Source organism: Cnephaeus nilssonii, assembly GCF_951640355.1.
Source record: "Cnephaeus nilssonii genome assembly, chromosome: 8".
Classification (NCBI taxonomy): domain Eukaryota; kingdom Metazoa; phylum Chordata; class Mammalia; order Chiroptera; family Vespertilionidae; genus Cnephaeus; species Cnephaeus nilssonii.
In genome coordinates, this window is record NC_137079.1 from 19,661,915 (window position 1) to 19,806,093 (window position 144,179).

Below are 144,179 nucleotides of genomic sequence, written 5' to 3' on the forward strand. Positions count from 1 at the left end.
CACCATGTGTGGTGTATTTTAATATGTTTTTATACTCCGTTTTCGAGGAGTGACATGTGTGAGTGCCTGAGGGAAGTGTCATCATGATGGCAGGGTGAACAGTGGGGAGTGGAAAGAGACAAGATGATAATAATGAGGCAATTACAGAACTTGGTATTTATTACATTTTTAAATAATAGCCCACCATTCAGTGCAAAGAAAGGGAAAACCGAAAACTCTGTGAGAGGTACTCAAATACCCTAATTGTGAGCTAAATGTCCTTTCTGGAATATGTACCTTACTGTTTTGGGCAGCTAGATCAACGGATGCCCATCTATAAGCTGAGGGCCTGGTTCATACTGTCAGGAAACTAAGCCATCTCTATTAAGCACCAATTAAAAGCAGAACCTTGAAACTGATGGTTGCCAGAGGGGTGGGGGGGAGTGAAAAAGTTGAAGGGATTGAGCAGTACAAATTGGTAGTCACAAAATAGTCATGGGGATGTAAAGGGCAGTGATGGCGAACCTATGACACGCGTGTCAGCACTGACACGCGTAGCCATTTCTGATGACACGCGGCCGCTGAGGTGGCCGCATGCCGAGGATGAAACATTTGCTGCTCCTGAGGATGAAACATTTGCGAAATAATGTTTTTTTCCTCAAAGTGACACACTACCCGAGTTATGCTCAGTTTTTTGGCGAAGTTTGACACACCAAGCTCAAAAGGTTGCCCATCACTGGCATAGGGGATATAGTCAATAATATTGTAATAATGATGTACAGTGCCAGGTGGGTACTTAAAATATCAGGGGAGCCGAAACCGGTTTGGCTCAGTGGATAGAGTGTCGGCCTGTGGACTGAAGGGTCCCAGGTTCAATTCCGGTCAAGGGCATGTACCTTGGTTGCGGGCACATTCCCCAGAAGGGGGTGTGCAGGAGGCAGCTGATCGATGTTTCTAGCTATCTATCCCTCTTCCTTCCTCTCTGTAAAAAGTCAATAAAAATATATTTTAAAAAATATATATATCAGGGGAGCACTCTGTACAGTAAGTATATAATTGCCTAAGCACTATGCTGTACACCTGAAACTAATACAAAAAAGTATCCTATATAATAAAAGGCTAATATGCAAATAGACCAAACGGCAGAACAACCAAACAACTGGTTGCAATGACGTGCGCTGCCCACCAGGGGGCACGCGTAGAACATGGTGGGCATTGGCAGCAGGCAGCAGAGCATGGAATGTGGCGGGATGGTGGAGCCATGGCAGGATGGTGGAGCAGGTGATTGGGGGCGCCAGACCAAGGCAGTGCACCGGTCGCTATCATCGAGGCGAGCCTCTGGTGGTTACTGAAAATTCTTTGCTCCCACTAGCCTCGGTCCCGCCCAGTGCTCGCACCTGCTGCTGGTGCCCAGCTCCGGCCAAGACCAAGATCGCTCGACGTCAGCAGGTGCGAGTGGCAGCTGCCAGCCCTGACTGCCCCTGAGGGCTTCTCCACCTCCTCGTGCTCCTGAGGGGCAGTTGGGGCAGCAGCCAGCTGCTCGCACTCGCTGACAGCGCCGGCCCCGCTCACACCTGCTGCTGGCGCCGGCCCCAATTGCTTCGCGCAGTCAGTGGGTGTGAGCGGGGCCGGCACCGTCAGCACATAGGAGCGATGGTGGCAGGAGCAGGGCTGCTGGCAGACAGAGGACTGGGGGTCACAGTGGGAGGGACCGGGCACAGGCGCAGAGGATAGGCTGAGACCTGCCCCTGTGCCCACCGAAGCCTCATGGCCCAGAGTTCCTTTCAAGGTGCACGAATTTGTGCAGTGGGCCCCTAGTTGAATATAAACTATAACTGAAAAATAAAGTTTAAAAAATATATTTAAAATTTTTTAAGTGGAACCTTGGATTATACTCTCCATGAATGACCATGAACTAGACATAGTGTTCAGATGATACAAAAAATGTACCAATTCCATGACAACAAAATGCTGTCATCCATTTTATTTTGTCAGCTAATGACGCATCAGTATGTCCTTTGGAATAAATTCTGTCTCTTTAAAAAGTATATTGTAGAGCCGAAACCAGTTTGGCTCAGTGGATAGAGCGTCAGCCTGCGGACTGAAGGGTCCCGGGTTCGATTCCGGTCAAGGGCATGTACCTTGGTTGCAGGCACATCCCCAGTGCGGGGTGTGCAGGAGGCAGCTGATCGATGTTTCTCTCCCATCGATGTTTCTAACTCTCTATCTCTCTCCCTTCCTCTCTGTAAAAAATAAATAAAATATATTTTTTTAAAAAAAGTATATTGTAGAACAAAATACCATGAACTTTGATCTAAATCTAGATTCTGCCACTTATTTGCTGGGTTAATTCAGTTAAGTTACTCGGCACTCTGAATCTGTTTTCCCATTTGCAAAAATCAGAATGATAATATTTTCCCTTTACAAAGTTGCTTTGAGACTCAAACCACATCACAGCCATATGTAAAAATGCTTGGAACATGGTCAATACATACTGAGCAATAGAGAGCATGCAAAGACATCATTTCCAAGACAACATAATCTAGTAGGTGAGATACAATTTGGAAACATCCTAAGGCATCATATACACATACATTATAGAAACAGAGACAGCCAAGATGAATATTATAGTTACCCAAAGAAAGCAAAGGTTTAGGGTTAACTACTAAGAGGTTTGAGCCCCTGACTAGGGAGTACGATCTTGCCATAATATGTGAAATCATAGTACACCGTTGGTATTTCTAAGGTGTATATATCTCCAAAGAACTTCTTGAATGCTTTATCTCACTTTGTGACACAGCAATACAACCTATTCTTCAACAAACATGTATCAAAAGCCAGCTAATTTCCAGGTGTTCCTTCTCCTGGGCCTGTCACCATCTGCACAGAAATATAAGAACCCGGCCAGGCTCTTCTACCCCCTGAGGAAAACAACTACCCCCACCTTGCTCTCTGCAATCAGCACTCTGAACTGACACATAGCTTACTCTTTCAAATGTGCTTTAAAAAAAGTGTACATTGTTTGGTTGCATTTTCCCTGGTTGTTTAGTTTCTTCTCGTTTATTTTCTTATCTTTTAATGTATCCCAGGTACTACAAATAGTGCTCATTCCTGTACATTATATCAACATGTCTACCACCAGCAATAAGACTTGACAAATTAATTATATAAATTAATTTTCCAGTCTTGGCTTTATGTTTTAAAGAGTGATGCATTGAATGAGAAGCATCAACCCAGGAAAATATTGTCTGTGCTGGGAGCTCATTTTAAATGAAAAATGTTTTAAATTCAAAGACATCTGTAGATATTCAACCATATTTTCACTTACTCATGAGCAGGTTTTTAATCAAGGCATTGGAACATGCTACTTAACATAAATCATTAACTTTGGTAACAAAGTATAGGCATTAATAAATGAGATTCATTTATTAATTGATTTTTCCAGGCACTATGCTGGGCACTAGGGATATACGGGGTGGGAGAGGGGGTGGGGGGGAGAGACACCAATTGATCTTCAAGAAATCTAGTCTGTAGGAGACAAACATGTAAACTGGTCATTAAAATTACAATATAGTAAGTCCTTTTATAAACATTTCCAGATAGATTTTCCCCATCTGTCAAGAAAGGTGCTAGACTCGGAAAAGAGAAGGTAACAGGAAATAGGTATCTTATCAAGATAATCTACAGAATAGGCATATAAGATTGCAGATGCTACTCAGTCCAGAAGACCTGGGAGGGCTCTCTCTTACCACCTCGGGTGGTATCCATCCGCAGAGGCCTTGACAGAGCTCAAGGACATACCCCTGCAGGGAAGAAGCAGGGCCCTGAGTGGGGAACAAAAGACAATGAACATGCTAACTCCAAGACCAGTGAAAGAAACTGGAGGAGATCCTAATGAAAAGAGGCGGAAGATTCACTCTCTAAGCTCCAACTCCTCATTAAAAGTCTTAACTGAGCTAGAATGTAAAACGTAAACCAAAAGTCAAAGACTGTTAAATCCTGTTCTTCCTCCATCCCTGTAGGTGTGTGGATGTGCACACAGGTGAGAATGTTCTCATAAGCTTAACCTATCAACTCTTAAAAACATTTTGGGAATGGGTTGTTTGTACTGCTCCCTCCCTTTCCACTGGAATATTATCTGGGTGATTACAAAGAATAAATATACAATGTGTAATGCACACGAAGAAGAGAGAAATAGTCTTTGAAAGAACTAGGGAAGGCTTCACTGAGGAAATTACTTGAGCTGAGTCTTGAAGAATAAATAGAGATTCATCAAACCGATATTCCAGGCAGAGGAAATAAAACAGTGTATACAAATATGTAGAGGTATGAAGAAAGCACAGAGCGTTCAGGCAACATATAGTTTGGTATAGGACAGTGGTCGTCAAACTCATTAGTCAACAGAGCCAAATATCAACAGTACAACGATTGAAATTTCTTTTGAGAGTCAAATTTTTTAAACTTAAACTTCTTCTAATGCCATTTCTTCAAAATATACTCGCCCAGGCCATGGTATTTTGTGAAAGAGCCACACTCAAGGGGCCAAAGAGCCGCATGTGGCACGCAAGCCGCAGTTTGCCAACCACGGGTATAGGATAGCACATGATGGAGAAGAAAGAAGTGAGCCTGGAAAGTTAGGTAAGGGTTCTGTCAGGACATACTCTCCCTCAAAGGGAATGAGTGGCTATTAAAAGATATTACACTAGGAAGTGTTTAATTTACCAGAGAAAGGTTTTATTGAGAGAATGGCCCTGAAGTGAGCAGAATGTGTAGCTCACACCAAATAAACATATTGGGAAAAGTCTATGCAGAGGTCATCTGAGCTGGGAGGTGGAGGATGTGGGGTATGATCTTGGAAGAGACCACAGAACTCTTGAACTTGGTGGGACAAGACTGCAATCTGTGAGGTTCTACACCAACAGTGGCAGAAGAAAGGGACAGATGTGGATGCCTTAAGGGAGTGGACTACTAACTGGAATGGATTAATATGGAAAGAGGAAGCAAGGAAGGAATATAGATGAATCTCAGATGTGCAATTTTGGTGATTTGGCAGATTTATGGGGAAAGATCTTGATTTTTATTTCATTAAGGTCAAGGGGCCTGTGATGCATGTACGTCAAGTTTCCCAGTGGGTAGTTTATCATGATTAGAAGCATGGCTTTGAGAGGGGGGAAATATTCGGTGTTAAAAAGCAGATTAGTGATTGTCTAGGGCCAGAAATGGTGAGTATTAGATACAAAGGGGAACTAGAGAACTTATTGGGGTGATATAAATGTTGTAGCTGTCTACATTCGAAAAAAACTCACTGAACGTGAAATGGGTGTATTGTATTTTGTGTACTTACAATACAATAAAGTTAATTTTAAAAATGGTTTAATTCATAAGTATATATATTAATGTGAGTTGACAATGTGAAGTAGACAAGATAGATGAGAAAGGTTACAGAGTGAGGTAAGAAGAGGATCGAGCCCTGGCCGCCGTGGCTCAGGTGGATGAGCATAGTTCCATGCACAGGAAGGTTGCCGTTTCGATTCCCAGTCAGGACACAAACTCAGGTTACGGGTTTGACCCCAGGACGAAAGGCAACGCTCGATTTTTTTCTCTCATATTGATGTTCTCTCTCTCCCTCTCCCTTCCTCTCTCTCTCTAAAATCAATAAAAACATTTTTTTAAAAAGAAGAGGACTGAGGCTAGAACTGTATATAAAGGGTAGAAGAGAAAAACTAGCAAAATCATTAGCGGGTGTTTAGTGCTTGGGCATGAAACAGAACAGCATTGTTTTAAAGGTCTTTGGGGCTTTATGTCATCTAGCTCTGCTTCATCTTACGTATGAAGGAACTGGAGTTCATGTTGAGCTGAAATGCTTTGCTCAAGGTCACAAAGTAGTTAATAGCAAAGGCAAAACTAGCCAGGACTCCTGGGCCTGGGATGGTTCTGTGCTACACTGCTCTATCAGTAGGACTCAATTGCAGAAGGACACCCTACATCACAAGAAGTGCCAACAGCGTCCCACTGGAGTTGTTCCATATATTTAGTTCTCTTAATCACTGCTTTCTGTGTGCAGGGGTCACCAAGGAGCCACAGCACCTTACAAGCTTGTAAAAAGCCTTGGGAGCCAAAACCGGTTTGGCTCAGTGGATAGAGCGTCAGCTTGCGGACTGAAGGGTCCCAGGTTCGATTCCGGTTAAGGGCACGTACCTTGGTTGCGGGCACATCCCCAGTAGGGGGCGTGCAGGAGGCAGCTGATCGATGTTTCTCTCTCATCGATGTTTCTAACTCTCTCTTTCTCTCTCTCCCTTCCTCTCTGTAAAAAATCAATAAAATATATATTTTTTAAAAAAAAAAAAAAAGCCTTGGGAGACAAAACTGCCTGGTGAGGAAGGAGAGGGGTGCTTCCAGCTGCCACTACCTGAGACCTTGGAAGTAGAAGGGATAAGGTTAGATCTAGACATGCACCACCATGCCTGCAAGTAGAAGAAGCATTCTTTATCCCGCGAATACACCCTTACAAAGCAGGGTCTCTGTTTTACTTTGTTTTCCTGGCATGACACACATTGACAGGCACTTTCTGACGATCAAATCTATGAACATGTCACACTGACGATTAAGAAAAAATGTAGAGAAGGTATTTAACATTTTATCAAGCCAAGCACCACCTTTCGATTTTTATTTTCTTCTACTTTAAAAAACACACAAAATGAACCCACTTAAGTACACTTGCCCTTACAATGAGAAAAGAGACAAAAAGTTGACTTCGTTGGTAAATATCGAACAGATGGAACCAGAAGCGTCTAGGGGAGAGGAAATAGAGACAAACATGGTTGTCATGGTTTCTTTGAGATGCAATAAACAAAGGGACCCAAATGGACAATAAAATCCCCCATTGGGAAAAACCACATGTTGCTCCTTTCTGTCTTGGTTCGATAATTGCCAAGCTCACTTTGAATGTCTGGAGTCAGTGGGAGATGAGAGAACAGTCATGCTGTCACTCACCCCTGGCTATTCTCAAATTATATTTACCCTGGGACCATCCTATCCTCCTATATAACAGACATCAAACAATTAATGGCAAGCTCAGATTAATCAATTGTCCCAGTGGGCAGTGCCCTGAAGAAATATGTGCTACATGTAAACACGGGAGAAGCTGTGCACAGCCTGCGACCGAGTTCTCAGTTTAATTGGGAAGCAGCGAGCACATATGAGGGGAACGTGAAAGATTTATACATCCTGGTGGACACCTTCAGGTTCCCCGTCTCTAGAGTCCCTTTGCAGTCATGTCGAAATTAATCTAAATCCAACTCCACTTACATTCTAAGTAATAAGTGAATCGTCTGAGAGCTCGATACATCTGCACTGTCCAATGTTTCCCCATAATTTGTTTGTGGGGTGTTGAAAAGGAGGCAATGGGGATGGGGAGGGACCCCTTCACAATGGCTTTTTTGAGAGTCACACTGAAGCCAAGCACAATGAAGACTGTCCCTCTATGATGTTAAACAGGCAAATGTTGGAACATTCAAATGTTTGGCTGAACTCATGATTTGTCTAGAGGTTCCGATCAAGTTGACACAAGGTCTTTTCCAAGGTCATCACAGAGGCTGCCAGCACTGAGATCAGACTGTTGAAACCCTGAGCTCTACCCTCCCCGCCAAAACAGATTCTTTCTATTCCGCACAAGATGAGGGCTTGTTTCTCCTTGTTTTCCTTGCCCTTCTTGAGTGACCCTCCAGATTGCTAAAGGGTTGTGCAACTTGAGCAGAGGTGCCGTGTGGAGGTGAGGAATGTGGCTGTGTTTCTGAAACACTGGCTCTGGGGTGATGGGCAGGAAGACCGGGCACTTGAGCCGGCTGCAGCCGCAGGAAGGGTGGCCTGACCTTGGCTCAGTTACATGTCCTCAGAAGCCAAGAAGTCACCGAGTGATTTTCAGGTTTTTTAAATTTATCTCTCAAGTCTGCCCCAAAGCCCAAAGCTTGCAACATCTTATTTCCTGTTTGGGGATTTCCTGAAACTGAAACTGTAAAGAAATCCATAGGAATACTTCTCTGGAGCTATGACTGCACATCGGCTTCACCATACAACTCACCTTGCCAACTCAACACTCTTTTAAAAAAATATATATATATATATGTATATATATATATATATATATATATATATATATTTCAGAGAGGAAGGGAGAGGGAGCGAGAGATAGAAGCACGCCCCCTACTGGGGATCTAGCCCACAATCTGGGAATGTGCATTGACCAGGAATCAAACCATGACCTCCTGTTTCATAGGTCGACACTCAACCACTGAGTCATACTGGCCAGGCTCATCGCTCTTTTTATATCTCCTCACAAAGTGCATTTTTCATTCTTTTTCTTCATTGTCCCCACCCCTCTGTTCCTTGTCATTGTCATTCCTTCTAACTTTCGGGAAATGTAAAAGCCTATTATAAAGTTTATTCTAGGGTGCTGCTTTTTCAAAAGATGGGTTATAATAGAGTTTTAGGGAACTATGTTATCCTCTATAATTACAAAACTGAGGGAAAGCATCAAAGTAGAAAGAATCACTGACTTGACTAGTGGTGTCTGGGTCTTAGACCTGGGACTTGTATGAAGGGGATAGGCATAATAACTATGGCATAGGAAATGGCATCACATGCTATTTTCTTTGAACTTGAAAGCCGGTTTTCCATAATCGTGATCATGGTTTACTATAGTGTCACTTCCAAGATCCCAGCATCGTTTTTTCTGAGGTTTTGTTGTTCGCACAACTATATCATCATTACTTCATGGTCCTTCCTACTCTACTCAAATTTCTACTTCTTCCCATCATAGGTTTAGACTTTTCCATAAATAAGGTGCCTGGTGAAGATGCTACTCTTTCCAAACACAAAAAAATTCCTCCAGAACTAGGGGAACCCACTTGCCTTGCATCGCCATATGTGAAGGGATTGATGGGGAAGTCCCTGCCAGAGCAGGGCATCTCCACCCAGGAGACTGGAGCTCGCCACCACTACAAAAAGCAGCTAGTAGCAAACCTTCTCTCCATTCAGATAAAAAAAGTTTAAAATTTCACTCCGCCATGGTTACATGGAGATTCATTTGGTATTATTAAAGTAAGGGGGGGGGTGAGGAGGGGAGAAACTACCTACCTCCAATAGTTATTGTGATAACTAAGTGCTATTATACAAGACAGCCTCCAGCACAGTGCTCACCAGAGGCATAAATCATGTCTTGGGCTTTCTTTTAATAGTAGAACAAAAACACCTCATATAATATAGTTAACAATCTGGCCTTTAACTAACAACCCCCTTGCCAGTCCTTTCTCCTTTGATATTACCAGATAAAATGGCAGAGAAATAAATTCCCTTCTATCCCCAATACCACTCAACAGTGTGCTTCCTCCTTCAAAGAGTGTGCTTCCCTTGAAAATACAGTGACTTTGAAATGGTTGGTTACTGTCTTAATAAAAAACCATCTACAAAATCAAATTTCTTAGGTTTTGATAAACAAAGAATGGTACACAGAGAAGAACTTCAAAGACCAGTCCAATCACTTCCTGTTATGTACAAAAGTTAAGGTCCAGGAAGGTTAAGAGATTTGTACAAAATCAGGGGTGGGGGGAGAGATCAACCAAAGAACTTGTATACATATATGCATAACCCATGGACACAGACAATAGTGTAGTGAGGGCTTGGCGGGGGGGGGGGGGCAGGCTAGAAGGTGTCAATGGGGAAAAAAGGAGGATATATATAATACTTTCAACAATAAATATTTAATAAAAAATAAAAAGTAAAAAGAGATATTTGTACAAAATCATGTACCGCGCCAGCACGGCCAAGGGTGAACCTGAGTGGGGGCGGTGAAGGATTGAGAAAAAGACAGACAAGAGAACGAAAGCTGGGTCTCAGTGGGATGCTGTCCTCTCTGATGGAGAGCTAGCGACAGCGCCATGGACTACAAGCCATGTCTTTCTTTTATAGCCAGACTAGAGGCCCGGTGCATAAAAATTCATGGACTGGAGGCGGGTCCCTCAGACCGGCCTGCCCCCTCTCATAGTCCGGGAGCCCTCAGGGGCAGGAAGCGACCTGGCGATCAGGGGAAGGCAATGCCATATCACACCTCTGCTGCTGCCACTGCTGGCAGCGCAAGCCTCGGCTGGCCCTGGTTACCTGAGCCTCAGGTGGCCCTGGGCGGCTGGGCAGCCGCCATCTGAGGCTTGCCTGCGCCTCGGGCTGGGGACTGGGCGCTGCCATCTTGTGGCTGTGGGCGCTGCCATCACTGAGGGCGTGGCAGTCAATTAGCATACTCCCTCCTTATTGGCAGTGGGCGTCGCCATCTTTGAGGGTTGGCGATCAATTAGCATATTCCCTCCTTATTGGCTGTGGGTGCCGCCATCTTTGCAACTGTGTGAGGGTCAATTAGCATATTCCCTCTTTATTAGATAGGATTCCAGAGGCAAAGTAAGGGCATGGTCAAGATATTTACAACATTCTTGTGGGTTTCAATCCTACTCAATTACACGCACCTGAACTCTATCAAGCCCAAGTCACTCAGGCACGTGGGACCACATGTTTGCACCAAGGGTTCAAGCTTACTATAGCTGTTGGCTATGATTGTGCTGGGAGGGCTCTGCCCTCCAAGCTGGGACTTGCACGTGGCCATGAGAGGACTGTGCCCTCTCATTAGTCTGAGGCTTGAACCTATCCAAACCCTGTAGCCGCTCTCCACAAAATCATGTTTAGTTAATGGCAGAGCTAAGATTGAGAAAGAACCCAGTCATAGGGCAACAGCAATGTGACCCTTCTTGCCTCTGGTTTCAGTCCTCATTTCTCTGACCCAGCCGGAGAGAGAGCTACTTAAGAGATTGCCCCATGACAGGCACAGGAAGCCACTGGCCTGCGATAAAAGGGGAGTGGTGCCACAGGAACCCCTAAACTTCCCCCTTATGCCACGTCAGGGACATGAGTATCAGCAACTCTTCCTGTCCCCTGGAGCTTACATCTTTCCACAGTAAAGAGTATCGAAGCCATGCCATAGTGGGTGGCACCAGGCTCTAGCATCGTCTAGAAAACGTGAGTCCGTGCTTTCTCCTTGTCTTTTGTGGAGCTCCAGCAGATGCTCTAGACAAAGCAGCTGAACTTGGTCTGTGACAGGATCAGAAATGACAGGGAATGCTCACACACCAATGGACCCACCACGACAGGCCGTATATCATCCTGAGAAAAGACAAATCAGCTTCAACACAAATGAAGCTCCCAGGGGCATTCACTTCCACCCTCATATTGATCAAAATGTACAGGCTGTCCAGCCCGAATCATACTTAGTATTCTGCTCAGCGGTATAAGGGACGGTTGGGAACATCTCGCTGATCACACACACACAAGGAGAACCGTCTTCACCAAACATTCTGCCGCTCTGGGGATTGGGAGGATACGGGGCAAAATGAAAATGAGAAAGCTAACAGAGGTGACTGAGCGTATGGAGAAGCTAGAGACGTGCCTTGTTCTTTCGACTTGAAGAGAAGATGGATAAACTTCACACAGCTTTTAGTACTCACTCACTAGTGCATCCCTGTAAACCAACAGATGGAATCTCTCACTGCCAAGTTCTCATGCATTTCACGTTCCCGCTCAGCATCAGGACAGGGCGTTTGCCAAATGCTAATAAACTGCGACTAGTGAGTAACCAGGAATCCAACGCTACACCTTCTGCCTCCCTTTCAGCGAGGAAAGCATTCACTCTGCACTACGTGAACTTCCACAAAAGGCAGCAGGGACATGGGAGCAGACATGTACAATGAAGGTGATCAGTGTGCATGAAAAATACAGTAATCCCCCCTTATCCTCGGGAGATACGTCCCAAGTCCCCCCAGCGGGTGCCTGAAACCACAGATAGTACCAAACCCTATATAGACTATGATAGTTTCATTTATAAATTAGGCATTGTAAGAGAATAACAACAAGTCACTAATGATAGAATAGAGCAATTGTAACAACAGACTGCACTAAACGTTATGTGAATGTGGTCTCCCTCTCTCAAAATATCTTCTTGTCCTGTACTCACCCTTCTTCTTCGGACGTGAGACGATAAAAAGTATTGAGTTGAGAACATCCCGCTTTTCTCTGCAAGGCGGCACTGGAGGGCTTCTCCGTGGCCCATCCCAGTGGGCAGGAGCGCTACTCCCGCACTCTGGGGACATGAGTAACTTGAACGCGAGCACTGTGACGCCCGGGCAGCCGACCCGGTAACCGAGCCACGACTACCTACCACGCTCTCTGCAGCATCGGCCGCGTGGAGATGCTGGAAAAGGGATGATTCACGTCGGCCAGGGATGAAGGCCTCGCGAGATTTCATCAGATACTCAGAACGGCGCGTAATTTAAAATATATGAATTGTTTATTTGTGGATTTTCCACTTAATATTTTCAGACTGCGGTTCACTGTGGGTAACTTAAACCATGGCAAGCGAAACTACAGATAAGGGGCGGGGGGGGGGGGGAGGGGGGCGCTACTGTATTTACCTTTTGAGTATAAAAAATATAGAGGTGACCCAGAGGGTAGTTCATATCTGTTATTTCATCGGGCTCGTTGTGAGTCCTGCGGCAATTCTCATCCTAAAGGGTAGTCCACAGAGTGGCTATGATAGTCAAATATTAAGGCAACCTAGAAAGTAAACCTCTGGAACTCTGTAGTCTATATCATCCTGATACTTGTTGAAATTAGTCCTTGAATACTAGGCCCCAAAACTCTTGAGCCGAAAAGTTTTGATTCCTATCGACCAGCCACCTTAGGGCCTGGGCTTCTTTCTTGGACTGTTGGAAGCTGGGGATCCACATCTCTCGAGCAGACCTCCGACGCGGAGCCACAGGTGAGAATGCAAACAATGTGGGCTCCGGGCAACTCAGGTGCGTAACATCTGCCTTCCATCTTTTGGGTGGTAAGCCCTGCATTGAGAGAAGGGCGGGGTGGGGGGGGGGGGGGGGGAGAGGGGAAAGAATTAAAAACATATGATAAGGAAGCCAAGTCCCACGTTCCTGCCTCGCAATAACAGAACCCAGCACGGACTTTCCCTAAAGCAAGTAACTTCACTCCATGGAGTCTCAGTAATTATACTGCTGAATAGTGGAAGGAGATGGAAAATATCTAACACTTACTGAGAATATTCTGTGCACGAGACACTTTGCTAAGCATTTTATGTAGGTTACCTCATTTAAATTGTATGGCAAACCCTATGTAGAGATCAGTACTCTTCAAAAGTGTCAAAGTTATTAAAAATAAGGAAAGAATGAGCAACTGTCACAGATTTGAGGAGACCAAGGAGATGAGATGACTAAATCTGGGATCCTGGAATTGGTGCTGGAACATACAAAGGATATTAGTGGAAAGGCTGTGAAAAATGACTGAAGTCTGTAGATCAGTTAGTAGTAGTGCACCAATATTAATTTCTTAGTGTTGACAAATGTGCTGTGGTTATGAAAACGTTATCTTAGGGAAAGCCAAGTGAAGGGGATACAAGAACCCTGTGCTATATGTGTAACTCTTCTGTCAATTTAAAATCATGTCAAAATTAAATGTTTTTTTAAAGACAATTAAAAAATGCCTTTAAAATTCTGAGAAAAATTGGTGCCCATTTTAGTAGCTTACACACAGCTAAACAATTGCTTAAATGTTAGAGTAGAATCAAGACATTTCAGAAATCCCCCATATACCCCTTCTCAGTAAGCCTTCTGGGGGTATATGATCACCAAAACCAGAGAGCAAACCAAGAAAAGGGAGAAAAACATAAAGGAAACAGAGGTGGCAACACAAAAGAAAAAGACAAGAAAGGCAATTCCCAAGATGTTGTGGAAGGGAGATCTCAGGCTGATCCCTACACTAAATGTGGAAGGCAGTCAGGATGCTCTGTGAGAAATTTCTTCAACAAGATGGAACAAACTGGATGGCTGGTATATTTGAACATCTTCAAAGGAGATTTAAACAATCAATAAGAATTAAATTAGTGATAAGTACATAGAAAAATAATAAGAAGACAATTACTGATTAAAAGGAAATAAAAGCTGTACAGGCAAGGGAAACAAATGATAGTATAAAACAAGGTTCATCTCTGAATAACAGTCATAACCCCATAAACACTGAATATTTAAAAAAAAAACTGTATGAGCATGTTATTTACTGAGTAAATACCAAAATAATTAGGTAACTAGGGAGGTAAGTGAGTGCTTCTGGGGAAAGAAAAAAGTGGAAAGTAAAAGACTACTCTTTTTTTTTTTTTAAGACTACTCTTCTTAATGCTTTTTTAATTATTTAAGTATAATTGTATACAATATTATATTAGTTTCAGTTGTATAGTAGATGATTCAATATTTCTGTGAATCATCACATACAGTGTGGCCACCTCACTTAGCTAGTAATCATCCTGTCTTTTGGAAAAGAACAACATTGGAAGATTGACACTACCTCATCTTCAAGACTTATCATAAAGCTACAGTACCCAAATACAGATGCATTAATCAGTCCAGAAATTGACCCATACATATGTTGAAAAATTGATGTTTGAAAAAGAAGCCAAGGTAATCCAATCAGGAAAGAATAATCTTTCCAATAAAGTGGTATGAATATAATTGGATATCCAAGTAAACAAGCCTCAAATCTTACATCATAATGCATTATAAAAATTAACTACAAGTGGGTTATAGACCTAAATGTAGAAGTTAAAATTACAAAATTTCAGGAAGAAAATCTTAGTGACCTTAGGTTAGACAAATTTTTTAAAACAGGTCAGAAAAAGCATAAACTAAAAAGATAAAATTGATGAACTGGACTTCCATCAAAATTTAAAACTTTACACTTCAAAAGACACTGTAAAGAAAATAAAAAGATAATACTGAATGTAAACTGTAATTTTAAAATAAAATTAAGTAAAAGAAAATGAAAAGAAAAGCCACAGTCTGGAAGAGAATTTTTGTTAATTACAAAATTAACAAATGAGTTGTATTCAAAATATACACTGAGTGGCCAGATTATTATGATCTCTGAATGCATAATAATCTGGCCACTCAGTGCATATCCTATATAATAAAAGGCTAATATGCAAATTGTCCCCTCAACCAGGAGTTCGACCAGCAGGCAGGCCGGCCAACCACCTATGTCCCCTCCCCCTGGCCAGGCTGGCCAGACCCCACCCATGCACGAATTCATGCACCGGGCCAGATTATTATGCGTTCGGAGATTATAATAATCTGGCTGCTCAGTGTATAAAGAATTCTTACAGCTGAAGATTAACAAGAAAACTCAATTTTCAGAAAATGAGAAAAAGATTTAAAGAGACATTTCACCAAAGAAGATATTGATGCCAAATAAACCATTAAAAGATACTCAACATCATTAGTTACTAGAGAAATATAAATTAAACCACCGTGAGATACCACTATACACCCATCAGAATGGTAAAAATTTTAAAAACTGACCACACCAACTGTTAATGAATGGAACTCATACAATGTAAGATAGAGCAATATTGGAAAATAGTTTAGTAGTTTCTCAAAATGTTAAACATACATCTTCCATATGATCTAGTCCTGTGGTCGGCAAACTACGGCTAGCGAGCCACATGCGGCTTTTTGGCCCCTTGAGTGTGGCTCTTCCACAAAATACCATGGCCTGGGCGAGTCTATTTTGAAGAAGTGGCGTTAAAAGAAGTTTAAGTTTAAAAAATTTGACTCTCAAAAGAAATTTCAATCATTGTAGTGTTGATATTTGGCTCTGTTGACTAATGAGTTTGCCGACCATTGATCTAGGCATTACACTCCTAGGTATTTATAGAAGAGAAATGAAAGCATACATCCTTACAGAGACTTGTACATAAATGTTCATAGCAGCTTCATTTGTAACAGCCAAAAACTGGAAACAAGTCAAATGTCCATCAACAAGTGAATGGATAAGCAAATTTTGGTATGTCCAAACTTCAGAACAATGAGAAATGTAATACTAATATGTTATGGATGACTGTCGTTATTATCATGCAGAGTGAGAGAAGCCAGACACAAAAGAGTACACATTACATGATTGCATTTATATAAAATTCTAGAAAACTGCCTAAGCTTTTTGGTCAAAAGTGACAAAAAGCAGATGGGTGCCTGAGGCAAGGGGTGGTGAGAGACATGAAGAAACTTCTGAGGGATGACAGAAATGTTTGTCATCTCAATTGTGATGATGACGACAGTCATCCATAACATATTAATAAAGCTATTTTTTTAAAAGTTTATCCCAATTCCATGAAGTTATATTTCTCATGATTACACATTGTCTCTCCTATTTTAGTCTCTTTGAGGACAGGAGCATTTATCAATACATTTTCTTTAACTGACTAAAATTAACTCATCGGTGACCTCTTCAATAATGGAAGACTTTCTCTGACATAAATAACGCAAACAGCACTGAGAATAAGCCTATTCAGATTCATCAGGAGGTCAGACTCAAGATGGCCCCTTGATTGCTGCCTCCAAGGTGGAGGAGAGCCTATGCTATGTATGTTACTTCAAAGACTCTGAAGACAAGGACATTGAATCACACCACCCTCAGGCATGCTAAAATATCAGTTAGCTGTTTTTGTTGGAAATACAGGAATGTATGATTCTCCTATATCTATTAAAAAGCTATTTACCAATATTGGTATCCCCCCTTTTCCCGTCCCCAGTAATCCTTCCAAAAGGCCTTCTGTGAAGTGCTGAAACAGTTAGGGTTTGTTCGATTCATTCAGTTTTCTGTGAATATAATTTCCAAACTTGAAAATGACTGTTAAATACCGAGCAGGCAAATCATCACCCTCTGAAGTTCTATTTCTGCCTTGGCATGTTTTGAAAATAAATAAATGGTATAGCATGGGCAATTAATATGATCTCTACTTTCTCATGTGTTTTTGCAGTAGTATGTGTATTTTGTTTTTGCTGTTATGTGGCCCAATAAATTAGGGCATAAAGGAAGTCATTGGACATCAGGATGCATTCTCTGAGAAGAATGATATTAAGTGTTCCTGTTGCTGACCAAGCCACTCAGCTTAAAATAAATTATTTTATGAGCAAACATTTGTCATATAAAACCAGATAAAATAATTTAAAATTTCATAATAATTAAAATAATGCTTTATATACATATTTAGTACATAAAAGTTTTATATAGTATACGCAAAATACATAAAAATAATTCCACACACTGTTTAGATTTCTGTTTGCCCAGAAATATGCTAGTCAAAATAAACATTTGCTTTTGGAGAATTTATTTAAACCATTATTTGTATATGGGAGTCAGGCAAGGGACTGATAGGTGATACCCAAGTGCTATGTCGGGGCCTCTCATCTTTAAAAGATTTCAAAGGTAGCAGCTGAAATTAATCTTTCTTTTTCTTTCAATAAATTACCTTATAAAAATTCAGTTATATGTAAAGTGGGGCCATGCCTGGTATAAGTGTCTAAAGTAAGCAAACAAACAAATGTTAAAAGTATCTAGAACTCTGAAGAAATGACTAAGAACTTTATTTATACCTAGGGGCTCAGTGCACGAATTCGTGCACCTTGAAAGGAACTGTGGGCCGTGAGGCTGCAGTGGGCACAGTGGTGGGTCTTGGCCCATCCTCCATGCCCTGCCCAGCCCCTCCTGCCATGGCCCCTGGTCCCCTGTCTCCCCTCTCTGTCACTGCCACTCCCACACGCTGATGGCCCTGGTCCCGCTCACACCTGTTGATGGTGTGGAGCGATTGGGGCCAGCACCAGCAGCGGGTGCAAGCAGGGCTGGTGCTGTCAGTGGGTGCAAGAAGGGCTGGTGCTGGCAGCAGGTGTAAGCAGTGGCTGCTGCCCTGATTGCCCCTCAGGAGCAGGGGGAGGTGGAGAAGCCCTCAGGGGATATGGGGGCCGGCAGCTGCCACTTGCACCTGCTGATGGTGCAGAGAGATTGGGACCAGCACCGGGCACCAGCAACGGGTGAGAGTGGCGGCTCTGACACCGGCTGCAGGTGTGAGTGGGGCCAGCACTGGCAGCAGGTGCAAGCACCAGGCAGGATCACGGCACGTGGGAGTAAAGAATTTTCAGTAACCACCAGAGGCTCACCCCAGTGACAGCAACCTGCGCCCCACCTTGGTCTGGTGCCCCTGCTCACCTGCTCCACCATACCACTGCGGCCGACGCCCACCATGTTCCACGCTCTGCTGCCTGATACTGATGCCCACCATGGTCCACGCATACCCCCTGTTGGTCAGTTCACGTCATAGCGACTGGTTGTTCAGTTGTTCCGCCGTTCAGTCTATTTGCATATTAGCCTTTTATTATATAGGATAATTTAAGAAAAATAATCTTTTCAGGATTATTCCCATAATCCTTTGAATATTCTCTATACATGAAAAAGCATGAGGAGAAAAAACAGGAACCAAAGAAAGAGAGAGGTTAATTGATTGTGTATGTGAACTGAAAAGTGAGGCATGAGTGTAAGGGGTCTGGCCAAAACCACAGCATTGACAGAAAGGTGAAAGATTAAAGGAAAGATTCAAAAACTTTGAAATTTTCTAAATTTTTGGCCTCTTCCCTCCTTCTGCAGCCTCCCATCTCACTGCCCAGCACCTGCAGCATCGTGTCCTCCAGAAGAAACAATAAAGAGACTCTAAGGCCTTCAGGAAGAAAGACAAGACAGTGAACTTCATGGAAGTCCTCAAAGGATAGTAATAGTCAACCTGCCTACAGAGCCTGGTCTCTCTGGCGGGAATGAGGAGCGGTAATGAGGCAGCTGCCACAGAAGGACGCCGAATGGCAGACACCATCAAGATGACCCCCTACACCTCTCTGCCAAACCTTGAGTCGCTTACCTTTTCCTGAAGCCTAATATTATCCCACACCTTGCTGCACACCATGCATTCAAATGCATCAATGTAGTTGTCTTGATTGATGTCTTGCACTCCCCATGTCCGTTCCCTGAGAGCTGTGAGGAGTTGCTGGTTGGAGATCTCACCCTTCAGCTTCCATTCCATATAGGCCTCATACAGTCTGTCATCAGAGTCCAGCTGTCGAATGTAAGCTGCCAGTTCTCTAGGGTGAGAAAATTCCGATACGAGAATAGCACTTCTATTACTTGGAAGCCAGTCGGTGATGCTGGGAGATCCATAATACACAGGGACTACCCCCAATTTCAGAGGTCTCCAGAGCTTCTCAGTGATGTAGTCGTCACAAATTGCATTCTCAAAAGCAAGGATGAACTTGTACTGTGCGATGATCCTATAGAAGCCATCGGCATCCATGGAGGCTGGATTTTTCAGCTGCTGGGGGAGATCTTTGTTGTGTAAACACTCACCATAGGAATCGACCTCAATGTAAGTCATCAGCTCTCGAACATAGCTGTCCCTATCCGATGGCGGGTCACAGTCGGACTGTACATACACCAGCGGAGCGAGTCTTTTCCGAAGGTTGTTTTTAGACTGCAAAGGGACCAGGTATCGGTGTGACTTTAGGACTCCTATGCCCTCCAGGTACTGGGTGGTGAGTGGCAGGTGGGAATGCCGACTGAATGTGGCAGTGTAGTTGAACAAAGTGATGACTGGCTTATGAAAGAGCTTGTAATTGTTTTTTGGAGACTCTTCATGAAAAAGGGCCCAGTCATGATGGGCTTTCCGGGGCAGAGGTAAGCTATCTATGTTAAAGTCAGTACCTAGGAGAAGAAAAGAAAATATGAGTATGTCCGAAAGAATCTTGGTGCTAAGTTTGAGTCCACCTGGTAAGATTAGAATACAGAGGAGTTTGAAGCTGTAAATAAAAAGCATGTTCCAGTGTCTGCAAAGTGCCTGGCAGGCAGTCATACAACTTTCACCCCAGAAACTGCTTCGGGAGAGAATCAATAAGGACAGGACCCTCTTTCTCAGGTAATGAAAAGGGAAATGGGAGTGCTGTCTAGCCGAGATCTAAAGGAAGAATTCATCCCACTGCCTCCTGCAATTGCCTTTTCTTCCTGAGGTTGCTGCCTAAGAGAGGACATAAGCAATAAAGATATAGACAGTTCTTAAAAAAGAAAAGAGTAAGAGAAAGGAAGCCAACAAGAGAAAAGCAATCAGGTTGGCAGATTGATTAACTGAAAAAGGGTGAAATCATGCAAAAGTAGCCAGAACAAATATACAGGATAGATTTTTTAATCCAAATGATCGATTTCAACAAAGTGCAGTTAATCAATCTTAGTCAAAATGGTAGACAAGAGGCTTTTAAAGACGAAAGAGCTGATAATAGCACTATGTTACAGACCACTGCAGCATGGACATGAATTAACAAGCACATCAAGAAATAAAGAAGGCATAACAGGATTATAATTATGAGTGACTCTAGCTTCCACGGGATTAACTGGGGAGCCTCTGAAACATGATCGCGTGCAGACAGAAGTGATGGATGTGGTAAGCAATTGTTTCCTGACTGTATGGGTGGAGGCCCAATCCGGAAGAATTTCTTTCTCTAACTGAGAAAGAAGAATTAAGACAGCATCACAATATAAAATACAGAATTTCTAAAGTGTTCCTGGCATTGATAATTTTCTGGCCCCTGATTTATGTTTTTTAAGTGTAAGGAAAGGGGAGAAAAATCCATCTTCCAGCACCCACTGGGAAGAAGAGCACCAAATAAATGCTTCTAGTGAAGTAAAACATTTTCCAGTAGAATTCATAAAAATTAATTATTTAATGCCAGTGCACAATGTCAAATAAATATATACTACTCCATGGTGCCAACAGTACATAAATAAGAAATCAATTAATCAAAAAAGGCTTTTAAACAATTAAGGATCAAATAAGATTATGTTGGAAGACATACACTGAACACAGAGATATTGCTAAAGAAAGTACTACTGTCGTTTTTTTTTTCTTTTAATCTTTATTGTTGAAAGTATTACATAGGTCCTCCTTTTTCCCCCATTAACCTCTTCCAGCCTGCTCCTGCCTCCAGGCACTCACCACCCATTGTCTGTGTCCACTGGTTATGCATATATGCAAACAAGTTCATTGGTTGATCTCTTCCCACCCTCCCCTGCCTTCCCTCTGAGGTTCAACAGTCTGTTCATGCTTCTATGACTCTGGGTCTATTTTTGATCATCAGTTTATTTGTTTCTTTAGATTCCACATATGAGTGAGATCATGTGATACTTATCTTTCTCTGACAGGCTTATTTAGCTCAACATAATACTGTCTAGGTTCATCCATGCCATTGCAAATGGTAAGAGTTCTTTCTTTTTTATTGCCGTGTAGTATTCCACTGTGTAAATGTACCATAGTTTTTTTTATCCACTTGTCCATCTGCTGATGGACACTTGGGCTGTTTCCAAGTCTTAGCTATTGTAAATTGCGCTGCTATGAACGTAGGGGTGCTTAAGTATTACTGTCTTGATAACAGGCTTTTATTCTCAATGATCAAGAATGAAAGACTAACATCTAAACATGGTTATATATTTATTTACTTGGCATTTGCTATATCTGACCATTAGCATAAAAAAAGAATACTCATCCACACGCCTGAGATCTAATGGCACATGGAGTTGGGATGGTCAGCAATGGTTAATAGAGAAACACGAGGACATGAAAGAGAAGAGGATTTTAGGCAACTTACTGCATTGCAGTGGTTGCTGCTCAAAAAGGTTCTAGGCTGGTCAAGTAACCAGTGATGGGAACTGGAACCCATAAAACTTGAGTTAGAACATAAAGTTTCCACCGATGGCACAACAAAGAATCAAGGCCATCTGCCTAGGAGAGGAAGAACTACAGTCCAATCCATGCAAGTCAGAGTAAGGATCTAACTGTAAGATGAGAGACTGGAGGGGACTGATTAAAACAAAACTGGGTCTGGAATTAACGGGGGGATCAGATACAGATGTCTTGAGTAAGTGACTCAAACACCAGTGGCTATCTGTTGCTACTAGTTATGTGGCACGTGGCTGATTCTTCACCTGGCTCACCCTGGATGTGCCACAGGAAAGATCCAATATGCAGAGCAGGGAAACAGAAAAATACAAAATCCGCCTCCAGTGCTTCGGATAATGGAGTGGGCTTGAGTTTCATATCTGCTTGTCTAAACCAGTGAAGTTCAGGAGAAACCACATGGCTATGCTAGACCTTTTCATGGCCACTATTTGGATCCACTCATACTGTGTGTAATAGGAACCAAACATGAAATAGGCGCCAGTTGTAATGAGCCTTTCATTAATTTCAACTAGAAGATGAGGGCTTACAAATTCATTATTCCTTTATCCAAGATGCTATTGAAACCTTGATGTTGGAAGGATGGGGAGAAGAGCACTGAGTTGCTCCCATATGCAATCTGCAGTAGCAAAAAAGCCTGCCAAATCTAAGCAAGAAACATTGACTTATATTCATGTACTAAAAAGTAACACACTTGTTAAAAATGAAGGCTGAAGTTCTCATACGTCCATCTGAATTTTGTTTAATTTGTAAGTGGCTTTACATCTTTAATAGTGAAGAAATGCCTGTTTAAGAGGAATCTAGCTTTCTAGAAACATCCCCCCCCCCTTTTATTTTCTTTCTATCTTAAAAAGTACTTCCTAACCCAGCCAGTGTTGCTCAGTGCTTGATTGATCATAGACCTATGAACCAGGAGGTCACGGTTTGATTCAGGTCAGAACACATGACTGGGTTGCAGGCTCCATCCCTGTAGGCGCCATGCAAAAGGCAGCCAATCAATGATTCTCTCTCATCATTAATGTTTCTCTCTCTCTCCCTTCCTCTCTGAAATCAATAAAAATATTTTTTAAAGTACTTCCCAGTTACTTCCCTAAGATACAGAACACACAAACACACATTAAAAATTAGCTCCCTAACAGATCTAGAATACTTCACTGAGGATATCCTGGCATAAAATATGAGTATTGACATTGAGCAATTCCTAAAAGGTATTGGATGTGGCTCAGGAAACAAGTGAGTTATTTAAATGTCCACTATAACAAGAATTGGAACCTGGGTCTTTAAAGAAATTAAAATCAACTAACCTATGGTAAATATTTTAAAAAAGTGACCAACTTGCATGTGATTGGTTAACTAGTCCTCTTCATTGGAGCTTACATTTAACAACATCAGATTCAAACTTCCTTCTCTCTGGATTATTTTGTTTACTGAATACTGACAAATTTATTCGTTCCTTTAAATAACAGCTGACAAATAGATCTTAAGCACTAAAGTGCATCGCAAAGGAAACTGCGACTTGGAATACAAATGGAATAAAATTAATGCTGGCAAATGATGCCAGATTGCTGACTGCGGAGACTGAATTTGAAACAGCAGGTAAGCAGCAGCGATACTTTACGGTACATGTTTCTGTGTTCCTTTCCTTCTCCCAGACAAACTGGTGAAAACAGAAAAGCAACGCATATTATTAACCCCACTGGACTGACAAACTTTCAGTCATTTATCTGGAGCTAAAAACCCCTGGTGGGACCAGAATTTTCAGACTGGCTCATGGAAAAGGAGCAGAGGTATCACTGGCCCTGCTACAACATTGAATCTATTGCATAACTTACCCTTGGCTCCCCGAGTACACCCACAAAAATATCACCCAACTTAAACCCAGTCCCCTTAAGAAAACAGCACGCCTTAGTGTCCCATAAAGCAAGCCAGTCAGAGAAAGACAAGTCCCACATGATCTCACTCATATGTGGAATCTAATGAACAAAATAAACCGATGAACGAACTAGACACAGAAACATGGAAAAGACTGATGAATCTCAGAGGGAAGGTGGGGGTAGGTGGGAGGGTGGGGACAGATTAACCAAAGAACTTCTATGCATATATGCACAACCCATGGACACAGACAATAGTGTGATGAAGGCCTGGGGCCGGGAGCGGGTTCTGGGCGGGGTGAGGGGGGAAAATAAAGCGGCATCTGTAATACTTTCAACGTTAAAGATACATTTTTAAAAATGTGGTACCACAAAATATACTCCCAATAGAGGGAACTAAAACCTTTGAGGAAAAACAGCTTAAGCCAAGGAGCTGCTTCTTACACTATCATCTAGCATTTGCGTAGTTCATTGCTATTTTCAAAGCCGTTTCACATGGATTTTCTCAACTTTCCCTCACAAACCCATCAGGCCATATATGTTCTCTAGAGGGTTAACTAAAAATGTGCAAGACTGGTGTTGGTACCTGGGAAAGGACCCTGTTATCTCAGGCTAAATTCTAACCAAGGGCACTAGAGGCTCGTGCCACACACGTGCCCCAGAGGACATAGTCTGGCTGTGGCAGGCCACGCAACTCAAAACACTCTCATACTAACTTCTAGACCCGTGTTCTTCTCTCTTTCCCGTTATCTCCCTTCATGGGTCCTTTTACCTGCCCCTTAATCAATTCTATGTCACAGAGCCCTCTCTCAATTATCCATGTTATAGCTCTCTATCAATTATACATGTGCAGTTAGGCATCTGTCCATTCTACCCCTGGGCCTGGGAATTTCTCAGGCCCCTTCCTGAGCCTGTGCTGCAGGCCAGTCAATAACTTTGCAGCCCCTTCCTAACAGTGCAGGGCCTGAGGCAAGAGTATAAAGAGAGTCTCACTTACCATATGTCTAAGCATTTAAAAGCTATAAATCAATTTAATAAGTTGTTAGATGCTTTATCTTTCTACTTTAACATATAAACATCACAATTTTATTTCAATGTGTAAAGCCCTGGTTCATACCAAATAGGAACAACATATATTCAAAACTAACATCCTTGCCTGCCACAATCCGTAATTTTCTTTGGGGCTTGGCATGGGGTGAAAAGAGAAGGGAGAGGATTCTCCTTCACTTGCTGACTCATCCTCCCTCAATCCCTCAAACCTCGCCTTCCAATCAAGCAGGTCGGCCGCAGGTGAAACACCCATTTTCTCTTCCTCTAGGGGTGAGGGGATAAGGGTGGAAGTTGAACTCAGCTCTACACTGAAACCTCTCTCCTCTATTACAGTAGTTCAAATAAAATCTGTCTTGCCATTTTTAACAAGTTTCCAGTGCAGTCACCCCTGGACAACCTTCAAGCCCGTTTGCTCTTGGGAGGACAAACCAGGAAGTAGCCAGTGCAGGCTCTGCAGTGGGCTCCAATTCGGCCTTTGGGGCAGGGAATTCGGGGGTCCTGGTACTTGGAGTGTGGTGTTTCAGGTGAGGAGGGCCTGTGACCGTGGCCCATTGACTCCTCGCAGCTGGAGGAAGGCCAAAGTAGACAGACCCCTCTGGGCCAAGTCTAAGGGTTCCATTGTTCAAATGTTGCCACTCATCCTATCCAAGCGTGGCTACTTGGCCTCTGGAATTCATGTTCTACATTAAACGGGCCTGATATACCTTTTGTGATTCCTTAAACCAAGGACACAAATTCAGGGTTTTTTTTTGGTATGTTGTGTTCTGTATCGCACAAGGCTGAGACCCTGTGAATATCATTTCTCAAGATCCCTCGCCATTAGGTCCCACCAGCAGGAGCACTGTCGAGAGACGGGAAGGTGGAGAGGGAGAAGGAGCATCATCCTAAAGCCTCTCAGGTAGTGGAGAGAGCCCAGCTGGGGACTGTGAGCACAGCTGTGGTGGAGACCCAGGTAATGTGAACAGTGGTGACAGCCACAGGAGCAATGGCAGTGACCTGGGTGTGCTGGCTCATGGGCTCCTGCTCACCTCCATCGGTGGAGCCCTGGAGACCAGCCATCCTGCACGTGGGGTAATTTCCCCCTGAAATGTTTCCTTTTTATTCATTTTGCATAACCTTCCACCTCCTCCTTCTGCTCCAACTAGCCCTTCAACCCCTTTGGAATCAATTCCCGTAATAAATCCCCACTGTTTGAAATACCTACAACAATGTGTTTTCCTATGAGACTGATTAATAGAGAAGTCCATTTCAAAAGCTTGGGACTTCCATCTGATTGCAACTTATTATTGCAAATTGGGTTGCAAGTTTTCTCTTGCTTCTTGACTTTTCTAAAAATAGTATTTCTTCACAATTCTTCCCCGTTGTCACCACCATCCCAGGTTCCTATTTTCACCTCAGAGAATCACCAGAAAGATTTATTTCTCTCTTAGTCCATCTGGTGAGAATGTGGAAGCAGAAAAAAAAACTCAAGTCTCCCATTAAAGAAGGGAAAATATAAAATCAGAAAATGAGACTCCCTGTAAGAAAGGAACCGTCAAATTACTGGAAACCAATAGCACATTCCTCATTCAGGTTCTATGTTATAAATTCCTTCTCTGAACTGCTAATTAAAATATACAGACTACTGATGGCCCAGGTAGCTACCAAGAATGATGAGGTGGAGGTGAAATCTTCCGTAAAACTGTATTTGACCTCATTCTAAGTTTTATCACAAATTACAAATCCTCTCCATTGTGTTTCTTGACATTTAATGTAAAAAGAGATAAAGACTTCCTTGTTGCTAAACTATTTTACTACAGAGCCTTTTACCCATCGGAAAGGAAAAAAACCTCTAAGGCCAGATGATGTTAAAGCTTATGAAACAATGGGCAAAACACAATTGTAGGGGATAGCAATAGTTCATAAATCACATCTATGGTTAATCACCCCGGCCGTTGCTAAACTCATAGTGACCTCACTGAGTTTGTTTTAATTTCCTGTCTTGGATTAAATCATTTGTTTCATAAAGCTCAAACAACTTTCAGTGTTCAAGATAACCATTACAATGGCTACATCCCTGCTATAAGCTTAACAACATCTTAAAGTATTCTGACAGTGTCTAAATCTCAACACAAAGAGAAATTCAATTGCTTCCACAGTAATAATTAGAAAAAGTGAGAATTCGGTGCTGTGCACTCCAAGAAGAAACCAGAGCAGGAGTAACCGTTTGCAATGCAACCTAAGGCACTCACTCCCCCAGAGAGATGGGAGCTGATGTCACCAAGGGCTTGCTAGCAAAGTCGCTTCAGGGTCCTCGTGGTTCGGCTGAACTCTGACATTCACAGCAAAGCTCCAAAACCCTGGATTAGGCTTTGTGGGTCTCTCTCCAGCTTGTAAAAAACTGACTCTTTGGTATTAAAAGCCCGGTTAGGGTGTTTCTGCATCTCACATTCTGATTGTCTCTCTTGCAGCCAACATACCTGGAAACAGAAGACGCCACCACCCACTCCAAAAAGCATAGCCACCAGTGAAAAGCAAGCTTTTTTCTGAGTCCTACTACTTGGAAAGTATTAAGCTAGGAACGCTGGGACTTCGAAGATGAACAAAATAAGCCCCAGGGATCTGATGATTATGAATGTAAATGTGAAAGCATTAGCTGAAATTCAAAGTAGAAAAACACAAACACAATTAGCCCTGGCAGGAGAAAGAAAGGAATCATTATGTCTCACTGGTCAAAATGTTTGGGGCTGAATTTCTGATAAGTACATAAAGAAACCAAGCAGTTAAAGAAAATAAATATGACCCAGTTATTAACTCGGGGAAAACAAGAAAAGTAATCAGTGTACTATCTGGTTCACCTATGAATATCATTTGCTTAGTCATAATAATGTAGAGTAAATATTGATCTATCAAATGTGGCAATACAAGTGAAAGGTGAGGATACAAGAGGGTGAGTGTGTCTTGAGCAGGACAGGGTAAAAGAGTGAATGCTCATCTTCCAAGACTGAGTCAACAGATAACACCCGCCACTGAAAAGTCAAGAAATAGTAATATCTCCGTGTTACTTAGAGATTTGGTGCTCACTACCAAAAAGGTCAGATAAAAGTCCTGCTAGTGGTAACCTCAGGAGATCACTATTTGCTATGTAAACTTATAGTACATGTAGCTTTGATAGAAATGAAAATAAAGTGAGCAAAAATTATATAGGAAAAGTGTCACCATGCACCCAGAAACCCAACTCCTTCCCCTCTGTTAACAGTTTCTTGTATGTTCTGCATTTTTTTTAAAGGATGGAAGGAAAGAAGGAAGGAAGGGAAAGGAAGGAAATCACATGTAAATTAAATCTAGAAAAAAATAAACTATAAGATGTACTATTTTTTGTACCATTATTTTTTATGTCACTAAGAAAAGTATTTCCAACTAAACTATGATATAGTGCTTTCTTATACTTAGAATTTTTATGTATACTTATTGAAAATGCTTTTAGATTTGCTTATAGATTTTTATCATGTATCACTCTTGTGAATGCTTAGAAAAAACATAAGTTAAATTGTTGAAGTACCTAAAATGCCTTCACATTCAGAGTCCAAACTCTGAATCACTTTTAAATCTTTGATGTCAGGGCTTTTAAATCAATATTTTTCCCTGTGCCCTTAAGACTGTTAGCAGTACAGCATTGCTTAACAGAGTGCTCCACCATCGTCTCTGAGATGTTCTTCCTGGCCACTCACACCCATCTTCAAGCTTTGATGCCTGTGCTTTCTTGGCATTACCAGGGGTCCAAGTTTCCAGATGCCAACTTGACTCATATTCTTTCCTCTGAAGATCCTTGAATGGTTTGCTGATGGCAACATCAAAGGCTGATGGCCTCCCATTGTGCCAGAGGGAAGGACCCAGTCTCCGCCCACACAGGCAATCGCACCAGCACCACTGCTGCTGCCCGGCTGGCAGCGATTGCAGGGAGGCTGTCCACTGCCAACACTTGCTGATTCGAAGATGTTAGCATTTGAAAAAGAAAAATGCTTTTTAGAGTCCAGGAGATTTGTTTCACATGAGAACACACTACACATGCTGTTGTCAACCTGGCATTGTCTATGAAGAGACATGTCCATGGAGAGAGATGTCCTCTGTATCTGCCCTATTCTTTCTTGGGATCATGTACTGTGATCCCATTGAGTGCATGCAGTCACTTCACTATTATCCCGATTTTTCCACTTCGTGGGACAAATCTAAACTCTGAAAGTGGGTCAAGAAACAGCATTAACCCTAAGGCACTTGATACGGCTGACGTCTTTAGCAACAACTAAAACTTCAGCGCACACTCTCCAGGCGTCTGTCTTAGACTCTTGGCTGAAGGGACATTTTACAGAAGTTAATCCTGAGTCCAGCAGTCAATCTCCAAGCTAATTATATCCTCTGAAGGATCAAGACAACACATGAGTGCTTTTGCCAGAATGAGTCTATCCACCAGGTAGGTATGGAACTGCCAAATCATTACTTATATTCCACTTAGTCTCTGGGCCACATTTGACCTTCGTTGAAAGCTATGACCTGGAAAAATAAACTCTTATTCTCAAAACCTCCTGTGTCCCGCTCCATTTAATCATCTTAGAGTCTCTCTACCCAAGAGAGAAACAGTGAAGAATCCAGCCCTGTCCTCCACAGTCAGCCATGTCTAGGAGACTCCACTTTAATTTTCTAGTGTTCATGTCTCATCACAGAAACAACAAAACAACAACAAATTTGCTCAAGGATTTAGGTCCACCTTACAAATCCTTAGTCATACAATGTATAAATTGTATTTTACAGGCCTCGGTGTGAGGTTATAAAAAATATGAGATCCAGCTCTCCTCTGGCAGTCAAAAAGAGTGAGTCAGTAAACACATAAAGCGAAGGACATAAACAATTTCCACTAATTTTATTTCATTTAAATATTTCATCAAATTTCTAGTATAATACATGTTCAACACACACAAAAATTCTGTTGCACTAAAAAATATAAAAGAGGGAGGAGAGGGCAGAGGGCAGAAGGAAGGGAAGGAACATCACCCATATTCCCAAAGCAATGCTAACATCAGGGGTTCATCAGTGTGTCAGTATGTCAGTATGGGAGAGTGAGTATGTAAGATTCAAATAAGTTACTGTAGCCCTTCAGTACAGTCACTACTGATGTCTTAAGAAAGAATTTATAGTGGTATCAGTTTATGCTATATTGTTCATACTCAAAGACAGATGACATTTGTCCCAAAACACCTCATCCAGTAGAAACTATGGGTCAAAGAAAGAACTGAATGAGCCCCAAAATTTGAAATGAACATCCCCTCAGACCCTCCAGTCTTGTCCAGGGAGGCCTAGCAGGCAAGGCGCCTTTGAGGCTCAGTTCATCCCCATCCTCCAAAGCTGCAGCTCAAGCGAGCAGCCAGCCAGCAAGTGAGCAGGTGCACAGGGGCAACGCACAAGACAGTGAGAAAGTGAGGGTGCTCAGACAGGGGTATCACCGCCCCAAGTTTGGGGGTTGTTGGATGTGCTCAGCTAGGGGAGGTCACAGAGCTTTCAGCTGCCACAGCCCTCAGAGGACCATGTGGAGAACTGGCGGAGTAGAAGGATGTCGTCAGTGACTGTTGAACTGCTGAACAAAACACGTCTGCCTACCCCAGACTTCTGGCTGACCCAGTAAACAAATGCCTGGGTTGCTAAGCCACTTTGGGTCAGGTTTTTCATACCTGCAGCCTAATGCACTTGAGCGGCGATGGCATTCGTCTGTGGCCTAATGTCTGAGAAGCCTGCATGTTGCTGCCTTGAGAAGCAGTGCTGTCGATGAGACCTTTCCTGCTCTTTTTCTAAAACAGGTTAAATTGCTATTGACTTTGGATCGTCAAGAGGTGAACACTTTTGCAGGAAAAGCTTTCCAAGCTGCCCAGCTTCTCATTTTGGTTATTCCCTAATCAGTTATCGTGTAGCTTTTCGTATTGGCCAGAACTACAGCATTTATCATACTCAATTGCAATTATGTGCAAACTGTCTGGCCTGCCCCAGGCAGGCAGCCCTTCCAGGACCCATGACTTGTTCATCTTGGCCTGTAGAGCCTAACACAGAGCCTGGAATGTAGTAAGTACTCAAATACATTTGGAGAATAAACAAATATGTTTTTAGATTTTATTTTGCAAAAGTCAGGCCTTAGTTTATTTTGCCAATAAGAGGTAGAGAGCAAGAAGTGAAAAGCAGAAATGGGGTGTTAACACCAACTATCTGTGGAGGAGATAGAGCTCAAATGTGGAATCACTGGGCATTCTAAAAAAGAGTCTTAAAATTGAGACAACGTATTGAAAGCCATTTACACAAGTGTTCATCTGCAAATTATATCAGTCCTACCAAACGCAAACAGGAATTTCAGTTCACATCCCTCTCTGTTTGATTTCATGACTCGAATCTCCACCCAATGAGGTTAATAGGTTTCTGTAAACATAACAGGGAGAAATAGGTAAAATGCATTGATGAGAAAATTGCTACTTCATCTTAGGAACTTTCTCCAGCCTCATTTACTCCAGCAAGTACAGTAGTTTTATTTTAATTACTTATGATAACACTTCATGGTAGACTAGTAAGTAATACTACCACCTCATAAAAAATAATGAAATCTTAGCAACACTGTGGCATTTATTAACCCAGTTAATTCTTTGCAAAGAAATTTGTGACAGAGTCAATGATTTGGAAAAGAATTAGTGAGTTATAAAAATAAAAAATGGGATATTAAGAAAACGCTAAAAAATTGGACTCTTAACCTGAGCTTTGGTATGGGAGATTTTTAGGTATCAGTGATTTCTTGACTATTCCATGCTGACCACATTTTCATTAGTGTTTATTATATAGAAACATCTTAGCAGTCAGTCATGCTAATTCTGAGCTCATGTGAAGTCCATGAAATAACTAGCAAATAAATCAATAAGCCAAGTGTCTTAAATTTTTCCAAGAAGTTTTATACAAATCAAATATATAAGTAAGCAATAAAAAAGATTTACTAAAAGCAGAAAAAATGACGAATTTGCTCTCTGAGCTTGCAAAATTTAATTATCCATTTTTATTCTATTTCAAATTTTTCACATGTTAATAAGAATTCAAACTTTGAGGGGAACTCAGTACAGCCTTTTCTAGGCCAATTTGGCAGTATGTACCAAAATTTTACTTTAATGTATCCATTGACACAGCAACACCATTCTCAGACATGTAGCAAAATAATAGCTCATCTGAGCAGAGACATACAAGTATCTTCATAACAGCAAAAACAAAAAAACAAAAATAAAAACAGACTAACCTAAATAATCACTGACAGAGGAGTGGTACTTCCATATTACTGAATCAACGTAGCTTTTAAAATAATGAAGTAAATTTATATAATCTAACCTTAAAAAAAATCTTTAAACCATATTTTTAAATGAAAAAAAAAATTTATACCTATGGCATTATTCAATTTAAGAAAAAAACATACAAAACTATAGGCTGAATTCTAGTATACATAAAAATTCTGGAAAAATAGCCATTAATTTGACTGGGACAGGGACAGAGAAAGAAAAGATAAAAGTCCATTTTTTATGCTTGCTAGACTTCTTTATTGTTTAAATTTTCCTTGCTGGTATAGTCATATATTATTTACATAATTTTAAAAAATCAAAAAATTAAGCCCTGCTGGCGTGGCTCTGTGGTTGAGAGTCAACCCATGATCCAGGAGGTCACTGTTCAATTCCAGGTGGATCCCCACTAGGGGGCATGCGGGAGGCAGCCTATCAATGATTCTCTCTCATCATTGATATTTCTCTTTCTCCCTCTCCCTTCCTCTCTGAAATCAATAAAAATATATTTTTTTAAAAAAATCAAAAAATTAAAGAAATAAAGAAACACTTCTCTGAAGAGAAGCATTAAAAATCTCACAAACTTTGTGTAGTATGTAAAGGCTCACAGATATACTCCAAACCGCCATATCATCCCCACTGCTACTTAGGAAATGTTACCCTTGGAGTCATGCATGCTTATAAATATCATAGTTCAGAGTTTATGTGGAAAATTAAATGACACCATTAACTACCCGGGATTTCATATGCCCCAAAAGAAACCTGGCAGGTTATAGATTATAGGAGCATTAACAGGTGAACGTGTTCTGTGAACTCCCAGTTAATGAATTATTTCAGATAAATATGAGAGATCAGCACACATCCTCAGAGAAGCCATGTTAGAACAAAGCCTTGTAATTCAATAAAAAAAACTTGTTGTATTTTTAAAATTAAACACATCAAAATAATCAAGCTGGAGCCCATCAAACCAAACACCTTGAAATAATAATAATTATTAATTTGTTAATCTTAGTGCTTTCAAATATGCACTTCACAATCTTGATTACATTTCAAAGTACTAAATGTTGCCAATGCCAGAGCTCTTAAAATAGTATTCTGCAAAGCAGAAAAGTAATAAAACATAATATGTCCTTAATAAAATAGAAAACCAAACTATACAAAACGTTTTTTTTAAAAAAAAGACCTCAGCCGAAACCGGTTTGGCTCAGTGGATAAAGCGTCGGCCTGCGGACTCAAGGGTCCCAGGTTCGATTCCGGTCAAGGGCATGTACCTTGGTTGCGGGCACATCCCCAGTGGGGGGTGTGCAAGAGGCAGCTGATCGATGTTTCTCTCTCATCGATGTTTCTAACTCTCTATCTCTCTCTCTTCCTCTCTGTAAAAAATCAATAAAATATATTAAAAAAAAAAAAAAAAGACCTCAGCTGAAATCAGGTAAGTGGGGCATGCAAGCCCAGCTGGAGACACTTCCAGAAGGCTTCTCCAGAAGTGGGTCCCTTGCTGCTGAGAGCCTCAAGGTGAAGAAGCATGAGTGCCCATTTTTCTTGCCCACCCTCTATTGTTTAAAGCTCACACCTCTAGTGCCCTAATGTTCTTTATGGTACCTACTAGAGGGGGCTAGGGTGACCAACTGGTCCCAATTTGCCTGGGACTTGCCTGCTTTAACCCAACCAAAGAACTTGTATGCATATATGCATAGCCCGTGGACACAGACAATGGGGTGGTAAAGGCCGGGGCAGGGAGTGGGGGTGGGCTAGAAGGGGTCAATGAGGGGAAAGAGGATTTATATAATACTTTTAACAATAACGATTTAAAAAGAAATTTTTTTTTTAATAAAACCCTGTATCTGAGGAGCTCCCTCAGTCCTGGGCAACTCTGACAGTCAATCCCTTCCCAGACCACATTCCCATCAAAGAAAAAAATGCCCGGGCCCTCAACAGCCTCAGTATGGGCAGAAGAGGCATGAATTATGTGAAGTCTTATTCCTGGTCATATACGTACACACTATGGGCTAAAAATCAGAGTTTCATCTCTTCTTGATCAGAAAATAAAGGAATCTCAAAAACATACTGTGCAACAGAGTGAGGCACACACACAAAAATGAGTACATGGTATACAATTCAATTTATATGAAGTCTCTAAACTAGCAAGACTAACCTAAAGTGATAGAAATCAGATCAGAGGTTTCCTGGGGCAGGGGTGGGAGGGGGTGGTGCAGAGGGTGCAAGTTAGGGGAGACTGCTGGCTTACAGAGGAGCACAAGGAGTGGGCAAACGCTCTATGTCTTGATTGGTAAGTTGTCACCAACTGCTGACGTACAATGTGTACATTTGGTATATGTAAACTTTACCTTTCAAAAGTTTGTTTTAAAAAAGAGAGGAAAAAAAGATAAAAAGAGGTCTTCCGCCACCCTAAAGACTCAGAACAGGTTGCAACAATATCTCTTAGGGATGCTATTGGAGGGATTCGTGAGACCTGGGGCCGATCAGAGGGCGATGGGCACTTTCAACTCTACACTTACGGGACTCTAAGGGAGCAGCACGTTACCCCCTCCCTGTGTCCAATAAATTCAAGATTCATTCAGAATTTGTATAGTCCTTCATCACAGGAAATTGCACAGATTCTTTCTCTGTAAATACAGAAAGAAAGGCATAGCTAGTGTTCTCCCACTTTACATTATTCTGTTGTTGTTATAACTATGAATTCTTCAAGACGAGAAGACCAGAGGCACAATAGAAAGGAAGGTGGTGTAGGTTTCAGTGTCTCTAAATAATGCATAGAGAAGCCCAACATAAGCAGCTCCTAGCACAGAGATAATCCCAGCTGTGGGAACCTAATCTAGGGAAAACGTGTGAGGTGGCTTTGGTTCAGGAGGAGGTGTCCCTTCTGACCTTGATGCCTTCTTTACTTACTTCGATATAAGTAACATCTGAGAGTTGGCTACACACTAGGAAATAGAGGCACAGACTTCCAGGATGGGAGATCAGAGGACCCACATAGATGTCTTTCAATGAATCATTATGTGACCATTCCACGGGGAAATTGTCCTTGAGTATTTGATTTTTAGAGTGTTCTCTTGCCCTGGTCCAAGACAACCATCACTTTTCCGTTCCCTGCTTCTTCTGTGATTCTGACGCTGCCCAGAGGATTGGTACACACTGCAAACAGTTGGCATCTGAGGCTGGAATGGATGGACTCTGCCTTGTTGCTGAACAGACCTGAGATGGGAGCGTAGTACCCGCAGGAGGGAGGTGCCACCTACCAGTGGTGTTTGTGGGAGAAGAATGCAATCCAACCTTGAAAAGGCCTGTAGGGAAGCACCCATGAACTTGCACTGGAAGTCTCTCAAGTGAAAGCCAGAGTCTCCCATCTGATACGGATCTGGCGAGGGACAGGACTCGTTAGCCGCTGGGTGTGTGCGTGCGTGTACATTTCCACGTGCCAAATGTCTGCTGATTCCTGTTAGCCAGTAACGTGGCTCTTTGCACTGCACCAGTAGAGCCAAACATCTTCACAGAATTACTTCTCGATTGGGAAATAGAAAGTTATTGGGTTGACTCTCCCCTCTGATGGTCTGTAATGAAGTCGAGCACAGAGCTGAGGTCCTGGCCCAGTGAAACATCAGAGCCAAGTCCATCCTCTGCAACCCGAGAGCTGAGCTGGCATGCAGGGTCCCCAGTGCATCACCGTCTGCCCAGGCCGGATCCTCCAGGCAAGCCGCCTGTTCCTCATGACCACCGAACAGCCATTTCGCTCAGGTTTCCTACCATAGCGTCAGGTCCCCTTTGTCTAATAATGAGCAGTGGATGGCGGTTGGGTGTTATGGTCCAGGCCATTCAGATGCCAAGCCTTGAAAATGAATCCTCCCCCAGTAACTTGGAGCTAGTGCTCAGGAAAAATAATGGCACCTCAGAGATCTTAGAGCTTGCATGAAAGGAATTAGAGGATTAGAACCGGGGAATGACGTTATGAGAAAAACAGCACATTCTCTGATCCAAGGTACATGAGAAAATTAAGACACAATAACACCGAATCAGGACACAGGAGCAGGACAGGGAAATGCTGAAGTGGTTTCAATCGACAGCACAGCTGGATCGAGGCCACAACGAACCAGAGTAGTGTTTTTATTTTCTTTTCATCCGTTCCCTAGCAGATACGCTGAGGAGCTTGTGCTGGTTTCAACTTGACTGCATGGCTCTACCGCAAAATAAAAAACTGCACGGTACCACTAGTTAACAGGAAAAAGAACCTTCAAAATCCTCACTTTGGATTTAAAACAATATGCCAAACTGAGCGGGAGTCGTCTGGAACACCATTTTAGGACCAGCTCTAAATAAAGTACATGTGAGTATCACTGGGCAGCATCAGAGAGCTCGAAACTCTAACGCTCTGTACTGGCATTCACCATCTGCCACTCAGAGCAGGCACAGACAATTCCCAGATCCTCATTCACTGCGTGGACACCAAAAGTCACATCTCCTCGAGCACATCCCACAGGCAACGGTTAACATAGGAGCATCAATTAAAATATACTGATATAGCCCGGCCGGCATGGCTCAGTGGTTGAGCGTCGACCTATGAGCCCGGAGGTCAAGGTTCGATTCCCAGTCAGGGCACATGCCCAGGTTGCGGGCTCGATCCCCAGTGCGGGGCATGCAGGAAGCAGCCGATTAATGATTCTCTCTCATCATTGATGTTTCTATCTCTTTCCCTCCCTCTCCCTTCCTCTCTAAAAATCAATAAAAATGTATTTTAAAAAGAAGGAAATATTACCTTTAAAATATATATACACTGATATACATTTTATCATCTTTAGTCTAACGACTTAGGGCAGTAAAATCATCAACGGTAAGAAAACGTACAACTTTTGAAATCATTATGGATTTACTTTTTTGAATAAGGCCTCAAAATGTCTTCAAACATGTTATGTATAGGGCCAAGGAAAACAAAAGTGAAGCGCTGGAAATAAATTGCAAGCCAGTGTGCAAACTTAAAAAGGCCTCAAAAACTGAGCTCAGCAATGACTACACAGCCGGACCTGCAGTTGGACCCGGTGAACTCACTCTTCTACAGCAGGGCCAGGCGAGGCAGGACTCTGAAAGCACTGGGCCTGCCAGCATTCATGGGCATCAGCCTGGCTGCAGCAGCACAGCACGGGAGCTGCCTGGCCATAATGCTGCTCCAGTCTGAGTAGATCCACTGGCCTGATGCCCATCAAGCTAACCTACTTAAATGAACATCTTCTCTCATATCACTAGTCATATCTCCTAGGAGACCCGGGGTACCATGGCACTGGAGCAAGGGTCTGTGTACAAGAGAGTGGAAAACCTCAAAACAAAAAACATTTCCCTTCCCGGGGATATAAGACCATGATGGTTTTGTTTGTTTTATTTACTCACTTGATTACTCATTTACATGTTTAAGTGCTGGCACTCACATCTCAGCAATCGCTCAGTCCTTCTCTAGTCACTCTGGAAAATGCACTAATTGCGTCAAATAAGTCGGGAGAATGTAAGTGAGCACTGTCACAGTGATGCTGTATAAAGGCACTGGCACACTCTGCCAGAAGCCCCATCAAAATAACGCAGGTTCCAATGTCACGGTCACCCATGTAGGTTGCACCCTCTAAAATGAGCTACATAGAATAACACGACACATTTGTAAGTATCTTTCCTCCAAAGGGCATAAGTCCTATAGTTATTAAACTAAAATCTGACAAACAAATATCCCTTAAGTTAGCTATATTCTGCCTTCTTTTATTCCTAAACAATGCATTACCTTATTTCCTTCCCTATTTATTTTTTAATCCCCAAAAGTTGACTTGGATGCTAACAAAGATTCTCTCCTTGACCAAACTCTAATGAGGCTCCTCTGAACTCTTCTTTAAACTAGGGCCTGACACTTAATTCCCCATGTGTGTCTCTGCATTGTCCAATTTTAGCAAAAATCCAAAGTCAGTTGAGCCAGAATTCTCCATTCAACATATCTACCACCCTTAGTATCTTATTGGGTTTCTCATCCTCCACTCCACCCCCCAGGTGCTGTAGGGTCAGCTTGGCCTGCCTTCAGCAAAAATCCTGTTAGGTAGGTTTAGCCAGAGCCCCCCTCACCCTTGATGTTTCCTGTTAGTAATTTTCCATCCAGCAACCCCCACTCTGGTCCTCAGCTATAAGTTCTCACTTGCCTGCGCTGTCTCTCCAATCTCTCCCCCTCAGGGCAAGACCCCATTGCCACAGTCTATACACCTATCTCAGCAGGCCTCCCTTGAGTAAGTCTTCCTTATCGTCTTTAGCAAGTGTCATGAATATATATATATATATATATATATATATATATATATATATATATATATATATATATTTTTATTTTTTTTTTTAGCAACACCTAACCTCATAGACAGAGTAAGTAAAGCTTGGGACTCAGTGCCTGGATCATTACGGTAAACACCAGTTCATCTCTTTCCCATCTTCAAACTCCACCAAAGGAAAAATAGTTGGATAAATTATAAGTCATAAAGAAAAGAAAAAAAGATAAAATGTACAAGGACAAAGAAGTGGAAAAAGGCTGAGTCACAGGAGGAACTTAAATGCCTTTCTGAAAGATGTGGAGCTGGTGAACTCTATGTAGGACGGTGCTCTGGAGGAGGAGGAAGGAGCCGACTGAGCCCAGGAGGCTTGAAACACAGGACTGGGAGGTGGCAGGGACTGTGGGAGGCAGGGCTGAGCGATGAAAACATTAGGAGTAATGAAAAATCTAATTATGAAGCCGTAAAATCCCCGGTCTCCTCCCTCTTACAGGAAACCTGTGACAGGTACTCTCCCAGCCAGGAGAGTGGAGGTGTGCTCTCACAGTATTTTCAAAATGAGTGTCCACACTTGGTTGCATTGAGTACAACAGAGGGCAGGGTGGCATTCACGGCTATAAATAGGAGAATGAGAGGAAAACAGGGGAAGTAAAGCCCAGGACCTATCTCCACCAGCTCCTAGAAGGTGGACAGCCAGGTTTATGCTCTTCAACTCTTCCCTTCAGAAACTGAGCAGCTCCTGAGAAATGACCCACACTTACTGTACTAACACTTAGTGATTCCCCCAAAGGGAAGAAGCAAGTTCAATCCTCCTCCTACAAAACCCTCATCCTATATAATAAAAGCCTAATATGCTAAGTGTCCGACCATTCGTTCAACCAGTCACTATGACACACACTGACCACCAGGAGGCAGATGCTCTGACCAGTAGGTTAGTTTGCTGCTGGGGTCTGGCCGATCGGGACTGGGCAAGACGGCTGGACATGCCCTGGAGCCCTCCCACAATCCCTCCCCAGCCCCAATCGTGCACCGGTGGGGTCCCTCGGCCTGGCCTGCACCCTCTTGCAATCCAGGACCCCTTGGGAGATGTTGGAGAGCTGGTTTTGGCCCGATCCCTGCAGGCCAGGCTGAGGGACCCCATTGGTTCACGAATCCGTGCACTGGGCCTCTAGTGTCTTATAAGCATCTCCTAAACTTTCCAATCAGCTTTTTCATGCTTGACTCTAAAATGAAAACCATCAAAGATCATCAGACAACATATAATACACCTCTAACATAAATCAGAGAGAATTAAACAAACAAGTGAAAATTAAAAAATGGGAAATAATCTTAAAGCAGTATTATTTAGTTAATCAAAGAACTGTTACATTAGTCCATCCACAAAAAAAGTAAAAGAAAAGAAATTAAAAGCAATATAACAAAAAGTTTCATGGTAATAGAGGAGTTGGGAAATAAAATAAATCTCATAAAAGCAGAATAAAATGACAAAGTGTTAGAAAAGAGAAAAAATTTTTAAATTTAGAAAATTAATCTAGGAGGTCCCAGTATACACTTAATAGTAATTTCAAAATAGAGATCAGCCCTGGATAGTGTGGGTAAGTTGGTTGCATCAACCAATGAAACGAAAGGTCGCCAGTTCAATCCCCAGTCAGGGCACATGCCCAGGCTGCAGTCCCAGTAGAGGGATGTTTCTTTCTCATTGATGTTTCTCTCTCCCTCTTCTCCCTTTCTCTCCAAAATCAATGACAGCATTAAAAAAAAATATAGAGATCAGAAGAGATGACATGATTAATACTACCAGATACAACGAATAATCACCGGGCATAAAGTATGAGATACGTTGTCAGAGTTGAATGACACAGCCTGCAAACTGAAAGGTTACTAAGTGTTTGTCCCAATGAAAGAAAAGGATGCACATTGAGCCCCATCACGAATCATGAATGTACAGATGTACATGTGAACAAGACTGACTCCATCTTTGCCCCTGATTTCTTTTTGTTAGCTTTTCATGCTGTGAACTCTGACTAACCTAACTATTTTCAGCCAGCACACACAAGCTTATAGTTAATGATTATCTGTGTTCTGTAAGCTTACACAATGTAACCGTAAAGATTCTTGTCAGTAGCAGTCAGAAGGGCATTGACTGTTAACCGAGATAAGGATCAAACTGGTGTTAGCCTCACTTCTAAGCAAACTCCCATCATAAGATCACCAGGATGTAAGGTTCCTGGCACGTATCCATATGCACTGTCCCTTTGCCTTGTCAGTCACTAGTGCCTTAGCCATACCATAAACTACTTAGTGAACTGTGTGGTAGCAAAGTTTATCTCCACAGCCTAGAGTTCTGAATCGCCTTCGGCTCTGATCCTATCCCTGAAAGTAACTTACCCTACAAGACATTCTGTGGAGTTGCCTGCCTTGTTTTTCTGTCTCAAGACACCTTCTCATTTCAGTGGCCACTATATCTACGCGCTACCATCAGACAATGAATTTTTAGAGAACTGGCTATTCGTAAAGAAACAGGAAGCAAAATACTACCAGATACAAAGAATAGTCACCCGATATAAAGACGAACCGAGTTCCAGATACCAGCACTCCTCAGTTAGTATTCATGGTTCAGTTAGTATTTATGGTTCCTTTCCTTCGAAGACAAAGCTGTACAAGCACTCACCAGAATCAGCAATCCAATCTCCCCTAATTAAGTTGGCCTGTGTGACCGGCTGGTCACGAAGTTCACTTACAAAGGAAGAGGAATCGGAATGACATCAGACGTCTAGCAGACAATGCAGCCATCCCTTCAACATCCTGTGGGAAGAGGATGCACAGCCTCGCATCCCAAACTCCCCTTGGACTGTTCCTAGGAAACAACGGGAACATGAGCTGCAGTCACTCAGGGGAGTAAATCGAGACAGCGGAAAACAGACCTAGGAAATAGGAATCCATCCTAAAGCAGAAAAAAAAAATCCTATGATATCTGAAATTCCCGGTGAGAATCTTCAGTGGGATTAGCAAGCAAGTCCAGTTTAAGGCTGGAGGGGGCTTCAGAAAAAAAATGTTTCCTTAGAAGAAATAAAATAGACAATGTGACCAAATTTTAAATGTTATTTATGTACCTAAAAGTTATTTACACACATAAGAATGCTACATACACATATAAGTATTTGCTATATCTGATGGAATACTGTTAAAATAAAATTAATGATAAGTAAAACTAAGCAAATTTTAAAACAAGTATGAGCTCTAGGTAAAAAATATATATATCAAAAAAGGAAATGTAATCACTGGCTGTATGTTGAGCAATATTTCATAGTCATAAATTATTGTTTAGAATAATTAGGAGGGGGAAGAGGAATGCAGGGATAAACACAGACAAGAAAAGATTGATAGTAGTTGAAGCTGGATGAAAAGTATCATAATGAAAATGTAAAATTATAACAGTCACATAGCAAACATGATTTCTGATGCAATAAAATTTAACTATATTAGGTAGATTTGGTGAGAGAATAAATATATATGTCGGGGGAAATTCATTAACAATAAACCAAATAACCACTTGTCTCAAGAAATATAAGTATGCACCCATTATTTAGAAATATGAACAAAAATTCCAGAAGAAGCTTCAGAAAAGATAGAGCAGATGTAAAGAGAACTTGTTTTTTTAATGAAAAAACAGTTTAATACTACATGATTTTTTTAAATTAAATTTATTATTTTGCTAAAAATTAACAATGTTCATCTTTTTAAGATATTTTTGTTATGGTGGTGTATAATTTTAACATCTTTCCCTTTTATTTATTTAATTAAGTGAAAATAATTAAGAGGTGATATTTGAACATGAATAAAAAGCATAACTAGAAATAGCAAGAATTCCATAGGCTGTTCTGTTATGAGGTTTGGCTGTACATACTGCCCTCTAGTGTCATTTCATGAGAAAGCATCTTAAATTTTATAAACTAGAAATTTACTTAAATCTCCAAACATTACATTCTTTCTTTGTCTTGGGTCTTCTATCCTCTCCAGGTTCAGTCTCCTACTTCTAGGACCCAGAATGCAGGTCTATTGTTTTATAGGACAGACACATCATGGATTCAAAAGGTTTTGACGGGAAGGGCCTTGGAACCTGGTCATGATTAACAGAGAAATACATTCTAAGTCCTAAACACCTGCCCATTCTATTGAGGCAAAGAACCCATTTGATTGCCATGTCCTTGATTCCTTGAAGATGCATGCCTACGGAATCAAATGCAGTGCTAAACAGAAGATTGACAGGTAGGTGCTCAAAAATCATAATGAGTCTGGCAAGGGACTGACTTCAGAACTCAATTTGGCATTGGTGGGCAATCTAACGTGTTCTTTTAAGTGGTGAAGAGTCACATAGGAAAGTGACAACTGTGGTCATTAATAACTGGTTAAACCAAGTATTTAACAAATATAGACAAGGCAGCACAGATGATATGATTTAAATCATTCCTGGAAGATTCAATGGCTAAAGGCTCTAAGAGATTAAATAATGAAAGTTTCACCCTGATGCTTTCTCCCCTTCTGAGAGGGGGAAAAAAAAAATAGACAATGTCTGCTTTTCACCACACTCCTTTCTTTGCAATGACAAGGATGTATTTTCTTTCTAAGCATTATTTACTATTTGTTAAAATCATACATTTCTCCCTGCCAAAACTTTCATGATGTTCAGATCCGAGATTTTCCTCTGCTATTAGATAACAGGGAGCGTGCCCTGCACTTCCCCAGATGTCACTGTTTCCCATTTCTCCTCCACCCGGAGCCCCATGCCTTCCGTCCCACTCTGGCTTTGCTGATCACACAGCAATGGGCTTGGACTGGGGTGTTTGAGCCAAACTGGAGTCAATACCTCCAGTAGTGTGGACAGTGTTCTACCGAGGAGTGCTCTCTCAAAGGGTTTCACAAGAACTTGCCTTCTCTGCTGGTTACATTCAAGGTCAGAAATCCTTTAAGGTTAAATTCATTCTAATATTGGTTCATAATCTGTGAGCGGAAATCCTAGTTCCTACATTAGTATCACTTGTTACCACTAAGAAAACATCACAGTTATTTGCATCCTTCCATATAAAAATCAAGATAACAATTCTTGCCATTTTTGCCCTCACAAACATGCCATATAGAACTTGGACACTTCGAATTCTGAGTCTGTAGGCAATCAGAGATTATAAACTGCCAGTTAAAATGCCATCTTTTATGTTTATGGCACACTTAATTTCCCAAGAGCCAACAAATCCATAAATAGGGATAATCGTTGCTAGTATAAATTCTGAATCTAACAATATGGCACATAATTAAATGGGTATATTTCTCTTTAGGCACAGCAAGTAAAAAAGAGTCATTATCAAAATCTTTAAGAAGTTATCAGGTAAAAAGAAAAAAGAAAAGGAAGTTACCAGAGTAGCCCGGCCGGCGTGGCTTGGTGGTTGAGTGTCAACCTATGAACCAGGAGGTCACAGTTCAATTCCCGGTCAGGACACATGCTCGGGTTGTGGACTCAGTCCCCAGTGTGGAGTGTGCGGGAGACAGCTGATCAATGATTCTCTCTCATCATTGATGTTTCTATCTCTTTCTCCCTCTCCCTTCCTCTCTGAAATCAATAAAAATATATTTTTTTAAAAGAAGTTATCAGAGTATCTGAGAAAGAACATGGGTTTTTGAGCCAAGGGAGTTGGGACTAAAAACTCAGCTTGTCCACGTGACCTGGAGCAGATTACTGTAAGTCTGAGCCACAGCACCCTCATCTTTCGAATGAGGAAAATATGGACCTTACAGGACTATTTGTGCCTGTAACACAGAGGGTACTTAGGATATGCTAATTTCTTCTTTTCCCCAGAGCCCCATGTCCATACCCCATTAAGAGAGAGAACTACCCCTGCAGGCCATGCTCTGTGCTTTCAAAACAAATCTGTGGCCAGCAAGGAGAAACTGGCTTTTCCCCTTCCTTTACTACCCCGTCCTCATACTAATGGCTTTCTGGTATATAGAAGCAGGATTCCTTTCGACCCTAAAGAGGCCTGATGAGAAGCAATACCAGCCCCAAATCACATTGGAGATCCCTTTCCAGCCCCCTCTACCTAACCGCAGTCACTCATTCTGGTTCCATTTTCCTTCTGGATTATCTGTTCTTTTGCTTCTCAGTTTTCACTTGGAATTTTTTCTCTCCCTTTCTCCACTCCTGATTAAACAGCCCGACGAACTGGATTTTCTAATCTAAAAGACAAGAGGCCACTCCTTTGGCAACTCTCTGCTGCCCCCTCTTGTCGTAAAATGGAACAGGCTGCTGCTCTGGCCACAAAAAAAATCTTATTTCACGTTTCAGGAACACTCAGCATTTATTGAAGGCCTACTGTGTACCAGGCACCGTGCTAGGTATTGGAGATACAATAGTGAGAAAACTCAGAAAAGAGCTTCCAGCACAGTGGGAAACACAGGCGTTAATCAATGAATCATGTAAGTAAGGGTAATACCAGAACTCAAGCATGTGTTATGAAATGCAACGATAGGGGATTTGAGCTTATCAGAGAGGTCAAGGAAGGCTTCCTGGAGGTAGTGACACAAGCTGAGATGGAAGGACGAGTGGGATAAACAGAATGAAGAGGGAGGAGGAACATTCCAGAGGTCGTAGCATGTGGTACAAAACATGGTAACTACAAAGGACCAGAGGAAAACCAGTGCAGCCAGAGGAATAGCCGAGGTCGGGCTCAGAGGAGGCTGAGGGGGGGCAGCTGGGTGAGCTGCAGGCTACTGGAGTGGTCCTAGTGAGAGGGTATGGCAGTTTAGAGTAAAAATGTTACGGTAGAGGCTGGGAGAGTGAAGAGATTTAAAAAAAAACTTCAGAAAATTTTCAGTATTTAGGAAATATAATCAAAAGAACTGTATGATGAATTGGATATCCATAGAGAGTAAAGGGGCACAGGGCTCCTAGGATTATACCTAGTCTCCTGACCTGCATAAATGGATGGCATCGCAGCCATTGGCTAAGTCTGGAGATGACTTTTGTGGCCCATAAACTGGATACCAAGTAGACAGTAGATTATTCAGGTTTGGAGCTCAGAAGACAGGTCTGGAGTGAAGATGGAAGTGCGTGTGTTATCTGCAGCCCCCAACGAGGAGGAAACTCCCTAGGGCAGTAGTTCTTAACTACAGTCAGACCCCACAGGGGAATTTTGGGAATTTTGCAGAGGTAGAGAAAGGAGGGCAGGTATCTTACAGTGATTGTGGGATTGCCACTGCCATTCAATGGGAGGGGACCCGGGACGCTACGTAAGGCACAGTACAGTTCAGAGGAGAAATGGCCCAAGTCCCACATGTCATGAAAGTTAAAAACCTGTTTTAAATTCTCTGTGCCTGGAAACTAATTTCACCTTCCATTTCATCTTCAAATTCCAGGCTTGTATTTCTTGCTTAGTTTCAATTTACATTGACTTTTCCAGGAATGTGAATTAAAGGAAAAGTAAACTGTTGTTTAGTATTGACCCAGAGTTTCTGACCATTTCAGAAGATCCCATCACTGCCCATGGAACTGAGTGCCAGCACACCATTGATCTGTCAGTCTACAGTGCAGACTCTCCATACAAGGTACCCATGGTCACTGTCAAGGACTCTACACAGAGGCACAGTGTTTGGCTACTTCATTGTGCTTTTCTATATGGTCAAGCACACACATATGAAAATACCCATTAAATCTGAGTGATTTTCCTTTATGTTACAAATAAGGCATTATATATATTTTAATTACATACTGTTATAAGAAGGAAGCATTTAAGCCCTAGCCGGTTTGGCTAAGTGGATAGAGCGTCGGCTTGCAGACTGAGGGGTCCTGGATTCGATTCCAGTCAAGGGCTCCTAGGTTGCAAGCTTGATCCCCGGTGGGGTCGTGCAGGAGGCAGCCCATCAATGATTCTCTCTGGACATTAATGTTTCTATCTCTCTCTCCCTCTCCCTTCCTCTCTGAAATCGATAAAAATAAGCTGACAGAATGGTGACCCACCAGCTCAGAAAGACAAAGAATTCTGGGTTGGAGAAGCAAAGAAAAGAGAATATTTAGGGAATGAATACACAGTTAACAATGTCAAATGTTACTGAGAAGTCAAATAGAATGAGGACTAGGAAATGTCTCCATCTTATTTAGCAATCTGGAGGGTTTGGCAGTAGAGGTGTCACTGATAATTTAGCAGAAGCTATTTAAGTAGAGAGATGGGGCCAGAGCAGAGAGTTGAGGAGTAAGGATGGGGTGAGAAGATGGAGGTGACTATGCCATGCTTCTTGGACAATGAAGGTTATAAAGGGGCAATGATAGAAGGTGATGAGAAGGTGAGCAGGAGGTTGTATTCATGTCTAAGGGAAAGGCTTGTATACATGCATTTGCTAAAATGACCGTTGTCTCTCCAGTGGAAACTGCCGATGCTGGCTCCCTCCACTCAAGGATCTTCAGTTGGTTGAAGTTGGCAAGACAGAAAGGGGAAGAAGGTAGGATCGTAGGCTACACCTGGAGCTGGAGTCTGAGTTCAGAGTGGTCCCCCTCCTGCTGTATGCAACATTTTAGAGAGCCCATCAAATTCACCTCATTGGATTATGTTCAACTCTGTGTGTTCTGAATTAATCCCTCACATTCTAGCTCTTGTAAGTAAGTGAACAGATAAGGGAGTAGGAGAGACTGCCCTAACTCACCCTGTTGTCCCAGACAGAAAGGAGGTCATTACAAAATTATATAGAAATGCACTAATTCATAAAGCTAATCAATAATCATAAGCATATGGCTTTATTCATTCCCTCTAGGTAAAAAGATCTGTTAGGTTTCTCAGATTCTGCTCCCCCCTGTACCTATTCTCCATGACCATGTCTGCCGGTGGAAAAGAGGCCCTGGAACCTGATTTCTCTGACCTCAGAGTGGACATTCTGCTGCTTTTGCAGCTAAATTTAGTCCCTGGCATATAACTTGTGATCTGGTCCAGGGGCAGGGCCTGGGGATGCTCCATTGATGACTTGGTCCCCCTCACTGCTCACTGGGAGTACACTTCTTGAGGATAACCACATCATTTATGGTACCATTGGGACACTTTTAAGAGTGACAGAGGGCATTAACTGAAGAGGATGCTGGGACTCAGGTGAAAACAGGATTGTCCTGGACAAATGGGAGTATACAATCGCCCTGTACCTAAGTCTCTGCCACATACTCTGCCAGACGTTAGCCAGGCCTCACCTCCAGCCTTTGCTGGTGGTCACTTTGCATCTTCACATTAAACAGACACATCCAAGCTTCTGAAAATACAGAAGCTTGGAGAGCAGACCAGAAGCCCCCTGCCTGGCCATGCCAGTCTGACCAATTTAATTATGCTAGACTGCATACTTTACCTCCAGACCTGCCTGTCTTAGTCGTTTCCCCAACTTATTTCTAACATCTCTTTTTCAAAATTTGACCCCCAGGCAGAATTTGGGGTTGAGAAGGGAAAACATAAAACACAGTGTCTCTACCTGCCTCCTCTTTTCTCTTAATTCTTTTTGCAGCAACACTTAGGACAAGAGAGCATGACTTTCTCCCCTTCCTTCTTCTAAGGCTTGTGACCAAGCTGTCACAGCTGGAAGGAGTCTCTTCTCAACAGGAGAAATCCATGAGCTGAATTCCTTAGCTCCCATTATGTTAAAACGGGAGCTACAGAAATGTACACAATCCCCTCAAGAGAACAGTCTGACTCTAGAAGGTTGTTCTTATCTTATAGGAAGTATCCTATTTTGAATGTCAAAGTTGAATATAAATGTCAAACTTTTCTCCAGTAACAGTCCTCCTAAACAGATGGATACCCTGGATTAGGATAGGGGACCAAAACCTACTCAAAAGGAAAGAAATCCTTTTTACCCAAAAAATACCTCTTTCAGTTTAGCTTTTAAATCATTGATATTATTATTATTATTATTATTATTATTATTATTATTATTGCTTTTTATCTTTGCATTAGCTCATCTGAATATAAACATGATAACAACCCTAACATGTATAAACCTATAAGACAAACCACATGAGACAAAACTGATAGAATGCAAGGAGGAAGAGATTAACCCACTATTTTAGTTGCAGACTTCAACAGCTCTCTATCGGAAATAGACAAATCCATCAAGCAGAAAATCAGTAAAGACATAGTTGAACTCAACAACACCATCAATCAACTGAATATAATTGACATCTACACACTACTTCATCCAACAACAATAGAATACACATTATCCTCAAGCTCACATGAAACATTCATCATGAAAGACCACATTCTGGTCATAAAACACACTTGAACAAATTTAAAAGACTAGAAATCATACAATGTTTGCTCTTAGACCACAATGGTATTAAACTAGAAATCAAGAACAGAAAAGTAAGTGGAAAATCCCAAATATATGGAGATTAAACATCACACTTCTAAATAACACAAGTTGAAGAAACCTCAAGAAAATATTTTGAACTAAATAAAAATTAAAACACAACTTATGAAAAATTATAAAACAGAGAGAAAGCTATTCTTAAAGGTATATTTATAGCATTGAACACATATATCAGAAAAGAAAAAAAAATCTAAAATCAATAACCCAAGTCTCCACCTTAGGAAACTAGAAAAAGAAGAGCAAATGAACTCCAAAGTAAGCAGAAGAAATGAAATTAAAAGAATTAGAGCAGAAATCAATGGCATTGAAAATAGGAAATCAGTAAGAAAAATCAATGAAACCAAAAGTTGGTTCTTGGAAAAGATCAATAGAATCAATAAGCCTCTCGCCAAGCTAAGAAAAAAGAGACAGGGCACAAATTATTGATATCTGAAATGAAAGAGGGGCTATCACTATAGGTCTCATGGACATCAAAATGATAACAAAGGAATACTATCAACATAAAAATATTATGTTAACTGTCATTATTTACTGACCATCTACCATGCTTCAGGCAATATGTTGTGCATTTTACATGAATTCTCTTTAAAAATTAAAAATAAACCCTTAAATAAAATGGAATTATTATCCTCACATTAAAAATGAGAAAAGAAGCTTAAAGGGATTCACTAATGATATCACAGATGTAACAAATGGTGGAGATGAAGTCAGCCTTTCTCTTACTGACTCTCAAACTCCAGGTCTTTTCATACCCACAGAGTTTCTCAAGTAAATTAGGGGTATATAGTTTGATGATGGCATAGCTCACACACACACCCTCGCCCTACCAAAAATGCCACCATTATCTCTGCAAAGTATACATGTAAATGTATAAAATTCGACCTGCTTTTGTTCATCAAAAGAGAAAATCTTCTGCCAATCTGAGTATTTAATAATAGTTTGACTAATGTAAAACAATTTTGCCTCTTTCTTCCAAAGAATAATGTGATATAAAATAGAGCATGATGGAGTGATATAAAGAAGAGATATCCTATCTAATAAAAGAGTAATATGCAAATTGACCATCACTTCAACACACAAGATGGCTGCCCCCATGTGGTCAAAGATGGCTGCCTCCATGTGGACACAAGATGGCCACCACAAGATGGCCAGCAGGGGAAGGCAGTTGTGAGGGACCAGGCCTGCAAGGGAGGGCAGTTGGGGGTGATCAAGCCTTCAGGGGAGAGCAGTTGGGGGGGACCAGGCCTGCAGGGGAGAGCAATTAGGGATGACCAGGCCTGCAGGGGAGGGCAGTTAGGGGCAAACAGGCTGGCAGGGGAGCAGTTAGGCATCAATCAGGCTGGCAGGGGAGTGGTTAGGGGGTGATCAGGCTGACAGGCAGAAGCAGTTAGGGGCAATCAGGAAGGCAGGCAGGCGAGCAGTTGGGAACCAGCAGTCCTGGATTGTGAGAGGGATGTCCGACGGCCCGTTTAGGCCCAATCCTACTGGGATCAGGACTAAATGGGCCGTCGGACATCCCTCGAGGGGTCCCAGATTGGAGAGGGTGAAGGCTGGGCTGAGGGACACACACCCCCGTGCACAAATTTCGTGCACCGGGCCTCTAGTTGTTTCTATAATTGATGACAGAAATGCATGAAACTATTGAAGAGAAGGAGACAATGATAGAAATGCTGACCAGTAAGTAAGTCACAGGAGGTATGAGTATAAACAACAACAAGAAGACACACTTGATCTTAGTTAAAAAGAAAAAAAGTTAATCCAGTTTTTACTTAAGCCTAGAAAATTTTTCTCATGTACCAAAACTCACCATCCCCTACACCACCAACACCATTACCAACCACCATCTCATACACTGACTGTGGCTGAGAAAACCAACTACTTGTATGAGCATAATGGTAAGCTAGCACCAAACGCCATATTACCCTTAAAGAGAGAGCATTGAATAAAGGGATCAACGTTATAAGATGAGCAAAAGCAGAAGTAACTTGGTTGCCGTGAAAAGCAAAAATGCTCATTTCCGCCCCACAGGTGTGCTCAGTGGTTGAGCATCGACCATGAACCAAGAGGTCACCGTTAAAATTCCCAGGTTGCGGACCCATGAGGGAGTGTGCAGGAGGCAGCCCATCAATGTTTCTCTCTCATCAATGTTTCTATCTCTCTATCCCTCTCCCTACCTCTCTCTCTCTAAAAGCAATAAAAAGATTTTTTTTTGTTGCCTAAAGTTTCAAATATGTCTTCTTTTCCCCCACTGACACCCCCCCCCCCAAGGCATTCCCACCCCGGGCAAGCCCCCACCGTCCCAGTGTCTGTATCCATTGGTTTTGCTGATATGCATGCATACAAGTCCTTTGGTTGCTCTCTAACCAACCCCACCTCTCCCCTGCCATTTGTCTCTGGATCTATTCTTGTTCATCAAATTACGTTGATCATTATATCCCACATATGAGTGAGATCATGTGATATTTATCTTTTTCCAACTGGCTTATTTCGCTTAGCATAATGCTCTCCAGTTCCATCCATGCTGTTGCAAATGGTAAAAGTTCCTTCTTTTTTATAGCAGTTTAGTGTTCCATTGTGTAGATATACCACAGTTTTTAATCCACTCATCTGCTGATGGGCACTTAGGCTGTTTCCAAATCTTAGCTATTGTAAATTGTGCTGCTATGAACATAGCAGTGCATATATCCTTTCTGATTGGTGTTTCTGGTTTCTTGGGATATAGTCCTAGAAGTGGGATCACTGAGTCAAATGGGATCCATGCCTCACATTCTAGCTCTTGTAAGTAAGTGAACAGGTAAGGGTCTGGCACTGCTGGCTGGAGACAGCTGAGACGGATCTCTATTCTCCAGGAATCAGGCTTTAGCTCAGCATCAGCTAAGTAACAAGGATTGTATTCCAAGTGAAGGTCTGTGGTTCTGACACTTTCAGACATCGCCAAATGCTGTATCAATCCAATGGCCAAGTGCTCCTGAAAGATTAACTTGTGCCCATGTGGCTGAAAGAACTCTCTAACTGAATAATTCCTGTGAATGAATCATCAGAATTCACACCTGCAATTATAAACAGTTTTCCAATTTTAACATAAAACATCCTTGAAAACTTTGTCACAAGGCAAATGTCCTAAAGAGGATTTTATTTTCCCAAAGGCATCTATGCTAATAAAAGGGTAATGTGCTAATTAGAACGGACGTCTTCCAGACGTCCTTCTGGACATCCTTCCTGACAAAGCCAGGCCTGGGCAAAGCTGCCCGCCCGAGGTCCCGGGCACCAGTGGCTGCAGCTGTGGCTGTGGCTGCAGCTACGGCTGCGGCTGCAGCCCGGGAGAGGGAGAAGCTGCCTGCCTGCGGTCCAGGGTGCCTGTGGCTGCGGCCCGGGCGAAGCCAGCCACCCACGGTCCCCTGCGGCTACGGCCGGCCTGGGTACCTGCAGCCGACCAGAGGGAGGGCAGCCCAGGTCCCAGGTGCCTGTAGCCAGCGGGAGGAGGAAATTCTGGGTCCTGGGTGCAGGGCCAAGGCAGAGGAGGTTAGGGGTGATCAGGCCAGCAGGGGAGCAGTTAGGGGTGATCAGGCAGGCAGGCAGAGGTAGTTAGGGGCTATCAGGTAGGCAGAGGTGGTTAGGGGCGATCAAGCAGGCAGGCAGGCAAGTGGTTAGGAGCCAGTGGTCCCAGATTTCGAGAGGCATGTCCGACTGCCAGTTTAGGCCTGATTCCACAGGTGGGCCTAAACCGGCAGTCGGACATCCCTCAAAGGGTCCCGGATTAGAGAGGGTGCAGGCCGGGCTGAGGGACCCCCGCTCCATGCACGAATTTCGTGCACTGGGCCTCTAGTATGTTATAATTGGATATTCTGTTATCAAAGACTAAGCATCTCATAGCTCACAGGCACAAACGGGAAACGAGAGGATATAAAACCAACAATACATCTACAAATTCCCATGACAGAACTTAGAGATTTTATATTAAGTCATAAAACATTAGTGGTGGAAGCCACCTAAGAGATCATCTAAGAGCTGTCCCCATTACTCCCCCTCCCACATACACACATACACACACACACACACACACACACACACACACACAGACTCACACACACTCAGATTGACCACATCATTACTTCCTGGGAAGCTTGATAAAGAGCAGAGCCCCGAACCTCATTTCCAGAGATGTTCATTTGTCATGGAGTGGGACACAAAATGCTGTCTTTTTCTTTTCATCTTTCCAGGTGACTCAGATGTACATTTAGATTGGAGTACCGCTACCAATGAAAGACAGTTCCAAGCCATGTTTCCACGTGGCCCCTCCAGAGACTTCTCACAGCTATGTGTTCTGATCAACTTGTACCATCTTGTATTTCTTTTCTTCCTCCCTGACATCACTTCCCTTTTCCCCTCACTCCTGCTCTCCCTGGGACTGTATCCCTAATAAAGCTCTAGTTCTAGGGAACCCTAGCTCAGACAAAGAGTGAACTGAATTATCACCAACTATTACCCCACAAAGTAAGGAGATTCTATTAAAACAAACAAACAAAAGGGCTGCCCACTCTCAAAATACTCTTGGGGCGGGTGGGAGGGGTGATCCATATAAATGACACTAGGTATTTTTCTTCTAGATTTACTGATTAAATGCCAATGGCTTCATCAGTAAATGGATGAGTCTGAGGAATCTGTATGTACATCTTCAGCCATTAATGCCTTTGAGAGTGAATTATATGACTACCATTTGCACACTAAGATTTGAATCACTGCTCCTTACAAGCAACTGAAATATAGAGTTGCCAATGATTTGGATATCAAATTTAGATGCCTGTACTCAGGAAAGCGGAATATGCAGATGTCAATAACCTGAAGGATTAAATATTTATATTCCTGTGGAAGCAAAATACCTAGTGATCAATAATTTACTGACATCTTTTCTTCACCCAGCAGGAAGGAAATGAATAGGTGCATTTATGATTTTTATGCATCACAGTTGTGGTAAGTTGATTACATGGGGTTGGACAAAGTGTCAGAGAGGCCAAGGAGTTAAATGAATATGCACGTTAATTCTTCTCTTTGGACAGCTGCATCTATGAAAATAGATACCACTTAGACATCAATTCTATTTCCAAATCACATCGCAAATCTACCCATTTCTTTCTTTCTCCGTTGTCTCCTTCCCTAATCCAGGGTACATTACTTCCACTTACTTAATAGAAACTGTGACTTGTTTTCACTTTCATATCCCAATTCATTCTCCATGGAAAAGCCAGGGGGGTCTTTTCAAAACAGAACATAAATCAGATCACAGCAACCCTGCTTAAACCTCCTATTTTCCCATTGCACTTAGACTATATCCAAACCTGTTACACTGTCTTATGGAGCCCTTTATCAGCTGGCCCCTATCTCCCATTCAAATCTCATTGCATACTATCTTCCTTTGCACCCAAGGTTTTCTGCCACAGAGACCTTCCTTCTGACCCTATCAAACTCCATTGCACTCTTATTTGCATCAGCTGTCCCCTCTGCACAAAATTAATTCCCTCTATCTTCACAGGACTCTCCTCCCACCTTTCAAGTCTCAACCTTAATGTAATATTCTAAGGGAGGCCTCCCTGGTCACTCTGTCTAAACCCAAAATGCTTATTCCTATCTATTACCATCCTACTGACATATTTCATAAGCTCCATGAGGGCAAAGCCTGTTGTGTTTACCACTCTAGCCCCAGTAACTAGCATATGGCTACACATATACCTGCATAAATGAATGCAGCATAGACCCTGACATCAGCAAGAGATACATCCTGAGACATTCTCAGATTCTCTCAAATCACAAATATTGTAGCATATGATTTCCTTTCAAAAATGGAGCTATGTGGAATTTCACACTGATCCAAACCACAAGTTCATCCCATTTCCTACTCTATTTATTTCTTAAAATATATTTTATTGATTTTTTTACAGATAAGAAAGGAAAGGGATAGAGAGCTAGAAACATCGATCAGCTGCCTCCGGCATACCTGCTACTGGGGATGTGCCCGCAACCGAGGCACATGCCCTTGACTGGAATTGAACTTGGGACTCTTCAGTCTGAAGGCCAACGCTCTATCCACTGAGCCAAACCGGTCAGGGCTCTACTCTATTTAATTAGCTATCTTCTGCCTAATAACCATTGTTTCTGAACAATGGCTTTGTCTTCCTTTCCATTACCATTACTAGTAGTTTACTTCCTTTGGAGAGTTTTTTTTTTTCCCACTAATAAACAAAATGTTTAATATTTCAAGAGATTTCCAGCAGATGCAACAAGTCTATAACACAAAGCCAGTGGAGAGGGGGACAATGGCTGTTCTTGCCCAGCAGGTACCCGACTCTCCCTTGCAGCCCCATCTCTCAAAGGCCAGGAGACTCCAACCTGTGCCCCAGAACTAGCCAGATGAGGTGAATACAAAATCTGTAAAAAAAAAAAAAGTCTGCTATACTTACTCTCCACTATACATTGTTTTCTTTAAAAAAAAAAATTAAGAGCACAGAGAAGTATATCAATTAAAGCTGCATCGTTTTAAAAGATGTGGTTGTCTTGGCTGAAGAATGGAGCTGCCAGCTTGTGTCAAAGGACTGGGTGTCGGAGAGTCTGCCTAGAATTGGATTGGTGCTGGCAGGTCCATTGGCCCAGATTGCTGAAACCACAGTAATGAAGCCTGTCACTGCCTCCCGGTGCCAGCCAGAAGGCAAGAGCCTGACTTCTGGCTCTGGTCACTCCTGTGCTTCCTCTCAAATTTTTAAATATATTTTTATTGATTTCAGAGAGGAAGGGAGAGGGAGAGAGAAACAGAAACATCAATGATGAGAAACATCAATGATCGGCTGCCTCCTGCAAGTCCCACACTGGGGATCGAGCCGGCAAACTGGGTATGGGCCCTGACCGGGAATCAAACCCATGACCTTCTGGTTCATAGGCTGACACTCAATCACTGAGCCACACCGGCTGGGCTCCTCTCATATTTTTAAGGTTCACCTGAGAAATGCTTTCAGAGTTTCAGCCACTTTTGCTCTTTCTTTAATCTTTATATTATCACAGGCCATTGAAGAACAGAGAGGGTTAAAAAGGATGGGAGAAGGTGAGTAAGAAACAAAGCTTATGGGGGGCGGGGGAATGGTAATGGAAAAGAAAAGAAAAGAGAAAAGACGAGAAGAGAAAGAAGAGAAGAGAAGAGAAAAGAAGAGAAGAGAAGAGAAGAGAAGAGAAGAGAAGAGAAGAGAAGAGAAGAGAAGAGAAGAGAAGAGAAGAGAAGAGAAGAGAAGAGAAGAGAAAGAGAAGAGAAACAAAACTAAGAGAATTCTCAGCCCTGACTGAACAACCCTTAAAACCAAACATTATGAGGCTTACTATAAAGCTTTTGTCCTTATATCAAACCAAATCTAGCAAAATTCAGTTGATTTATTTTTTACCTGGAAAGATTTAAAATCAAGTAATATTAATATATAATTTTTTCTTAGAAGGAAATGAGTACCTTAGCTAAAAGAAATATTAATGTCTTTGTATAATTAACACTCTCCCAAAAGGGATCTTGATAAAGCAAAGAGGTCTGGAAATTGGATAACTTATTAATAACTGTGCTTACTGTCTTTGTACTTAACTATCTCCTCAGACAAAATGTCTTTGTTAATTAAATTGTTACTTATATCAAGTTAATACTGCTTGTAGCTTGAAAAGTGAAATCATTTTATCTGGCCAATGACACAGGAGAGCAGTGCCCGCCCCACACACCCCTATCTCCATATGCCAGAGTCACTTACTCCCATTCCTTCACGTGTTTCTTCTGTACGTGCACTTCAAATATATCTAAATAACATGCTTACCATGCTATTTCTTGGTTTTTCACTGTTAGATAATAGCTATTGTCTTGCTGCTATGGAAGATGTAGATTTAACTCTCCTCTACCACCCTCTCCCCACACGTATTTGTCTTCCCTCCTCATCCACTTTTGATTAAGTGAATAACCAGTACTTTCATTATTACAAGCATAATTATTTACTGCTACACCAAACCAGTGCATTAGAGTTACATTTTATTTCACGAAAATTTTGTTTTGTTTTCAAACCTCTGTGTGTTTATTTCATCCCATCCATCATGCTTATTCATCATATGGGCCATGAATGAATGGATGACTGAATGAACGAACAAATGAAATGTCTAAAATGAATGAGTAAACAAAAGAGTACTAGTAAATGCCTGCATGTAGCCTGGAAGAGGGAGAGATGAATGATAATAGGAGTCACTGTTTATCTAGCATCTCCAAAAGATGCAGGCTTATAGGTTCTGGTGTAGACAGTGGGGTAAAACATTGATAAAAAGACTATGGGTTGTAGAATCAGGTTTGGGTGCGTGCTCAGGCACTTACTGGCTATGTGACCTTGTACATTAGCTGGGCCTATTTCCTCATCTCTAAAATACCTAGAGTAATACGCAGTGTTGTGATTATTTAGATAAGAGAATACATGGAGAGTGTCTCTTTGGTGCCTGGCAGAGTAGGTACTGATAATGACAGTGATCATTATTATACTCTGTTGGGGACAGAGGAAGCTAATCAGGCTATCTCCTCCAACCCTCAAGACCATCAAAATATTTACTGTAATTAATTCTAAGGTTACTAAGCAACCTTATGATTCTTACTCCATCTTTTAACCAACTTGGTGTTGGGGAAGAGGTACCCTGAATAATGAACAGTAAGACTCCTGCTACTGTGAAGATGCACTAGTAAGTCAGCTTCTTGGTGTAAGCACAAATCTCCTATTTAGATTGACACCATTCAGTTCATTAGTCTGAATAATGCTTGGTGATCTGAGACGTTGAGGGGCGAGGATTCCACCAGAGGACTGACCCTTGAGAAGCCTTGTCCGAACAGCTGGGTTCCCACTCCTACGTCCCTCTCTTTTTAATTACACATGATCGCCCTCAAACACAGAAATCCCCAAGTGTCCTCTGAAACAAAGGAAGTGTCTCCTGTGTTTGCTATCGCTTGTTCCAAATGTATTTTATTACAAGTCTCTGAGAACTGGTAATCCATAGACAGTGTGCATCTTTATCACTCAGCAGACCTTTCAAAACCAGAGTACCTTGTTCATTAACATGTCAGGCCAGAGTTTGCTACAATGCTGATTTCTGTTGCTCTGCTCACAACACTTCTGTGTCCACACTCTCCTCTTGTATCCACAACCTCTTTTCTAAAAACCTTCCCCATAACTCATGTCCTTCAAGTAGTCCTCCAGAATGATACTACCCATTGCTGATTATTTCTTTACACTAAATCTTCTGCAAGGTTGGAAATATAATTTGGGCTGTGTTATCTCATACTTTTCCACTAAGAGAAATTTCTGGCTCCTACCACCCAAGTAAGTGACCTAGAACAAGCCCTTTACCTCTATGCCTTAATTTCTTCTTCATCAAAATAGATGTAATTCGTAACCATAAGAGCTATTTTGAAAAGCAAATGAGATTACATTCAAGAAAGTGCCTGGAAACCAATGGGTAGGGGGAACAAGGAGGCTGCTCCTACGGGTGGAGCTACTAGGACTCCCACCAGTTATGTAGGATCCGGTCGTACGGCTCTGTTTTGTAATTGTCCCTTGAGAAAGACCAGCCAATGTCCCTCTTCTTCATGACCTTCAGATTTCATCAAGCTGTGCTAACATCTATATTCCTAAGGAAGTAACATATTTCAGTAGCTACTCTTTTTCTTTCTCTCTGTGAGCCTGGCCTATATAATAAAAGCCTAACATGCAAATCGACCAAACGGCAGAATGACCAGCCGAATGGCCCGTCGCTATGACATGCACTGACCACCAGGGGGCAGATGCTCAATGCAGAAGCTGCCCCCAGCCCGCAGGCACCAGGCCAGTCAAGGCAGGTGCGAGAGGGCCCCCTCCCCCCTCCCCTCTCCCTCCTTCCCCCTTCCCCCTCCCTCTTTCCCTCCTCCTCCCCCCCCCCCCCCCCCACTCCATCACCCCTGATCAACAGCCAGGCCTAAGGACCCTACCCATGCATGAATTTCATGCACTTGGCCTCTAGTATTGACTAAAATTCCTAATTAGAACCTCACCTAAAACATAAGCAGTTCCCTGCCCTAACCACTCATTCTCATTAAGGGTACTCCAACCCCTCCATGGTACACACATTTCAAGAAAACTGTTTAAAAAGAGAGTTGTGTTTTGAAATTACAACAGTGACAGTGTCTAACACTAAATTTGGTAACTCTATGGACTTTTGGTTTAAAAAATAATTCATTCACTTGTGACTGCTTAATTTTTGTTTGAGAGAATTGTTAATGTAGGTAAAGCCTTGCATTTCACAAATGTCTCAAACCAGACTCAGCATTCATCATATTTCACTGGTGAAAGTCCTTATGACCTCCAGGTGTGTTTCTATTAAGTAAATGAATCATCTCTAGGAAGAAGGAAAAGAAAGTAGGCTGCAAAGAAAACAAACAAACTAAAAAAATATTTTGGTTTACAAAAGCTTCGAGGTCACATAATCCTTTGGGGTTTCCGTTTCCCTCAATTAGGCCAGCTTTTGACACCTGAATCATTTTCCCTGACTTTCTTTTTCAATCCTGCGGCACCAGAGTCCCATTTGCAGTTTCAAGTGACCTACTTAATTAGAATTTGGAACCCTCAGCCAGGAAAGTGTGTTGTCTTCATTCTGTTTTGCTCAACAGATCTTATTAATGACTGAATTTCTAATTCAGTCTGTTTTTTTTTTTAAAGAATCCATACACCTTAAGCAATTTCAAAATCCAAATGTCCAGTTTTAATTATACTCATGAGTGTACATTCAAATATCTACCAAGTGTCAGGGAACCTTGGTTCTCTGTGCAACTCTGCTGCTAACTCCTACGTAGTCCTGGCACATCCCTAACCTTCCTGAGCCTTGGATTTCTCACCTTTACAAAGAGGAGTTTAGAGTCTCTCAGATCCTTTATGGCTCTAAGTCTCTATGAATACTTCCTGAGTGCCTGCCATGTACAAGGCACTATGCTAGATATAGGAAGCAGGGAGGTACTAAGATGAATTGATATTGCCCTACCTTCAAGAACTTTATATGCTACTGGGGAAGAAAAGGTCATACAGGGCAAAACCAAATGCCGTAGTTACCTTATTTGTGATTGGCACTGTGCCTGGCATATTGTAGATGCTCAATTTAATAACATAAGAGATATAAAATACTCTATGGCCATTTAGAGAAGAGAGGCTGCATTTAATGGAGGAGAATCAGGATGGTTCACAGATGTTATTTTGAATTAGTTTTTAAAAGACCATTCAACTTTCTGTGGCTCCCTGATACCATCCCCTAATTTGATACAAAATCTTAAGCTAATATTTGAGGTTTCCCATGCTGTGGCCCCAATATATCCTTCAATCTTTATATCTCTCTATTACACAAAACTACTCTATAGCCTTACTGTACCTTACCTATCAACCATAAATTTCCATCCTCATGCCCCCATTTATGCTATTCTTCATACTGAAATGTCCTCCAATCCCAGTGTAGTCCAATTCCATTATCCCTCAAGGCCCGCTGCAAATTTCCTTTTTTATGAAGGAGGTCTTAGGAAGCCTTTCCCTACCACTCACCACCTACATATAATCAGCCTAAGGAGGGATGAACACCAACTTGCTCTTGAAATCTGATGCTGAGCGGCCTTTTTATTTTTATTTCTGATTAATCTGACCAATGAAATAAAGAACATTGGGCTTAGCTTATGCCTAATTAAACATCTGTTATGCTCATCAAAATCTCTTGGCAATTCTCATGTGACATTCTGAATTGCTATCAGCAATACTATCTACCCAATTCCCTAAATAGTAAATTCAGTAAGCATAGGACCCAACTGTGAAAGGTGAGAAAAAACATCTCTTCTCCTCCGTAAATACCTGTGGCCCAGCCAACCACCTCCACGTTGGCCAAGCTTATTTATTTATCATATTTGCTAAATGCACAGGCCTTCCACAGAGCAAATGCAAAGGAAATCAGGCACGCTGAAGTGTTTTCTAGGGGATTCCACCATCTCTTCTTTGGAAAGTAAGCAGTAGTGCAGCTTCAGAGAAACAAACGAAGGCAGAAAGGCAAAAGCCCCACTTACCATAGAAGAGGAATGCTCTGGTCATGGGATGATGTAGATAGGTCCGGTTGATGGTGAAGAAACAAGCCTCTTCTCCACACTGGCCCACCCTGCCCGTTTCCCCAGTCAGTGGGGACCACCAGAGCATGACGGGGTAGCTATCCGTTTCCAACGTTTGTTTCCTATTCAGGATGAGACTGTCTTTCTTAGGGGAAGGGTAGAGATGTGTAGGCTCTTCCTCCATGTTTGCATGCCCATCTCGCAAACTGGAACTTTTAAACTTCTTCCTTTCAAATTTTCCCAGCTCAACTACTACCTAAGAGAGAAGACAATTATTACCAGAGTTAGACCATTTAATTTCCTTTTGCACATCTCCCATCCATCTTGATGATTTAGACTCTTTATTAGGGTTCTATTGCTGCTGTAACGAATTGCCACAAACACAGCCATTTAAAACCATGCACATTAATTATCATGTCGTTCTGGAGGTCAGAAGTCTGAAACCAGTCCCACTGGGCTAACCAAGGCATCAGCAAGGCTACGATGTTCCTTTCTAGGAACTCGAGAGAAGAAGGGATCCATTTTCTGGGTTTTCTATCTTTTAGAGCCACTCACAGTTCTGGATTCACAGCCCCCTTTCTCCACCTTCAGTGCCAGCAATGTTGCATCTCTCTGGCACTCCTTCTGTTGTCACATCTTTCTCTGAGCACAGCCAAGCAAGGTTCTCATTGGGCCCACACAGATAATTCAGGATAATCTCCTCCTCTCAATGTGTGTCACCTTAATCCCATTACAAAGTCCACTTTGCTCTGAAAGGTAACATATTCACAGGTTCCAGGGATTAGGGCAAGGACCTAGGCTCCAAGATATCCACCAACAAGGATGCTTACTCCTACAGAACACATAGCAGATAGGTTTCTCCTCTCTTTAATAGGCATATGTAGTTACTTTTGTCTCAGTGAAATCTACGAGAGTCGGGGATGTTACCTGGCTATGACTGGAGATGACATTCTAGGGGAAATGAGTTAAATTACCAAATGGTTTTTCATTATTATAACTAAATGTGTCATACCCTGGGTCTTATATGTCTAATGGCATCGGGATGGTGAAGTAGACCATGAATACTGGGCTCCCTCCTATGTAAAAACAAGTTTGTATTTGTTTCAGGATAGTCTGGATCACGGGACAGCTAGGCCATCAGTAACAGCTATGTGAAGGGCAGGTGGGCAGAGTGGAACAAGAGGGATAGTTGCTCTCTAAAAATGCTGCCATTTCATCAGACTTTAAGGTGTGATATTGATAGAGCATTATAAAAATACTAGAGGCCCGATGCACGAAATTCATGCACGGGGCTCGGCCCCACCGCCGCAGCTTCATCAGGAAGGTCGTCCAGTCTAACTAGCATATTAGGCTTTTATTATTATAGATATCAGAGAGAACATAATCTGTGTTGCCCTCTCACACTCAGCAGCAAGGGTGACACCTTCTTTATGCCCACAGATGTGATATAGAGTTTGTGACTCCCTGGTGAGGGTCCATAACTTTCACTGGATTCTCTGAGGAACGCAATAACCAAAAAAGCATTAAGAGCCACTGAGTGAACACCAAGTAGTGTTTAGTAGAAGTAGTATTCCAACAGGAGAAAAAAATGATATTGGCTTTAATAAATCATGGGTCACCTGTGACACCAAAGTCAGCATTAGAACAGTAAAACCATCACTGAAAACTCAAGTCTAACCAACCCTTGTATATACCTTTCTCAGCATTTCTACAATCTCTCTCTCTCTCTCTCTCTCTCTCTCTCTCTCTCTCTATATATATATATATATATATATATATATATATATATATATATTACCCTAATATGCATATAGACCAAACAGTGGAACAACCGAACAACCGGTCACTATGGCATGCACTGACCACCAAGAGGGCGCGCGTGGAACATGGCAGGCATCAGCTGTGGTGGGATGATGGAGCAGGTGAGCAGGGGTGCCAGATCAAGGTGGGGCACTGGTCGCTGTCATCAGGGTGAGCCTCTGGTGGTTACTGAAAATTCTTTGCTCCCGCACACCACGGTCCCTCCGGGCCCTTGCACCTGCTGCCGGCGCTGGCCCCACTGGCACCTGCTGCCAGCACTGGAGCCTCCATTTGCACCTGCTGCCTCCACCTGGTGCCAGCCCTGATTACTCAAGCGCTGTCAACAGGTGTGAGCGGTGGCTGCTGGCCCCGATCACCCCTCAGGGCTTCTCTACCTCCCCCTGCTCCTGACGGGTGATCGGAGCAGCAGCAGCCACTTGCACCCACTGCTGGTGTCAGCGCATGGGAGCAGCAGCGGGAGCAGGGCTGCTGGCAGACGGGGAACCAGGAGCCATGGTGAGAGGGGCCGAAACCCACCCCTGTGCCCACTGCAGCCTCTTGGCCCACAGTTCCTTTCAAGGTGTACGAATTTGTGCACTGGGCCCCTAGTAACATAATAATGCACCTCTTCCCCAGGAGCTTGATGGAGCAGAGTTGACTCATAGCCAAATACTGTATTTTCACCCAACCTTCCCTTTGAATGTACAACCAACAACTTAACAACTTATAGAAAGCCATGAATATAGCTCCTAAGACAAATTTCTCTCTGTTTCTCATCAGTGTCTATAATGTGAAGTATAAGTTCATTTTCAAATAATAACGATTGCTTTAAGGAGAGATTTTTCTGCCAAACAGCTTTTATCACTATCAGGTGGTAGAAAATATGGGGGATAGAGGAAAACCATGAGAATAAAATCAGCCAAATCCAAAATCTGGGAAATTCAAAAGGACAAAAGACACAGTTCCTTCAACAAATCCATGACACGGAATCAAAGGTGGAGCAAAAGCAACTTTTATAGAAAAAAAAAAATACATACAAAACTTGTGACACACCAACTAAATGCCATGTGTGGCATTTGTTTACCTCACATTCAAACTAACCCATTACAAAAAAACCCACTTTTTTGAGATAATAGGGAAAGATTTAATACGGCATGGGATAAAGATGGTACTGAGTAATTATTGTTAATTTTTGTTGGGTATGACAACAGTCATACGGTTATTCTGAATTTTTAAAAGTTCCCATCATTAGAGAATCATACTAAAGTAAATCCAGGGGAAATGATATGATGTCCTAGATTCACTTCAAAATGCTCCAAATGTATTCAATAATTTTTTCTTCAATTAAAAATTAAGTAAAATAAAAAAATAAAGTAAAATATCAAAAATATATGATATCCCCAAAAATGTATATGTACTTTAAATGATTATAAAGTCAACTAGAGGCCTGGTGCATGAAAATTCATAAAGTCTCTCTCAGCCCAGCCTGCCCCCTCTCACAGTCTGGGAGCCCTCAGGGGTGGGAGGCGAACCGGTGATCAGAAGAAGGCAACACCCCCATCACACCTCTGCTGCTGCCACGGCCAGCAGTGTAAGCCTCGGCCAGCCCTGGTTACCTGAGCCTAGGGCGGCCCTGGGTGGCTAGGCAGCCGCCATCCGAGACTTGCCTGCCCCTCGGACCGGCCCTGGGCAGCTGGGGGGCTAAAGGGACTGGGGGACTCCAGAGGCAGGCATGCCAAGCGGCCGGACCCGCCTGGGGACCGCCATCTTATGGCTGTGGGTGCCGCCATCTTTGAGGGCGTGGCAGTCAATTAGTATATGCCCTCTTTATTGGCTGTGGGCGCCGCCATCTTTGTGAGGGTGTGAAGGTCAATTAACATATTCCCTCTTTATTAGATAGAATGTTTATTAACATACAATTCATTTTCAAAATTTAAAAGAATCTACAGAAATGAATAACTATTTTTTTTCAATGCCTATTTTCAAACTGATGAACATTCTGATCCAGGCGCTGCTGATAACGTGAAGCCATGGAATCTCAAACATCAAGAATCATTTTGTTCGGTATTTGTGCATCCTCAATTTGTCAACTATTGCTATTTTGTACTATAAACTTTATCTTTTATGTAATCCCCATTAAAAAAAGTCTAGTGGCACTTTAGGATAAATTTTCTTTGTTCAAAGCTTAGTCTGACTTCACCCATTATTTCAAATCAGCTAAACCTGAAAAGGAGTGAACGTTGAGTTATCAGCTGTTAAAGTGTGTATACATTTTGGGGATATATATATATATATATATATATATATACACACACACATATATATACACACAAAGAATTTACAGGTAGTATACACAAAATATAGTTAAATGTGAGTGGAAAACAATGTCTCAGGTGAATGATCTCCTCCAGAGAACCACAATGGTTTAGCTTAACTATAGGTCAGCACAACATTTACATGTTTAGATAATTTGTTAATTACGTTATGGATCTGTTATGGGCTCAACTGTGCCCCTCCCAAAATCCATATGTTGAAGCAATAACCCCATGCTTAAACCTTAGGAGATAGGTTGGTTAAAGAGGTAACGAAGTTAAAACAAGGTCATCAGGGTGGCCCTAATCCAATACAACTGTTGTCCTTATAAAAAGAGATGAGGACATGGACAAGGACGGAGGGAAGGTCATGTGAAGCACAGGGGGAAGATGGCCATCCACAACCAGACAGGCCTCGGAAGAAACAACCCTGCTTGCTGACACCTAGATCTTGGACTGCTACCCTCCACAGTGAGAAAGAAATTTCTGTTGGTTAAGCCACAGGGTGGTACTTTATGATGGCAGCCTAGCAAACTAATACAGAATCTACAACATAATTTTTTTTTAACGTATCCTTCCTCTACCCTACTTACATAGCAAATTATTTCATCTGCCTAGCCTGCAAACCAGTAACGTCAGAAATGCTCCTAAATACACAGGCATTATATATATTCATTTTTAGTGTTTTAAAAAAATAGCAAAGCAGTCAATGTATCAGGGAGGACTGGGAAACAGCCCAAAGCACACTGTTGGTGGCAAACTGAAACCAAGATCCAGATGAAGGTTTAGCTCCAGTAACCGTACCTCCTGTCACATTCCGGAAGCTTAGACCTATGACCAGGAGGTCATGATTCTCAGTCAGGGCACATGCCCAGGTTGCGGGCTCGATCCCCAGTAGGGGGAGTGCAGGAAGCAACCGATCAATGATTCTCTCTCATCATTGATATTTCTCTCTCTCTCTCTCTCTCTCTCTCTCTCTCTCTCTCTCTCTCTCTCTCTCTCCTTCTCCCTTTGTCTCTGAAACGAATAAAAGTACTTTTTCTTTAAGTCACTTTAAAGATAAAAGAATAGATAATTACTTTTTTTGGTATATCAATCAAAATTATACCTTTTTTTTTTCAGATAGGCAAAAAATATATTTTTTGGTGTGCCATAGAATTTTAGTAACTGATTTATTATGCCATGAGATTTTAAAAAATTGAAAATCTTTGGTCTGGTAAATAAGTCAAGAATGACCGTTATTGATGCAGATATCTGTGTTCTGCAGAACAGCTATCTTGTTCTCAAAATAGTCACTGTTTCCTCAAGAATGCCATCTTTCCGACGTGATCACAATAGAGGACTCTGAGGAAGCCATCCAATTTGACCCAATAAGACAGACTGAGCTCTACTTTCCTCTAAAACTGTACCCTGCAATAGTCACAAACTGAACCCTAGTCACTGATTTTGTTTCCACCTGACACATCCACTCACTAAACCTCACTTTCATCAGTTAAAAAAGAATTTCCAGTGTCTTAGTCAGGAAACCCTGATCCTGAGAGATAAAGCAAAAAGTAAAGTACTTGGAGAGAACGGGGTGGGGCAGGAATGGTGAAGGTCCAGGAATCAACACTGCACAACCCAAATTCTGGGTACCTGGAGTGTGACAAGCAGAAAGATGGTAGCTGTGATGCACAGGCAAGATGCCAAAAGCTTCCTCCTCTGAATCCGCACCATGCTGCCCTGCCCTGGGTGACTGACAGAGGGCGAGCCTGGTTACCAGGTGTTCTCTCGTCGGCCCACAGCCTGAGACCATTTCACGTGGAGGAGCCATCTGGGTGTCAATTTCCTCCACTGCCATTCCTGCTGGGACCTGGTCTCCATGACCGACGGAGATCAGAGGTTCCGAGTGGGCCTGGCTTGGCATTGAGAGGGAACAGCATGCAGTCTTCTTAAGCTATCATCAGAGCAGCTGGAGATTCTTCAGATCAGAAGGCATCAAAAAAACTCTGTAATAAACGAATCATCTTTTAGCCATAGTGCAGACTTCATAAATGTAGTCTTTCAGAGTTATCATGTAAAAACCCAAAACTTTAAAACTAAAAGGAACCTTTGAAATCATGAAGTCCTCACTCATAGATAAGGAGACCAAAACCAGAGAGGTGAAGTGACTTGCTCAAGGTCGCTATTACCCACTGCAGCACAGTGACAGGCCTACAACCAGGTCTCGAGTCTGAAATTCTGTTTCCACTTAATTTGTTCTGCCTCCAGAAGGTTGAATTCCAGAAATCATTTACATGTAATCCCTTCCTTCTATCTAGGTTTCAAAGGAGTAGAAAAGTGGAGAAGAAATGATCAGTCCTAAGGACTATCCACCCACTCCTGTAAAAATTAGGAAGAAAAAATAAATAAAAGTTCAGGCTTTGATCAAAAATAGATAGTGATCCATTGGCCCCCCAACTCCTCCCAAGGAAAATAACTTCACCCACAACATAAAGGATTACGAATATTGATTTATGTGTTTCATCTTTAATGGTACAGGTAATAAAGCTGTGGGTTATGTGGTTCTCTGGAAGTTTTGAGATAAGATTTTCATCTATCTGAAATGGATAATCTTTTCAAAAGTTTTAAAAAATGAACTAAGTCCCACAGAACACCTCTTCTGCCCCGGGTTCTGTAAGGCCAATGCCTTGGGCAAGTGACACTGTGGAGTTCAGAACAGAGCAAGGATCTCTCTTGCTCTAGACTATAGAGCATCGCTTTAAAAAAAAAAAAAAGTCTGATTCTAAGGTCCGATTGTATATTTCTCAGCTATAGAATTAAACATATAATTAGGAACCTAAAAATGATGTAGAATTCAGGTTAAAAACTTTGGTCTTAAAGGTGTGCTCTCCTCTCGTGGATCTACCTTGATTTACTTTTAAGTCCAGTATTTTTTTTCTTCTTAGCAACAACATGACTTAGTCTAAGAAATTGTGAAAAGTACATTTTTCTTCTTTCATCCATGGAATTCCTGTGACCCACAGTGACTAAGAAAATGAACTCAAGAGTCAGTCTGTGGGGATTCAAATCTCAACTCCCCAGCCAGTTTAACCTAGCCTCTCCATGACTGAATTTACAAAATGTAGATAATAATGCTACCTAACCCAAGAGTTACTGTGCCAATTTTATATAAGACTGTTTCACAGTCTGGTACACAAATGTACAATAACTCTCTGCTACCTTACTTTTTAATATTGTTATAATTTTTATTATTATATCTTTAAGTGAATGTTGGAGCCAGCTGCAAGAGCACTGCATGGCTCTGCTGGTCTGACTGGCTCTGACTCCATGTATTCTTCTCAATTATCCTATCCGACTACATCAGGACAGGTCCTTCTCGAACCCTGCCCACTGTACAACTGTTGGGAACTTAGTCCAAGTTCCTCCTTTATCTTCTGCTCACCAGACACAGGTCAATTCTCGGCGGCAGGGCAGATGGACAAGCCATGATTGGTTGTGGGTATATAAGAAGGAGTCTTTATTGCAGAAGCCAGGGGTCACATAGCCATCAGACAAGAACAGTCCTTATAGCCAAGTCCATACAGTCAGGCAGCCGGACACCGGCTGGTAAACACATATCTTTCCCATAAAGCAACATCAGTCTCTGTACCCACGGCTATTATCTGAGCAGCCACACGCTGTCTCTAGACTCACCACCTTACATCGTAGCTGTACTGAGCTCTCTGGCTCAGCAGCTTCTCCTGTCTCTCCTGCCCAGCTGCTCTCTCTAGCAGACTTCCTCACATACTCCATTCTAGTAGCTGGTCAGTAACCTACTTTTAAACTATTTAGACAAAGAAGGCTTCATGCCAATAGTTACATCAACCATATTGGCTACTGAGGAGCACAGTGTACCATGTGTTGCACCCGCTCATGGTATCTTGGCCCGATTAGGATTCCCAGGCTCAGAGTCCTTGGACATTCTGATTAGGCTCATGCCCAGAGCAGCCTCTGGCCATTCTCATGTATTGATAACAAGGCCTCTGTGCTCCCATTGGCCTTGACCATCCGGGGACCCTGGCATGGTTCCCACAGTGGAAAATGAAGTTGAATCCATATAAAACATGTTGCTGCCCAATCAATAGGAACATCAAAGGAGAAATACTCCCTTTGCCAAGAAATAGATTGCAACTATCTATTTTTTTAAAATGTATTTTTATTGATTTCAGAGAGGAAGGGAGAGGGAGAGAGAGATAGAAACATCAATGATAAGAGAGAATCATTGATTGGCTGCCTCCTGCATGCCCGCTACTTGGGATCAAGCCCTCAACCCAGGCATGTGCCCTTGGCCAGAATTGAACCTGGGACCCTTCAGTCCACAGGCTGACGCTCTATCCACTGAGCCAAACCAGCTAGGGCGCAACTATCTATTGAGTGACCTATTATGAGTAAGGCCCTTCCTAGATACCTAGCATGGGTGAGCTTATTCAATCCTCTCAACTCCATGAAGAAGCAATGACTTGCCTCACTTTTAAGGGCGAGGAATGGAATTTGAAGGAAGGAAAGTAACTTGCCCAAGACTAACTTTTATAAGTACTACAACCAGAAATCAGTCAGACTCTGAGGTTCTCAACACTAAGACTATAAAATTCCTACCAGATAATGCCAACACTCACAGATTATCTGCCTGAATCGCAGAGGAAAAACAAACAACAAACAAACAAAAAAACCTATGTAGAATAGCTCTGTTAGTTGGTATACCAGAGGAAAAAGTAACAAAAATCTGTAAGGACCTGAAAAGCACCTCTCCTTTTACTCCGTAGGCCTTACTAGCTATTAACTACATAGAACTTGGAACTAACCTTTGGGTTCCAATCCTGGCTCTGTCATTTTACATAATGTAAGTTTGGACAAGTTACTCAATCTTTCTAAGCCTCTGTTTCTTCAGAGCTAACTGTCATTTTTACCCTTGCATAGCAGAAATATCAAATCATCATTTTTTATGCAAAAGCAGATTATAGCTAAAATTAATGTAACCTAGATTAGGTAATGAAATAATATTACCACCTTAAGTGGGTATAAAACTATATCATTTTAAAAAGATTTTTAGATATATCACTCCCCTCACCCTTACTGATCGCCATCTTATAAAGCAGGCAACGTAGGTATATTCTCAGTTCCCACAAATAAGGACACCAAGTCTCGGCGAGTTTAAGTGATTTGTCCAAGGTCATAGCTTTTAAAGGTTGAAGTGGGTCTAGAAATCAGGTCACCTGACTGCGAGATCAGTGGAAAAGAAAGAGGAAAAACAGTGTCAGTCTGTGAAGAGTACACAAGAGTCAGGAATACGGGAAAACAAAAGATGGAGAGAAAATGTGAGGACGTAGCCTGGGATATTTTTACAGCTACCACACAGCTCAAGCCTAGCCTGGGGGCTTTTAAAGTCTTTACATGGCTGTGTGGACTATGACAGAAGAATTTAAGGTTACAAATTCCCTTCCATCCAAAGACCCTCAATTGCGGTTATATACCCAAAGCCACAAATACAGTAGGGTCTCAGGGTCCAAGCTGTGGTTAAACACCCACCTCTAAAGAATAGAGCCAGCTAGTGTAGATGGTATTGTGATTGACAGCATGCAGCCATGAACCAGGCCTTGAGGCATATCAATCTAATATATGGTATTAATTACCCAGGAGCTTGTCATCAAGTCAGCAATCCCCCAACTGGTGAGACAGATGGGCTTGCAGAGAGCACCGTGAAGGCCAGCAAGCTCCAACGCAACGGGACTCCCAGAGGAGAGCTCCCTTCTGTCTCCTCACTGCACGCGGGGTGAATCTGAGTCCTCCAAGAGGGTGCCCCCGAGCACCCCTTTCCGGATGGAGCCGTGTGTGTGTGCTCAGACAGCCATCCGTGGTAGACAACATGTGAATGGCTCTCTCACCAGCCCTCTTGACCTGGAGCTCAGCTCCTGACATGCACTGTGCAGCCAGCCGGTGTGCACTGCCTGGGGCGGGCCATCTGCTGCCCAGAGAGGGATCTGGAGCTGAGTGTGACTACTCCTATCTTACAGGCGCTATTCCATCCAAACCAGCAACACTTTCACCCTAAAATAATTCTCCACTTTATTTTGAGTTAAAATGCACACAAGAGAGAGACTAGATATCTTAAGGTGAATTAGCAACCTGAGGATGCCAGCTTCAAATTTCAGCCACGTGGGCTAGTCCAAGGGGTGGATTAAGGGTCTCAGAATGGGACTGAGAGACGGTTTCTGTCCTGCACCCCTGGGTGTAAGATGAGAAACCGCCCCCAGGTGATGCAAAGGGCTTTCCTGCCCTGGCAGTTTCTGTGTCTGGCAGGGGAAAGAGCTGGGGCAGGAGGCAGAGCTCTGAGGAGACTCCTTTGATCTCTCTCCTCTAGTTACTGCTGAGTCTGTTGGGATAATAAGAGGCTGTCTTCCCTGAGCATAAGGTTCTACCAGGTAGTCTTTAGAAGGAATGTATCTAACTACCAGACTTAAATTATTCACACTAAAGTATAATTTCTTAAATAGGTTTGACTCTCCCAAAATATGTTTTCATTTATGATGCATAAATCCTCAGAGCTCCCCTCGAATGGTGGCTGTCGGGGGAAAAAACAGATGATGCGGTAGGCTTGATGGAAAGGTCTAAGGGTCTTTGGACAACTCCCCAGGCACTTTTTAACTACTGCCCTTCAACTCTACTTGCCATCATTAACACTCCTCATTTATTCCTACTTGGTTACTCCAAAAGCCTGGTAACATGTTCCCACCACTGACCCCTCGCACTCTCCATTTAACTGGAGTTGATTCTGGAATGTAGATTGACTCTCTCTCCTCTGATTAAAATCCTCAATGGCTTCCCAAAGATTCCAAGATACATCTTGAATAAATCTCACTAGTTTAGGAAATAACACCTACAAGCTCCCTACCCAGCAGACCTTTCCCTTCCCCCTCTTCTTCCCCAGGCTCCTTACCTTTACCTGTCTCTCTCCTAAGCCCCAAGGGCCCCTGCTTTTGCCTCTGTGAGTTTCTAAATAAACTTTCCCTCGTAGTTTGAAACAAAGAAAAGAAAACACCACTACCTGGACCTCTCTTCCCTTCTCTAGCTTCCTTTCCTTTCTCCACCACACATGCCCTTGGTTCCTGCTGTTCTTGGAATACAGCTTCCTGCTGTGTGCTCTGGTCCCTACCTACCAGTACACCCATACCTCTTTCACTGCCTAGCCGTTCTCCAAGACTTTCAGGGCTGCACACGTTGGGAAGCCTTACTCCTCCCCAATAACAAGTCCGGGAGCTCTAGACCCATATCCTCGTGTGCTTGTTTCCACCACAGCAGTAGACAGATGTAGGACGCTGGGGGATTGTAGGACACTTTCTAAAGCTGCTTCGTTGGTTGCCTACCAGATAACTGCTGAACCTGAAAAAGACGACTTTGTCCATTTGCAGACTTCCTTGGTGCTGCCACTGTCCCTTGGGCACCTGACAAACGCGTGATGGTTCCACAGCTTCAACTTTCACCCAATTTTCTCTGTTACCACTTATTTGTGTTCATGTGTTCCTCACTCTTTTTTAATGGACTTCGTATTTTGCTGAGCATTTATTTTTATATCCTCTTCAGCCAAGGACACATTTCAGGCAAGACAAAATAGAGAACAGAGAACTCATGTTCAGGAATTATAGCAAACGCTTATTGCAGAATGCTGTTAATTGAATTAGGTATTGCATTTCTTGCTGAAATCGACTCTTTACATTTCAAATTTAGGAAGCATTTAAATATGTGTTAAAATTGCATGCATATCAGTAACATTATATTGTTTCCCCAACTTTTTTTAATTTCCTAAATTTAACCAGTTTGAATATTTTTCAAAAATGTTGTTTGTAAGATAAAACTTGAAAACATACTACTTTTTAAAATTGAAGAAAAGATGAGCCATAATAATGTTAACAGTTGAGATTGTGTATTTAATTCACTATTAGACACTGCCATCTAGCAGGAAGCCAGCAAATGAAGAGTTACTACAGCAATTTCAGACGCTGGAGAGACCTGAATGATGCTCTGATGCTAGACATTGCCTCTGGCTTGCAGACAGAGGAGAAAGTTGTAAAACTGAGGCAGGGGTGCTGACTAGATGGTGGGTCTGCCACTCTGGTGTGCAAGTCCCTGGGCTGCTTATTCAATGCAGATGGCCAGGCACCATCTGAAGCCCCCGTCTGAGAGACCGCGGAGAAACAACGCCCTACTTGTGGTGTGAGGTCACTAGCAAGCCCAAGATGGGCCATCAGCTTCAGGGGTGTCTCAACTTGAAAGAAGGAAGGACGCATAAGGGAATGAGGTCCTGAAGACCAACTTACCATATACAAAACTGTGCCCAACCCTAGGGTACTGAATGCATTCCACAAATGAAATTAACAATCCAAGCCACAACTCATTGAACATTCTTCCCAACTATTTGGGGAGCTGGTGCAGTGAGTAGGGGGCGGCCTGTTGAAGCCATGGTGTTAAGAAAAAGTCCCTTTCAAAACAAAAAAAGCAAAAAAATAAATAAATAAATAAAAAGTCCTTTTGCATGGTATTTGCTATATATTAAAGACTCATTAAAAGATCCCCAGAAAATGTCTTAAAATCGCACCAATGTGATTTCTCTATCTCAGGAGTCCTCAAACTACGGCCCGCGGGCCACATGCGGCCCACCGAGGACATTTATCCGGCCCGCCGGGTGTTTTTGCCGTTTTGTTTTTTTACTTCTGAATAAGATATGTGCAGTGTGCATAGGAATTTGTTCATAGTTTTTAAAAAAAAAAAAAAAAACTATAGTCCGGCCCTCCAACGGTCTGAGGGACAGTGAACTGGCCCCTGTTTAAAAAGTTTGAGGACCCCTGCTCTATCTTATACAAAACGAGGTCTGTTCTGAGGACACGAACTGCATACACAAATACCCCGGAAATGGCTGAGGTAGAGGTAGCCAAAGCCCGCTGTGCTGGGGGCTCTCCCTGGGCATTTTCTCCATTGAATGCAGAATTGCTGACCTCAGCACACACTCCTAGCAACAAGTGATTCTCAGTGAAGCCCTGGGAGAGGGGGCAGCGATTCACCGGACACACTGGCAGAGTCAGGTTCTGGAGTTGGTGGGACTGGGAAGATCCTGGCAGACGGAAGGTAGCCAGAAAACCTTCATTCCCAGGAGTTGGAACCATTGCCCCCCCCCGCCCCCCCCCCCCCAGGGCTCCAGCGGGGCTCCTGCGTGTCACCTGCCTCCCACCCGGGCTTTTTCAGCAGACACAGAGGTTTCCATCGCGGGCAGGGTCCCTGGAAAGCGCTGCCCGAGGTTGCAAAACCAGCACACAACTCCGTCTTCCTCTTACAAAGAGGTTTCCTTTCGCCGTGAGTCCCGCGGGCTGCGCCCCAGGCTCCGTGGGCACCAGAAGAGCCTTTGCTGCTCGGCACCAAGACCCTGCCCCCGCCAGGCGGTCCCAGGAGCCGGAGTGGTGCACACACTCACCTCTTCTCGGTGCAGGAGGCTGGCTCTGCGCTCTGCAGCCCGGCTTTCCACTTTCCGTCTGCACCCCTGGAGCTGCGGCGAAGACTCGGAGAGGGGGTTTGGGAAAGGCGGGATGCCTCTCCGCGCGGTCAGGCCCGGCGATCCCGGATCCAGGTTTTCCCGGACGCCTCCTCTTTAACAGCGAGTGGGACCTCGGGCCCGGCCGGCCGTTCTGCACGGCCCTTCCTGGAAGTTCCCGGGGGCTCCGGAGACCCTCTCCGAAAGCAGGGCCGGGGCGCTTGCTGCTCCTCAAACTCGGGGGAGCCTGCAGCGCATTCAAAGTCACCTCCTGAGGAACACTGAGACTCTAAGCAACGCAGAGGCCCGAGGCCCGTTAGTCAGGGACCGGGGTTTGGGACCGGAGTACAGGATCATTTGGGTATTTTTTTTACTGGGGAAGTAACACTGACTGCAGGCCACTGAGTTCCAAATCCAGGTACCCCAGTTGCAGTGACGTTGCCCTGGTACAGATAGGGGGTGATAAAGCTAGGGGAGCAATTCTAGACCCGGGGAGGGCTGGGACTCCGCTCCGGGCGAGTGAGGCTCCCAGGGCCCAGAATCCAAGGAGGCACTGCACGCGCTGGGCGCACCGGCGGGACCCTGAGCGTGACGGCTGCCCTGGCCCCTCCGAGCTCCTCAGTTGTCCTCTCTGTGAAAATGGGTTGATCGTCATGGTAGCAACTTCCAGAAAACCCCAAACACAAAGGACAACATTGATAAATTGGATATTTGCAATATATTTTTCTAACTAGGAATTCGTATCCGGAATACATCAAGGAGTCCTACAATGCAATAAAAGAAGAATCCAATAAGAAGGGGGAAGGAGCCCTAGCCGGTTTGGCTTAGTGGATAGAGCTGGGCCTGGGGACTACCAGGTTCGATTCCGGCCAAGGGCACATGCCAGGTCTCGATCCCCCGCCCCCCAGTAGAGGGCGTGCAGAAGGCAACCAATCAAGGATTCTCTCTCATCATTGATGTTTCTATCTCTCTCCCTTCCTCTCTGAAAACAATAAAAAATATTATTTTAAAAATAAGGAAAAAAAAGGATATTTAAAAAAAAAGGGGTGGGGGGTGGGGAGAGAAGGAAGGGGCCAAAGACATACAGCGCATCACAAAGAAGGAAAGTGAAGAGCCAATAAGTATGTGAAACGATGCTTAACTTCTTTTTTTAAAATATATTTTTATTGGTTTCAGAGGGGAAGGGAGAGGGAGAGAGCGATAGAAACATCAATGATGAGAGAGAACCATTGATTGGCTGCCTCCTGCACGCCCCCTACTGGATTCGACCCCACAACCTGGGCAGGTGTCCTTGACCAGGAATCCAACTGTGGTCCAAGTTCAACCACTGAGCATGTGGGCGGGGCACAACTTTTTTAATAGGTTTAACACATAATCCCATTATTCACATGAAAAAGTTTGATAAAGGTTAAGAGACTTGCCCAAAGATATTTAGTTAACGCCAGCTGGTTTTTATAACCTCACTTGGGCTCCGAAAATCAGTGCAGAAACACTGCTTTCTAACAGGGTGGTCCTAATCCATAGGTTTCACCCGCCCGCAGCACGATTCCTTATAACGCACTGAATTATTTTGTGTGATATGCAAAGCAGGGGCCCGTTCTTATTCTGGGATTGTGCCTTTCTTACTCTTTTGGTCTTAAAATGGCCTTTCTTTTGAAAAACGATAGGAACTAGTCAAGGTGTTCACCCTCCCCGCCTCCGTCAAAATATAAAGCTGAAAAAAAGTTGTTAGGCCTTCAAAAATATTTTTGAATTTGTAAAACCTGGACCCCAGGCCGCACCAAACACGTGTCTGCGGGGTACGAGGGGAGGGGAAGTGCGGGCGCGAGCGTCTCTGGTTACAAAGGACCGAGTTAGAGAGCCACTCACTGGGCGACGGAGTAAACGCAAAGTAGCCCTGACCCGACTGCGGGGCCCGGCACCCGGGAGGCTGGGGACCAGGGCGCGCCGGACGCTCTCGGCTCCTTCTCCGCGGGCTGCTCCGCGCCCCGAGCCGCGTCTGCGCCCTCGGCGAGCCCGGGCAAGCCCCGCGCGACGTGAGCGCGCGCTGACGTGCGGATCGAGCCGGGGCCGGGAAGGCGCGCACGCGCGCCCCACCGCCAGGCGGCGCTGTGTGCGAGTCTGAGACAGCGGAGCTCTCGCGGTAGGTGAGACTAGGCATTCCGGAAGTGAGTCGCCGGAAGAAGTATGGTAGCTTCCGGGATCTGGCCAGCTGCGCACGCTGAATTGCCGGCACCATGCAGTCGGATGATGTGAGTCTCCTGTGCTCTGCCACGCGGGGTTTACGCGGGTGTCTCGCCGTCTTTAGGCGGCTCAGAGGCGCATACTCAGCTCGCCCGCCGTCTCGTGTGGCTCTGGAAGCGAGGCTTCCGGTTTCCGGGCGTGGGGCTCTCACGTGTCTGCCCTGGACCTCCAGCCCGGGGCCCCAGCGGGGTCCGGGGGCCAGAACACCAGCCCTCAATCCAAAGGGTGGGCGGGTCCAGCCCCTGCGCCCAGCAATGATGGGCTCTGCGTCTGGGCCTTGGGGACTTGGGGGGCGGGCGGGGGCTGGGGCGGGGGCGATACGGAGAAGTTTCGGCATCAACATTAAGGATCCTTTTCATGCATGTGCACCTTACTTTTCAGTCTGCTTTTGCTGGTTGTGGGTTTTTCTTTACATTTGTTCCTCTGTCTGCCCAAGTTATAATTTTGGAAGCATCCTAGATTCATTCATTGAGTAATTTGCAGGAGAAATACCTGCGTGCTTACGGTGTGCCAGGCATTGTGGTAATTCCTAGAGACGTGGTTGTTAATAAGCCAGGCAAAAGACCTGCTTCCCTGGAGCCCTCTGGGGGGGGGGGGGGGGAGGAGACAAGTGGACAAATAAGGACAATTGCGGTGCAAAACAGTACTTTGAAAGACCAGAGGTGATGAAGTAGAGAGCAGTTGGGAGAGACCACTTCAGATAGGCCTGATCTGGGAAGGTTTCTCTGAATAGAAGGCGTTTGAGCTGAGATCTAAAGGATGAGAATAACCCGCCACTGAGGGGCTGGACTAAAAGCAATCAACCCAGGCAGTAGGAGCGTCAAGTACAAAGATCTGGAGGTAAGAGAGAAGGAATATATTCAAGGATCACCATGAGCATGTAAAGTCTTGTAAGAAGTGTTTTTAGGGGGTTTCATGGGAAATGACATCTGGTTTACAATTGTGTAAAGTTCTCTAGTGTGAAAGGTTTTTGAAGGCGAGAAAGGTTTTTGAAGGAGGGAAAGAATGAAAGCAAGGAGGCTAGAATATCATGAAGGAAGCTTCAATTAAGGTAGTCATGGTGGATATGAAAAGAAATGGATAAATGTGAGATGTTAATAGAAAAGACTTGGCGATGGGTTAAATGAAAATAAGAGAGACCAAGGATATTTTGATGTGAACAAATAGTTGAGTGGTGGTTTTATTTCTGGAGAGGGGAAGACTAGGGGAGGAGCACAGTATTCTTTTGAGAGATGGGGAGTCGAGAGCTCCATTTGGACATGTTAATGTGTATGATGCCTTGTAGACAACCAAGCCGAGATGTCAAGTAGCAGCTGGATGTATATACAAGTCTGGTGCTCAGGAGAGAAGTTTGGCCAGGAAATAAAAATGTAGGAGTCATAATTTAGAGATATCTAAAGCCACCAGCCTGATTGAGCTCCTACTTCTCCAGTTTCATTTCCTCTAACCTGTTTCCTTCCATCCCCTGCCAAACACATCCTACGAAATTCCAAAAACGTTTGCTCCCTTCTTTTATATTTTATATTTGTGTCTTTCCCTTTAGCTACTTTATAAAAGCCTTTCCCAGTTCCTCAAGGCAGTTCGCTCAGAGGCTCTCATACAACATACACCTCTTTGGTACTTAGACTGCTGCTTTGTGTATGTATCTTTCTCCCTAACTAGATAGATAACACTCTTTAAGGACTAGACCTTCCTTCATTCAACAAGTACTTGAGTGCCTCCTGTTTTTCAGGATTTGGGGATGTCAGTGCCTTACATAAATTAAGTACACAATAAATGCTGAATGAATAAAGAACACATTAGCCCAGGCCAGGTAGCTTGGTTGTTGCAGCGGTCACCAATGTTTCGGACCTCGTGGACCACTGGTTGGCGACCGCTGGGTTAGAGCATCGTCCTGATATTCCAAGGTTGCCATTTCAATCCCCGGTCAGAGCACATATAAGAATCAACCAATGAGTATATCAATAAGTGGAACAACAAATTGATTTTCTCTCTAAAAATCAGTAAATATAAAGTAAAAGTATCAAAACAAAACAAAAAAAAACACACATTAGCGAAGGATAGCAATAGAATATTTTTCTTGCCCTCAATGAAAAATGGTATGTATTTCCAAAAGTCTAGTACTGTGCAGCCTTTTACACTGGATAGTGAACATTTTAAGTAGAAAAGGAAAGTTACAAAATGTGTAATGTCTTATTTTGTTGAAAACATACATATAGGCATACTAGTTCTTGGAATGTATACACATATAGGAAAACTTGAAAATATTTACAAAATAATAATGAAATATATCTGGGTAATGGGTTACGGTTATTGCTTATTTGTGTTTACTTTTTCTATAAGAATCTGTTATATGTGTAAAGAAAAGAAGTCAGACTATTTTACAAAGCATTTTTTCCTCATTCCTCAAAGAGTTCTCTCAATAAAGCAGGGTACTGCCCTAGGGCATTGTTTCTTGGATCCATATGCCACCTATTGGGTCAGAGCAGTTGAAATGGGTTTATACTTTGTCTTGCAGGTTATCTGGGATACACTAGGAAACAAGCAATTTTGTTCCTTCAAGATAAGGTGAGTTTAGATTTGCAAATTGGACAAAGATTCCTTTAGTTGCCCTCTTGGTAACCCATCTTGTAATGCTTGCTGTTCCTCGCATTCTAGAACCAAGACACAGAGCTTTTGCAGAAATGAATACAGCCTGACTGGCCTGTGTAACCGGTCATCCTGTCCCCTGGCAAACAGTCAGTATGCCACCATCAAAGAAGAGAAAGGTAAGGCCCAGTTTCACCTTTCATGAGAACTACTCAACAGCTTTTCAAAGGATGTTCTTTAGTCTCTAAATATTAACCTTTTGCACTCGGATGTCGAGTGTGACTCGACACGGTTAGCATCGAGATCAAAATTACTCTTTGAATGTATCAATAATTTGAAATATAAAAAAATCCAAATAAATAAGTTTGTATGAAAAGAAACTCCAGTTTTTTATTCTACTGCCGCGCTTTGTAAAATCTGGGGTATTTAAAAAATTAAATCCCAAGTAGAATAAAGGAATCGAGAAAAAAGCAAGCGAATGCAAAGGGTTAAAGGTATTTACTTTATCCCGCAGGACAGTGCTTCCTGTATATGAAGGTGATAGAACGAGCAGCTTTTCCTAGGCGGCTCTGGGAACGGGTAAGACTTGGAACATAATTTTACAATGACCATTGCTCAAGAGCAAAAATGCCACATTTTCCCTCTTCCGTGATCATATCTAGATTAAACTTTGAAGCCATCCTTATTAGGTCCCATAGTGCTGTTAACAGTGAAGACGTAATCATTTATCCTTGCCCTTCAAGCTTCCTTTTTCTTTTCTTTTTTTAATATATTTTTATTGATTTCAGGAAGAGGAAGAAAGATAGAAACATCAATAATGAGAGAATCTTTGATTGGCTGCCTCCTGCACACCCTCTACTGGGGATCCAGCCACAACTAGGAGTCAAACCACGATCTGGTTCATAGGTTGATGCTCAGCCATTGAGCCACACCAGCTGGGCTCAAGCTTCCTTTATCTGTTTGATAGGTCCGGCTTCATAAAAACTATGAGAAAGCACTGGAGCAAATAGATGAAAATCTAATTTACTGGCCCCGTTTCATTCGACACAAGTGTAAGCAGAGATTCACCAAGATCACCCAGTACCTAATACGTATTCGAAAACTTACACTAAAGCGACAGTAAGTATTTAGATCATTTATTCATTTTTACATCTATTTTTTAATGGATTGTACAGTAGGTCCTCAGGTTACGTCGGAGATCCGTTCCTATGGCGCAATATAACACGATTTTCTTTTCTTTTTTTAAATATTATTTTTATTGATTTTTAGAGAAGGGAGAGGAAGAGAGCGATAGAAACATCAATGATGAGAGAGAATCATTGATCAGCTGCCTCCTGCATATCCCCTGGTGGGGATCGAGCCCGAAACCCAGGCATGTGCCCTTGACCAGAATCGAACCTGGGACCCCTCAGTCTGCAGGCCGACGCTCAATCCACTGAGCCAAACCAGCTAGGGCCATAACGCGATTTTCACCATAAGTCGGAACCCACCTACATAAGCACCTACGTCACTCACATGGAGCACATACACAGCAGTAATGAAGTGAAACAGTAAAAAAAATTTAAAAGATAACAATTCCTGACCTTTACTGTGGTAAGTAAATAATAAAAAACATAAAGCACATATATACATACGTCAAAATGACGGAACTTTTTTTTTATAAATAAATGGGAGATGGCGACGTAACCATGGAACGACGTACATCGAGTCCGACGTAACCCAAGGACTGCCTGTATTATGAAACAGTGTTGTGAAACCTCTAGTAATACTTTCTATAAAATTCAACGGGGGGTAGCCTTTTGTGGTATGCTAAGAATAAGCTTCACCTCGGGTTAAAGGCATGCCCTTCGATTTTGCAGGAATTTAAAAACAGTATAGTATAATTTGATTATCCCCTCCCTGTCTGAAAACCAGCTTCAGAACATTCTGTTTATAACTCCCTACAGGAACCTTAAAATGGAGGGGGGGGGGGTGTCTAAAAGGACCTAAAAACGTGAATAAACAGGAATGTAAGAACTTTACTCTGAGTACAGTGCAAACTAATTTTTAAAAGTGACATGAAATCCAGACTTAATGGACTTGTGACCTGTGGAGAATACTAAAGCTGTCAGTCTTCTACAACAAAGTCCTTTTAGTTCACTGAAGCATTGTTGGCATAGTGAATGTCCTTAGAAGTCTCGGAATGCTTCAAGAAAATAAAAACAGCCACATTAAAGTAGATACAAAAATGTTTGATTTTTTTTTTTATGGCATTAGATTTATCTACAAAATTTTAAGTATATAATCTTGCTGTATTGATCTGAATCCTACAAAGTTAATTCCAATCCTCATTTTTTAAAGGGACACGTAGCACATGTACTTGGGTTTTCTGATAACGTGTTTTATTTCTCGTAGGAGGAAACTTGTTCCTTTGAGTAAAAAGGTGGAGCGGAGAGAAAAAAGAAGAGAGGTAACTTATTGTTCTGATATTCATAGGATCTGTATTTTCATTGAGGGTAGGGCTATGTAGGTAGAAAAAGATTCAGTCACCATTGTCTGTGAACTTTTCAAGCCCTGGGTAACAGTAATAGTTGCATAAGATATCTGATATTCTATATTTTAAGATAATGACTTTCAGGGCAGATTAACATGTGGACACTTGGGGATATATGTAATGGGGAAGACATATAGAATCCTTTAGAGAGCCACAACTCCTTGCCTGAAATTCTGGAGGTCAGATGTTTCAGAATTCAGAATTTTGGTATGTCTTTGATCTTACATATTGCCATCAGCAGGTTTTGAGCATTCTAATCCAGCGCACTAGTAGTTTTGCAGTGAAATATAAGAACGCTCATTCACATTAGATGGAATTTTTTAAATCTCTTTAATTAGACTCCTGTGACATCAAATCATATTAGGCCACTAAATTGAGGTGTGTGTTTTTCATTATTATTTTGAAATTGTTAGTAAGGAACTGACTGGAATTATTTCTTTGAAGTAAACTGAGCAGCTTTGTTACCAAAGTAATAACTAGTGATGTTAATAGTCTGCTGTCCATGGAAAATCTAGTCGGGAAACTCCAGCTTTGTCACAGAGAGCAGTCGGCCTGAATTTTCTCATGCTTTTCAAGACCCAGGAATTAGCTTTTCCCAACAAGTCCAACCATTCATCCTAGGTATTTGCTTTGCTTACTTCGTTTCTAGCAATAGACATTTACCTGGTTATTTCTCAAATTCTGTCAAGAAATAACTTTAATAATAATGATGTTTTTGTTTCCATTAAGCCGTGTTCTGTATCTCAAATCCATTTTATCATTGGTCTTCAAGCTTTTTTGATCACTTACCCCATCAATAAAATTTTAACATATGCTCCCCATTATATCATTTATAAGTGTTATACATGCATACTTGCGCTCATAGGTATAAATGTTTGTGATGGCCTGGTTCTTGGCTGAGTATAAATTTGTCCTATCGGCTCTCATAATTGATAGGTATGGCAGGGATGCTTAGAGAAGTGCATTGTGGATTGTTTGCTCTTCTGCATTGTGATTTATCTGACACTGTTCATCATGCTAACACAGCTTCAGTGTGTAACACTTTGAAATCCTCTATGATTTCCACTAATTAATGCACAATCTTAGGCTAGAAAGGCAGGTTGAGGTTAGATTTGTGTGTTTTGGTTGTGAGTGGTACAGGTTGATGCCATGTATCATTTCCTATGAGAGATCATTGAAGGAAGAGATGTTTTTTCTTTTTTGTATCACAGGTCTGCTGTGGTGGTAGAAAACGTAAATGAATGAGGGTCTCTGTTCCCTTTTCTGTGAGTCTGCTTTAGGATTGCTTATTTTCTAAGACACTTAAATGTAGACCTACCTGCTTTGTATATCTATAAAAGGCTTTTTTAGAATTTAATTTAAAATGCTATTTATAAACTCTAGGAATTTTTTGCATTGAAAGGTTACCTAGAAGGGATGAGAGGTAAAGAGTTACATCTGGTTGGAGAGGCAGAGCCCCCATAATAGCAAGAGGGAGAAGTGATTACATCTTCTTTCTTATAAAAACTTGATAGTTTCCTGTACTTCTTTAGGCTGGAAAATGAATACTAGTGAGGTAAATGCGTTTGCTCTTTTTCTCTTACAGGAAAAGGCATTAATAGCAGCTCAGCTGGATAATGCCATTGAAAAGGAATTGCTGGAGAGACTAAAACAAGATACGGTGAGAAAGCTAGGAGCTTGGGGTACGGATTTTGTTTTAGGTGGGACTAGTGGGAAATGGGTCTTATTTTTAAAGGTGCTAGGAGTTCACCATGATTTAATCCTGGAACAAATAACATACAGGTCCTGGCTTCTTCATTTAAGTTCATTGATGCAAGCACATCAGATGCTTTGGTTGTTCTTGATACTCCATTCGGTAGGAGACCTCTCTCTTTTGCCATTATTCCCAACTCCTGTTCCCAAAGGCAGCAATTCCAGATCTCTGTGCAAAAACCTTACAATTCTGATCCTCCTGTCTACTGTCCTCTTTTAAGGTTCTTTAAAATGAACTTTTATTCTCTTTTTAAGATTCAATGTCATTTATAGAGACAGTATGAATAAAAAACATTGTTTTCTTTATTCCCCTTTATCGGCAAAATTTTACATCTGTCCTCCTCCCTGGGTTTTATAGACTACTATGTTTTAAGTGATTTTTCTTCCATCCTTCATAGAAGTTACCAGTTTGGTATTAACCACTGATTATTTAAATGTTAAAATGGGCTTTTTAAAGACACTGCCAGCTCTAGACTTGAAAACAAGATGGAAATATTATTCATCAAATTAAATATTCTCATTTCACTGAGGAAAAAATACGCTTGTTGGACAGTGGACTTTAAGTATGAGATTCAAATATAGTTAAAGCCAATCTCTGTTCTTCAGTATGGCGACATCTACAACTTCCCCATTCATGCCTTCGACAAGGCCCTGGAACAGCAGGAGGCAGGGAGTGACTCTTCAGATGCTGAGGAAAAAGAAGATGAAGATGATGAGGAAGTAAGCCTTGTTTATATTTTTGTTTTGTCCAGCAGTAATCTATAGGACTAGCTCTATTTTGAGAGATAGGATGTCATTTTCAGTCTCTTAACCAAAGGTAATGAAATGATCTTATTTTTCTATCATGAGGTTAATTCTGGTTCAGCAGTGGCTGCTGTGTTCTCCATGTTCAGCTAACCAAATATGCGTTGACAATTTTAATCTTACTGATGGGCTTTCTAACATTTTTCCTGTGAAAGACAAAGGAAGAACCTTCATCAGCTGTAAGAATACATTAAGGAACCTACTGAAATTTACAAGGATTTAATCTTACTATTAACATAGTATGTTTAGGAGAAGAGCAGATTTAGCAAGATGTTTAACCACACAGTATACTCACTCACATAGGTACAGAGGCATACTTTGCCTATTACTAAACTAGTTTTTAATTATTTGAAATTAATAATTTTAGTTGAATGTTTATAAATCTTAAATAATGATTTCAGAAGTTATTAAACTTGGAAATAGGTAGACTTGAGTTGCCTAGCAAGTAAATTCTGATTCTGGTTGTTATTTATGCATTTACTTATCAAAGAATATAAAACTAGTTGTCTAAGTTGAATTTTCATCATGTATTTTGACCTAATAGTTATGTTTTATTTTAGGATGTGGGAAAAAGAGAGTTTGTGGAAGCTGATGAGGTGGATGAGAGTGACATAAGTGACTTTGAGGTGAGATTTATCGGTGACAGGAAGAAGGGTTTCCAAACACACAAAGGCAGATAAATCCTCCAGTTTGTTCTAAATTGAGAGGACAGTGGAGTTTGGGGAATGAGTCTGCTAGCGTCTTCCCTCCTCTTACTTCTTCCCCTCCCCATGTTAGGATATGGACAAACTGGAAGCCAGCAGTGATGAAGATGAGGGAGAGAAATCCTCCAGTGAGGAAGAAGAAAAGGCCCTTGACGCCAAACACAAAGGCAAAGCACCCTTGAAAGGACCTCTGCGGAGAAAACGAGCCTATGTGGAGATTGAGTATGAGCAGGAGACAGAGCCTGTGGCCAAGGCCAAAACCACGTGAACTGCGTTCAGACATTTGTAACAGGACTGAACATTTTGAACTTTACCCTATCCTCATCACATACATACCTCCAGTTTTTACTCTTTATTTTGTATGTAACACAATATTTGTGTTTTTTTATATTTATGCCACTTCTGTAGAGCAAGAAATCTGGGGGATAGTGGAGGAAATCCTTAAAGTTGTAAACAGTATTTTTATAGCTTTGGCATGTGTTGAGGTGATAGCTTGACAGATGAGTTTATGATTGTAAATATTTACAAATGGTAGCCACCTTACGTGCCCACAAACTTTAATCAGAAATGTCCAGACTTCAATTTTTTTTCTTATTCTTTCCCCACTTCTATTAGGAGTAAAAGACAAGAAGGAAAAAAATCTAAATTATATTGTCCAGTATAAAAATACCTTTTTCTTTAAATAATTCCATTTATACAAAAAGAAAATCCTCTTCTCTTTAGGAAAAGTTTTTAAGTTCCACTGTAGGGAGCGCCTTCAGAAACCTGCTGCACCTTTCTGACACACTCCACCACCTTGCTGTCTTCGCAGCTTTGGGGAATTTTAGCCAGGAGACCCTGAAACATGAAACCAAACAAGCTTTGATTTTTTTTCCCTTTTACCTTGGTTCTTCTTTCTTGGTTTCATACTCAAAGAAGGAAACAGATGACACTAGGGACAGTTCACAGAACAAGTGTAACTGTAAGAATTGTTGGCATGCTTGGCAATGGCTCATGAAGAAGCAGCTTAATACCAGCTGAAATGAATTAGATTGGATCTAGGACTTGAAAACTGCCTGAAATTAAAGAGCAAAGATAAAGTTTAATTTGAGTAAACTAATAAGACAACAAACTATGCTATCTCTAAATATTTTTAGGATACAAATTTCTTTTCATGCTGTCTTACACCTTTTCCAATGAAGACTTCTAAATGGGATAAGAAATGAGGCAATAGTTTATTAAATATATATAAACAAACACATAGCTATTATATGCTACTAGTGACCTGGTGCATGGATTTATGCACATTGAAAGGAAATTAATTAGAAGGTGGCCAGTGGGGCGGGACTGAGCGAGATGGGTGGGACACTCCCTGGAGCCAACCTCCTTCGGTCCCTCCACGACTGGCCGCACCTGGGGTGGCACCATGGCTCAAAGGGCGTCTGCAGAATGAGTGGGGTCCCTCGGCCTGGCCTGTGGGGATCAGGCTGAAACAGACTTTCCGACATCCCGAGGGTCCCGGAGTTGAGAGGGCACTCTGCAAAGTTGCTGTCATACAGGGTGTGGAACACAAACGCAAGTGTGCAGTAAACCAGATTCAGGGCCGACAGTGACCCAGCAATAATGTAACCCACGGCTGAAGGTGGAATTGCGCAGCCCCGTGAGGAATCAGGCTCCCTCTCTGGTTTCAGGTTGCGTCTTGCAATCCAGGACCCCTTGGGGGATGTTGGAGAGCCAGTTTCGGCCCAATCCCCTCAGGCCAGGTCGAGGGACCCCACTGGTGCACGAATCAGTGCACCTGGCCTCTAGTATGCATATAAGATCTTCAGTTAATCTCTTCCCACCCTCCACCCCCTTCCCTCTGAGATTCATCAGTCTGTTCCAATTTCCAGTCCTACTTTGAGCATCTGCCCCCTGTGGTCAGTGTGTGTCATAGCTACCGGCCAGTCGGCCAGTCACTTAGGCTTTTATATAGATAGATGGCTTTGAGAAGTTATCTTTTGTAGAATATGATTCCAAGGAAAGAATTCCGATGTGGATAAATAAGAATATGGAAAAACATAGTATGGAAACATTTCTAAATTACCCACCTATATTACTCCTTGGTAGCTTATCGCACATTTTATCTGTTTTTGTTTGTTTTTTAATATATTTTTATTGATTTCAGAGAAGAAGGGAGAGGGAGAGAGAAACATCAATGATGAGAGAATCATTGATTGGCTGCCTCCTGCTGCCCCCTACTGAGGACTGAGCCCACAACCCAGGCATATGCCCTGACCAGGAATCGAACTGGTGACCTCTTGGTTCCTGGGTCGATGATCATCTGCTAAGCCACACCTGGCTGGGCCTGTTTTTTTAACTGGAACAGAATTTACAAACTTGATCATGATCCTTTTGCCCATTTTCTGTCCTAGGCCCAGAGATATTTTCTTTTTTCTGGGCGGGGAGCGAGGAAAATATGCTCATTAATGCTGGGGACAATGAAACCAAGGAAGAAATTAGGATAGAAGGAACACCACTTAGGCAGTGCTCTGCTTTGGCTCTCTAGAAATGTTACAGGAAAAGACCCCAGAGATATTTTCTAATTCTTCTGCCTTTTGATCTGAACAGTTCTAAATACCTTTGCTCAAAGTCTATAGAAGGTTAGAGGGCTCTGGAAGTGAACACCTGAACCCTCCACATTCATTTACAGACTTGGTCAGAAGGATAATGAGGCCTAACTGAAACCACGTGGCATACTGTCCCTTACCTTCACTTGTCCTTGAGAGCAGTGGTCCAGGAGAAGCAGGCAGTCTGTGGCCTCCTCTAGCAAAGCACTCTTCACAGGCTCAGGTGTAAGGCTTGAATCCCTTGCTACATCACATATCAGTTTCAAGAGAGCCTTCAATAAGACCACAAGTCTACAGGAAACTCTGGAATCAAGAAGAAAAACTGTTCACACTAAATCAGGATGTTAAACTGGAGACTTCACAAATGAAGGAACTAAAGTCAAATGACAAAGAGCTGGAAGCAGAACCAGAGACCAGACTCGATTTCTTCAGGCCCCACTGTTTTCTGAGCACTGCCCACACACACACTGGCCTGCCTGAGAACACCTTGTTCCCCTTGGGAAACCTGGTTCCACTCAAAGGCAACAGCCCCTCCTGAGAAGGGAGAACTGGGATTTCCCCTTACCAGGGTCCTACACTTTTGGCCAGAGAACAGGAAACAGCCCATTGTCCTTTAACTTTTATGCAGTCTCAGGCTGGAAAGTTAAAAAGAGGAAATAAGCTTGGCTTCTGGGACTTAAGTGTCAATCTGAATTTTCTATCAATCAGTTAAACCCACCTTATTCAGTTATGCTTATTAGCCTTCCTAAGAAAATGGTGATGGTTGCACAAAATTGCAAATGTACCTAATGAACTGTACATTTTAAAATAGTTTGTGTGTATGTTTTTTACCACAATAAAAACTAAAAAGCTTTCATGGCAGCTGGAAAGTAATTTTAACATATAATGTGAAAATATGCATAATAAACTATATTTCTGGACAGAAATATGATGGAAAAGTTTGCTGCCTTAGTCTAAAAAATTAAATCTTTTCCTATAATCTGTGTATTGCTTAGTCTTCTTCCTGTCATCATTCAATATATAATCAGCTGTTTCCCAAGTCCCACCCCTCCACAATACATCTCATTGTATCACTTTCTAACCCTTATGTTTGTTTGCCAATCTCTCTACTTTGAATCTTGGTCTCTGCTCTTTAAAGGCCTGATAGTATTAATATGATTCAGTTTCATTTTTCCATCTGTTGTATTCTTTAAATATTTGTGCACCTAATACCAGGTATTGAGTCAACTCTGGTACGCTCAGTATACCAAAGTGGTCTTCATCCTCCTGGAGCTTATAATTCAGTAGGGAGAACGAGTCAACAAATGCAACCTGGTTACAAATGTGACTTAGGGAAACACTTGGGTGCATTATAAAGAAACTAGAGGCCGGATGCACAAAATTCCTGCAAGAGTAGGCCTTCCTTCCCCCGGCTGCCGGCATCGGCTTCCCTCTGGCACCCGGGACCCAGGCTTCCCTCGCAGCACCGGCTTCGTCCAGTCTAATTAGCATATTATGCTTTTATTATTATAGATGAGGTAATATGGTTCAGAATAGATATGTATTTAGTTAAGACATTGTATTCTAGATTAATTAAACTTTATTCCATGCAAGAAAGCCTTTTTTTGCCCTGGCTCAGTTGGAGTGTTGTCCCATACACCAAAAATGTTGCAGGTCCGATTTCCATTCAGGCATATACCTAGATTTTGGGTTCAATCCCCAGTCCGGACCCATACAGGAGGCAACTGATCCATGTTTCTCACATTGATGTTTCTCTTTCTCTCTCTCAAATCAATAAAAACATATCCTTAGGCGAGGATTAAAAAAAAAGAAAACCTTTTGTTGACTTAACATGTTTGGATACCAGTTCATTGTGCCCGATACCTACTTCAAGCCAGAGTTGCAATGCTTTCTAAGCAATCAGATTCTAACCTGGTATTCTCCTGATCACTGTTCAGTATTGTGCTATGAAGTGCTCTGTTCTCAACTGGATGTAAAAAAAAACATTAAGATGAACAAAGCTAGGCCTGTCTTTATTGAAACACTTCTACATGGCCTTTTAAATTGAATGTGCCTTATTAATCTAGAGAGGTACACCTGAAGCAACAATGGGACCAGTTTATCTTTTAAATGACATTTTCTCAGTTCAATAGGTATCGGAGGTATACGTGGCATATTCTTAACACTCTGCACTGCATGTACATCTGGGCAAGTTCTGAAGAGAAAATCTGAGTTTCACCCCCCTCACCACACATGTCTGCTGGCTGTTATACCTGGGCCAAGTATACTGCATGAGAAGTTTTAGGGTTTCCAATATCTTCAATCTAGCCTCCTCCTCTGGCCCATCATAAACCTCCAGATATCCAAGGATGACTCGCTCTAGCCTCTTCAAGTGCCGGACGGTCAGAATCCCCAACCTACAAACAAAAGAGAAAATGTGACAGCAAAGGAATGAAGGCAAGGAGCATGGCCAACCAGCAGCCCGAGCACTCACCTCTTCACAAAAGCGGGAAGATTTCTCGCGTAGGTCCTGCGTAAGAGAACACGGTGCTCTGGCTCCATGTGGGTCAGGATCAGCTGCAAGACCTCATCACAGTGTGTGGTGGGTCGAGCTGCACCTCCCTTCCAGTGCAGGCCTTTCTCCAGGACTGGAAACAGATCCAGCAGACACAGCAGCACAGCCTGGCAGAGAGTAATGGACAGGAGCTGTAGCCATCTATCCGCATTCACAACACTCTCTGGGTCTCTAACAACGTTAATAATCTATTAATGTAATGTCATAAAATTCTAAAGCATACTAGTTATAATACATTAAGTGTATATTACTTTATATTTTTTAATCTTTTCTTTTTTTTTACATTATCTCTGTCTGACAGTCCCAAATAAGTTAATACTTTCTCCTCAGGACTGTTCTTTGCTAAGCTATAAAATGGGAAGGCAGAGCTGGGACTTTAACCCAAATTTTAGGAGTCTGAGTCTATTGTCACTGTATTAATAAGTCTAAGTGATACTTACATGTACTTACAACAAAACTGCTCCTAAATAGAATCTAAGATGGTCCTCATTTGTGTCCATTTGGACCACCCTATCTGAAGTTTCAGTGGTTAGGCAATCCCTTCTAGCTCTCCTGGGCTCTTTGGTTTTCTTGAAGTTTTTTGGTAGTGTTTTTTCCCTCTTCAACACCATCTCAAGAGTCCTAACCTTTCTAACTGTTAAGTACCTGGATTTTCAATGCCTAAAATAATATTTAAAAAAGAAAGGTGGGCCAGAAGGGAGTGGCAAGAAATATTCAAAGTGGTGAACAGTAAGAACCTACAACCAAGATTACTCTACCCAGCAAAGCTATCATTCAGAATTGAAGGTCAGATAAAGAGCTTCACAGATAAGAAAAAGCTAAAGGAGTTCATCACCACCAAACCAGGATTACATGAAATGCTGAAGGGTATTCTTTAAGAAGAGGAAGAAGAAAATGGTAAAGATAAAAATTATGAACAACAAAAAGACATCAAATACATACCTACCAACAAGTGAATCTAAAAATCAAGTGAATAAAAAGTCTGAAGAATTGAATGGACTGGTGAATATAATGGAATCAGGGACATAGAAAGGGAGTGGACTGACAATTCTCAGGGGGAAGGGGGTCTGAGGGGTGTGGGAAGAGATTGGACAAAAGTCTTACACCTATGGATGAAGACAGTGGCGGGGGGGAAGGGCATGGGGTGGGGTGGGGAATCAGGTGGAGGGGAGCTATGGGGGGAGAAAAAAAAAAGAGGAATACCTGTAATAATCTGAACAATAAAGATTTATTTTTAAAAAATAAAATAAAAAAGAAAGGTGGCAAAGTGAGGGGTTAAGTATGGGTAGGCATAAAATAAGAAACATGGTGCCAGCCTGTGTGGCTCAGCGTTTCAACATCGACCCAGGAACCAAGAGGTCACCAGTTCAATTCCCAGTCAGGGTACATGCCCGGGTTGTGGGCTCAATCCCCAGTAGGGGGCATGCAGGAGGCAGTGGATCGATGATGTTTCCTCTCATTGATGCTTCTATATCTCTATCCCTCTCCCTTCCTCTCTCTCTAAAAATCAATAAAAACATATTTTTTTAAAAAAAGAAACATGGTTATTTCTACCCCTAATTTTATGTAACTTGTTTATAACTTGTTTCTTCTGTCGTGAGAATATTCTCCTCCTCCTCCCGGTCAAAACTCCTCTTTATCCTTCATAAGCAAAACCACCTCCTCTGGAATCCTAAAACACCACCAACCCTGGTTAGTTGCCTACTGTTGGACACCCACTGCACTTTATACAAACCTCTTTTAATAGATTTATCACTGTATACTGTAGGCATATGTATAAACATTCATATATTCACATAAACATCTTCCAAAGGGTCTCTGGCTTTAAGAAATCCTGTCTGATTCATTCACTCTTGGAACTTACAATGGTTACTGGCACACAGTAGGTATTCAATGTCTATCAGATGAAAGAATAAATGACACTAACACATCCAACATACAAGGGATTTCAGTGTGTGTGTGTGTTTATAATAAGTCAACACAAAGACACTTAAATTAATAAAAATAGAACTTTTTCAGACATAAACTTGCCCCCAAGTGATAAGTAATTGACCCAGATGAAGACAAAACACTAGCTTTTCTGTGGCTACTCAAGAATGTGGATGGTGGCTTGGTATGAAGATATTTTCACCAGTCACTGCTACCTCCATATTTTCAGCTTGGCAATGGCTTTTAGTTATCATCTTCACTCTCCAAGAAAATGTCTCTCAACTATTCTTATTCACATAATGAATGCCACCTTCCACTCAAATTTGAGAACTCAGACTCAGTTACCAACAAATCTTACAATTACCTGAATGAGGTGGTGCTCCGGTGTGTACAGGTGGTTGAAAAGGGCATGGTATAGGACCTGGGCCCTGTTATACTGGAGCAAATCAGCAGCTGGCTGCAATCAAACAAATCACCCAATTAAAAGAAAAGTTAGCCATTTGCCTAAATGTTGATAATTTAAAAAATTGAATTATGGGTATATGGGATCCATTATACCACTCTCTCTACTTCTGTGTGTATTTTAAAAGGTCTATGACACACAGTTAAGAAAGAAATATACAAACTTCCTCAAGTAATAGCTTGCACATTTGAATATAACCTCTGTCAATTTGATTTTTTTGATCCTTGAACGTCAACTGTTAATTACTCAAATCTTTCAGTTTGAAAGTGGCCTATGTTTTATGTGCACAATAATAGCCCATGTTTCTTATATATATTACCTATGAGATATAACCTCAAATAGGTTGGCAGATGGAGTGAATATAAAGAGAAAAAAATATAAATAAGCGAATTTAGTCACATAACGGCAATAATAGAAGCTAGTTAATAAAAGATACGAACATACTAGTAGGCAAAATAAACTAGTGCCATCATGGATGGGGAACAGCCATATGACTCAGTCTGTCCCATCAGAGCAGGGGTTGCTTACCACATTAAGCACAATGTGATGGAGGCAATGGACACCCAGGACTTTGTTCTCAGTTTGATAGTCATCTGAGATGAGCAATGATGGGGGAAGTACCCTTTCTAGATGCTGGTTCAGCCAGGGTCTAGTGACCTGTTGCAGAGTCCAGGAGAAAACATGTTTGGTGGCAGGGTTATTCTTCCAGGATTCCCTAAGTGGGAATGTGAAACCAAATTAAGTACAGTGACATGGTGTTAACTAGCAAAGAAAATTAAACTAAACAGAGTATGTCCTTGTCATTGAAAAAAAATACATAAGGTAACTCCTGAAGTTAATAACAAACATTTTAAGATTTAAATCAAAATAACTTACAAAACTTACACTACATACATTTAACATTTACCCAGAGCTCTGAGTCTAAAGCTTATCCAATGAGAAGAAGCCATTCATAAGCACAGCAATGTAAAGGATCTGTGGCAATGGTGGAAGAGGCGACAGTGAGGATATGTTGAGAAGGGAGAGATAACTAATAAAAATGTCTTTAGATTTCTTGTTGTTGTTATTATTATTATAAGGGAATCAATATTTGAACAGCAATTTATAAATCTGGACAGCAACTAATCTTCAAAATAACTGTAACAGGCAATATTACATTTATGTTACAAATAATGAAACTGAGGATCAAAGAGATTATTTGACCTGGTCCTACTCAGAAGCAATAAAAGGAAGCACCACCAGCCTCAAAACTAAGCCTTTTAATTCCAAGTTCCTAGTAAAATGACAGCTATGCACACATTGTTTTCTATTACTACAGTGCTACAGGGACCTTTGCAGCACATTTGGTCCAAACATCCACAAGCATCTTTGGTCCATGCCAAACAGCCCCTGACACTTGATCCTGTCAACAATGTCCACACTTAGGAAATGTCTCTGGGCCCAAAGAACCCACGTTTATTTATACTCCTGGTTTGCAGGATTAATACATAAAATACTATCACATTTTATTGGTCCAATAATTGTGTTGTGCCTGTATTGCCAATAATAACCCTTCTCCACTAGACAGGCTTGCTGGTCATAACACATGGGGTAGGGAGATGGGCTAGCATGGACCAAAAGTCTTGTGGACGTTTTGGACAAGACCAAATTCCAAGGACCTTTTGGCTAAATCAAATGTCTCCATGGTCATCTTGGACAGGAACAAATGTCCACTAATCACAAATACTAACACACAAAGTAGCACGTGGAAACTCACAACATACTTTATCTAGCCCTAACCGGTTTGGCTCAATGGACAGAGCATCGGCCGTGACTGAAGGATCCCGGGTTCAATTCCAGTCTAGGGCATGTACCTTGATTGCAGGCTCGATTCCCAGTTGGGGGCGTGCAGGAGGCAGCTGATGGAGGTTTCTCTCTCATTGTTTATAATTCTCTATTCCTCTCCCTTCCTCTCTATAAAAATCAATAAAATATATATATAAAAAGAAACAAAAACAAGTGGTTTTTTTTAAAAAAGATAGAATAAAGATTTTTTTAAAAAAATACTTTATCTAATAGCAATCTAAAGCTTATATGTTTCATCCCAAACACTGTTTCCATATCTAATAACTATCCCTCCCTATTTACTAGTGATGACTTTCAAGATCCCTAAGTTCAAACTACAAGTTTAAATCCTCTCCAAGCTCCCATCTCCATCCCATTTCAGAAAATTAAATCTAAATAAATGAGACAGAACTTCCCATTTCCAGGGTAGTCGTCATGAGGACTGACAAGAACACTAGAAAACAGAGTCTGAAGACTTGTATGCTAATGTCAAACTTACCACTAGCTACTTATGTCATTTATGGAGTCCCAACCTTTCTGGGCCTTAAGAGATCTGCTCTAACAGCCTTTGAGCTCTCACATTCTAGAACAGCCTGAAGTTCAATGCGCTGGCCCTTTCTGCAGGGGTACTTACTTATTCAAATGGGGCTGGAGAAGCCCCATTATCTCAGCAAATCTCCCTCTCTCATCTTCATTTTCTCCGTGGAGGAATCCTGCCACAGAACCACACTCAGCAACGTGAAGCAGTAAGGTGAGCACCTCTCTAGCAACGTCCCGAGATCCTGGCCTGGTCCATGGCTGCTGCACACTGTGTGTGATGGCAAACATGTAGATGGGTCCTGCCAGGTGACGCAGGCCTCTCTTCCATGCCAGGCGAACCGGGGGCTTCTTGGCAGACTCCACTTTCCTCAGTAGCTTAATGAATAGCAACCCAACTGCTGCCGCTTTCTCGGCCACGGTAGGGGAACCATCCCCTCTACCTTCCTCCTCCTTGGGTGGGGCTGCATACTTCTCCAGGGCGGCTGTCACCTTCCCCAGCATCCCGGGCACTCCGCCGAGCCAAGTGTCACTCCCCTCAAATAACTGATCACACTCTGCGGCTTCTAGGAGAGCACTGAGGTCTTGAAGAGCTGCATTCCTGGCTTTGCCCCGTCGGGACTCCTGGCCGGTAAGATGGTGCAGGATCTGGGACAAGGCCTGCCCGAGGTCAGAAGAAGGGCACTCTCCGGGCATGGAAGAGCCCTCCCGCGGTGGAGATTCCGGAGAGCCATCACGCTCCATCTCTGACCCCGGCAAGCGAGCGGCCGGGCTCCCCGGAGGACGAAGATGGAGGCGAGACGGGATCCGCTCAGGAGGCACCGGAAGCTGGAATTCTCCCAAAGGACAGAACTAAAACCAAATCAAACGACGAGACATCTTGGAGGGCGAGTCTAACCAGCCTAAGAGTCAAGTGTGCGTCAAGGAAAAGACGCAGGAAAGGGAAAGCGACCTCTCCGGCGGCAGTGACAGAATCTCGGACTCCCAACCGTGAATGGAGAAAGGACTCTCTCCTTCCTGAAGGCTCAAAAACAAACCAACAAAAACAAACCCTAAAGCTTGATGCGAAAACGGACGCCGATACCTGCAGCCCTCCCACACCTGCAGCCCTCCCTGCACCTCTGGAGCCTATCGGGATGCGAACCTACCTGAAGTCGTTGCCGTAAAGCACAAGGCTAGCTTCCGCCAGTGCGACGTCAATTCTCCGTTGTTTCACGACATACTGTCGTAAAGCAATACAGAGTCGCGTTTTATACAGGGTGGAGCTATGGAGAAAAATTTGCATAGAGAATGATCGGCTCGCTAATTTTGTTCCTGCTTTCACTTATGAAGGTAGAAACAAAAGAAAAAAGATGACGGGATATCGGCTACATTTTAAAAACGTACATGACCTTGTGCGTCTACACTGAATACATGCGGACGATGTATGTCACCCTCTCTGTAAGCTCAGTGGGCTCTATCCGAGAATCCTTAACGAGAGTTAGGAGCCGATCCTTTTGTAGTTCATAAGCGTGATGATTGGGTGTTCACGCCGCTGTGTGAGATGTGCCGCCCACGAACCTTGTTACGCCTTTGGCACATGACCCGTCTGACGTGAACTTGAAGGATCCTTACCATCCAGTGTCTCCAAAGCAGCCTTTCTTACCGTCCCTTGTTCTGTGTACGAATGCCACCCAAAGGAATCCTTACTATGAGCCGTGAGCTTCTGGTTGCAGTTATTAGTGGGGCTGTCCCCCAGGATTGAGGCGCATGGTCTGGTCCAGTTGGGGGTACCCTCGCCGCGGGTGGGCGCCAGGTGCTCCCGGGCTGCGGGGCGCGCGGGGCTGGGTCTGGGCGGCGGGCGGCGCGCGGCGCCTGTGGCGAGATGGCGAGCGCCCTGCTGCTAGTCTCAAACCGGTTTTGAAAGAGAAAGGGAGCCACAACCCCGAGCGACCCTTTCGTCCCAGCCGGTCTCACACTGCGTCTGCAGCGCTTCTTTCCCCGGCTATGGGTTCTCGGAGAGCAGAAAGCCGGTCCCAGGACCTGAACAACTTTGGGAGTTCGTACGTGACTTCATCTATGTTTATAGGAGGAGCCCGGGATAGCAAACGTCACTGGTGCCAAGGCCTGGGCACGAGCGCAGAGAGATGGGCATCGGACACGGGGAGGGGTCGGAGAGCCGGCTCGTGGGGGTTGGGGGAAAGCGGGGGGAGAGAGAGCCGCCTCCTGGCTTTGGGATTCCTCCAGCCTCCGAGCCCCCAAAAGTGCATAGAAAGCCCCCAAAGGATTGTCCTGTGGGGAGCGGGGGGAGGGAGATGTCACCCGTAGGTTCTTCTCCCCAGGGAGTGGGTAGGCTGCCGAGAGATTTGCAGGACCCTTGGAGAGGGCGCTGCTTGCAAGTATCCCATGTTTCCTGCCTTGCTCCCTCCCTCTCTCGCTGTGTGACCTCGGGCAAAAGTTCGCTAACCTCTCTGCGCCTTAATTTCTTAAACTGTAAAATGCGGGTAAATAATAGTCACTACTTCTTTCTTTCTTTTTTTTTTTTTTTGGCATTGATTTTTTTTAGCATTGTTTCTTTATTGTTGAAAGTAATACAGATGTCCCCTTCTTTTCTTTTCTTTTTTTTTTAGTTATTATTTAGTCCCTACTTAACCTTGTTATGAGAAATAAAGGAGTTAAATAAATAGGCAAACTGCTTAGAGCCCTCTGTTCAGGGTTAAGTTATATACAGACGTTAGCGCTTGTAGTTACACCACAGCTTCTGCATTATGTTACTTCTCTTTTTCGGGGGCATTCTTGTGGTTAGGGCCTTCTCTGCCTCTTTCCTTTGGTCGTGCCTTTTCTGACCAATTGGTGGCACTCATGATTTTCGGAGCAATTTCAAACAGAGATAACAATCGTTTCCTCCCAAGGGGGTTCTCCCTTCCTAAGGACCGTGTGCCAGCAAGATGCCCGTCCACAGACAGTTATTGTATCCGTCCTGTGTGGGAGCCTGTCTCCGCTGTTCCAGGGGTCCCCTGTGCTAAGTGGAGCCAAGATCTCACTCCCTTGTGAGGAAAGTACTTGTATTGCAGAGGTCTCCCCGCTACACTCACCGTTTCCTGAGGCCAGAGACCCTGCACTTACCCTCGGTGCCTGGCACAATTTAAGTCATGCAATAAACGTTTGTTAACCCCGACATGTCCATCCACAGAGGACTGGGTGAACAGACCACCGTACATCCGCACAATGCAGTTCTGTGCAGCTGTACAAAGGAATGAAGGCCATCTCTGTGGAAGGCCGTGGAACTCTAGGACAAATGAAGTGAAAAAGCAAGGCTGAGACCATGTATAGGTTGCCTTTCTCCTTAGGAAGATGTGTGCATTTGCTTACATTTTAAAGAAGAAGCAAGGAAAGTATAAATCACAAACTCGTAAAAATGGTGACACGTAAGAGAACGGGGTGAAAGAAATGGGAATGGAAGCTAGACTTTATAGACTGTGTTTTATAGTTTGACTTTGGAATCATGTGCATGTTTTACAGAATTTTTAAAAAGAAACTAACAAAGCATTTTTAAAAAGAAAAAAAAAGCCATTAATCGAAGTACAGAGTGGGGCAAAAGTAGGTTTACAGTTGTTTGTATGGAAAATAATACAATAATAAGTAAGAATATAAGAATAAAAATCAGTGTTTTTCAGACTCACAACTGTAAACTTACCTTTTTCCACCCTGTATTCATGGAGTTACTCCTATAACTGCACAGAACAATAAGAAGCTGACTTTAAAACTCATTATTTTCACTATATATCCTTATGGTGACATATCCTAAGGACAAAAAAGAATAGCAAACAGACCAAACTGCATGTAGCTATAATATTTCTTAATAAAAATGCTAGTATGTTATTTAGATGGTATTTTATATGTTATGTACACTTTACATACATGTATATAAAATAGCAAATAAATATCGATATTGTTGGAAACCAAGGTCTTCAGTAAGAGATAAAAGAGATACAAATATCACATCAGTATAGTTAGGTATAAATTCTATAATCAAAAATTTGAATTGGCAATTATAGTATGAATTTATGATTACATTTTATCTTTCTACAAAATACATATATCCTAGTTGTGTTCACTGAAAAAAACAAGAAGCAATGACAATCTAATGATTGTGAGCAACCCTCGTGTTTAAATTTATAATCTAAATGCCATTGTCCACAAAGAGGAACCAGGACTTCTTAAGGAAACTATTGATTTCAGGACTGGGGCAGGGATGGAGCAGTATTTTATTATGCCAGAAAGCCAGGTAGCTATCAAACACTACTGAGGTTATGTCAAAAGACCCCAAGATCAAAGATGATGGGGCACCATTTGGCCAAAGGTGGAACAATTTGGATTTAAAAAAAAAATAATGACTAGTGGATAGAAATATATCAACTATAGCCTGGCCGGCATGGCTCAGTGGTTGAGCATCAACCTATGAACCAGGAGGTCACAGTTCAATTCCTGGTCAGGGTACATGCTCAGGTTTTGGGCTTAATCCCCACTATGCAGGAGGCAGGGATGTGCAGGAGGCAGCCAATCAATAATTCTCTCTCATCATTGATGTTTCTGTCTCTCTCTCCCTCTCTCTTCCTCTCTGAAATCAATAAAAATATATTTAAAAAAAAGAAATATATCAACTATAGGCATATCCATGAGTTCATAGTAATACTCAAAAAAATCCCTCATCATTCACCTTTGGATCAGCTAAGTACCAACTCTTTATTTTAAAAATTGGTAAATTAGAGGGGGGAAATCAACCATTTATTCTGTTATATATTTCAAGATGCCCAGGTTGTTTATAAAGATAATAAATGCAACAGGTCTGATAGAATTGGAAAGTCAGTAATCACAACTCCTAATGAAGCATTGAGAGTAGGCAACAATCATCTATAGTTGTTAAAATTATGGGGTAGAATGTTGATGGAAACTTTATGCTGGCTGTATTGAGGTAACAAAACCTGAACCCGCTGATTTATCTTAACATCACAAAAAGTGAGACAACCAGATACCATGGGCCTCCTAATGCAATGCAATAGGAAGTACACACCATCTATGAAATATTCTTGCACAAATTTGAACCTAAATCTAATCAAACATCTAGTTCTAATTACCAAATGGGAAGAAATATGGAGGACAAAGAAACAAATTAAATGATACCAAGAAGGTAAGGATGTGGGAAATTCCACAAATTACTCAGTTTCATCAATAAATAACTAGCATGAAAGAAATGGAGGAAGAACTGATTTAGATTAAAAGCTTTTGAAGACACCTTGCTCAATCAAATGCAATGTTGGATCTTGTTTTCAATAAATGAATTGTAAAAAGAATATTTACATCAATTGGGGACATCTGAACATAGACTCATAACTAAGGTGTTTATATAATTTGTCATCTAAACAGGGCATATTGAGAGTTAAAGGAGACACAATGAATAATTGTGCTGATACAAAGGTGGAAATTGGATCTGTCCCAGGCAAACTTGATTACTCTGGTATTGCACAATGTTGTGGGGTTATTGTTGGTTATTATGTTTAATTATTTTTGCATTTTATTAGTTTCAGGTGTACAACATAATGATGCAATATATGTGTTTATTGCAAAATGTTCACCACAGTAAAACTAGTTAATATCCATCAGCACACAGTTGCAAATTTCTTTTTCTTGTGATAAGAACTTAAAAGATCTACTCTCAGCAACTTTTATTTTTTTTAGTTTTTTAAATATATTTTATTGATTTTCCACAGAGAGGAAGGGAGAGGGATAGAGAGCTAGAAACATCGATGAGAGAGAAACATCGACCAGCTGCCTCCTGCACACCCCCCACCGGGGATGTGCCCGCAACCAATGTACATGCCCTTGACCGGAATCGAACCTGGGACCTTTCAGTCCACAGACCGATGCTCTATCCACTGAGCCAAACCGGTTTCGACAGCAACTTTTAAATATACAATACAATATTATTAACTATATTCACCAGGCTGTACATTATATGCTCAATACATATTTGTTTTATAATTGGACATTTGTACCTTTTTATTATCTTCACCCATTTGCCGGTCCAACACCCCTACCTCTAGCAACCACCAATCTGTCCTCTGTATCTATGAACTTGTGTGTGTGTGGTTTTTTTTTGTTGTTGTTTTCTTAAATGTTTTTAAAGCTATTTGTTAGAAAAACAACTCTCAAACATTTTAGTCTCAGAATCTTTAACACTCATAAAAATTACTGAATCATACTCACAAGGATGGCTAGAATCAAGAACACTGAAAATAAATTTTGGCAAGAATGTGGAGAAATTGGAATGCTTACACATTGGTGGTTCAAATATAAAATGGTGCAGCTGCTGTGGAAACAGTTTGACAGTTTCTCAAAAAGTTAAAAATAGAGTAACATAGAGTTAAACATATGACCCAGCAATTCTATTCCTAGGGACATAACCAAGAGAACTAAAAACATGTCTTCATACAAAAACTTGGGCACAAATGTTCATAGCAGCATTATTCATAATAACCCACAGTGGAAACCACATAAAAGTCTATCAGTTAATGCATGGATAGACAAAATGGGCCATATAGGTACAATGGACTATTATTCATCCATAAAAAGGAATAAGGTCCTGACGTATGTTATAATATGGCTAAACTTTAAAGACATTAGGGTAAATGAAATAAGCCAGACACAAAAGATCCCATTTATATGAAATGTCCAAAATAGACAAATCAGTAGTCAGAAGTAGATTAGCGGTTGGCAAGGGATGGGGACAAAGGAGAATTGGCAGTGTCAGCTGGTAGGTATGGACTTTCCATTTAGTGTTCTGGTATAAACTGGTGGTGATGGCTACTCAACCTTGTAAATATGCTAAACCTGCTGAATTTTGTACTTTAAAATGGTGAATCCTATGGTATATAAATTAAATCTCAATTTTAAAACTATTTTAAGAAAGTATTGAGGACTTCAAAGAACTTTATGTGAGATATTCAGATATTTTCTATATTAAAACTGACAAACTTTTAAAATATTGATTTAATTCTTTGAAAAATATCAACAAGGCCTGACTGGCGTGGCTCGGTGGTTGAGCATCGACCCATGAACCAGGAGGTCACGGTTTGATTGCCAGGTCAGGGCACATGCCCGGGTTGCAGGCTTGATCCCCAGTGTGAGGCGTGCAGGAGGCAGCCGATCAATGATTCTCTCTCATCATTGATGTTTCTATCTCTCTCTTCCTCTCCCTTTCTCTCTGAAATCAATAAAAACATATTTTTTAAGAAGAAAAAAAAATATCTACAATAAACCCATCACAGGTTAAGTACTTATTTTTATGAAAAATAACTATCTTTTCCCAGACCCGGTGAAAGTCCCTCTCCACAGAGGCCCAGGAGTGACCTAGGGGAGTCCCCAGTTTGTAGGAGAAGAACTAATGATAATGTCAGCTCAGCTGGTCTTTACCCTGCACTGTCCCTTCCTTCAATCGATACAATTTAAATCAAGGGAGAAAGCATTTTATCCTTTCTCTCCTTGACTTTCTCTTCCTCCAGTTTTTGGAAAGCACTAGGACAACATCTCTTAAAAGAATAAATGAATTTAGTGGCAGCTGTACTCCTGAGAATTGATCAAATATGAATAACCATAGTTAAGGATATGGGTTCAAGTCCACCGGGATAAACAAGAAGGTTCACTGTGTCACTGTTCATAGGGCAAGAACCTACACCAAGTGAAGGCTCATCCTTGGCACATCCACACTGGGAAATTCTCCAGCCATTTATTAAAAGAAGTGGAACGGAACGAGAGGACTGGGAGGGGTTTCCACAAGGGGTGTTCCCTGATGAATGGCAGATGCAAGAGATGCTATGGCCCCTGTTTATAAGACAATGCTTTGAAACAATGAATGCCTGCATATGCAGATACATACATATGTGTAGGTCTGAGAGTACTTAAGTCGGTATAAAATATGGGGGGGGGGGGGGGGCGGGGACGGACTATCCCAGGTTCTCAGTGTAGATGACCTTGGGTGCTGATGCAGAGAAAAGGAGGAGGAAGAAGATGGAAAAGCCAAGCCAAACAAAAGGAATGAGAAGACAAGAATGACCACACCTCTTTACAAAGCATATATGTGGGTGTGTATATGTACTTCAGTAAAATTATGTCTGAGTGTGATTATGTATAATGAGATTAAATTGTAAAGTATTTCCTTTACAGAGAAATGGAAGAATGCAATAAATTCCAGAGATTTTGTGGCTAAACATTTAGCCATGCCTCTCCACTTCTCAAAGACCATATGATTAATGATTTAGGCTGAAAACCTTTTCGTAAGGAAAAGCAAAAGTGAGAGGAAGTAAAAAAGAAGTGCTTTGCCCTAGCCGGTTTGGTTCAGTGGTTAGAGTGTCAGCCTGCAGACCGAAGGGTCCCGGGGTTGATTCTGGTCAAGAGCGCGAACCTCGGTGGCAGGCTCAATCCCTGGCCCAGGTTGGGGCAGGTGCGGGAGGCTACCAATGGATGGGTCCCTCTCACATCTATATTTCTCTCTCTGTGTTCTCTCCCCCTCCCTTCCACTCTGTCTAAAAATCTATGGAAAAATATCCTTGGTTGAGGGGTTAACAACAGAAAAAAAAAAAAGAACTTTAAAAAAGAGAAGTGCTTGCTCTCCTTCATCCTAATAAGAATAACAACTGATGTGATCACAGCCTGACACCATGCCAACTGGTCTTTCAAGGTTCAGATGGTCGAAATGTGGTTAATAATAGGATTTTGAAACACACTGTAAGATAATTACTGCTTGCAGCAGAGCTACTTTTGTGATTACAGGCCAAATGGGAAAATGATAGTACAATATTTACAGCCCTTAAATGCCTGTGGTGAATGAGGCAACCACTATATTCGTTTGCATATGAAACAGCAACATTTTAAACATTGATCATGAAGACTGGTTTCGGCTAAAGAGTACACTAATTTATTTTGAAGGTTCGCATGTTTATAAGATGTGTAGAACAGCACCAATGGTCCTTAATGAACCCAAATAATTTGAAACGGTGTGAAGAAAGCTATAAACAAAAGAATCGCACAAACTTACAATATCTGTCAAAATAAAAAATGTCATAGCAGCTGAGAAAGACAAATATCACATGATCTCACTTATTTGTGGAGTCTAATGAACAAAATGATTTGACCAACAAAATAAGACCCGAAGCAGAGAGGCATGGAACAGACTGACATACCTCAATGTGGGATTGCAGGTATGAGAAGAGATAAACCAAAGAACTTATATACTTACTAGAGGTGGGGGTCCCTCGGCCTGGCCTGCAGGGATCAGGCTAAAACTGGCTCTCCAACATCCCCCGAGGGGTCCCAGATTGTGAGAGGGTGCAGGCCAGGCCAAGGGACCCCACCAGTGCACGAATTTGTGCACTGAGCCTCTAGTATGCATATAAGATCTTTGATTAATCTCTTCCCGCCCTCCCCTCTCCCCTCTCCCCTCTGAGATACATCAGTCTGTTCCATGTGGTTTCTACTCCTGTGTTGAGCATCTGCCCCCTGGTGCTCAGTGAACATCATAGCTACCAGTCAGTCAAATGGTCGGCCAGTCGCTTAGGCTTTTATATATATAGATATGCATAGCCCATGGACACAGGCAATAGGATCATGAAGACCTGGGGGAGGAGGGAGAGGTTGGGGAGACAGAGAGGAAAGCGGGGGAAATGGGAGATATCTGTAATACTACCAACAATAAAATATATATTAAAAATATTTTTTTTAAGTCATAGCAAGTTTGACTGTAATGAGTTGGCTTTCTCTGTGGTATTTAGTCCACTGCATTGCCAATATACCTTTCTCTCTCCTTGAATTCTAAGCTCGCTTAGTTTCCTTTTCACGTCTGTGCCATGAGCTTAATTTACCACAAGTATTTTTTTTTTTATTTAGGTAGTATATGAGTTAAGTACATCTTCCCCCAAACTGTTCCTTCCACAGGGAGTGTGGATCCTGCTCCTGTGTTTTGCCTTGGGGACCTCATTCCAATGGCATTCCCCTTTTATGCTCTCTACTCAATTATTCCCATTAGTGTCCCAAAACACTCATGTGTTCCCTCATTAAAATGTTCCTTCTGATGCCATATTCCTTCTCAGGAACCACCCTATTTCTCTGCTCACCAAAGTGTTTTCAAACGAAAAACAAAACAATAAACCCACATATGTTGTCCTCAGTTCCCTACCTGTCATTCACTTAGTTGTTGTTTTTTATTATGGAAAGTTTGCACCTGGTTATATCTCGTAAGTTTTTAAAACTTTATAAGTGCCCCTCTGCCCCTTTTTCTTTAATGCAATTGAAGAAACAAGGCCATTTGTGCTGCAAAAGGACTGAAGCTCTGGATTTGGCAGAATGCTTCTTCGTGATGTCACTGAATTTGTTCCTCTATCTGCCCCATTTCCTGTAAATAGCTGTTTAGATCTGGAGGCGGCATTAAATTCAGGACCCATCTTGCATAGGGGTGGGGCTGTGTACTTCTGACTGTATCACAGGAGGCATGGAATGTCCCACTTTTATTGATGATAAGAGGGTTATCTGATATAAACTTACCCATCAATTTTCCCCCTGGTGACTTCGCAGCCATAGGTGATCATTGCTTAATCCTTGTAGTTCATGAAGGGTTACGAAATGGCAATTTTGTAATTCTGTTATTTTCCTATGCATGTTTTACCTGGAACTCTGCTTTAAATAGAACCTTCCCTCAACAACTAGTTATTTGATCACCCTGAAATACAGTTTTTACAGGAAAAGCAGGATAAGTGCTTGATCCTTCCCCTCACCACGTTTTAGAATAATGAGTTTATAACGGTATACTTGGGGATGAGGAGAAAGGAAGATTACAAATAGTGCCTACTTGTTGATAAATTTAAGGGGTGTATTAAAATTATTATTTATCATGTGAATCTTAAATCTTAATTAAACTATTTTCCTTTTAAAAAAAATAGAATAATGAGTTTAGTGCCCTAGCAGCCTTCAATGAATACGTATATTTTTCTTGTTGTTCTTAGATCTCAAAAATTTTTATAGTTTCTGAGAAAGACAAATATCACATGATCTCACTTATTTGTGGAATCTAATGAACAAAATGAATTGACCAATAAAATAAGACCCAAAGAACAGACTGACATGTGGGGTTGGGAGGATGAGAAGAGATAACCTAAGAACTTCTCATGGACATGGGAAAGAGGGTAGTGAAGACTTGGGGGATGGGTAGGGGCTGGGAGAAGGGGGAAGTGGGGGGAAAATGGGAGATATCTGTAATACTATCCTATATAATGAAAGGCTAATATGCAAATTGTCCCCTCAACCAGGAGTTCAACCAGGGGGCGGGGCTGGCCGGCCAACCTCCTGCGTCTCCTCTCCCTCGCTGGCCCAGCCTGATTGGCCCCGATCGGGGAGGGCTGGCCGGACCCCACCTGTGCACAAATTTGTGCACCAGGCCTCTAGTCTATACATATAAAAGTCCAGCGACCGGAATGGTGGATCGACCAGAATGACCAGTGGCTATGATGCGCACTGTGGCAGCCAACCAGCCTGATCCGGGCCCCAATAGCCCCCACCCCCAGCCAGCCTGGCCCCCGATTGGACCCCAACACCTCTATCAGGGGCAGGGCCGACCAATCACCCATGGCCCCTCCCCCCCGCTGGCCCGGCCTGATGGGCCCCCAACGGGGCAGGCGGGCCAGACCCCATCCGTGCACAAATTCATGCAACCCAGCCTCTAGACAATAATAAAAAATACATTTTAAGATGAAAAAAAGAATTTTATAGTTTTGATGACTTTTATTTCATTGTCATTATTCTTTTCATATTCAAATTGTCCTATCTTTTCCAGAGGGAGTATAAAAAATATATTTTTAATATACTTTATTTTTTAAGTATGTTTTTATTGATTTCAAAGAAAGGAAGGGAGAGGGAGAGAGAGACAGAAATATCAGTGATGAGAGAGAATCATTGATTGAATGCCTCCTGCACAACCCCTATTTGGGATCGAGCCTGCATGTGCCCTGACTAGGAATCAAACCATGACCTCCTGGTTCATGGGTTGATGCTCAACCACTGAGCCACACCAGGTAGGTGTACATTTTATTTTTTAGAGTTGTTTTATATGTACAGCAAAATTTAGTGGAAGGTACAGAGATTTTTCATATATTCCCTTCCCCCACACATGCACAGCTCAATGGGAGTCTTTTCATTTTGGCTCTTGTATAATTTTATTTCCACATTTTTTATTTTTATTAAAAAAATTTTTTTATTGTCTAAAGTTTTACATATGTCTCCATTTTCCCCGATTGACACCCCCCGCCCCAACCATTCCCACCCCGGGCAAGCCCCCACTGCCTCAGTGTCTGTGTCCATTGGTTATACTAATATGCATGCATATAAGTCCTTGGTTGCTCACTAACCCTCCCACTTCACCTGCCATTTGTCTCTGGATCTATTTTTGTTCATCAGTTTATGTTGATCATTGTATCCCACATATGAGTGAGATCATGTGATATTTATCTTTCTCCGACTGGCTTATTTTGTTTAGCATAATGCTCTTCAGGTCCATCCATGCTGTTGCAAATGGTAGGAGTTCCTTCTTTTTTACAGCAGTGTAGTATTCCATTGTATAGATATGCCACAGTTTTTTAACCCACTCATCTGCTGATGGGCACTTAGACTGTTTCCAAATCTTAGCTATTGTAAATTGTGCTGCTATGAACATAGGGGTGCGTATATCCTTTCTGATTAGTGTTTCTGGTTTCTTGGGATACAGTCCTAGAAGTGGGATTACTGGTTCAAATGGGAGTTCCATTTTTAACTTTTTGAGGAAACTCCATACTGTCTTTCACAGTGGCTTCACCAGTCTGCATTCCCACCAGCAGTGCATGAGGGTTCCTTTTTCTCCACATCCTCACCAGCACTTGTGGTTTGTTGATGATAGCCATTCTGACAGGTGAGATGGTATCTCATTGTTGTTTTGATTTGCATCTTTCGGATGATTAGTGACTTTGAGCATGTTTTCATATGTCTCTCAGCCTTCTGTATGTTCTCTTTCGAAAAGTGTCTATTTAGGTCCTTTGCCCATTTTTTGACTGGATTGTTTATTTTCCTTTTGTTAAGTTGTATGAGTTCTCTGTAAATTTTGGAGATTAAAGCCTTATCTGAAATGGCATTGGCAAATATGTTCTGCCATGCAGGGGCTTTCTTGTTGTTTTGTTGATGGTTTCTTTTACTGTGCAGAAGCTTTTTATTTTGATATTTGTTTATTTTCTCCTTAGTCTCCATTGCCCTAGGAGCTGTGTCAGTAAAGATATCGCTACAACATATGTCTGCTATTTTGCTGCCTATAGAGTCTTGTAGGATTTTTATGGTTTCCTGTATTACGTTTAAGTCCTTTAGCCATTTTGAGTTTGTTTTTGTGTATGGTGTAAGTTGGTGATCTAGTTTCATTTGGCTCCTGTATCATTTTGACATGACTCAGTAGTCTGGATTTCTTTCTTGCTTCCTAGAATGACAAAATTGAATCAGCCATTTTCCCAAAGAACCCTAGTTCCTTCTAAGGGAAAATGCTATTTAAAGGCTGCAGTCCAAACAGTGGGATGCCATTGCTCCAGAATTTTTATTACTTTTAGGCTTCCGGGCTCAGCAGACACATCTAGGAAATATGTTATTTAGAAAGAGAAAATAAATCATGAATTCATATTGATATTTACAACTCACATGGAAGATTTCAGGCTTTTACTTTTTAAATATGAGACATGTATCTCTTCTTTTTCACTGAAAATATTATTTCCTAATAATAACATTAATATTATTAGTTATTTGCTTTGTCCTAAATATACACATAAAGGTATTAAGATAAAAACAACTTAAGATTTTTTGGCTGTTCTTTTTTGTCTTTAGGATACATCTGGTAAATAATTACAATCAAATACTATGTTTCAAGTCACTTGAAAAAAAAACTTTTTGTGGTTATGTGGCCAACTTCATACATAGTTAGATTTATTTATTTTTGTTTCTTTTGAATCTTTTAGGAATGGCTTATTTCTTTTTTCTCATTTTCTTTTTTAAAAATATATTTTTTTATTGATTTCAGAGAGAAGAAGGAAGAGAGAGAAACATCAATGAAGAGAGAGAAGCATTGATCAGTTGCCTCCTGCATGCCCCCTGACTTGGAATTGAGCCCAAAAACCGGGCATGTGCCCTGACCCGGAATTGAATCCTGACCTCCTGATTCATGGGTTCACACCACCAGGTTCTCATTCCATTTTCAACACACTCAACTCTGCCTCCACCCCACCAATCAGCAAAACTGCTCTTGTCCAGACCGCCAATAGCCCCCTCATTGCTAAATTCAGTAGACACTTTCATATCCCTCTTATGATCTCTAAGGAACATCTAACCCTTGATCTTTCTCTCCCTAAAACCTTCTCCTCTTGCTTGTGGTGAGCTCCCCCCTCCTGGTCCTCCTTCGACTTCTCTGTCACTCCTTCTCCTCTGCTTTCTCCTGCTCTTGAAAGGTTGTAGTCCCTCAGGACTTGCCATCGACCCTTTTCTCATTGCCAGCCTTGACTCTGAGGGTGCTCTCATGCTCCCCACAGCCTTTAACGTGTTCAACTCCCGCTGTGGACCTCCCACCCAGACCCATGGCTGAGCTTCAGAATCACACATTCCAATTCCTATCTAGTGTCTTCTTTTGTATGTCTTATGAGTAAATTTTATGTTTCTGAACTAAAATTTGAATCTTCTGGAAGCTTCCAAAGCTTTTCTTTCTATATCTTCATTCTGTCTACCCACTCATTTCACCAGAAATCTGACTGTCATTCTTGCTGTTTCCTCCCTCCCCACTTGCAACCTATTAACAAGTTCTACTGACTTTCTCTCTAAAAATATTTTTCTTTTATTTTTTGTTTTTGTTCTTTTTAGGTTTTTTATTAGTTTCTCTTTTTTATATTCTTTTTAAAATTTTTATTTTATTGTTTAAAGTATTACATATAGTAGTACATATATCTCCTTCCCCGCCCCCATAGAACTTCCCCCAGCCTCCCCTACCCCCTGTAACATGCCCTCATCCCACGCCCACCCCCCGCCCCAGTGTCTTGTGTCCATTGGTTGTGCTTATATGCATGCATACAAGTCCTTTGGTTGATCTCTTTCCCCCCCTCCCCAACACTCCCCAGCCTTCCCGCTGTAATTTGACAGTCTGTTTGGTGCTTTACTGTCTCTGTGACTATCTTTTTGTTCATCGGGTTATAATGTTCTTTATTTTCCATAAATGAGTGAGATCATGTGATATTTTTCTTTCATTGCCTGGCTTATTTCACTTAACATAAAAATATATATTTACTGATTTCAGAGAGGAAGGGAGGAGAGAGAGATAGTAACATCAGTGATGAGAGAGAATTATTGATCAGCTGCCTCCTGCACACTCCACACTGGGGATCAAGCTCTCAACTGCAACTGGGGCATATGCCCTGACCGGGAATCCAATCATAGGTCGATGCTCAACCACTGAGCCACAAAGCCGGGCTCTAAAAAATATCTTGAATTCATCAATTTTATTTGCTGCTACTATTACCAGCTCACTCCAATTCCTCTTCATTTGACCAATCCAATAGCCTTCCCTTCTTGTCCACCATCCCATCTCTGTTAAAAACTTAACTTGTGCCCTGGCTGGTTTGGCTCAGTTGATAGAGCGTCGGCCTGCTGACTGAAGGGTCCCCAGGTTCCATTCCAGTCAAGGGCACATGCCCAGGTTGTGGGCTCGATCCCCAGTAGGGGGCATGCAGGAGGCAGCCGGTCAATGATTCTTTCTTATCATTGATGTTTCTATCTCTCTCTTCCTCTCTGAAATCAATAAAAAAATATTTTAAAAAAATAAAAACTTGCCCTAACCAGTTTGGCTCAGTGGATAAAGCGTCGGCCTGCGGACTGAAAGGTCCCAGGTTCGATTCTGGTCAAGGGCATGTACCTTGGTTGCGGGCATATCCCCAGTGGGGGGTGTGCAGGAGGCAGCTGATCGATGTTACAGAGTCTCTCATCGATGTTTCTAACTCTCTATCCCTCTCCCTTCCTCTCTGTAAAAAAATCAATAAAAAATATATATTTTAAAATAAATAAGTAAATAAATAAATAAATAAATAAATAATAAAAACTTAACTCACATAATGTCATTTCCCTGCTTACATCCCATTATCGTAAATTAAAACTCCTTGCTGTTGCTACTGGGCTCCACCTGACCTGACCCTTGGGTCCCAACCCCATCTTGCCCCTGTGTCACTTAGCTCTGGCTGCACTGGAGTTGCTTTCCAACAATCCGAGCTCCATTTTGCCTCAAAGTTCTCACATATGCTCTTTTATCTGGTCTTTCCCCAACTCTTGTCACTCTGGTCTCAGTTTAAATGCCTCTTGCTCAGAAAGGCCTTTCTTGCCTATCTCCGCGTCCCTCCCTCCCCCCCCCACCCCCCAGTTTAATTTAAGTGGGTACTGCATACTATTTCCTGGTTGGCACCTGTATACATTATGTTTGTTTAGTATCTCTCTATCCCGTCAGACCATAACTATCTTGGGATAGGGAACATCTTGGTTTTTGTTCATTGGCACAGTGGCTATTTGACTGTAAGGGCAATTATCCATATCAGACTTCCATACAAATGGCATATTCAGGGGTTTTCAGCTGTGACCAATGAAGTAAAGCAAATCAATTTCTGAGTGCAGCACCTGTGACAATGTATGTTCAATAAAGGATTCTGTATTAGGATGATTAGGGGGACATACACAAGCTTTCTTATCAACCTTTCATTTAGCCCCCTTATTCAGAGGGAGGGGCTAATCCCTATGACTCTAGAAACAAAAATAGCTTATATTTGCATATCACTTTGAATCTTTTCAAAACATTCTTTGATGTACTCTTTTTAACCACACTCTGAAGCAGTCACTATATTTCCATTTTACAGAGGAGAAAAGTGAAGTGTAGAGAGATTAAGGAACAAGGCGGGGGTCTCCCAGCTAATTAGAGGCAGAGCTGGACTTAAAACCCATTTTTTGAATTCCAAGCTAGTTTTGTTTATTCCACTGTACAAATTAACCTCACAACGAGGAGCAGAAGGGAAAGTACCCATGACTTCCTAAAACAGCCGCAGTTCATCACTGACTGGCCAGTCAACCTTTTCTCAATACTGAGCTTTCCCCCTTTTAAAAACCAGTAACTATGAACAAAAATCACTCAAAACTGCTTTCTTCATCTGTGCTAATGTCATGCATTTCTCTTTTTAAGCCAGACTTCCAAGAAATTACTTCTGTTGTATTCTATAGGTACATCTCACTTTAAGAAACACAAATTTTTTAAATAAAAAAGTAAAAAAGTCCTTAGATCTTACTTAAAGACTCAACATAGAATTCTTTTTTATTTTTTAATATCTTTCATTGATTTCAGAGAGGAAGAGAGAGATAGAAACATCAATGATGGGAGAGAATCATTGGTTGGCTGCCTCTTGCATACCCCACACTGGGGATCAAGCCCACAACCGGGAATCAAACCATGACCTCCTGGTTCATAGGTCAACACTCAATCACTGAGCCACGCCGACCAGGCAACAAAATTCTTTTAAATAATGAAACCGGCCTGGCACATTTAAGGCAATTACACAATTCAGGGCTCATAATTGCCAGATCACACACAGCAGGATGCCTGTTTCTCAACCTGAATATATGTGTTTTTAACCTCACAAACCTGTAATGAATTTGCTGGATTACTGGCTTTGCTATATCGTCAACATATAATAAAGGAAAAATTTGCTTCTTTGCAGAATAATTAAGTCGAGGACATTGCATTCTAGCCACAAAGAAATGCAGATTTCCTTCTGTAGGCATTTTTCCCTTTCAAAAAGGTTGCTTAAAGTGGTTTTTAAAAGATAATTCCAGCTTGCTAAATTTAGGGTGTGGAAAAAGTCCAAAACAGAAATATTCCATGGCTAATTGTGCAAGAAATATTCCATGGTTAATATGTGTAGTAAGGGTAGATGTCCTACACTGTTGATAATGCACACCCTCCCCGCCAACACACACACACACAACACATAATTTAGCAAAGTGAAAAGTTACCAGAGTCAGTGAAGAAGCCTTTAGCAATATCACCACATTTTAAATGTAAAATGATTTCATATCTGAGTTCTTTCTCCCATCCAAATACTAACCAGGCCCAACCCTGCTATGCTGACAAGATCAGATGAGATAGGATGCGTTCAGGGTTCTATGGCCATGGCCCCGAGTTCTTTCTAAAATCACCCTGAAGTCATAGCTACTCTTCAGAATTTATCAGCAAGTTATCAGGAAATGGATATTGTCATATTCAAGGCAGATTTCTCATTGTTCTCAGTTCACTTGCAAAACAAGATGTTAGCTGTAAAATTGAATACAAGAAGTGTATCGGTATCTGAAGCTTGCTTTGAAATGCATTGAAAAATACATTGATTAGCCCTGGCTGGTGCAGCTCAGTTGGTTGGCGCATCATCCCTTACACGAAAAGTTGGTGGGTTCGATTCCCAGTCAGGCCATATACCCAGGTTTTGAGTTCAATCCCCGCTCAGGGAGGGTACGAGAGGAAACAGATCAATGTTTCTTCTATCCAGGTCTCTCTAAAATCAATAAAAAACATATCCTCAGGTGAGGATAAAAAAAAAAAAAGTTCATTAAAGCTAGATAGATGATATGGGATAAAACATAACAAAATGTCTAATGTAGAATGCAGGTGGTTCACACGACAACTCTTCAACCTGACAAGAATAAAGGTGGCAGGTCCCAAGGTTAGTAGGCACCTGCAACTTAGCTCCCAGGTAGCATTCTGAGATGGTATCAAGAGACAACTGTGTGAGACCTGGGCAACCTGGGCCCTTGACATCTATACCAGCTTCTCACACACCAAACTGGGCAGGATGATAGATGCAGAGTCTTTGGGGGCTCAGAGAACCGGCAGCTCAGTGGTTAGAGTGTATACAGAAGGAAGGGTTGATCTGTGTCGCTGAGACTCGTGAATTATTCTGAGAGGAAAGAGCACTGCAGATGGGGAGAAGGTGGGTGGCTCAAAGGTCAAGGGCAATTTAAAGGTTAGAAACCAATACATTTCTGGAAGTCTGAGTTTGTAGTGGAGATTCATGCTTACAACATAATATTAAAGACCACCACCAAGTTCTTGGTCCTTATCATCCAGATTTAAAATACTCCAGGAAGTTTTTATAGCTTGTCTATTTTTCTGCAAACAAGACCCATCAAAACGTATTCTTGTGCCTCCTGGAGCTGTGGAGTTTCCCTTCATCTCAGAGCACACGCCCTAGTTTGTTGTTGAGACTGTCACATAGAGACAGAATCAGAAGCCATGCCAAGGCCCAAAGGTGACCTTGGTCATGTCCTGTCGATATAGTATGCCAGCTTATCACAGGAGGAATCAAATGGGCATGTTTTTTAAAAAAAATAGAGAGGACCCAATGCTGTTACGGTCTGAGGCATGGTAAACAAGTTTAACTTGTTTTCATGAGTGACATTTGTGGTATAAGCCTGCACGACTGGTCATCAGTTTGTCCTGGTTTTAACAGAAGATTCACCTGTGAGTGAGGGAAACGATCAAGGTCACCAAAGATATTATGACACCCAGACAGAAGAGGGTGGTAGAATGGAGGGCAGAGGTTGGGTTCGGCTTAGGGGGTAAATCATTGCAAAGTTGGGGAGGCCTAACAGGCCCTAGCGAGAATGGAAAAAGCCCAGATGAGAAATGGGTGACTCCGAATTGAAGTGGAAAAATTGATGGAGGGAGAGAAGGGGGAACAGAAGGGCCAATTCTTCATGACACCCATTGTCCCAATCTACCAAAGGCAGTGATTTGCAAATTTTGCTTTGAGCTTCTCACCTTCACTTTAATCACCAACTTTGTAAATGGTTGATCCATTTAAGTTTCTTTAAAAGTCACAATCCACTGTGGAGTTAAAAAAAAAAAAAATCCATGGTCCTAGATAATGGGAAGCAAAAAAATCATTTGACGATTATCTGGGGCTTTGTCCTTTCTGACTGCATCAGCCCAGGACTGATAGAACCTGCTACTTTATCTTCCAGGAACACAACCTGCCTCCAAAGCTATTGTGTATCGAAGCCAACACTGAACTTAGATCTGTACAATCTGGGTTTGTGCCTTGGTGCTGATGCTTATCTGTGTAATTATGAGTAAGCCATTCATTTGCTTTTGTCCACACTCTATCTCGAACTCGGAGGGGTACACACAGAAAGGAAAGCAAATTGTATTTTGTGAAAGAACTCGGTGGCTAGGTGCTCATTATCTGGTACACATGATTATCAGCTAGCTTCCTTCAGTTCTGTTCCCCTTTGAAACACGTTTACAATGCAAACTCCTTTTCAGTAATGGAAGCAGTACTAGGTATAGTGTAGATGCCCATGAATATTTTGTGCAAAGAAAAATATAGGCTTAGTTCCCAGATGGTGCCCAGATCTTTTAGAAGACTGACCTAAAGAAACTTTAGGAGTCTCCGTCTATCAAGTCCCAGGTTCCTGGCAGCACACAGGACACCCAGCACAACTCCACACTGAATTGTTTGCACTCTCCGGCACACAACAGGCCGGTGAATCCTGGGGTACTTTTGTTCCTATCACTCTCAAGACTCAGCTCAGGTATCCTCTTCCTGCAGAAATCCCTACTGTCCTGGATTTCCACACCAACTGAGCTAAGGGTCTCTCTACCACAACGAGCTTGCTGACCCAAAATACTGTGATTGCCCCCTTTCCCAAGGTAAGGATTGTTCCCTCACACAGTGCCTGGCACAGATGGCAGCAGCCCTAGGAATGCTGACCTGAGTAACAAGACCATACTGACTCGGAATTTGGGACTTGTGACTATTTAATTTGTGATTGGCTACTAACAATTCACATCTGACCAGGCAAAACATCTCTAGTTTCCCCCCTCTGTGGAGTCCCATCCTGCCTAGCTGTATTGAAGCACTGAGAGTAACACAAGGCATTTTTACACTGTCATTTTGATTCCGGGACAATGCTAGTTAAATTCGCAAACAGACATTCTAGAGCCAACATTTTAATGTCAACATGCCAACCCTGGATTTCCCTTGAGAGGAAGGGGAAATGGTGAGGGAGGAGCATGTAGATGAAACCAGCCTGCAGACCACTGGTTTCCCTGCCTATAACAGGAGCTAGAGGGAGAGCTTTGCTTAGAAAATGCATTTTATTCCTACACTAAAGCGAGGACTAGAGGGAGAAGTGGTCCCTCAATGAAGACCAGGCCTCATAGGGTTGGCAGCAGCAGACAGGGGATATAGAGACATTAAGGAAGGTAGAATTACCCCTGAACGCGTGAAATGGCAAAAACAGGCACATCCTCAGGCAAAGGTCCCCCACTAAGATGCCCCAGCTGCACCTCAGATCTGTCCAGCATGAGCACCGACTATGCTGAGAGCCTCCACAGTACAATTGCAGGGGTGAGGGTGTCACCTACCCCTGGGCCCGGCTCCTCTGGGTGCATGGGCATCGCTTGCATGCCAGTGACCCACCACTCCAGATGCTTCTCCTGTGCACAGTGCCCAGGGCTTGCCCCCTGGGATGACCAGTGGCACTAATCTTTCACCAAGCAGGGTGACCACAGCCCAGTTGTTCCTGCCACTCTCAACCCATCACTGACACATCACCCCCTTGGGACACTGAGAGAGCGAAGTTGCAAGATATGGGGTCCCAAGATCTGAGTGCACACAGGGGCGTCAAATGTTAAGTCCTATTTCCAGTTGGGGCATGGGGTAAGGTAGGCCAGTGACTGTCAGCTAATAGGTAAGAAAAAAGTATAAGGGAAAAGAGATCAAGTCTCCATGGTAGCAACCTAGACCTTTTTGGTTGTGTTAAGAGCACAACAGCTTTAAATAAGTAGAATTCTATTATGTCTTAGTTGGCAGAAAGGTATGGTGGCATACATCAACTTTCTTTAAAAATATTCTAGAAATCCAATGAGCCTGGCTTATTCAGGTAACAAAGTACGTTGACATTAGTCCCAACCTGTGCTGTACAGGCAGTAATCTATCACCAATTTTTCTTTTTAAGGATTAGGAAACTGTGTGTGTGTGTGTGTGTGTGTTTGATTTGAATGTGGGGAAGTGAGAAGCAGCAGTTACAAAGAATTTTGTTCCTTGCTGGTGGAAAAGAGCCAACAGACACAGGCCACAACCACAGGCAAAAGGTTAGAGAAACTTGTTATTAAATTTAATTTTCTTTAAATACATACCTTCTCCCACCCTCACCCACTCTGGGGAGGAACGGAAACCCCCACCCCCTCCATTCCATATATAAATCCTGAGATGGTGAGGATGAAGTATAAAAATACTATTTACAAGGGGGAAGAAGGTGTCGCTGTCTTCACCTTCAGACACCCCCTTCCCCAGGCCCCTTTTGCTCCTTTAGAAAAAGCCCCTGGAAATCCATTTGAGTGTAGAACAAGCCCTTCCTCTGGGGGGGGGGGGGCACTCAGACTCCGACGTGGACTAGGAAGCTCCGAGATTGACGGAGGGAGAGAGCGAGTGGGTAGCACCTCAGACCCTAGCAGGGGGAGGGAGGGCCCTCCTTACCCTGTAGCTAGGCTGGCCAGCCAGCCTTTGTTTCCATAGGTCCCATGTAAACATTGACTTTGCTTTTTTATGTCCCTGCTCTTCCTAATTTCCTACAGAGCCTCCCTCACTTCCACTGGGGGTACTTGGTTCCTTGACCTTTTCTTCCTTTCTTCCTTGCTAACCTTCTGATGGAAGGAGTGGGGGGCAGGGGAGGACAGAGCCCATCTCATCCCTTCTTCTAGGGCTTTGTGGTCATACGGTCTCTATCTCTACCGTGTGCTCCAAGGGTGATTCTTCCCCCAGAGCAGGGACAGGCAGGGAAATCATCCAGTACCAGGATACATTGGTCTTGATGGGCGATGCTTTCAGTACTGAGTAGCAGGGAAGAAGACTTCAGGAGGCAGGAAGGAGGGGCAAGTCTGACCTCTCACTGATGGTGGGAGACCAGCCCTATACTACCTCCCCTTCAGGTAGGCATGACCATTTCATGTAGGCATGACCATTATCACCCAACAGTCTTGTTCATTGCAGCTATGCAGAGGGACCAGGCACCCATGAGGCAAGACGTCTTCTCCAGGCCTGATGTAAAGGCAGCCCTCACACCAGCTCATCCAATAGGATTCCGATGCTCTGAGTGGCCTCGGAGGGGCCAGCGATGGGCTTGTTACACATGGGGCAGACGCAGCGTACTTCTAGCCACTTCACCAGACACCTGTGGGCAACAGAAGATGTGAGATACCCCAACCTGCTCTGGCTGGCTATCATTTCTCAGACACAGACCATCCTATCCTTACTGCAATCGAACCCCTCCCTTTTGCCTGCTGTCCAGACAGGTTGTAGGACTTCAATGACAAGGAGTAGGTGGGAGGAGGTAGGGATCGTAGGTTCTAGAAGACGCTTCCTGCTTATTTCTTTTAAAAGGCACCCCTGGACACACATCCCCACTGTGGACACTTACTTCCGATGAAAAGCATGTTGGCACGGGAGCACACCTAGCTCATCCTTCCCCTTGAAGTCTTCCAGACAGACTGCACAGGTCTGCTGTGGAGAGCAAGGGGGCAGGGGCAGTGTGAGAGGAGATCGGGCAAGAACCCCACTCACCATCCTGAACACTCATTATCGCCACCCCAGTTTCACAGGTTCCCTTTGCGCAGTGCTATTCTAGAAGAATGATTTTTAATGCTTTCTAGCCTCGTACATTTGGCAAGGGAAGATGTTTCAATAATGAGAGGTAAGGATGAGGGTATGTGGTCTGTTACCTTCTTTAAATCCAGCCTTCTGTTCATATATATGAACCCCCTCAATCTCAACCGAATTACTCTTCTAGAAGAGGGCTTGGGAAACATCTGAACTTATTGAGATATAAAAAACAGGGGCAGCCCCAGTTGGTTTGGCTCAGTGGATCGAGCATCGACCTTCGGACTGAAGGGTCCCGGGTTCCATTCTGGTCAAGGGCAGGCTTGATCCCCAGTAGGGGGTGTGCAGGAGGCAGCTGATCAGTGATTCTCTCTTATCATTAATACTTCTATCTCTCTCTCCCTTTCCCTTCTTCTCTGAAATCAATAAAAAAATATTTAAAAACAGGGACAAAATGGGCCATTTCTCAGTAGTCTTGTGTCTAGTGATATCTGTGATGCTCCCTTCTCCAGACAACCACAAACACTGTGTGCAGAAGGCCGTGGTTATGGACGGAAGCTTTGGGCAGCGAGTTAGGTGACCTCCAGGGACAGATGGGAAAGGAGTAGGAATGGCCTATTCCTAAAGAGTCAGTGTGGGGGGGAACCCAGGATTTGTTCGGTGTGAGCAGAGTGATGGGGGGACAGGGAGGAACCACAGGCATGGACACATTAGTTTGTTCCCTAGTCTGCTAGGGCAGAGTGAATATACAGGGTAAAAGGACCTTCTTTTCAGAGGTTCCCAAACAGGTCCAGGCTGAAAGCTGAGGGTGCCCTGTGCTTTACCCACGGGGCGCCTCCCGCATGCAGTCCCAACACACTCACCCCATATAATTGTGACTTCTTGGCATCCCCTTTAAGCACCACCTGGGAAGAAAGGGAGCAGCATGGTGTCCAAAGAAGCCAGGTGGTATCAACCAATGAGGGAAGCCCCCAGCTCTGCACAGGATCCCCCTTCCTTCCCTCCCTCGCTTCCTTTTTCCCTCCTTTTCATTAAGGTGGGGGGGCTCTGGGCACTGCCTAAGCCAACCAGATTTGAGGACAGTGGAAGGATTGAACCCTGGAGAAGGCCAGAGGAGAGGCTGAGGAGGATTCCAGGCCAGGACAGCTCAAGCTTCTTCTGTCTCTAGCAGGACAGGGAGCAGAGGAGGAAGTCTCAGGGGAAGAGGTGGTGCTTTACCTCCTTATATCCGTATCGTTCGCTCTGCGCCTGGTTCCGCAGTTTGCTGGGGGAAAAAGAAGAAGGGGAGAGAAGCGGTCACCATGGCACCAACAGAGCCATTCTAAGTAGGAGAGGCAGACGGGCTGCCTGGCTTCTCCTGGGGGTGGGGACGGGTGCTCCTCACAGGGGTGGCTCACCCTATAGAGGCCATGGGGTAAGGTTTGGACCTAAGTGGGTCACCCAGAGTGAATTAAGGACTCAGGCTCAACAGCCTCAAAATTTTCTGCAGGTCCCACAGACTGGAGGATTCACTCTTCCTGCATTTCTCAGGAGGTAAATTCTTGCAGGCTCCCAAACCCTATGGATCCATGGTCGGCAAACTGTGGCTCGCGAGCCACATGCGGCTCTTTGGCTGCTTAAGTGTGGCTCTTCCACAAAATACCATAGCCTGGGCAAGTCTATTTTGAAGAAGTTTAAAAAGTTTGGCTCTCAAAAGAAATTTCAATCATTGTACTGTTGATATTTGGCTCTGTTGACTAATGAGTTTGCCGACCACTGCTATAGATCAACAATCACCGAGTGTAGAGAAGTTAGATATTCTTAAAAGGGCTATTTCCATTAAAGCTAGGGGAGCAGGATAAAGAAGTGTCTGTTGACCCTGGGGGACGTTCTGCCCGGGGAACACAGTATTCTGGAAACGGCACTCTCCCCGCACGGTGCCAGGAAAACACAGGCGAGCCCTTCTTTGTTTGCTCCTTTTTGTTTCAAGCTGGTGGCCTGCATGCTGCCTCCCTCTCAAGAGCCAAATCCTGGCGCATGTTACTAAAGGCCACAGCGCACCATGACGGAGGGCTTGCTGGGCACCGATCCCCGCACTAACACATTCCTGTACATGCTCATCGGCTCCAAACAGCTTCGGAGGGAGAAGCTTCCCTTTCCATAGAGAGGGGAAAAGGAAGTCCGGAGAAGGAACTTGCTCAAACTTCAGAGCCGGTTGGCAGCATCTGAATGAGAGTCTCTGATCACAGAGCCCGAGCTCTTTAACACAACATGTGGCCTGTTTCACCAATTAGGGGAACACACCATAGTCGGGGGCCTGGCCAGGCCATGTGTGCCTGGATCCTCTACAGAACGAACTCCAGTCCAAGTGGCTCCTGCCATGGGGCGGAGGCCTGGGCAGCACAACCCTGCCCCCTTTCTCTTCCCTCTTTGGAGGGTTTCTAAAGTGGAGGGTTGGGCTCCAGGCCTCCTCAGGGCTCCCACTGCCCCACCCTTCACTTTGCACTTCCATATATTCACAGGCATCTCTGTCCCCACTTGCCAGGGAGAAGGGCAGGAAGGATGCATCCAAAGCCGACATAACTGTTAGCCGACAGACACTGGGGAAAGAAGTAGTGTCCCGTGGGGTGTGCTTATAGCCAACTTCTGAGGGAGACAGCCACTCTTAGCCGGTATGTGCAGACTGACTAAGGAAGCGGTGAGGAGCCTGCTTCTTCACCAGAGAATGAGGGGATGCCACACATAATTGTGAGCCTCAATGCAACACGGCTATGACGTCGTGTGCGCCGCGCTGTATCGGCAGATGCCTGGGGTGCCCTGCTTTTAATGGTCTTATCGGAGGAAACTCCAGAAGCCTGCCTCTCGGAGCGGAGCCCAGGATGCTCAGAACACTGAGGGGCTTCAAGCTGCGCCTGCACCCTGCATGTAGATTCCTGGATCAGGAAGATTTAGATTGTGATGAAATGGGGCCAAACAGGTTGCAAAAGGAAACAAAACAAAACAAAAAAAACCACAAAGACGCTGGGCCATCCCAGCAGGGGATATGGTGCCAACAACATTGGACAGGTGGCCTTTTCAGCTGTTGGGTGAGCAAAGTAGCTAAAAATACCCTGATTTCAATGACACCATTTCCAGCCACTGCCAGCGAGCTCTGCCTTTGCTTCTTTTCCCTTTTGGAACAAACAATGCAGCCAGATCCTGAAAATAATTGTCCCTTTCCTGCCTGTGTGTACTTCACTGGCCCCTCCATCCTGTGTAGGGCAGAGATTAGCCCTTTGGGGGCTGGGGGTGAATGAGTGCGGTGCGGGGAGCTGGGAATGGAGGCTGGTTTTGGCCAATGAGCTCACCAGGTCACGAGCAGGGGTCATGGGCCTATTTTGGCTGAGGAGGAAACCAAGAAGCAGGGAGAGGAAGTGGCTTCTGCACTTGTGTGTCTTTCTATATATAGACGCCCACAGGCTGCCACACACCAGTGAGCCTCTGGAACCATGCGGCGGCGGGGTGGGCTGGCTCGGAGCAGGCTGCAGAGCAGAGAGGGGTGGTGCAGGGGCAGATGACTGCAGAAGGGACAGGTGGTGCCCAGCAGCCCTGCCATGGGAAAGCTTTTGGCATCGTGTGGTTCTGTCGCTCTGTTCCTTCAGGTCAGCCAACCAAAAATTAATCAGCCATCCCCAGCTCCTAGCCTCTCCTTCTGCAGACACCCACACTTTAGCCGTAAAGAGGTGGCCACGGCCACAGCTCCCCTCCACTTCACAGTCAAGGAGTAAGAATCAGCATTTATGAAGTGGACTCATACCTAAACTGCAGGGATGTTCTGAGGATTAAGTGAGCTAAATATTTTACAAAATGCTAACCATGATGTCTGGCATGCAGGTGGCACTTGGTAAATAGCTAAAAATCTAAGGTTACACCCATTAGTGGCAGAATTAGGAAATGAACCCTGGTGGCCATCTACTTAGTGGCCCAGAGTGATTTTCTAGGATTTCTTCACTTGATCACCTTTGCAGCTTGGCATATGTGAGCTCGTGTGTGTGTGTGTGTGTGTGTGTGTGTGTGTGTGTGTGTGTGTGTAAAGGGACCGTGTGGAGTTGGCTTTACAGACTCCTCCCAGCATCATACACCAATCTTTGGTATTGGAATATGTCCACCTTCAGTCTCTGGGGAACTGCACAAATTGCTCGAAATGAGATGGGAGTGGCTGGTGGTCAGGCAGACGAAAGAGTTTGAGGAACAAAACTCAAGCTTGGGGAAGGACGAGGGAGTGGGGCAATACCAGAAACCTACCCTCACCCCCCCACTTCATAGTGAGATGCAAATTCTAGACACAATTGTACAAGAGGAAAAAAATAAAAGTATTTACAGAAGATAGTGGCTTCAGTGGAAAATTCTAGTCATAGGGACTTTTTAAAGTTCTGAGAAAGAACTGAGAGCACTGGGGAGCAGGCCTACAGGCACTTCCTCCTCTTAGAGAGAGCTCTTCCAGCCTGAAGAATAGGACAAGCACCTTCTCTAGCCTCCTTCTGGGTGAAGGACTCAAGTCCACCAGGACACCTCAGTGGGGAACCAGATCTCCTGCGGCCTCCATCCGAATTTCATCTTCTTAGACGATTTGATCAGACACTAGCCTAGACTCCAGCTGACATCTACTCAGGAATTTGTGGGGGTTAGTTATCACGATGGCTCTAGCCATGTTCTGCTAGTCAGAGGCGTTCAGCACTCCCCAATATACAGCGAAGAATTATTAACACCAGACGCATGCTCTTGTTAGAAACTACTCTAATTTCCAGTCTAAATTCCAGTTATGCCCCACATTTTTGGTAGGAAATAGCCACAGTTCCCATGTCTTATCAACAGGAGAAGAAACAGTTCCTGGAGAAACTCCAGTCCTTCCCTGGGTCCCTGTGCAATAAGGGAGCTTTTAGTTTTTTCACTCTCAAAAAATAAGAGCTTCCAAGGCAGAATAAACAAGCAGATCTCCAGACACCAGCTTGCTAATATTAGCATCTGCTGGACATAGAAAGATTTCCCAGGAGGGCAGAGGTACGTGCCACTGGTGTAACTCATGCCTACTTATCCCCGGCTACCCAGCGGGTGTGAGTGGGAAGAGAGACAGTTAAAGGACCATCAATGACATTACTTTGACAGACAGTAATTCTAGGCAACCTTAGCATAACTGGCCAAGAGGCAGGATGAAGCTCAACCCATAGTGACCTTACATGCTCTGGGACAACTTGATAGGCTAATGTAAACAGAAACACCAGGCCTCGAGGGCCCAGTAAAGGACTGGCTAAGTCCTATCTTTCAAGCAGGACACCCGCTGGAGGCTAGTGAGCCTCGCTCAGCTCACCCTACCCCTGGCTGCCTCCTCCCCGACTCCCCCATTCCAGGTCAGCCAGGGAGTCACTCACCTGATGAAGTAACAGCAGAAGATGAGGCTGAGCATGAAGACAAAGATGCCTGTACCAAAGATGACCATGTAGATGTTCAGAGGAAGGTCTTGGAAACTGATGGGTGGCATTGAGCAGGACTTGTTAGTACTAACCAGTCCCAGGCCACAGAAACACCCTGCAGAGAAAGGGGGAGGAAAAATATTATTATTCTAGTTGGAAATGTACCTCTGGGGCTGATGTACTCTGTGTCAACAAGGATAGAGAGAGAACTGGCAGGCTCTGGGCTCCTAAACCTCTGATTCCGGGGCTTAAGTTCATGTCCTAGTTCTAATACTTACTAGCTATGTGATCATGGGTCAAGTAACCAATCTACGAAATGGACTACTACACACAGTACTTAAAGCTGCATCCCCATCTTGGGGGAAAGGGGGGGAAATCAAGATTTCAGGCAACAGGCAGAAAAATGGAAATACTTCCTTCAGTTAGAGCCCATATGGTGCAGTAGCAAAATTAAGAACCTTAGGTGAGGAAAGGTATATTTGGGCCCCTAGCTATGTGACCTTTTATGAGGTTATTTCACTAAGATTCACTCTGTTATGTGAAAACAAGGAAAATACAGAGAGGACCAAAAAAAAAAATACATAGAGAACCAGCATTAAGGAATATGCTTTGTAGCCCTAGCCGGCTTGGCTCAGTGGATAGAGCATTGGCTTGGGACTGAAGGGTCCCGGGTTTGATTCTGGTCAAGGGCATATGCCTGGGTTGCAGGCTCGATCCCCAGTGGGGGGCATGCAGGAGGCATCTGATCAATGATTCTCTCTCATCATTGATGTTTCTCTCTCTCCCTCTCCCCTCCTCTCTGAAATCAATAAAAATATAATTTTTAAAAAAAAGAAATATGCTTTCTAAATTGCAAAGTGCAACCCCAAAGGTCATTTGTCATTATGAAGCCACCTGCTCCAGGAGACAAGCTGCAATAGGACCAGAATAGAAATTATTCATTCCAAGGCTGAGTTCCAGAAAGTGGGGGTGGGGATTGCAGTTTACTCTTACTGTCTACTGTCCCGGTTTCTACTCAGAGCCTCACTGTGCAGTCTCACGGTAGCACTGATATCCCCTGGCGCTTATTTGAGATGCAGAGTATTGGGCCCACCCCAGAAGAAATGAATCAGAATCTACACATTAACAAGGTCCTCAGCCCTATGCATTCAGCATGGGAAGCCCTGGCTAGCCACTCGTTGCTTCCCTTCTCACATGACTTTAGGGGTATCCTGCTTGGTCTACCAACTGTAGTCGCCTTCCCCTTGCCAGGGTTTTGTGTTGAGGTAGGTGTGTGACAGGATTCTGGCCAATGAAATATAGAGAAATGTCTGCTGAAAAGGGGAAGCCTTTTCTTTTTCTTTCTTTCTTCTTCTTCTTTTTTTTTTTTTTTTTTTTGGTCATGTCTACTCAAAACACCTGTCATGGTGGCAGCCAAGTTATAGCTGGAAAGAGAGCAGGTCAATATAGAGCCTGTGGCAGGGGAAACAAAGAGGAGGAAAGATTTTATCAGTTGAGTTGCTAGATTAGCCAGTCCTGGAGCCATTCTCTATCTTGGACTACTGGTTCTGACAGTACATTTTCTGTAATGTTTAACTATAAGGAAAAGGGGGGAAAAAAAGATAGGATATAAGCAATAAGCTGGTTGAGTGTTTATTCATGCTTGCAGGCAAAAATACCATACTGATCCAAAAGATAAGCATAGCATTCTTGTTTCAGAATGTGGTGAGACAAGAAAACTAGAATTTAACATATACCTGCTACATCCCAAGTACATTCTCATGCTACTAGTTTAATTTTAAAAAGACTCAATCATTGAACTGTCTGTATTCCAACAGTTAACAAGGCCTGGCTCTGTACTCGAGCCCTCAACATGGGTTTTAGGAACTTTCCTGACATCTTGGTTAAGAGCCAGAACCCATTAATATATACTTCAGAATTCTGCATTATAATTACCAGAGCTACAATTCAGCAGAAGTCTGGCTTGAAAGATGAAGTCATCTTTGATGTACTTCTCATACCTCTCTTTATCCCCTAGATCAATCCAGTGACCATATAATGAGCCTCCCTCCAAACCTCTTTCATATTTTGTGCCCAACTCTATTGCCAAGTCCCTTTTCCAAACAGACGTTCGGCCCAATTCCATTCCAAGTCCCTATCCAGTCACCTAATTGATGTCTAGTCCTTCCTCTAATTTAGCCCACATGTCTCTCATCTCCTCCTACTCTGTTCCTATCATGTATTTCCCAAACTCAGACTAGCTTAAAGGCCTCCTAAACATGTGTGCATTGGGTCCCCTCTTAACCTTCCCGCCAATGTCCTCCAGCACCACCCCATGTGGGCCTGTCTCCTCACTACTTTTTGCCCCACTTTGTACTCACTGCCTCCATACCTTTGTTCATCAGCTTTCCCCGCCTGAAACTCCCTACTTTCCTAAAGTCCTCCAAGTCTGGTCTTTGTGATATTCCAGTGACCCTCTCTCCCCAGAATTCTGTGTGCTCACAGCTCTATCATATGTTCTGGCTCTTGAATACTTAGTAATTATCTTACATTGCCCAGTTGTTCCTAGCATCAACTTAACTCAAACATACATTAAGCATTGATTATATGACAAGTACCATGATAGACACTGAAGATAAAATCAGGAAAAAATGAGTAGATGGTTTTACCTTCTAGGGAAGAAGACACAAAAGGTGTTTTTTGTTTTGTTTTTGTTAATCCTCATGCAAGGATATGTTTCCCATTGATTTTTTTTTTTAAGAGAGATACAGTAGAAGGGAGAGAGACAGAGAGAAACATTGATTGGTTGCCTCCCTGCAACCAAGGTATGTGTCCTTGACTGGGAATCAAACCCGAGATCCTTCAGTCTGAGAGCCAACACTCTAAACACTGAGCCAAACCAGCAAGGGCCAGACACAAAGGTTTTCACCATACAAAGTGAAGCACAGTAGAGGAGCAACTATAATCCTAAGATCAGAGATGAAAGTCCTTAACAACCTAAATGCTGAGGTCTGAGGAAAGCAATTTGGATATTTTCCAGTGCCTAGTCTAGTGTTTGGCTTGTTCTCAAAAACTAGTTAACAGATAAATAACTCCTAATTTTCTCAAAACCTGGCACCCTTGGCAGAAACTCACACTCCAAAGTAAGTAGAAAAGTAAGTAGACTGATGCTTGGGAAAATTGCCTAGAAACTGCCCTCAGCTGAATGGATGACCAGTCAATGAACAAGTACTGTTGAAGGCCTGATTTATGCAATGACCTACACATTGTGGGTAAACAAAAAGTAAAAGAAGTGATTCTTATCTTGAAAGGTCTTTTTTTATTAAGCTGAAAACAATGAAATAATTAGCTACTAAACTTTGCTATACCCAACAATAAGCCCTTGCTTCTAGTCTCCAGCAGAATTTAGAAAGTTTTCACCACCCCTCCACTCAAATATTTGCTCCATGGGCCAAAAGAAATCAAATTTTCTTGAAGACATCATGGTGGACTGAGACTGTTCTGGAAAAGGGTCGTAGGACTTCCCTTCAATAAACTGTGCCCACAATATCAATGAGGCCTTCCTCCCAACAAGAGCCAACTCCGTACCTCCCTGCCCCCCAACACTATTTGATGCTATAAGAGGACCTAACCTCCAATCTGTCTTGACTCTCTATGCATTCTTTTACAGATTGGGTCCTGGTATCTTTAGGGTTCCAAAGAACCTCATTTGGTGTCCTATTCTGGGAGCTTGCAGAGGGGTGACAGTAGCTATTGTAGAGGGTTTGTGTATGCACTCTGCAGGCACTTCGGCCTCAGCAGTCCATCTTCACCCTCTTCTCTTGTCTGATGACCCAGGATTGAGTCACTGAGCTTAGGACTCTTACGTGATAGGGGTGTAGGTGAGAAGAGCTCCATAGCCAAGAGATGGTCCATTTGCTTGGATGGTGAAGTTTTCCTCTAAAAGTTGGACAGAACACCAACCCCAGGAAAGAGGGGATTCAGAGATTTTTTCCACAAAACGGTGGGGAGAGGGATTGCTTCCTCATGGAGTCAAAGAACAGGATCTCTCCGTCACTAAGAAGTGAACAGAGAAAGCGGCATGTCCTCTGCTGGCCTAAGAACCTCTCTGAAAGAGGGCGGCCCAGAAGAAAGGCCAGTGTGACTGACAACCCCACGGTTCTCCTCCTGAAGTCTCTCCTCCATTGTCTCAGCCGACCTCTGCAAGCCCCGACATCAGAGTGCTTCATCTCCACGAGTGGGCTGGGAGTGGGAATGACGTCAAGAGAAGGGCCGGCAAAGGAAGACCGGAGACTCTGGGAAATGCCTCTCCTTCCCAGCCAAGGGAATCTTTCCCAGATGCTGGGATACTCAGTTCTGCCTCATCCCGTCTCCCGCCCCCTCTCCCGCAATGCCCGCCTATCACACAGCTCGGTTCATTGTCAGGAAATTAGATACCACCAGCAGGAGGAAGGGGGTGGGGGAGGGCATTCTTACACATGCTGCCCAAACCTTGCCTTAAGACAAAAGCCTCTTGCAATAATTAATCCAAGACCTGGCAAGAGAAGAGTCTGCTTTCAGAATGAATTTTTCCTCTAACTAGCCAGTTTGCCACACTCGGAGATAGGACTAGCTGTTTCCCTGCCCCAGCTCTACCAGCGTTAGAACTAGGCGGTCAAGATCCTAGGACCATTAGAGAGCATTAGCGTTCAAGGTTTTGAACTGATCCCTGAGCAAGGCCCCCAGTTCAGTTAGCTTGGGTGAGGAATCAGACCCAACGCCCAACAAGTTATCACCTGAAGCACAAAAGAAGGCTCAGATGAGATAAATTTAGCATCATCACCCGGGGGTGTTGGGAGGGTGGCCTAGTGAACAGGGTGGTTGGGTCTGGAGGTGAGGCTCCACCATTGAGGCTCTTGGGGAGCAGATTAGCCTGCGCCCAGGGGTAACCGAGCTCCGAGATCCGTATCTGCAAAGCGTTATCAGTTCAGTAAAGCCAGGCTCTTGAATCCGGCGTCTTCCACGGGCACACAGCCCCACAGCAGCCGGTGCGAAGCCAACAAAGACACAGAGGAAGCCACCCCCGGCCGGGCCCGCACGCAGCAAGCATTGTGTGCACATTTCAAATAGCCTGCAAAGTTTCAGACCGGGAACTTGAGCTCCCTCTAGGAGATCCTAGCCCGAGCGCGGATTTCAGGCTCCTCCGACCATCACAACAAAGAACAGAGTTGGAGCGCACAAAGGCAGGGGAAGGGGTAGGCGAGCGAAGCCGCCACACAAGGGCCGCGAACCCTTCGGCTCCCACGCCCCCGCCGCCGCCGCCCCTTCGGACCCCCTTCCCCGCCCGCCGGGGAAATCTGGGCTTTGCGTTGGTTTGTTTGTTTGTTTTTCCATTTCCGCGCTGTGCAGAATAGAGTTGGGCTCCAGGACGCCTTCTCTCTCGCCCGCCCCATTTCAAGAGAAACTTGGCTCGAGAGACAGAACCAGCCTCAGATCGTTAAGTCTTGCGCCCCCTCCTCGTCCCCGGCGGGCCCAGCGCCCGCTCGGCCCCGGCCTCACCGTTACACCACTGGAATGGGTGCATCAATGAACTCGTGGCGGGCTTCCCACGGCGGACGAACGCAGGCGGCGGGAGAGGCAGGCGGGTGAGCGCACCGGCTCGCTGGCCCTCGCGGATCCGCAGGTGGGGCCGGTGCAGTCCGCAGCAGCCGCCTTGCTCCAGAAGTCGAACTCCCTCCGGGGTGGAGGGGCTTCGGAGAGGCGGGTTTTAGAGCAACAAAGAGGAAAGAGGAGAAAACAAATAGAAAGTCCCCCCGAATCAACGCACCGCCGAGGAAATGCCGGAAAGGCCCCCGGGGGTGGGGGAGATGTGGGGCGCCACAGAGTAGGATGGGGGTACCCAGGCGGCAGAGGCTCTCGGCCCGCTGCGGGGAAAAGAAAAGGCTGAAGGGAGACGGCTCAGGTCACACCGCGCGGAGGAGGAGAGCGGCCACAGACTCCGAAATTGACACAGGTTGTGCACACCCCCCTCCTATATATACACACCCCGGGCAGCCCCGCCCCTCCCGTCCTCCGTCCTCCGGCCAATGGGAGTCTTCCTCGGGGCCCCGGGTTTTATTTGCAGGCCCGCCCCCTCCTAGGGCGGAGCATCTTCGCAAGGTGGGGCGCCCGCCCCTCACCTTCCCAGCCCTGGGGAAACTTAAGTGGAAAGGGGAGCGTGCGCCGCCGCGAGTGGGCCCGGAGCTGGCGGAACCAGCCTCCTCCGCCGGGGACCTGGGAGAAACCGAACAGTTAGGGCCACATTGTTTTCCGCCTCCAGATCCATGACGGTCTCGGTCGCTCTTGGAGAAACCAGTTCTTTGAGGAGTGGTTACATTTCTGCTCCAGAGGGCCAGGATTTGGCGGCTAGCACGTTCCTTTGTTCACTGTAGAAGGGGGGGACTGAAGCCAGAAGATAAAGAAGATGAATGGCAAAAGTGAAATCTGGAATCATCTCGTTTTTGGCCAGTCCCTCACTTTACTAAGGAATTAAGGCTTGAAGTTTAAGCTTAATGCTGTCCACGTTAAGAAATGTACAAGCCTGTAGGGAGTTTTCATAAGAGTGTATTTGAGCCTAAACTGACGACAATTGCCAGGAAGCCAGATCTAAACTGCTGCAGAGAGTAACAGTTTTACAGTTTTCGTTTGTGCATTTGAAACTGAGGTGACTTAAGGAAGGTGGGAGAAAGCAAGGTGGGGGGAGGCGTGGGGATTAGAAAATAATTAAGATTATGTGCTCTCTCCAGAGTTGTACCTTGAAGGAGGGGTCTGAAAATAAGCATTTCAAAGGTTTGTTAACCTAAATCCACAGACACAATGGGCAGGGGTAAGCCAAGATAAACCTTTTGCTAAAAAGTTATATGCCTGGGTCTTGACCACCCACCAAGACCCAGTTAGGAACTTAGGATCTTCACACCATCCCTTTTTTCATCCACAATGTAAACGTGTCAGGGCTCCATAATCCTGAGTAGCGGGATCAAACCCTGGAATCGACATTGGCAATGCATTCAGGGTAATTTCTTCAGCATCCAGCACCATGAAGGAGTTGAATGAATAGTTAAGTACTACAAGGAAAAAGACGGAATCTCTTAATTCCCTGTCCATTGCAGCATTTCCTACGTCTTCTTTTTGTTTTTGTTTTTTTTCAGAATGTATTTACTTTTACTTTGGTTCGGCACCTTTGCACCAGAGACCCATTACGGTCAACAGTTTCTACTCACCTGGGAATTACAGGAGAGTGAGAGGAGACAGTAAATAAGCAAACAAATAAGAATGGCTTAATCTAATCTTCCTGCAACCCCTTAGTTGAAAGTGATAAATACTTTATCTCTTGGGAACTTGTGACACTCCAATATGATTTGCATATCAGTGCTTTGTCGTAGAAATGCCTGATGTCAAGGTATCAAATGACTTGGCCAAGATAACATAGCAGTCTGCAACAAATGTTTAGCACTTAATTATATAATTGCCTTAAAATTTTATTAGCTACTCTGGAAGGGCATCCTGTACAGATCTCCCTAATTTCATCTTTGAATTGGACAATTGTAAAACCTTTCTAAGTGGCCTCTATGACTCTATGGCTTAGACTTGTAGGGCCCGTGATATTAGAGATGTTATATATGCAGGCTTCCAGGCCTGGAGCCAGAGATTTTGATTCAGTAGTTAAAGGGTGAACCCCAGAAATAGTTATTTAACATCCCTTGACCCCCAAAATTCTCATACAGTTTTGCTGAGAGAAATTAATGCTGCGATCTTACTCTGAAATCCATCCTCTCTGCTGGCCGCAGAGTTACCTTTCTAAAACATAAATCTAATCATTTATTTCTTGAGCTTAATAACTTTTATTGGTCCCTGGTGTCTACAGGATACAGTCAAACTCTAGAGTATGGCATTCAAATCATTTCAGTCTGGCATTGCCTATTTCCTGGAGCTCTCCTTTCCCACACGCTATTCATCAGCCATGAAGCTTTTGCTGTTATTCCTCAAATACAGTATATTCTTTCTTGACTGATTTTGTACATGGCATGGCTTATGTTTGGAATGTGCTCTTTTTCTTTCTGTGCCTGACATTTTGTAAGATTCAGCTAAAAATTCATCTCTACGTGGCCCACCGTTCTCATCTTTTCCCTGTCTCCATCTCTTTCAGCACTTTTCATGTACAATGTAGTATGTTATAGGATTGTAAGGATAATGATGTGACCTCCTGAATTTGATCCCTTCATGAGCCGTCCTTATAACAGAATTTTCAAGGGCATGAATCATTTTTGTGGTGGCTCCGGTGTCTGGTTCAATTAATATTTTTGGAATGGATGCATGTATATAAACTAGCATTTAATTTAAGCCATGTTCTAGGTGCAGTGTAAGCAATTAAAAAACGTCGTTGTTACCTATCCAATAGTTCTTTATATTCATTGACTCAGGGGAAAGGTGTCTATAGGTGAGCCTAATTGCTAGATGCATCTAGGAAGGAAAATTGTCAGGAGTGAGGAATGTCTCCCCCCCACCTAGACTAGGAGCTGATGTGGGAAGACGAAGGTGGGAACCATGGGAGTTCTCATGCAGACCGAGCTGGTCATGCAGGACAGTGAATATTCCAGTGGCACCTGCATGAGTGCGGTCATCAGAATGTTCTATAACAATTCATGTGTGGTTTTTTACTAAACTATAAGAGAACATCTATATATATATATAAAAGCCTAAGCAACCATCAGACTGTCCAACCAGTAGCTATGATGTGCAATGACCACCAGGGGGCAGACACTCAACATAGGAGCTGCTGAGGTGCAGTGACTTGGCAGCTGCGGTGCTTGGGTGACAACCCCAAAACCAGAGAGGAGGGAGCCCGATTCTGGGGTGCGTCACCCAAGAACTGCCCTCTCCCAATCCGGACCCCTCGGGGGATGTCAGAGAGCCGGTTTCAGCCCGATCCCCACGGGCCAGCCCGAGAGACCCCATGGGTGCTTGTGCACCAGTCCTCTAGTTTATTTATAAAATCACAGAGGAAGAAGAAGTAATTTGTGGAAGAAATGGCCTTAGGAAACAAGTTAGAGAGGTAAAGGTAGGGCCCTGGGAGCTTGGGAGTGAGGAAGATAATAGTAACATGCCTGGGGGTGAAGGGAGAGAGAAGGGAAAGGCGTGGGCGTGCTTCCGGGAGGGAGAGCCCCTATAACAATTCCTGTCTGAACCTGACATTATAAGCTTTCAGTGAGGTCTTCTGAGACACTTAAGGACTCTAATTTAGAAAGCCTGATGCATACCTTTCCAATCTCCCACTCTCAATCCTTCCGGTTGTTGTGGCCATGAGGCTATGCCTCATGACAGCTTAGACTGGGAGATGTAGGCTGAAGGAAGGGCTTTGATCTTGGCATTTTTGCAAAGGTTGGTTTGGCCCCTGCATTTTCCTAGATTGAAAGTCCCTATCAAAAAACAAGTTGATTTCTCACATCATGTTAATACGATTTAGATAATTCACCCCACCCCCACCGCAACCAGGTGATGCTTCCTTCATAGGCCAGCTTCTTGTGAATCAGGAAGACACATCTGGTCATCTTATGAGGAAGAAACAGAAACAGTAAAGAAGATGATGAATTATATTCAAAGCCACTTGAGAAGTTTGAAGTAGAACTGTGTTTCTAACTCTTCCATGGAAAACTTCTAAGAAGGCAGGGATTCTCTTCTTTCCCACTGCCCCATCCCAACATTCTCTTATTCAGCCCATAAACCCCCTCATTTAAGGCCCTGTAAGCACTAGAGAAACACTTTGGGGAGAGATGGCTAATTCTGTGGAGGAGCATAGAAATCGTAAGCTCACCATTTTACCTTTATAAGAGACTCTCTTCTCTCTATCACGGCCTCCAAATGCAGCCCTAAATACAGAAGAACATGCTTAACCACGGTCAGTTGTAAAAGTGATAATTAAATGCAGATAAACAGGTCATACTTCAAAGTTAGACAAATTGTCACAACATTTTCCAAAACAGTGCTATTTCTTAAGAAACCAGTTTTCATGAGAGGAACACACAATTCTTTGAAGGAGTTTAGGGTTGTTTATTTGTATATTTGAGCAAATGAGGCCCTTCACTCATTTCACTCTTAAAAGACCTGGTCTTCCTCTGTCCAGATACATTAGAGGTCTCAGTACCAGGATGCTTTTAGGGGATTGATGCCACTCTTGGCCAAAAGTATTCATAACCTACCCAGGAATGTCCCCCAGATTCTGGTCTGTGGTTCTCCAAGAAAGTGAAGTAACAATTTCCCCACCCCTTCCCCAGCTTCCACCCACATGGAAGTCCAACAGGAGAAAAAGGCCTTGGTGTGACTGAGGAGGCCGGTCCTCCTTTCTCTCTCCAGAGGCTGAGTCAGTTTTGGAATGATGCCTGGGCTTCCCCCAAGTCTCTCAAGCATCCCCGGAAGCTCCTCCTACAAACCGGAGAGGTTGTGAAGCAACAGAAGCCATGGGGTTCACGCTAACCTGGTTCCGGGAATTCTGCAAGACCTACTATTTTTTTGCATTGGCGGAATGAAGTCATTCCACGAGGCCAGGTCTGAATCATCTCATGTATGAAAATGGAGATTCAAGTATAAAAGCAGAGGAGAGGAGAGAACCCTCTTTTATTGGACCCTCATTGCATGCCAGTACCTGTGCTCAGTGCCTCACACATTTTCGTTTATTCCTCACCACAACCCTCAGGGTATTATTATTTTCTTAATCCCAGGAAGGTCTTACTAAAAATCATGAAATTCAAGTGACAGAATTCCAACCACACTTCGCTTATCTCCACTAAATATGCTCTTTCCCCAACACGAGTGCAGTGGTTGAGAGGGAGGCCTCTGGGATCTGGCATGATTTTACGTTAATTCTCAGTTTCCTCACCTAGAAATTAGGGCCAGTAGATTCTACCACTGAGGCTCATACAATGAACAAAGTGTTTGAAACATATTTGGCATGTGCCTGATACATAAAAAGTCCCCAATAAATGCTCATTATTATTGTTATCAAACTGCAGCATGAAACATCATGGCTCTAAGGCAGCACTTAACCAGAGCCAGTGCATCTAGTGTATTAATCAGGATGCAGGCTAAGATCCTGTGGTGGATTTGAAAATAAGTCCACAAATTCTTGGATACTCCCTTCTAGAGGTGGAGCCTGGTTCCCATTTCTTTGAGATTGGGCTGGACTTGGGGACTCTTCAACTAGTAGAATGAAGTAGAAGTGATAGTGTTTGACTTTGGAGACTGGGTCAAAAAAATGCCCTGCACTTTCCTTCTTGGCCACTCCCTCTCTCCAATTGTTAACGATTGGGGTTACTGGCTGGGACCTCGGTTTTTCTCATCAATGCAGAAAAGATTTTTAAGGTCAACAAAAATGAAAGTAAAGCAACGTGGGATTTATTAAAGATATACTCCAAGCGAGGAGGCCAGTTGAGAGAGACAATGGCCCCAAACTCATCTATAATAATAAAAGCGTACTATGCTAATTAGACCGGACAGCCAAATGACCTTCTGGATGTCCTTCTGGACGACCTTGCAGATGAAGCCGCGGCTGCAAGGGCCAAGGCAAGCCACTGAGGCTGTGAGGGCCGAGCCCCTTGCACAAATTTTGTGCATCGGGCCTCTAGTGGGTTATATGGTTTAAACCAAAAAGATGTTACCAGGGAGAGGAGGAGATGAGACCTCCATTCTTGTCTTCTTGAAGGAAAAATTTCAATCAAGAGTCAGAGTGTAGAAAAGCAAGCATTAATTTAACCCCAGCAAAAACATATTTAAGGCAATGAAACAAGGAAGGGCATAGAAAAAGCAACAGGAGAGCCTAGGCTGGGCTGCTTTGACTCTGGAAGTCAGAGAAAAGAAAAGCGGGCCTTGTTCAGGGGGTTAGCCCAGGATGAGCTGCTGCTGCCCATTGCTCCCCTGGTTGCAAACCTTGTGGGGTCCCTTAGAGGTTAGTGGATATGTGGAGCAGGGGTGGGAAGGGAATGGCATAGGCAAGCTCCCTAGAGGGAGAGCATGCTGGGACATTCATTTTCAGGGGTTTTAAAGGCTGGGTGTTTAGGGCAGGTCTTAGGGGCAGATCAATAGAATACTCATCAGCTTTATGCTGATGTACCAAAGTGAGATTTATTCTCTTAATTCGTCCTTGTGTGTGGTTGGCAAATGGCACTTAATTGGATTTCTGATATCTGTCTCCCTGAGTAGGGTGATTTAAGCTATTTATCCTCTGGTTGGGGAGGAGAAGTGCAAACCATTTACTCTTAATTGTCCTTGGGGAGATTCCAAAATGGTGGCAGAGTAAGTGGAAGCTACACTGATACTCTCCCAGGACCAAACTGGAAATACAACTAAAATACAGAAAAAACACCCTGAAAAATCAACTGGAGACTAGCTGGAGATAACCCTGATAACCAAGGAGGGAAAGTGGAGACCACATAGAGACTTGTAGGAAGGGCAGAGGTGGGAAAGGGCTGGTGGGCTCCCACAGGCAGCAACTGGGGGGTTGCCACTGAGAACTCTGGGGTCTAATCCCCAAGCTGGGCTGCCCAGCAGAGAGCCCCAGAAGTGAAAAAGGTGCCCACAGAACATCTGGTTGTGAAAAGCAGCAGGGTTGCTGTCTGCCAGCAATAGATGGCTAGAAATGCAGTCATCCTCTTAAAGGGCCAACGCACAAAGTTTTGTGTGCAGCCACTCATCTTGTGCTCTAGCAGAGGGAGGGTAGAGTGGACTGGAGCTCTGTGAGCAAAAGCCAGGTTTAGGGGCTCTGGGGTTTCCTGTGCTGAGTCATTCCCTCACACTGTAGAGAACATCTTTCTCCAGTAAACCTTTGTTATCCAGTTTTTTCCTGGGGGGAAGGCAGTTGCCCCACCCTGCTGGAAGACCTCTCGCACCATCCTGTGGTCGATAGGCTAAGGCTAATAACATCTGAGTGTCAATGGGACTGCAGGCAGAAGTGGGTCTCTGGAGACTTTAAGTCTTTGCCTGATCTAATCCAGCCCAGGGCTAGGAAAAGCAGACCCTGGTGCGAGTTTTAGTCCTTTCCAAAGGCACCCAACCCCAGCAGAGGGAGCCATTATGGATTGCTGAGAGCTCCAAACAGGGTACTCAGGGCCAATCACAAACACACAGTTGAGCTGTTCCTGAATTCCTGAGCACAGAAATTCTGAGACAACAAATGTTTGTTGTTTTAAGCTACCGAGTTTTGGAGTAATTTACTATTTAGCAATAGATAAATGATAACAGCTACTATAACAAAGAGACATAAAAGTAAAGAGACTCAGGCAATCTAGTTTGTTTCCATGTCATGAATTTTCCAAAGAAAGGAGGTGGTTCTGCTTGATGAAGCCACCAGAGACCCAGCTTCTTTTTTCTTGCTCCTTGTCCCGATGCTAAGATGTGTTTCTTGTTTATACAGCAGAAACTGGCTTACCAGGTATATATCTATGTTCTGACCCCAAGGGAGGGTATGAAGAAGTGGGGGACAGCATTTTATTTGTAAGAATTTGAGCATTACTTTTGTCCCATTCCATCGGTGAGGGCTTAGTCGCATGGCACATCTATCTGCAAATAGAACTCGGGGGGGGGGGGGAGGTCTCCAGCTGGACAGTCGTGAGCCTAGCTGAAGCTCAGGGCAGTTTGATGAATAACAGGAAGAAGTGGAGAATGAAATCTGGCGGACTCCGAGCCAGCTCCCCATGACTGAGCCCTGGTGTTGGCACCTTCTCTGTGACTTCCAGTTATTCACCTCTTTGGGGCTCAGTTTTCTCATTTATAAAGTGAATGATTAGATAAGATTGGTGGTTTTCAAACTTTGTTCTCTTCTGGGAGGGAAGGGAGCAGACTCTGTTTTATTAAATAATATTGAAGAACAGAAGCTCCATGTATGAAAGACGTAAAAATAGAGCTGCTCTGTTGGAATCCCGTGGCGGTGGCCTTTCTCGCCCTGCTCCCCTCCACATCAGTGGCCCCAGGGAAAGTTACTTTGCAATACTGGAGCCCCGTGAAGCACGATCAGAAAATCACCGCATGAGAAGCTCTCCTGGATTCCTTCCAGCCCAGGCGTTTTGGAGGCTGTGATCATTCACCTGTGTGCCCTGAGCTGGGCTGGTCACCGTCTCATGTTGCTTGGCAGCTGGGAGCTGTGGTTCCTGGCGTGCATTGGCAGGAAAATGGAGTGAGCCTGGGTGTCCTGCCTCACCTCACTTCCTTTCACCCCTTTCCTGGTCTTGTGACATACCTCTCCTTTTTCCTAATTCAAGTGAGGGTCCCCGCCCTGTCCCTGGACTGGGGCTGAAGTGCCACTGTGGAGGCAAAAAGGAGTATTTTTTAAAAATATGTTTTTATTGATTTCAGAGAGGAAGGGAGAAGGAGAGAGAGATAGAAACATCGATGATGAGAGGGAATCATTGATTGGCTGCCTCCTGCACGCCCCTTACTGGGGATCGAGCCCACAACCCGGGCATGTACCCTTGACCTGAATCGAACCCAGGATCCTTCAGTCCACAGGCAGAGGCTCTATCCATTGAGCCAAACCAGCTAGGGCAAGAAGGAGTATTTTTGAATTGCCAGTACAACTTAGCCTAGTGCTCTGGCCCTCGGGTGGGGGGACATGGAGGTTCTTGGATCACACCCTGTCTCCCTCCCCAGGGTAATATTTTTATCATCCCTCTTGCCTCAATCTCTTCAGGGCTGCTGTTGTCCTCACCTGGGATCAAGAGCTCAGGCTCAGTCATGGTTATAGATGGAGAATGTGGACTAGCCCAGCCCTGACCTAGTTTGAATGAACTCCAGGGACCAGAAGGGAGAGACCTGTCCCCTCCGATTTTCTCTTCCCCAGGTAATCTCAGAATTCTAATAAATGCAAACTGCCCCAGGCTAAGCTGCCTAGGGGGAAAGGAGCTCCTTTCTTCCAGTCTGCAGACCATCAGAAGCCAGCTCCTGCAGGATTCCCGCCCCCCTTCCTGAGGACGAGGCTGGGCCTCTTTCCACTTGCCTCCTCCGAGGTTCCTTCCTCGGAGAACAGCTGCACCAGCCACCTTCACCCCGGCTCCAGATGCTGAATGGGGATCTGGCAGACGACTTAAGTATCTGCTCAATCAGAGGAACAATCCCAGGCCATTTGTAAGGCCAGTAACCACTGCCCTCAAACAGAACATTCCAGAATGTCTAGGAGCAGGTGGGGGATTGGGAGATGAGGGAAGGTGGATTACTTAGGGCTTCTCAGGGTGAGGAGTATCTTACATATCTGGGTAAGGCATTAGAACACAGAGGTAGGGGGTGGCTTACCCCCAAGGGTTGTGGCAAATGATCTTAAGAAGTAAAGCAGGTTCCGTGTAAGAAAACAGGTAGCGATGGGTAGTGATGACCCGAGAGCAGGCTTCCCTCCTCTGAATGGGACAGCCCGTACTGACACTGTCACGTGCAACTGCGGGCTCCCTGTACCTTTCAGCTTTGTAAGGGGACCTGGAAACTCACATTTTGGGTAACATTTCCCAGTTACTGAAACATTGCACAGAACATGAAACACCCTTGCTGCCAGGTGCTAGTTTTCACCCTTGTTGAACAACCTTCCTCCCTGTGTGTGTTAGAGATTAGTTCCTGCATTTTTAACCAGTGACTGGATGTTCACGGGGAAAAAAATCTTCATGCGAGTCAAGGGGAGGCTATGAGTTTCCTGTTGCAGTGTAACTGGACAACCAATGGGTCCAGGCTGCCTGTCACTACTTGAGCCAATTAAGCAGAGACACGGTTGACTCATATATGAGCGTTTATTCCAATAATGCTGGCAGTATGGGGGAGCAGCAGGTCATCTAGGAAAATCTGCTCTGCAACCCCCATAAGCCAACTGCTTCTAGGGGGTAGGACAAAGATTCCCTGGGGAAGTAGGCAAAAGGAATAAGAATGGGTGTACAGTACTAGCTGTTTGGCTCAGTGGTTGGAGCATCAGAGGTTCAATTCTGATCAAGGGCAGGCTGGATCCGCCCTCGTGGGTTGGGGCACATAGAGGAGGCAACCAATCGGTGTGCCTCTCTCACATCCATGTTTCTCTCTGTCTCTCCCCATCCCTTCCACTCTGTCTAAAAATCAATGGAAAAAATATCTTTGAGTGAGGATTAACAAAACAAACAAAAAGAATGGGTATGCAACACGGGTAATATAGGCATGGGAAGTAGGCAAAAGGAATAAAAATGAGTGTAATTGTTACAGATCACAGGCAATGTGGGCTGGGGCGGGACTCCATTGTTTGGGCAACAAAGTTGTTAATCTTTCCCTGGTAATAGGTAGCTCTCCAATGTGGAGGATGGTCGGCATTTCCAGGAAAGCTCCCAGGTCCTGGAGCATACAACTCCCAGCCAGGTTAAAACATGCTTTCTTGAATGAGCACAAAACAATCACGGTGAACAGAGCATGATCAATATTTCTTGTATCTAATAACCAATTCCTTAATATTCTATTTCTGTCCCTAATATTCTATTTCTGCCCCTCAGAGTAACAGATCATCACACACTTAATGGCTTATCCGGTGCAAGCTGATTGCCCTGCAGTTTCGTAGATCAGAGGCCTGGCGTGGTCTCACTGGGCTACCATCAGCCCTGTCAGCAGGGTTGCTTCCTTTCTGGAGGGTCTAGGAAGAGTCCAGTTTCTTGTCTTTCCCAGCTTCGAGAGGCCACCTGCATTCCTCAGTCGGTGGCCCCCTTCCTTCAAAGCCAGCAGTGGGGTCCATCCTCACGTCAGATGTCAGATCTCTCCCCACAATTTGAAAAGTTTCTCTGCATTAAAGGATTCCTGTGGTTGGACCCACCTTCTAATCCAGTGTGATCTCTCCATCACAAGGTTGTAATTTACTCACACCCACAAACTCCCTTTTACCACCTGGGGCCACGTCTTGACCAATTCCAGGGATGAGGATGTGAGCAGGGCTCTTCCCTGAGCCCTTGGCTCTTTTGCTCCTTCTATCAGAGGACAGAGACCTCTGATAAAGGGCTTATCTTTCCTGATCACCTGGCCCACTGCTCCTCTGGTCAGTCTTCCTTTTCTTTCAGGGGTGAGGAACCTTTTTCTGCCAAGGGCCATTTGGATATAACATCACTAGAGGCCCGGTGCATGATACTTCTGCTGCTGCCACTGCTGGCAGCGTAAGCCTTGGCAGGCCCTGGTTACCTGAGCCTCAGGTGACCCTGGGCAGCTGGGCAGTCGCCATCAGAGGCTTGCCTGCGCCTTGGGCCGGCTCTGGGTGGCTGGGGGGCTGAGGGGACTGGGAGACTCTGGAGGCAGGTGTGCGGAGCGGCTGGACCTGCCTGGGAGTGAGCCTGTCTGTGCTGTGCACCTGCCTCCCCAGCGGGGCTGAGGGGACTGGGCGCCACCATCTTGTGGCTGTGGGTGCCACCATCTTTGAGGGCATGGCATTCAATTAGCATATTCCCTCCTTATTGGCTGTCGGCACCGCCATCTTTGTGAGGGCGTGATGGTCAATTAGCTAATAATAATAATAATAATCCTATATAATAAAAGGCTAATATGCAAATCAACCGAATGGCAGAACGACCAGTTGCTATGTTGCGCACTGACTACCAGGGGGCAGACGCTCAATGCAGGAGCTGCCCTCCCCCCCCACCCCCCCGGTGATCAGTGTGCTCCCACTGGGGGAGTGCTGTTCAGCCAGAAGCTGGGCTCACAGCTGGTGAGTGCAACAGCGGTGGTGGGAGCCTCTCCTGCCTCCGAGGAAGCGCTAAGGACCTCTGAGGGGTCCTGGACTGCGAGAGGGTGCAGGCCAGGCTGAGTGACCCCCCCACCCCAGTGCACAAATGTTGTGCACCAGGCCTCTAGTATTCTAATAATATTCCATCTTTATTAGATAGGATTTGAGGGCCATACAAAATTATCAACTTAAAAATTAGCCTGCTGTATTTGGTCAGACATGGCCATAAGCCATGTGGGCGCAAGGGAACGCATACCCTGCCACAGGAGCATCAGGAACCCATTCTGCACACGGGGGTGGGTGGGTGAGAGGGGGGAGAGAGAGAAAGCACATGCTTTTTGTGTAGGGGTGGATACATAGCCTGCTAGCTCCTAATTGGTCCTTTCAAAGCATTCTGCCTTAGTAACATCCTTGGGAGTGGTTATAAGCCTCACTGCCTTGTGATTGGTTATCTGTAAGTTTCCTATCTTAGCAGCATCTATATATTTTAAAGTTCACATCTACTATGGGGGCCCTTCTTTTCCCATCCAGCTGGGTTCCCCCGTCTACTTTCTTCCCCTCCATGCCCCCTCCCCCATGGTCCATCCCTGGCTACCTAACTTTCTTCTGTCTCCTCACCTAGACAGCCAGACTAAATGATTTAGTGGGCCTTATCCAGCCCATGGGCCGGACCTTCCCCACCCTTGTTTTAAGGGATGGTTTCTAGGGGGGGCATGAGGGGTCCCTGGGTGTAACCTTGCCTAGCCCTCTCTCTTGCCAGCACATTCTTAGCTGCCTCTCTGGTTCCAGTGTGATCTCTCCATCACAAGGTTGTTCCCTGTGGAACGTCTCAGCTGGGATTCATTACCGAGTGGACTGACCTAAGGCAAAGCTTCCTCCCTCTCCCCAGAGTCAGCACAGGCTCCCGAGGGCCTGCCAGAAGGGTCTGAGGCCGAGGCTGGAGGCCCCAGAGGAGAGCGGGGCAGGATGACAACCTTGACACGGGCCACAGCTCTCGAAGGGGGAGGCTCAGCTGGCTGGAAACACAGGCTGAATCCAAGAGCACGTTTATTTCTGTCCATTGCCAAGTCCTCTGCTTGGGTTTAAGCGGTCCACTGCCCTCAAGAACAGGATGAGGAACACTGGACATTTAACCTCGGTTTTGGCAGGGGGAGTGTCACCCACCTGTGACAGGTGTCACCATCAGCCCCCTGGGAGGATAAGGCTGATCCTGTGTGATGATTAAGCTGTGGACTCTTCTTCTGTCCCTTGAACCGCATAGGTCACGAACCAACACACACACACTCACACACCCACACACACAACCTTAAATGGTGGAGTTGTTAGAGGGAGGCAGGGCATTGCAGCGTGATGCGGTCACACACACTGTTCCGGAGCCAGAGCGCCCAGGCTTGCGTCCCAGCTCTCCCACTGACCGTCTGTATGTCCAGGGGAAAATGATGTCACTTCAATTTCTCTGTTCCGAAGCAATGACCATGACACCTACCTCACATGGTTTTTATAAGGATTCAATGAGTTAGTTCCTGTAAAGGCAGAAGAGTACCTGGGCACAGCCACAGTATGGCCTTGTAAGTAGTAAACACGGATCATCTGCTCTGTTTGGAGAATCTGGAAGCTTGTTTTCTGGTCAAATGTACCTTAGTAGCTACACTCCTAACTTCTGCTAGAAGTTAGAATTAAGTTCTCAAGTGATTCAACCGGAAGGAAACTGAGGGGATGAGCTGAGGCACAGACTGCACAAATAGGGTTGCGATTACTGTGGTTTGCATGAAGAGTAACATACTTACTAAACTAGAACAAAGGAGGCTTGTCATCTATGCTAGCCAGATCATGGCAATAGTCCCTCTAAGAGCCTGAGTTCTTTGGGAGTTCTTTTTGGTTATACTTAAGTCCTCTAACTCATGGTCTGGACAGGGAACCGACGCATTTTAATTAGCATCATCATTCTGAACGAAGGCCTCGCTCTATCCCTTGCTAAGTTTGTCCCTCAAGAGTAACCAGCACTTGAGGCCCAGCTGATAGATCTTGCTGGCCTCCTATAGGTCTAGCTTGAAGCATTGCAACCATGTCTCTTTGCCACAATCAGAAAGAACTGCCAATATGGGCAAGCTGAGGAGGAACCTTGAGACTTGTCAAGACTCTCGGAAACAGACAGAGCCATTTAGATTGGAAGTGGGAGGACACAGGAGAGCTGGCGTCAAACCACGGAAGGGCTGACGGGAGAGACAGAGTGAGAGGAAGAACACGTATTAAATGCTGACTGTGCGTGGAGCGTCCTGTCTCATATCTAATTAAATACCAGTAGCAAGCCCGTGGAGGTAGACAGAACTACTGCCTGCAAATAGGTGGGGAAGAGGTCGTGACACGCAAAGGCCCCGTCGG

The 144,179-nt window shown here is 43.5% G+C and overlaps 4 protein-coding genes across 8 annotated transcripts; 1 reads left to right on the plus strand and 3 right to left on the minus strand.

The window, feature by feature from the left end:
• Positions 1–12,414: 12,414 nt before the first annotated feature.
• Positions 12,415–66,735, minus strand: FUT10 (fucosyltransferase 10). 2 transcript variants are annotated; one of them, XM_079778926.1, is made up of 4 exons: positions 66,506–66,735; positions 60,720–61,014; positions 18,815–19,650; positions 12,415–12,908 (listed from the first exon to the last, which is right to left on the minus strand). In XM_079778926.1, exons 1-4 carry the CDS (start codon positions 66,584–66,586, stop codon positions 12,684–12,686), a joined length of 1,437 nt encoding a protein of 478 aa, XP_079635052.1. In that variant the 5' UTR covers positions 66,587–66,735; the 3' UTR covers positions 12,415–12,683. The 2 variants fall into 2 exon arrangements, with proteins under 2 accessions (XP_079635052.1, XP_079635053.1); XM_079778927.1 differs by lacking the exon at positions 18,815–19,650.
• Positions 66,736–76,564: 9,829 nt separating this feature from the next.
• On the plus strand, positions 76,565–85,759 carry MAK16 (MAK16 homolog). 2 transcript variants are annotated; one of them, XM_079778929.1, is made up of 10 exons: positions 76,565–76,660; positions 79,171–79,220; positions 79,311–79,420; positions 79,756–79,820; positions 80,209–80,360; positions 81,636–81,690; positions 83,360–83,434; positions 84,133–84,246; positions 84,891–84,956; positions 85,108–85,733. In XM_079778929.1, exons 1-10 carry the CDS (start codon positions 76,646–76,648, stop codon positions 85,300–85,302), a joined length of 897 nt encoding a protein of 298 aa, XP_079635055.1. In that variant the 5' UTR covers positions 76,565–76,645; the 3' UTR covers positions 85,303–85,733. The 2 variants fall into 2 exon arrangements, with proteins under 2 accessions (XP_079635055.1, XP_079635054.1); XM_079778928.1 differs by lacking the exon at positions 76,565–76,660 and having other exon boundaries at positions 77,269–79,220; positions 85,108–85,759.
• Positions 85,736–96,093, minus strand: TTI2 (TELO2 interacting protein 2). Of its 2 annotated transcripts, XM_079778924.1 has the most exons (8): positions 96,078–96,093; positions 95,027–95,953; positions 93,097–93,283; positions 92,470–92,562; positions 90,096–90,283; positions 89,875–90,018; positions 87,763–87,925; positions 85,736–85,871 (listed from the first exon to the last, which is right to left on the minus strand). In XM_079778924.1, the coding sequence occupies exons 2-8, from the start codon at positions 95,671–95,673 to the stop codon at positions 85,767–85,769; spliced, it is 1,527 nt and encodes a 508-aa protein (XP_079635050.1). In that variant the 5' UTR covers positions 95,674–95,953; positions 96,078–96,093; the 3' UTR covers positions 85,736–85,766. The 2 variants fall into 2 exon arrangements, with proteins under 2 accessions (XP_079635050.1, XP_079635051.1); XM_079778925.1 differs by lacking the exons at positions 85,736–85,871; positions 96,078–96,093 and adding an exon at positions 85,966–86,089 and having other exon boundaries at positions 95,027–96,027.
• A 20,822-nt stretch (positions 96,094–116,915) lies between these two features.
• Positions 116,916–130,059, minus strand: RNF122 (ring finger protein 122). Of its 2 annotated transcripts, none has more exons than XM_079779224.1 (6): positions 129,632–130,059; positions 124,073–124,229; positions 119,904–119,949; positions 119,549–119,590; positions 118,507–118,586; positions 116,916–118,260 (listed from the first exon to the last, which is right to left on the minus strand). In XM_079779224.1, the coding sequence occupies exons 1-6, from the start codon at positions 129,654–129,656 to the stop codon at positions 118,146–118,148; spliced, it is 465 nt and encodes a 154-aa protein (XP_079635350.1). In that variant the 5' UTR covers positions 129,657–130,059; the 3' UTR covers positions 116,916–118,145. The 2 variants fall into 2 exon arrangements, with proteins under 2 accessions (XP_079635350.1, XP_079635349.1); XM_079779223.1 differs by having other exon boundaries at positions 118,507–118,589.
• Positions 130,060–144,179: the final 14,120 nt, after the last annotated feature.

Bases quoted from the DNA above. Each gene is read 5' to 3' on its own strand.
- FUT10 (XM_079778926.1), bottom strand. From the start codon at position 66,586: ATGGTGCGGATTCAGAGGAGGAAGCTTTTGGCATCTTGCCTGTGCATC. The intron at 19,651-60,719 runs GTAAGTGGGGCT...TTCTTCTCCTAG, and splicing joins CAGAGCATTCCTCTTCTATG to GTACTGACTTTAACATAGAT. The intron at 12,909-18,814 runs GTAAGCGACTCA...CTCTCAATGCAG, and splicing joins ATATTAGGCTTCAGGAAAAG to GGCTTACCACCCAAAAGATG.
- MAK16 (XM_079778928.1), top strand. From the start codon at position 78,841: ATGTCTTATTTTGTTGAAAACATACATATAGGCATACTAGTTCTTGGA. The intron at 79,221-79,310 runs GTGAGTTTAGAT...CTCGCATTCTAG, and splicing joins TTTTGTTCCTTCAAGATAAG to AACCAAGACACAGAGCTTTT. The intron at 83,435-84,132 runs GTGAGAAAGCTA...TCTGTTCTTCAG, and splicing joins AGAGACTAAAACAAGATACG to TATGGCGACATCTACAACTT.
- TTI2 (XM_079778924.1), bottom strand. From the start codon at position 95,673: ATGGAGCGTGATGGCTCTCCGGAATCTCCACCGCGGGAGGGCTCTTCC. The intron at 90,284-92,469 runs GTAATTGTAAGA...ACTCTCTGCCAG, and splicing joins CGGAGCACCACCTCATTCAG to GCTGTGCTGCTGTGTCTGCT. The intron at 90,019-90,095 runs GTGAGTGCTCGG...TTTTGTTTGTAG, and splicing joins CTTCCCGCTTTTGTGAAGAG to GTTGGGGATTCTGACCGTCC.
- RNF122 (XM_079779223.1), bottom strand. From the start codon at position 129,656: ATGCACCCATTCCAGTGGTGTAACG. The intron at 124,230-129,631 runs GTGAGGCCGGGG...CTTTCTCTGCAG, and splicing joins CCCATTCCAGTGGTGTAACG to GGTGTTTCTGTGGCCTGGGA. The intron at 118,590-119,548 runs GTGAGTGTGTTG...TGCTCTCCACAG, and splicing joins AGAAGTCACAATTATATGGG to CAGACCTGTGCAGTCTGTCT.